The 144,179-nt window shown below is 42.7% G+C and overlaps 2 protein-coding genes across 3 annotated transcripts; one reads left to right on the top strand and one right to left on the bottom strand.

The window, feature by feature from the left end:
- Positions 1-2,492: 2,492 nt before the first annotated feature.
- Positions 2,493-69,592, bottom strand: USP31 (ubiquitin specific peptidase 31). Its single transcript, XM_012780207.2, has 16 exons — positions 68,969-69,592; positions 40,663-40,800; positions 39,287-39,372; positions 39,103-39,195; positions 38,369-38,504; positions 35,624-35,768; positions 29,405-29,585; positions 26,932-27,043; positions 26,316-26,410; positions 24,603-24,680; positions 23,883-24,012; positions 19,962-20,081; positions 17,359-17,584; positions 12,657-12,815; positions 10,700-10,852; positions 2,493-8,437 (listed from the first exon to the last, which is right to left on the bottom strand). Exons 1-16 carry the CDS (start codon positions 69,590-69,592, stop codon positions 6,867-6,869), a joined length of 4,047 nt encoding a protein of 1,348 aa, XP_012635661.2. The 3' UTR covers positions 2,493-6,866.
- Positions 69,593-91,074: 21,482 nt separating this feature from the next.
- SCNN1G (sodium channel epithelial 1 subunit gamma) lies at positions 91,075-117,880 on the top strand. Of its 2 annotated transcripts, XM_012780204.2 has the most exons (13): positions 91,075-91,163; positions 93,834-94,180; positions 95,900-96,209; positions 97,996-98,186; positions 99,176-99,279; positions 101,914-102,077; positions 111,545-111,643; positions 113,190-113,307; positions 114,232-114,310; positions 114,421-114,478; positions 114,668-114,729; positions 116,283-116,358; positions 116,635-117,880. In XM_012780204.2, exons 2-13 carry the CDS (start codon positions 93,864-93,866, stop codon positions 117,013-117,015), a joined length of 1,959 nt encoding a protein of 652 aa, XP_012635658.2. In that variant the 5' UTR covers positions 91,075-91,163; positions 93,834-93,863; the 3' UTR covers positions 117,016-117,880. The 2 variants fall into 2 exon arrangements, with proteins under 2 accessions (XP_012635658.2, XP_012635659.2); XM_012780205.3 differs by lacking the exon at positions 114,668-114,729 and having other exon boundaries at positions 116,635-116,797.
- Positions 117,881-144,179: the final 26,299 nt, after the last annotated feature.

Below are 144,179 nucleotides of genomic sequence, written 5' to 3' on the forward strand. Positions count from 1 at the left end.
GCCCATGACAAATTGCTATGATCTGTCATGGACAAAGTAGGAGTAATAATCCCTGATTTTGAAAATTATATAAGCATGGATGTGATTTTTTGTTTTGAACTTTTACATCGAGAGTATCTGTATGCATCTTTAGGTAACTTGCTTTTTAAATTTTAACATAGCAATTTTAAAGCATTTTGTATAGATTGATGCAGTACAAATATTATTAACCAAAAGCAAAAAGATATGGGCTACCAAGGGGGAGAAAGGAGGAATGTGGCTTGCAGAGGACATCATGTAATAAATTTATTATATTTTGTTACATTTTCCACTTTCTCTTAATTCCAACTGTATACTGTATATCCAACTGCTGTTTCAGAAATAAAATGTTTTAAACATAAAAATATAAATTCTGCTTCTTAAAAGTGCATACACTTTGAAAAACAAAACATACAAATAAATAACAGAAGTCAGTGACACATCTCATGCACTTGTTCTAAAATAATTTAAAATGTATGATACACTTTTCTTCCAGCCTCTAGGAAAGACATCTGCCTTCCATATTACTGTACAACTAAAAAGGAAAATTACACAGAAATCACCATCAATGGTGTATGAATAATACCAACGCTTTCTGTGTACAGTGATATGACATGCAGCTTTTAAGACAACTATAGGAATTCCCATGTAAAAACTGAAGAGTTCAATCAAGAACTATTTTTGAAATGGGGCCTAAATTCAATTTTAACCAGTGGTGAGAGGCACAGTTGGTGAGCAAACCCATATGGAACACAAATACGTATCTGAAAGGCCTACACAGAGAACTCCAACTTCAGAAATACTGTAACTGCCTTTCCATTTGGTATAATGACACTACACCATTTAGAATAGCACCTAGGAAATTTCATATTGCATTTTCACAATCGCAACAGTATCACCACTCTGGGTGGCCTTTCAAAAGAAGCATTTCCGACTCGGATTTTTACCTACATCTTTATTCCTTAAAATGTTGAAAACACCAGGTATGTTGTGTGTGTGTTTTTTGTTTGTTTGGTTTTTCCTGTAGGCAGGATGAAACCATCCGAACACAGATTATTTCGAAGATGTTGTAGTGCTTTCAGCTCACCACAGATTAAAACTCAATTTTATTTGCTTCCATAGGTAACATACAGTCCCAAGTTTTTGGACGTGTGGTTACTTGATTTTTAAAAACAACATGAAAAAATGCAACAAAGTCACCCCCCCCAAAAAAAAGACTCCACATAAAATGCTTCACATTCATTTTCAAACTAAAAAAGAAGTCCCGAAACAACATTCTGGATAAGAACTATAGAAGAGAATAAGCTAAGTAGGAAATGCAGTGGCAGCCTGGGGTTTGCTATTATAATTACCACAAAAAGGTCAAAAGCAGGGACAGGTTTTCCAAGGCTAGAAAGGTGGTTTTCTGTTTTCATCTTCAACATTTTCTAACTCAGAATGACTTCCCTATTCCCGCATGCTAGGGCAAAAGCTCTGGGGACAGGCACGACCCCCACGGGGCACTCTGCCTGCCCCTGTAACCAAGACCACCAAATCCCACCAGACTGGAAAGTGCTAGGCCACCCACCCATAAAATGCTCCAAGCTCCCAAATTGGGCCTTGAGTCAGAAAGGCCCCTTATTTCAAACAGGAGTTTGATATCAGTAGTTCTCAATTTTTTTTCTTTTTTGTCTCTCCAACACAAACGAGGAATCAGAGTCACTCCTAAGGACCTCACAAGGCAGTGATTCTCGCCATAATTCTCAGTAAAGGTATATCAGAGTGGTCCTCAATTCTGACTGTAAATTGAGACCCAAGAGCTTTAAAATACATGCTAGTTCCTGTGACCTGCCCCTACACTAAATTAGATCAAAAACTTGGGAGTGGGGCCCAGGCACTGTATTTCTAAAAATTCCTTGCATGATTCTAGTGAATGTTGGGCTTCACAATCTCAGACAAGTCAGAGAACATGTGTGAGATTCAAAAAAGCCTCTCAAGTCTGCTATGAACCCCCTTCCTCCCCAAAATTGGGAAACACTGGTTTGAAATGAATGTGAGATGGATCTAGAACCTAATCCACTGTACAACACTATAAATTCCATGGGCTTAGTCTTATTGTGACCAGTAGTTGGGAAGCTCTAAAGTTTTCCAAAACAGCTCTAAGTCTCTACAAAAACATTTCAAAATTGTTAGCATTACTTGAAGCCACATTCTTTCCTTGTGACCAGAATAGAATCCTAGGAGATATAAAAAATTAAAATCTATAGAAAAATGGCAGGTTATTTGTAGAACAAAATACTTTAGGAAAGTCTTCAGGCTAAATACAGTATATACACCAACAATGTATGTTCAACATATCCAATTCTATTCCTGCTTGCAAAATACTCTGTTTTGCACAATCTCCCCAATGATCAAAATAATCAGCAAAGAGAAACATATGCAGGGCAAAACAAGAAATCACATTCATGCTCCTCTACACTAATGATTAAGTCACATTTTAAAAATTACAAATTTAAAAATAGACCTCCGTAATCTAAAAGTTATTTTTTTAAAAACTTAACATTTAGTGTAGTCTCTCTGTTTTACTTAGTTGCCTGCATAGGTAGTAAGAGCATGCTTTCTGAGCTATGTGGAGGCCATGCAAAATTGTTTTCATTAGTTGGGGAAAAAAATGATTAGTCATGCTCAAAATGCAGCTGCAAAAATAAACACTTTGAAAGTTGATCAGAAGGCAGTGTGAGATGAGCGGTCACTTAAATAAAAGCAGTGCATTTCCCCTCAAACTACGTCATCAGGTTTAACAATGATGTACCCTTTATGAAATTAAAGACAAAGACAGCCTGCACAGTAACAGCTTTTTCTGTTTATGATAGGCACTGGTTTTTGTCAGTAAATTTTGCCCTTCTCAACTCCAAATAACACAAAGTTCCACGCGACTCCAGAATGTTTTATTAAAACTGTGCTTATGATTTTGCATACTGTCTCAAAAACCAACCCAGAAACACTAGTTATCTTTGTATCCAATAATTATAATAACCTACATAGGAAAAAATTAATTTCAGCTGTTCATTAATTTCTCAGAATGAAATTTAACATCAGATGCTCATCTTTTAAGAAACACATTTATTTGAAGTAAATGAGCTTTGTTCACAGCTCTTCTCGGCTCCATTTTCCCTGAAGGCTGCCGCTACTGTTCCCTTTACATACTGTTCCTATTTTTTTCATGATAGTTAATTTAGAAGGATGACAATTTTCCCCACACTACCCCCCCAAAATCCCCACCTCCATCTCACACAAACATAGATGACCAAATTCTAATGTGAAGTGACTATGGAATGATTTTCAACTACAAATAGTAGAGACAGCTCAGTTTGAAAACATGAATGTAAGAATAAAATGTCTCCAAGAGGAAGAAGGGCACTTTGGTTTCCAGACAGAACAGACTTGCTCAAGAGAACCACAAGCCTTAGCTGATTGGCCAGAACCCATCTGATCTTTTTGTTCACAACTGTCACTCTATTTGGGACATCACCACATCCCCTGCTCGATCAACTGTGCTCCCAGGGCTCCTTAGCTACAGCAGATTCCTGAAGCTTTCTGCTTGCCTTTGAGCACAAAGCAGGCCCTAAATGAATGTTTGCAGAATAAATGAATGATGAAACAATGATTGCAAAAGCGTGTAAGGCAGCCTCACAGATAATTACAATATCTTACCATACCACAATTACTCCCACATCCATTTCTATTGGTCCAGCACATTATTACTCTCAGTTAGGCTGCTTTTAAGATGAGAAAATATAGAAGAGATGAGAGATGCTCTAAGATGACCAGAGCTTAATGGTTTCTTTGTGCTTCTACATTATCTAAGAGATTACAAAGGCAAGGTGCCAAGCTGTGGTGCCATCTTAAGGAAAGACGGCCTCAGTGCACTGGATATTTACAGGAATCAAGAATAAAACTTATATGATAAAGTAAACAAACACCACAGATGCAACACAACTCTTGGTGATTATTTTGTACCTACCAGGAAATGATTGCTCTAATCAGGCCCACCTGGTTGTCAACCAGAAACCCAGGCCTACCATCCTTAGCAGGTGATCTTTAACACAAAGCACATACATCTTCACTGTGCCAAGTATCACTTGGAAAATTAACAAACACACACCAAGTCCCTAACCCTATCAAAGAACTGAATGGAACCAAGTAACAATTTTTTCCATAAGACACCTCAGACCTCAAAGAGCACCTCCAAACTTTTGGGCAAAATATCCTTTTTTTGTGGCTTAAAGTTATATACCTAGTTGTTAGGGATAATGAAATTTTCATTGTTTACCAACCAAGGAAATAGCTTAAAGATGCCTAGACAATACAGTAATACTTCCTGATTTTTTATATTACCTCTGAAATAAGGACTAAACTCAAAAGCCATACGGTTTATAGATACTGAAATTTTATTTCTAGATGCCATGGAAAATTAAAGGATTTGTAGAAGGCTTTTTTTTTTAAAGACACTAGACATCACGGAAAATTTATTCCTAGAAGACTCAAGAATAAAAATATTTACCACTGTGAAAATTAAACTAGTTTTTAGTAATGCTTAACTGACTATAGCCAGAAAAAAAAAAATGTTATTAAAGCCCTTTGTCTAATCAAACTATAATTCTAAGACTGTTTCAGAGCTTCAGATAGGAGACTTCAAATGAGATCTACCTACAAAACAAAGATGAGAGGTTCAAATTAGACAAATATTCAATTCCTGATATTGATGATCTCATATTTGGTACATCTTTTTCAAGAAATAAAAGTGATACAAAAAAAACTAGAGTAGTGGCTAAACACTGATCAGGCCTGTTGGAAGCAATGACAGTATCGAAGGCAGCCACTGCAGTCGTACTGCAGCAGGGGACAGTAACGCTGCTGTGGGAGACCACCGAAATCTGTACAATAAAATGAGGACACCTAGTGAAGCATTGAGGACAAGACTGAGTGCCACTGGCAACAGGCTCATGTTTAATGAATTACATAGAGCACTACGGTAACTTTCACAAGGCTAAAAAGATAAGTCTTACATGTTGTCAAGGGTCTAAAGTTCCAGCTACCCTCAACATAAATGACCTCCAGACTTGCAAGTTACCGGTCAATGCTCATATTAGCAGCAAAATAAAGTAACCTACCAAAAATATTTCCCAAGAGGTATTCTTGGAAAGAAATTAAGAGAAAAAAAAGGGCAGTGCAGAATTTCATAGCTATGCATGCATATGTGTTGTAGTTACTTCATACACAGCAATACTGAAAAGGGAGATTATAAATGATCTGTGCACCAACAGTTCAGGAAGAACTTCAAGAGTTTATGACAAAAAAAGTTAATATTTAAAAGCACATAAACTTAGCATGCTGTATTTTATGGCAAAGTGACAAATGCTATTCAAAGAGAATTAGGACCATGACTCTCTTGACATTAAAAAAAATAGAAAAAGAAAAAAAAAGGTAAAAATTCATCAGGAAACTATTGCCAGGAGACCTCCCAAAAGCTTGAAAAACTATGTATTTTGCTTATCTGTGAGACTATTGTGAGATTCTACTTTTCCTTGATAAGAAATGCAATTTGCACTGACACTGCTAGATGGAACATACTCCAAATCCTGCTTGTAAGTTCTGGGCATAAGAGCAAATCTTAAGCACAAATAAGAAAGAAATGAGTTACTAAAAAGCATTATAACTAAGACTAACAAGCAGGATCTGAAGTGCGTATCTAATACTTTGTTACACATCACTTCAATGTACCATCGTGGACTTTTGGCAGTAGGTAATTTCTTTCTTCTCCAAGTTAGGAGACGAGGAAACATGAGCATGCAAACACAGGACAGCATGGAGCTTTTAACACCTAACAGAAAAAAAGCACACCAGAGAAGGAAAATGGTACAGAGTTAAGAATCCATTTTTTTCCAGGAATCTGTCAAAGGTGTTAACTCCTCTACTTACCACAGTGCAAAATCCCAATGGCCTTACCTAGTAAATTTAGAAGGAAAAAAAATTAACTCCTAGTGACTAGCTTTCTGGCTATCCAATGTGCCACCTCTTAGGACATATTCCAAAAGTCAAGACAGGTGATGGTGCACACACCTCTGCAATATGAAGGTAGCGAAAGGCTTTGTTTCTACCTCCACAATGTCTATCTGTGGCAGTAGGAAAAATGACAGTCACCCACATGTCACCTCCCTCTTTAACCCACTGACTGATGTGCATCCAGCCTAGACTAGCTGAGTATATACCTGAGAAACATTAGTGTTAAAATATTGCCCTTTACAAAGACTGGTAGATGGGGCGAAAGTGCAGCAAGCAACATTTTTCCCTCCACTGGTTTCATTGTTCGCGTCACAGTTTTTAGAGCTCCTGGTGCCAACTGACAATCCACAGTAACGACAAATCCAGCTCAGAAGAAACCCAAGTCGAATAATTCACCCTTCTCTACACTAAGGATAGCTTAACTGATTCACAGGTTTCAAAACCCTCATGTCCAACGAAAGTCATTAGAGTTCTCTAGAAAGAAATATGTACAATTGCTGAAGGGACCATCCAGGGTATCATCTACAATTATTCCAGTTAGCTTGGTAACAATGCTTTGCCTATGGCTGTTATTTGGTTCAATGGCAGAATAAGGCGACGCTTTTAACAATTTGCAATTGAATTCTCCTCTCTCTCTCTCTCTCATACACACATACACACACACACACGCAAGAACGCACATACACACATCAGGCACGTGACCCAAAAAATACAAAACAAAAGCATAGAGGGCTCTGGTGGGTGGGGAGGGGATCTAAATAAATAAACATCTTTACAGATAAAACACTTGGATTGCAGAAATATCACTGAGGTTTTTGAGAAGGCCGTGCAGAGGTTTGCATGCTAGAAGATAACTTTTTTGAGGATTTCTCAGCAGACTGCCTGCCACCAGGAGATGGGGGAACTCCAGAATCTAGCTGGGAAGACTTGGATTTGCGAGTGGACAGCAGGGAATGTTTAGCAGAAGCAGGGTCCTTGGAGACAAGCTGCTCTTTTCCAACTGCATTTGCATTTGGCTGCTGGGAACCTGGAGGCTGGTGGCCTTTCTCTGCCTTGTCATCCACAGCGTTCTTACAGACTGACTTGACAGAGCTCCCGCTACCCTTTTTAGAGAGCAAGGTTGTCTTGCCAAGATCAGTTGACCGCCGGGTTTCCTTCTGTCTCAAGGCTGACTTGAAGAAAGACAGCCCCTTGTCCTCAGACTTGCTGTCCCTCTTCAGACCAGACCTCACGCTCGTGCTGGGAGAGCGCAGGCTGGCCATGGACGAGCTCCTGACGTGTTTCCCGTCCCCTCTGCCCTCGCCAGCTCTGGCCTGGCTCACGCGAGGGGAGTTGGGCTTGGAGGTGGAGCTGATGCTAGCTCTGTCGGAACCCAGGCTTTGTCTAGAGCCCTCTCTGCTTAAGCTCCGGTCTGAAGTCCTGCTTTTCCCAGGAGGGAAGGGGCTCCTCGTGGCAGGGCCCGAGGCTTTTTTGGCAGATGTGGAAGAAGCAGTGTAAGCGAGGGCAGGAGCCGACTTCTGCTTCTGCGGTGAAGGAGACGACACAGAGTCCTGGGATTTGGGTGATGACTCCTTTTTGGACTGGGCAAGGGCAGGGGATGAATGCCTTCCACTGGCCCTGGAAGAGGAATCTGCTTTGCTTCGAGAGCGGGAAGGCTTTAGAGAAACTTTTACAGGAAGAGGAGAAGAAGGAGATGTACTTGAAAGAGATGATTCTTGGCTTGCCAAGGCTGGTCTCCCCTTCCGCAAGCTTTTATCTGGCTCAGTACCACCTTTGGAACTGGGGGATCTCTTGGTTGTGCTCTCTGGTTTCTTTTTCAGTGAGCCTGGGCGGCTGGGGGGTTTTGCCTCTTTGACTGGAGAGCTGTCTACAGAATCGCTCTGATCTACATAAGCAATCTGGTTATTGTTATCAAATGGATCAGAGACAGGGGGCAAGTGATCCCCTTGTGCTGAGTGTTTGCTCTGAGTATCTGCAACACTGGAGTTCAATTTGCAGGTGTCCGACTCATCTCTGAACACACCTTCCATGACAGCCAGAGGGGCCCGGCCCACAGACTTGTGCTCACGACGACTGTGACTATCGCTTGGTTCCTGGTAACTGCTAGAAAGGTTCCTCAAGCTACCAAAGCAAGAGATGGAGACCTTGTCATCCACCGCCTCCCCGATCTTCTCCAAGGTGGAGGCAGAGCTGTGAATTGGAGAGTCCCCCGAGAATCGGGATGGAGAATTGGAGCGCATCTGCAGCTTAGCAGACAGGGACCAGGAAGGTCTCATGCAATTTTCATTGACGGCCAAGGGGCTGGTGACAGAAGATCTGGATGACAAGCTCTGACGCTGGACACTTCTTACAAACGGTCGAGTTGAAAAGCCTCCTGAACATGGCAAAGAGAATACTGTTAAGCTAAACCAACAAAACATTCTAGTAATATCCTGAGATACTGAAGCTGCAACAAAGGTAAGCGATGGAATGATAGGAACATGACCTTCAGTGCCAGCCCAGGTGGGGTCAAGGAGCACCCATGTGGCTTCAACTTCTCTGAGCCCAGTTCCCTTTATCTATAAAACAGGGACATTCTAACTCAAAGATCAGCAAACTATTCTCTTCACCTCCTTCCTCTACATCAGGATGCAACATACTTTTCCTGTAAAGGGCCAGGGTGTAAAGATGTTAGGCTCTGCGGGCCAACCACTCTACTCTGCCACTGTAGCATGAAAGCAACCACAGGTGACTCAGAAACAAATGGGCACAGCTGCAGTCCAAGAAAACCTTTTTTATGAAAAAGGCAGCGGGCTCTATTTGGCCTGTGGGCTGTACTTTGCTGACCCCTGGTATAACTCACAGGGCTACTGTGAGAACTAAATAAAATCTTAAAAGTCCTGTGCCCAATAGGGCACCTAGCACTCCACCAGTGCTCACTAAACGTGAGCTATTGATCCAGCTTCTTTACCTTACTGAAGGACACCTCAGGCTCACAAAAGTGAAGTCCTTGACCAAGATTATACAAATAATTAAATGCAGAGCTAACATCAGAACCCATAACCCCCTGACCTCCCCTCAATACCGCATGTGAGCTGGCCCATAATTGTTGACTATAAAAGTGGATCAGTGAGAAGAACCAAAGAGATCTGGATACAACATATTCCTATCCTGAGTGACTTAAAACTTTCAAAGAAAATATTCATAATTAAAACAATACACTCCTTTTTGGAGTGGCTTAAAACTTCCGAAGAAAATATTCTAAATTAAATTCCATACATACTTGATACTGTAGCTGTGGTATTTATAAACTGCTGTCTAAGATCCTTGGAGATAGGCTCTGTTCTGTGGGCACCACTCAGCACCATTATATGATGATGATGCTTGAGAGGATATTGATTTCACCAACTGCACTGTTTAAAAATAGCCGCAAACCATATCTAGGCTTCTTATTAAAATGACAGTGAATTCTAAGTTTAAAGTATGTGTTGAAAATAACCTCTACCTAAACAAGCAAAGGTTCACCTAGTCAGTTTTTCATAAAATGCAAGGAGCTAGGAGAGCAGCCATCATATTCCAACGGTCTTATTTTACACGTAAAGCAATAAGCCAGAAGAGGTCGCAGAGCTAGAGCTACAGCGCAGATCTCCTCATCTGGCATTCTCCTTCCAATCTCCTACAATTCTCACTCCGTTTCCTTTTCCCAGAATTATCCATCACCGCTAGAAGCAGATTACAGCAATCGAAATGCTGGCCCCAGAGTGAGACTTGTTGAAAGATGAGTCACTTAGCTCATTACGGAAGCTGAGCTCACTCTCTCCTCCTTCCAGCTCCCCGTACTTTGGCTGCCTGATCCTCCCACACCACCTGGGGTCCCTGTCAGAACTCAGGTCTGTCCTGCTATCCATCACTCAGGTGGTTAAGTGAAAGTTTAAAAAACAAAAAAAAGAGCCGGGCTCGGTGGCTCACGCCTGTAATCCTAGCTCTTGGGAGGCTGAGGCGGGCGGATTGCTCAAGGTCAGGAGTTCAAAACCAGCCTGAGCAAGAGCGAGACCCCGTCTCTACTATAAATACAAAGAAATTAATTGGCCATTTAAAAAAAAAAAAAAAAAAAAAAGGCAGAGTTCAATTTTTATCACATTTTCAAAGTTTTACATTATGACTCTCTTCAGAATTCTTAACAACTACCTTTATGCAAAGGCAACAGCTTTTGTTCTAGATGTTTCTAAAGAGAGCATGCCACAGCTGCCTCCACAGACAGCAGCATGGTGGAAAGATGGGAGCACAAGGTCTGGAACAGCGACCCCTCACCAGCCAGCCTAGGGCAAAGCACAACCTCTCTGAGCCCCTTGCAGCTATTCTGAGCTAAAGGCACTCTGAATAAATTAAAGCACAGCCTCCACACTGGGCCTTAAGAGAGGTAAACAATGAAGTGGGAGGAGCAAGTCCTGGGTCACAGAGGAAAAGCAAATGACCCTGTTTACATAAAATGTTACTTCTTAGTATTGTAACCTGAAGCTATGTAGCGCCACCCTCTGGAGCTCTTTGCATTCTCCTGCAATGTCCTTGGGACTTAGCTCCTAAACAGGAGGGACCCTTTGCTGTCTGTGTCTGTGAGTTACCATTTTGGAAATCTGCCACCAAAGACCACACCCACCGTCATCTTCACTCCTCTCCCCAGCCATCTCCACGGACTCTGAGAGCGAGGCCAGGGAGGTGCGTCTGGAGGAAGCTGCAGAGGTCACGCTGGCTGGCTTGCTCCCCGGGAGCCGGCTCACCCAGTGTTCACACAAGGAAGAACTCGTTGAGCCTGCCAAGGAAGAAGCGGGGACAAAGGTCAGGCCAGGGTCCCGTGACCAGCCTGTGCCGTATACCCTCGTGAAGGTGCTGCGAGCTCAGCTGGGGTGGCTGATGTCCTCACCCCAAGATCGGCATTAACTTCCAGCCCCCACGTAGTGTCAGGTCTACCTGAACATCCTCAGTTAAGATGAAAAAATGGAAGGCAGACTCCCGCACATGTGGTTCTTATAGTATTAAAATGCAAGTACAGGGATGAACACTCCATAATGCCAAGAACTGGCAAGAGAGAACGGGCACAGAGGCTCACTCCTATAATCCTTGCACTTTGGGAGGCGAATCCAGGAGGACGACTTGAGCCCAGGAGTTGGAGACCAGCCTGAGCAACACAGCAAGAACTCATCTTTATAAAAAATAGAAAAATTAGCCGGCGTGGTGTCTCACACCTGGAGTCCCAGCTGAGGCAAGAGGACTGCTTGAGCCCAGGAGTTTAAGGTTGCTGTGAGCTATGCTGACGCCACTGCACTCCATCTGGGTAATAGTGCTTGTCTCAAAAAAAGAATTAAAAGAATTGGCAAGAGAATGGAACAGACAATCATCCACACATTCATTCTACAAATATTTATCAAGCACCTACATGCCAGGCACTGTTCTAAACACTTGCAGTAATACTTCTAACATGCAGAGAAGAGAGCAAGTGACAGTGTACTTTTTTTTAGCCTGTTTTGTAGGAAATTTTAACCATTTCCATAATATTAATGATACACATATGTACACACAGCTTTATGTCAATCTGTCCTGTTTCTGGGATGGTCTTAAATATTTAATAGGGCAACAAAAACTGCTCTTGAAACTGAGTACACGAAGCAGCATGACTGTCTCAAGTAGACCTCAAGACGCTGCCACTTCTGAGAATATTTCAGACTCTGGCAAGCACTGAGGGAAGGCATGATACCATTAAAGTCCCCACTTTCTCTTGAGTGAGTGACTAGCTACACACTGGATGGGGTTTCCTGCTGAAGAGATGCTTCCATTCAGCTGCTTTGAACTCATCCCTTCCAAGCTTTGAGAGGAGCAAGGATTAATATTCATTAACCTGATCACACATTACCATGCCTCAGTCCTCTGTCATATTCTCTTAAAGTCAAACTCTACATTAAGAAGCATGCATCCCCTTGTTTGGATTAGGTGTGGCTGCATCCACAGCAAGTGTGGTCACTGGTTCCTGTGTTTATTAAACAGAACAGGACAGATTCCATCAGGCTGAACCCAAGCTAACGAACATTATTATAGTTGTCAATCCTTCCCCTAACAGAATAGGCCAATCTTCGGATTGGAAAAATGGACTATTTCTAGTAGTGGTACATTACCTCTTACAAGGTGCTTTCACATATATTTGCCTAACTGGATCCTACAATGACCACATGGGGTAGGTGTTATTATTACATCCATATTGCAGATGGTAACTTCATGGCTCAGATGGGCCTTAGTCTAGGATAACCCAAGGAAAAGGCATCAGGGTAGCATGCCATGTTGCTTTTCAGCTCATTCGTGCATTTTTTCTGCAAGGAAACCTCAAGAGCTTTCTCTGAGCCAGGTCCTACCCCCGGCCCCACGTGAACTCTGCTGGTCCACAGCTGCTCTCACACTCCACCATTTCCTTGATTGCAATCTTTCTGGTTTCCAGGTTAAATGGAAATGTGACAATTAATCTGATTAAACTGATAGGGTCATGAGACCCTCTAGAGAAGTCCTCCGGACCATTAATTATAATCTGTTCTGGAAAGAAACTGCCTAAGAATTATAGTCAGCCTCACCTGCCACTGAGCTGTTGGCCGACCATGACGGTATGGCTGTCCGCCTCTGGTAGAAGAGGATGTAGGCCGTCTGCGTGCAGACCTCATCTTCCGACAGCTGCTGCACATCGCTGTCATCGAAGCAATACCAGAGGCCGTCCACAGAGTTCTTACAGTATGCTGCCAAAGAGAGCCCACCATTAGAATCAGGGTAGGCTGAACCTGCCATTCCATCCCACCCTCAGACACCATCTCTTTGGCTTATATAACTAAATGAAGAACTTTTTAAGGCTGCATGTAGTCACCTGGGAAGAGATTTTTTTTTTAAATCTCAAATTCCATATCATAGTCAGGCAAAATGTTTCAAGAAATTCCAAACTATTCCAAGTAGATGCAGTTCTATTTCATCTTAGAAAACACAATATACTTAAACCAGTGGGTCTCAACCATGGACAATTTTGCCCTGCAGAGGACATGTGGCAATGAATGGAGAATGGAGACATTTTTTATTGTCACCAACTGGGGGGTGGGGAAGAGTGCTACTGTCTTCTAGTGGGTAGAGGCCAGGGATGCTGCTAAACATCCTACAATATACAGGACAGCAACCCACAACACAGAATTATCCAGCCAAAATGTCAACAGTGCCAAGGTTAAGAAACTCTGATTTAAGCATGTTGTAACATTTTACGATCTATTAGAGACAGAAAATAATATGAACAGAAGTAACAATATTAATGATAGCAGCAGCTAATATTTGTTTAATACCTATTATATCCCAAGCATCTCATTCAATCCTTAGATTTGTGCCATTATGACTCCCAATTTTCAGAGGATGAAAAAGATTAACTGGCTTGTCCAAGGTCATGTGGTGGGTGAATAGCAGAGTCTGGCTCATTTTGAGTTTATCTAGTCCTTGAGCTTGCATTTAAACCCCTACCCTAACCTGCTTCCCGCAGCGGGGAGCACAAACAATGTTCCATGGAAGTTCCCTGGCAAACTGAGAACAGAGTAGCTCACAAATGCATGAGGCCCTCTCTCCAGTTCAAAGTCTAAGCCTCAGCTAGAAATAAAGAGCATTCAAGTTCCAGCAAGAGCAGACAAAAGAATTCATGAAGCCAAGTCATCCTGTAAGGATCTATCAAGGGGTGTTACAAGCCTGATGGAGAAAGGTACATTCTCACATTTTCTAAAAATATCCATTTATTGGGGTGAGAATGAATGAGTGCTATTTAGCTGAATGCTGGAATAGACTCAGCATGACTCCAGAGACAGGGCATGTAAGGTCCTGGGAGCCACCAGGAGTGACTCCTTCAATAGGCCACAATTCCTTTTGCAGGTATGTTACCTCAAGCGATCAAAGGGACTCAGGCAAGGAAGGGCTGCACCAGACAGGTCCCCCCAAAGAGCAGAATTATAATCTATGAGTGCAGGGAGAGAGGTCATTTGTAGCCAAGAAGTCACCAGAACCGGAAAGGGAGATAAGTGAGGCTACAAGCAACAAATGGAGCTATAAAAAAAAACAAGAATTGTTTGGCCAATGGTGTCAGGCCAGGCTTGACGTACAAATGACCCAGCTAGTGATGAAGTGGAGAGTGGGAGCAGAGCTGTGGGGGGCGGGGGGAACACGCCCAAGACAGGGTGACAACCTTGCACTAGTTTTAGCCTGTTTCTCTTCAGGAGAGTCTGTTCCCAGTCACAGTGGGGAAACTAAGGCAGCACAGTAACTCATCAATGGGTAAACTACATGTATTTACAAAATAATTCTACTTGCTTTTCTTCCTAGCACCATCTTCTGAAGTATTTTCTAGGCCACTGCTACTCAAATTGTGACTTACAGACTGAAGCTAGCCCACAAAGAGAAGCACCAAATTGGAGATAAGCATTTAAAAACTTTTATAGCAATCTGATACTCCTACAGAATTTTTATTGTATTTTTACAAAAGTATTGGTTCATGAAGGACTGGAAATTTTAAGGTAGAAGAAAACAAGTTCTTTATCACAGATAGTATGAGAAGCACTGCTCTAGAATCAGCCGGACACATACTATGGATTTACAGCTAGCACTAAGTGCAAAATGAAGGACACATCAAGATAAACGTTCCAAATGAAAACTTAAAAAAACAGAGTACCTTCAATTCAACAATGCTGAGTATTTAAAATGTTCTCTAAACCAAGACTCTAAACATTTTACATACTAGAAAAGCAGTGGTATGGCCTAAGCATGAGAAGCGGGTCTTACAGAAACTACTGAATGAAGGAAGGAAGGAACTCCCTGAGAGTAGACATGTGTAATACACTGGGTGTGAAGGATGCAGAAATCCAAGTCCTGGCTACCCATACAGGTAACCAAATTAATAGTATTATCCTCATATCCACCACCATGTAAATAGACAAAGCCCTAAAATCCGCCTGGCCTCCAAAAGGCTCACACATGCCCTTAAACCCAATAATTCCTTTTCTTAGACTCAATCTCAAGGAAATTAACCAAATTAAAATTTAGAAAGTGAATATGCACAGAGATATTCAACAGTGTTACATTAAAAGTTAAAAACCAGAAACAATATAGATGTCCAGTAATGGGGAATGGTTATATAACATTAGAGATCTATCAACAGAATATTCTGTGGTCATTAAAAATAGTGTTTATAGGCCGGGCGCTGTGGCTCACGCCTGTAATCCTAGCTCTTGGGAGGCCGAGGCGGGCGGATTGCTCAAGGTCAGGAGTTCAAAACCAGCCTGAGCAAGAGCGAGACCCCGTCTCTACTATAAATAGAAAGAAATTAATTGGCCAACTGATATATATATAAAAAAAAAAAATTAGCCGGGCATGGTGGCGCATGCCTGTAGTCCCAGCTACTTGGGAGGCTGAGGCAGGAGGATTGCTTGAGCCCAGGAGTTTGAGGTTGCTGTGAGCTAGGCTGACGCCACGGCACTCACTCTAGCCTGGGCAACAAAGTGAGACTCTGTCTCAAAAAAAAAAAAAAAAAAAAAAAAAAAATAGTGTTTATAAAAATTAAAGGCCAACATCAAAACACTTTTGCTACAATACTAAGCGTGAAGCTCAGGGCACAGACGCATGTACATGCTCTGTGCACCTCACTGCACTCCTCTGATTCTGAACACTTCTCTTCTCGATTCTGTTTACCTGTCCACCCACTCGCTGGCCCATCAGGTGCTGGAGTGTGGACAGCAGGCTACTAATCCCAAATCTTCTCCTGCCCCTCCAGCACACTCTGACCCCTCTTCTCCTCTGGTCCCCACCTCTACACACTGGTCACACTTGCACCACAGAATCTATTATATGTCACTCCTCCTTTTAAATTGTGTTTGTACCTACATCTCTGCCTACTGATTATACTCCCAGAAGACAGAGATTGGGAACTATTCATCTCTGATGTCATAGAGCCCAGTACAAGCTAGAGATGAGGTGCTCAACAAATGTTCACGTAAACAAAACACACCAATATAATCATGATAGTGCAAAATAATGGCAAAAACTTATAGATATCAAAATATTACCTACATATTTAATACAATGGAACATCATTCAGCCTTAAAAAGGACATTTTGACACATGCCAACATGGATGAACCTTACAGACATTATGTTAAGTGAAATAAACCAGTCACAAAAGAACAAATACTGAATGATTCCATTTATGAGAGGTTCCTAGTGAGGTCAATTTCATAGAGACAGAAAGTAGAATGGTGGTAGCCAGGGGCTGAGGAGTGGGGGAAATAGAGAGTTAGTGTTTAATAGGTCTAGAGTTTCCATTTGAGAAGATGAAAAAAGTTCTGCAGACGGAGAGTGATGACGGTTGCACAACAATGTGAGCATACTTAATGCCACTGAACTGTAAATGTAAACATGGTTAAATTTTGTTATGGATATTTTATCACGATTTTTTAAAATGTTATCAAGGGTTATCTTTGCATGATAAGCTCACAGGTGATGGTATTCTTTCCACCTCTAGCCTCTAAATGTCATATGATGAAGACGGTTACTTTTATAAATGAAAATGTGGCCAGGCACGATGGCTCACACCTGTAATAATAGCATTTTAGGAGACGAAGGTGGGAGGATCGCTTGAGGTCAGGAGTTTGAGGCTACAGTGAGCCTTAAATGAAAAAGTATATTTAACCTTAAAACACAAAAAGAAAAACCCTTCCAAGTCACTGAAAAGACACTACTACAAAAGTGGTTCCAAAAGCCGGGTGCAATGGTGCGTGCCTGTCAACCAGCTACTTGGAATGCTGAGGCAGAAAGATCATTTGAGCCCAGGATTTTGAGAATGTAGTAAGCTATGATTAAACCTGTCAATAACCACTGCACCCCAGCCTAGGCAACATAGCTAGACCTCATTTCTTAAGAAAAAAGAAAAAGTGGTTCACAATCTTTCCAAATAAGGGAGAAGTCAGAACCTCAAAAAAGTAGAGAGTACAAGTTAGGTGAACAAAGAGTGAATCCTCATTGATCAGACAATGTTATCTGCACACACCATTCCCTAGTCAGATAACCACTAGATAATCCGACTCAGGAAGAAAAGGAAGCATTTTAGTTTATTTGCTCTTGGACAGAGATCTAGAGGCTGGAAACTGCCCTCAGAGGTGGCACACTGACTCTCCGAAGGGAAAGTGAGGCTCGAAAGCCAGGTCACTCTGTCACAAGCAAACCCGTCTGAAGGACTCGCCAGCACAGACACGCGGCCTCTCGCACTGCAGACCTGTGTAGTGCCCCCCTTGCATGGTGCCATGATGATTGCACACAGCATACAGGTCATAGATGTAGTCCTCAGGGTCCCTTCCAAGTCCATAGGGCCGTCTCCACGGGGACCAATGGGATGGCAAACTCCAGCTGCTCTGGCTTCTCTTAACCACATGAGGTGTCATGTCCAGGCCAGTCAAGGGGAACTTGACCATGTTCTGAAGTTTCATACGCCTGTCTCCTTCCTGTTGCAAGAAGAAAAACAAGTTCTGATGATATTTTAATGCAAACAGAGGGCAGATTCGTTTAGGGTGGAATGTGGATCCTATCAGATAAAGTGGTTTGAGTTACCTATCTGATGTTTCCCAAGACACATAACAAAACAGGGAAACAGACAAATAGTTTTTAACTATTTAGAGGTACGGGGTTCAGTACCACGAAAAGTGGAACCAGTGAGGAACTGCATAAAGCGGGTAAATGAGCCTGAGTCTTCATTTCCTTGTCTATTAAAGGGTTTTTAGACTTTCGACTTACAAAAAATACAATTCCAGGTGATTCATTCCGATACGTCTGTCACAGAGGCATGAAAATTAATGAAGTGCCAACTATGTGAAAGGCAAACCACAGCGCCTGGCACAGAAAAGCCATTCAACAAGCAGTGGCCCTTTAGTCCCAACTCCTCCAACAAGTACATTGAAAGTTAACACTGACTTAGCTTAATATATTCATCTATTTGATAATCTTGGCTAATCTGTATTTTCCATTAAATCCATAGGAAAATCCTTTGACATCCAACCTTCAGTTCAATAGATATTTACAGAACGTTTCCTGCGTCTATGGGAACTTTAAAAAATTAATCAGGCATGGATATGCTCACCCAGAGGAGCTATGTAGGGATCTATTAAAGGAAGAAAAATGTTGATAAAAGAAGGGGAGGATGGATTGTCAAAGGTCAGAAAGGCCAGGCTGAAGAATTTGGATATTACTCTTGTAACTAAGGGGGAAGCACTGAGGCTTTAATGGTAGAGGTGATGTCCCCAGAGTGGTGGGTGAAGAACCATATAAGCAGTGCCTAAAACATGTTACAAAGGGGAGAGCAATGGAGGCTAAGAAATCAATTAAAGGACACTGCAACTGGAACCAGCTGAAAAGCAACAAAAAGTCTGAACTGGCAGGGTGACAGCAAGAATGGGGAGAAGGAAGCAATGAAGAGGCACAACTAAGTTGAGGAAGTGACTGCCTAGATGAGAGGGACAGTCAAAGACCACACCGCAGGTTTGAGTCTAGGGTGCTGGAAAGACGATGCTGTGCCTTCCAAAGAAACAGAAAGCAGAGGACATCAGTCTGCAGTAGTGGAAGGAGACAGAGAAGGCAGGGACCCAAACCCCCAACCACCTTTCTACCTGCAGATCCCAAAGGAAGTATGCAGGGGAAGGCCAACACCCACTCTTCACTATGATCAGAGCTGAACCCCAAACCTCTGTGAAAAAGTCCTGGCCGTGGGATCGTGTGTGCCAACGCTGACATCTCTGCTTTCTCCATGAGTCCTAAACATCTCTTGAATCTATCCACGTCTCCCCATCTCCACTGCCACAGCCCTGTTCCAAACCATTAGCAGCCCACCCCTGGATGACTGCAATGGCCTCCTTCAGGTCTCCCTGTCTTCATTCTTGTAGCCTCTAATCTGGTCTTCACACAACAGCCAGATGGTCTTTTCAATATGCACATCTGGTAGTGCTGCTTTTCTGCTTAAAACCCTTCATTGGAATCCTGAACATTAAGGTAACAGAACTCTGTTACAAGGGTCTGCTAGGACAACCAGCCTCCGCCACCTCTTCCACCTCAATTCCCACCACCATCCCACCCTCTGGGGCACCAGCCGGGCTGGCCCACTTTCCGCCTTTTGTATGTGCTATGCTCCCGCAGGGCACCAGGCTTTGCACACACACTGCTCCCTATGCCATTCCATGCGTGCATCCCTGCTCCCACCTCGCCTGGGAAGAGCCTACTCATCTTTCAGTACAAACCTTTCTAACATCAGGCCTTGCAGACTCTGCCAATGTTTACTTCCCATTTACCTCTCTTACGACGGGGCTGTCTAGGACAATCCTAACCTCAGGGAATAGACAGCCTTTTTGGAAAAACCGACTCACAAAGTAATACAACTCAAAGCAGACTTTCTTTGTGTATATTTATGATTCATCTTCCCCAACTATACAACAGCCTCTTGGAGCAGGACAACACCCATTAATTACATTAGACAGAAATAGAATCTACCTCCCCCAGAAAAGACCTCTACTTACTTTTTTTTAAATCCCAAAGTACCATACCAAAATTTAGGCACAAACATTTACAAATCTAAAGCAAACCTTCAAGAACAAAGGCAATATGAACTAAAATATTTATGATTTAAAGGGTCACAGGATGGTCAAATTTTGCTTTGAGAAAGAACAAAATGCAACCCCAAATATAGGGGCAAATATGTGTCTATAACATACACAGACAGGAGTCAATCAAACAGAGACACCAAAGACTCCACCTAGCCCATCAGCAGAGGGCATAAAAAGCCTGGTCATGGCTGTTTTTTCCCTATGTTTTCCCTATTGCAGAGGATTTCCTTACCTGTCGAAATCTCTTTAGATGTATAATAAGCACATCAGGCAGAGTCCACAGGCTTAATGTAATGCTCCCTTGCTGCAGCTGCTTACAGTGTGGGCAACGCCAGGCATCATCTGGGGCAAGCTGAAAACAAAAAGCATGACTTCCATGAAGCGCCACTCAATGCAAGACCTTGTTAAGGGACACAGCCAGACTAATGTCTCAGCCAGGGCATGGTACAACGCAGAATCTCTCTGGAAACTGCATATGATGGCAGTCAATGGAATTGCACAATTGAAGAGGCCAGAGCTGGCACCAAATTCTAAATATATTTGGTTTGCTGAATAGATTATCCCTCAAAGAGGGGTGGCTAAATTGGTAAATATTGTATAACGGATGTTAGATGTCACAGAAGCAGAGTACTCAGCATATCCCCAAACCCCCAAACTTAACTTGTCACCTTGCCATCAACATGGTTCCTTTCTCCATGTCTTGTATGTCCTACCTCAGCAAATACCACCACCACCACCCACCAAAGGCAGAACACAGAGGGTTATCCCAAACCCCCAACCCTTCCCTCTTCCTCCTGCTCCATGTCCATCCGAAGTAAATCTCTCTGCTGCTTCTCCCAACTGTCTCCTCCTCTCCATGCCCACAAACGCCACCTTAATTCAGAACCCTCACGCCTTCTCTCCCTGGACTTCTTCGAGTCTCCTAACTGTTCTCTCCCTCAAGCATTAAACTGTTCTAAACAGTCCTTCCCCTCCTGCTATCAACAAGAACTTTCTCAATGTCAATCTGAGGTCCCAAGTCCACATACATGATCTCTGCAAGGAAGGATTTCAAGATGGGGACATGTCAGAGGTGTTAACAGGTGAAAGATTTAAACTACTCTGAAGTTCAGAGGATACATCGGATCTGGGATTGTCAACATGATGAGGTAAGAGAAGCCCTGGGAAAGGATGACAATGCCCACCGAGATGGGGGAGAAAGGAGCCACGGACAGGATCTTGGGGACTGCCCATTTTTAAGGGAAACACCAAAACTGGAAACCCAGCAGAGCCTGAGGATGCACAATCAGAACAACAGGCAAATCTGAAGCCTTCCCTTTTATGCATACCAAGAAAAGAGGGTGACAAGATGGGTAGTCATGAGGGCCACCATCCTCTAGACAGGTCAAACAAAGACTAAGCAGAGGCCACTGAACTGAGCAAACTGGGGACACCGAGAACATCAGAAAGCAACATCCAAAATGATACTTGCAAGTCAGACACACAAGTGGTTTTGGAGTGAGTGAGTGAAAAGAGTTGAAACCAATAATGGCAAAATTAGGCAGAAAAGAGGAGAAAGACTGGTATGGTAACTTCGAAGGGAAGCAAACTGAGGAGATGTTTTTCATGACAAGGAGACTCAATTATGTTTGTCAGAAAAATGGGGAGGGACAGAGTTTGGGTGAGTGGGAGTGAATCAAAAGGTCAGACTGGAACAAGTGTCATCTGGCAAGTCCACATCTCTGTGACATTTTAATATTCTACATATGTGGCCATGCTGCCCAGCGCTTGTAGTAAAGAAGCAGGTTTTCATTTCTTTAAATTCCAATGTATTACAAAAGAACATTTTTATAAAATACAATAAGAATGTCATGATAATGTCTAATAGCTATGATGATTTCTAAAACATTTCTCTGATTTCTATACTGATCTCACTGTGAACTGCTAACAAGAGCATGCAGACCTGCAGGCCACACTTAAACATCACCAGTAGAGCTGACTCTGCCTCACAAGTGCAAGGGGCTCTCTCAGCAGGCACCCATTCCACTCTTGGACAGTCTGCTACAGAGTTCATCCTCATATGAAGACAGAATCACTCTTCTTATAATTTCCAATCTTTAAATTCTACAAGTAAATAAAGGAAGCAAAGGTCCTGGGGTAGGAAGGACCTTATAGTAAATAAGCAGGTTTTTGTTTGTTTAAATTCCAGTGTATTACAAAAGAACACTTTTATAAAATACAGTAAGAATGTCATGACAATGTCTAGTAGCTATGATTGTTTCTAAAACACTTCTCTGACTTCAATACTGATCTCTCTCTAAACTGCTAAAAAGAGCAGTTGTGTGGTTGGTGCGGCTGAAACACAGAAATGAGCGCAGTGTGTCTGGAGCACAGGTTAGGGAGAGAGGTTAAGACAGTATAAGCAGATGCTCCATCTGTCTCGGTCACTGGATATTCCTAGTATCTAGAACAGTGCCTGGCACGTAGAAAGTGTTCAGTAAATATGTACATTCTGCAATGAGTGAGCGGACTTGTTAAGTTCAGTATTGTGCCCCAAGATAATAGTGCAAATACAGAAGAGGAGAGGGTGAGACTCAAGTGGCCATGTGACAGTAGCTTTGGGGTCTACAGCTTTAGTGTTGATCAGCATAGCCGTGTGGGTGTCAGCCACTGTCATGCTGCCTTGTGGGTAATTAGAATTAGACTGTAACAGCATGAGGGCAAAACATTGTCTGTTTTGGTCCTTGCTATAAACCACAGTGGTGCAGTACCTAGCACAGAGTAAGTACTCAACAAACATCTACTGAATGAATGAACCCCTATAAAATGTACTTTGCTAGCATTCTAGATCAGTGAGGTGTTTTGTAGAATACCAATGCTATCATCTAGATCTGCTCACCTCTAAGCTTTCCGTCATTCTCAAATATCTTCCAAGTCAATTTTCTTTTAAAAAGCTAAATAGGACAAGGTACCAAACAAACTGTGCAATCAACCAGTTCCAAAGTCGACTACTTTAAAATTGAGCCCAAAACTGAAAACAACAACAAAAAAAAAACCATGCATTATGAAAAACTATTGTTAAAGGAACTAGCTATGAACAACTTGGGGAAAAGAAGATTCAGTAAAGAATATGAAAACTATTTTCAAATATTTGAAGGATAAGCAAATAGAATATAATTAGGACTTCTAAGTCTTAATAAATTCAAGAGAAAGAACACCTGTTGGTCACAGTAACCAAAGGACATATTCCAGGTTAATTTCTGTCACCATCAGAGATATCCAGAGAGAAAATGGTGTGTCAAAAGTCTTGAGTAGGCAAACACCTCATAACAAAAGATGTTCAAACAGAGGCTGAACAATCACCTATTTGAAATTAGGTAGAAGAACCCAACCATTAGAACAAAGGAGTTTCACAGTCCCCTCCAATCCTGAAATTGCATGATTCCCTATAAACAGAGTGAAGAATAACAACTAGTAGTCAAAATTATGATACAAAACACTGATACAAGATTATATAAACTCCAGGTACTCTAGTCAAGGTTTTTCAAGGTATATAAAAAAAAACACAAGGCCGGGGCCCCAACCACAGAGGTTTATTTATCCATCTATCTGTCTAATCATTCATTTAAATATTTACTGAGTCCCTATTATCTGCTAAGTGGCTGGACCACTGTTGTCTACTTTCTGTCTATACCTGCACTGTTCAACACAGGAACCACTAGCACCATGTGTTTACTGAACACATAAAATGTGGCTAATGCAACTAAGGAACTGAATTTATTTTATTTTAATTGATTTAGATTTAAATAGGTCCTGCCATCTATGTTCTTAGTACCAAACAGTTGAGAATCACTGTTTTAGTTACTAAGGAAAATAATTTCAAATGTATTAGTTTAAAAAAAAAAAAAAACTGATCGATAACTATTAAAAAGAATTAACTACAAAGGTTTATTTCTAGAGCATTTCAATTAACCAAGGTTTTCTAGAAACTTGAACAACTTTCTGTTAAAGTCCTAAAAGCAATAGCACCAAGACACCCATTATGTGTGCAGAACCTACATAAATGTAAAATCGTGGGGAACAGTCTGGGGCATAACTTGTTTCTCCATTGTCATCTTGCCATGCCCACTTCCCTCCACCCTGATCACCCAAGAAACACTGCCCAACCTCTTACCCGTTCCTCTTTGGTGTAGAGTTGGAAACACTGAGATAAAGTGCAGGTTTGAGGCTGATGATGACGTTCTCTTTGCAGACGGACACTTTCTGCATCAGGGATATACTCATCTTCAGTATTTACAAACAAGCTGCAATCAGAAGGGAAAGGGCATTTATCAGAGAATGTCTTGTAAGACAGACACAAAAATAAAAGTGCAGCTCCACAAAACAGCTACAAATTCATAATCAAAAAGATCAATGTGTAAGAAAACAAAAGTAGTGATCCAACTTTTCCATGTTCCAAAATATTCTTGAAAAGTTCTCTGTATACAATGTTACTTCAAGAACTGACTTGGAGTTGATTTTTCTGAGACTGGCTGTGAACTTTATACTAATTAAATCATATATTCTTGTCTCTCATGTCTAAGGGCATGCATCTGACATTGCTTAGAATTAATGGGCCTGTAATAAAAATAAAGGAAATTAGACCTATACAGTAGTTAATGAATATATAGCTTCTCTTTCAGCAGTGAATAAATGTTCTAAGGTTTTGAGATTGGGAAGAAAGAGTGTATAGGAAAGGAATAATAAACTGCTTCAATAAAGGCTTAGCAACACACCTGGATACTTAAACAAAGGAGATACTTGTGTTTCAGCTAATTTGAAAGATCGAAGATATACTACCTAAAATGATAATTAAAACAATGACTCTATAAATTCTAAGTAAAACGATACTCACAAATCTTTTGTCTCCTTGTCCCATTCTACTACTAATTTCACATGAGCAGTACCACCTGGTCCACAGGATTTTAATGCCCTATAGAACGGGGGAAAGGAAGGGAAAAGCCACATATCATTTTTCTAAATAAATTGTTTTACTTAAATGTGTTATGTCCTACCTGAAATCATAATGTGATCATTAAAAATCTTCATCATAGCTCCCCATCAGAAAAAGTTTTTAGTGAAACCATTATAACCACAGATGTAATAGCTAGGTTCCAAATGGACTAAAAAATTCTTAAGTTAAAGTGCCCAATATAGAAATAAAGAGATTGGAAGAAATTTAGTATCACATTATAGGCTGCCCACAATCCCTCTCAGATATTCTTTATGACCTTTCCAACTTTTTGCCCAATTTCTCACCCATCCAAAGAGAGACTGGACAACACTCCTTGGGAACAAATCTGCTAAGACACCTGTCCACCTCCCCGCCATGTCTAAACTGCACCCTTCCTCTGTAAGGCCACCTCTCTCCCGACTTCACCAGCTCATTGCCATCTCCTGAGAAACTCTTCAGGCATTCAGTTAATATTACTCATCTAATCTTTTTTATGCTGTGCAACAGTTTAGATCATTAATCAATCTATTAACTCTCATCTCCAAAACCAAAAAGTGAGTTTTCAAATAGGAACACAGTGTATACTTTTTTTTTTAAATTCTGAAATGCAGACACTACAGTATTCGTTGAAAAAAATCATAATAAAAATAATATGAGTTTTTATATTTATGTGTCTATATATACATACAGTTGGCCCTTGAACCGCATGGGTTTGAACTGGTCTGGTACACTTATATGCACACTGTTTTCAACCAAACATGGATTGAAAATACAGAATTTGCAGGATGTGAAACTGTATATATGGAGGGCTGGTTTTCTGTATCTGTGAGTTCCACAGGGCCAACTGCTGTACTTCAGTATGTGCAGATTTTGGCATATGCGGGGAGTCCTGGAACCAATCCCCCATATATACCATAAGACAACTGTATATCTAGTATTAATTTTTTACTAATATAAGAGACTCTTATTAATATAACAGAAGTATATAGAAAGCACAGAGACAGCAGAATGGAGTGATTAATTCTATCAGCAAAGAAGCAGGAACAGTGCAAAGAAAGGCTTTAAGAAAAGGAACTGTGGACAGAGGAAACCACACACACAAAGGCACACATATAAAACAGCATCATCTGTTCAAACAATCATCAGTACTTCAATGCTGCTCAAAGTTTAGGATAGTGGAATGGGGAACAGCAAGGTCTGACAAAAGGGAAGTAATCAGAGTTCAAACTGTGAAGAACTTCATATACTATGGAAACTCAGGCTTTATCTTTTAGGCCACAAGTTACCGTTTAAGGGTTTCAAGGAAGAACGTGGCCTGATTAGAACGTGACTTTGGAAAACTTCAATCCCGATGAATACGAAAGAGTAATTTATCTGTAGTCCTGAGGCACACACTAATTTGCTTTCCTAACATGAGTCCTCCGTGGCTTTTCTGATTTTAAGAAAGATCATGAAACATATCATGCTCAAATATGAATCAAAAGTAAAATAAGTACTTAATTTCTAAATAAGCCTAAAGAACCTAACACATTTATGTTGAAATTATACCAGACATCACTTAAAATCAGACATGAGCATATGTGCAATTCTAGAAGGTGATTTTTGTTTGTTTACCTTTCTACTGTTGGGTGGCACAGGGGCTGCTCCTCCTGGGGCAGCAAGTATGTTATTCCCACAACACTGACCACACGCAAACTAAATGGGCACACCTGCATCAAATGTTAAATGAGAATTAGGCTGAATTTCTCTTCAAGAGCACCTGTTTCACAGTGGCATTTCCAAAACATTAAAAGTATAGTAAACTGTTTTGAAAATGCTTCTCTATATTGTTAGGTTGTTAAGCCACTGTAATACACTTTAAATATGATTTACTCACATGCAATTTACATATCAAATGTTATGCAAGACAAGTAACATTGTTTTTGCTCAACATTAACTTAATGGTCTTCCACGGATATCTTAACATAGTAATAATGTTTTAAATATACAGGTAGATGTTCTACTAAATACTCTCCAAGCTGATCATGTACTAAACTTATTAGATAAATATTATAGAAGAATATACAGCAATTCAAGAAACACCTTGCAGTGGCCAGCTCCTTTTGCAAAATGAGGGATAAATTTTCAACCTTGAAAGTCTGAACTCAAGAAATTCAAATTTCATTGTAATGACTGTTTCTTTACTGGGTATACACACATGCTATGCTGGAATATCAAAATGCTTACAAACCTGAATGCAAACTGTGGGCCTCAAGAAATATTTCATCTTCTCCAAAATTTCCTTCTGCAGAAGGTCCCATGCTATTGTCTTCTCTAAGTGCAGCACAAAAGGCAGTCCAAATCTAAAGCACACAAACATTGTAATCACCTTAAAAGTATGGCAATTCCTTTAATGCTATAATCCTTTATTCTTGACCTTTTTAAATGGATTCACAATATAACTGCTTTTAGGACAGTTCTCAAAATAAAAGAACAGAAAATATAAAGAGAAATATAAACAGAAAATATAAAGAGATGAACAGCTTAGATTTCTAAACGAAATTTATTAGCTCATACACCAAAATGTCTTCTAGGGAAGTATGATGCCATGATAATAGGTGGCAAGAGGGCAGGATTAGTGGACATGGTATGGAAAGGGGGCGGGGGTGGATGCAAGTGTAGAAAATGGAGTGGGTCACACCTAAAAGGGTTGGGTGCCAGAGGAATAGATAGCGCTGGAAAGCCTAGCAAACAGGTAGTCTATGACAACAAGGGAGGCACTGCCAAGCAAGTGACACTGAAAGTCAGCTCCTACCCTAGCCCAGATGGTAGTTGGCCTCTACCAGGTGCTAGAGAATCGGAGGCAGTACTGTGGATCTTGACCTTAACTCCACACTGACATCACCAAGGGAGCTTTAGAAAATAATGATGCCCAAATCCAGCCCCCAGAGATTTTGATGAAATCAGTCTGGAATGTGACCTGAGCACTGAGATTTTTTAGAAGCCCTCCAGGTGGTTCTCAATGCAACCTAAGTTGAGGACCACTAGCCTAGGCTCAACTCTCATCCATGCCCCAATCATCCAAACCTATTTACTTTCTCCTGAATGTGTGTTACTCTCACAAATCCATGTCTTTGTGCAGGGAATTCCCTCAGCTTGGAATATCCTCCTCACTCTTCTTCCAGGTTACCTCCTACTCATCCACATGAAGACCCAGTGGAGGTATTCTCCTCCAGGAAGCATCCTGTTGGTTTGGTCTCTGTGTGTACTGTGCTATAAACACTGCCTGTTCAAGCCTCCACTAACAGACTAAATTAGCTGGTGGCAAGAACTGTGATTTCTTTATCTTAGTAGCCCAAATAGCCGATGCCTAGAATATAGATAACCAATGAACAAACGAATGATCTAACTAACAGAGGAACGCTGACTTAGGCCTAGGCAGAAGCAGAAGTGCTAAGATCACCAAGAAACCAGCTCCTAATAACCATCGCATTGCTCACTCACAATATTCCCTAACAGAGAACAGAGAACTGTGATGTGAAATGAGCTACAAGCACCTGTAAACCATCCAACCATATTTTTCGCAAGACAATGTCTTACTCTTAAGAGACTAGCATCATGAAGAGGATTCCACAGGCTATTTCATCCCTTCTATGCCTTAGTCATGCCAAGCTCACCTAGTCCTGGTGTGTTTGCATGGGCTCTCCACGAGGTCCTTTCCCTGGATATTCACACAGCTCACCAGGGCTCAATGCCTTTTGCATGTAGTCTTGCCAGCGTCTCCACCATCACACTCTACCAGACTAGCCTGTTTTAATGTCTCAACATGGTTTTAAAGGCCTGTCTGAAGCTAAATGTGTTTACTTGTTTGTTCATAGTTGGTCTGTCCTAACTGGAATGTAAGTTCCATAAGGACACTGACCCTGTGTGTCTTGTTCACTGCTGTATCCCGGTGTTTATAGAACAGTGCCCACCACACTATAAACACCAAAATATTTGTTAATGGAATTCACAGACACATATCAGCATATCTTATGTTATTTACCATGCAAGGAACTTATTTCAAAGCAAAATTTTAAAAGGCTAATACAAAGGCTAGCCTGACAAATATCAGAAACAGAATCCTCTCTTCCTGAAACATATCTGTCTCTTGTTATTACTCAGGTTACATTACTATTGTGATATGGTTACTTTAAAAAATAGTCTAAAACACTCACAAATTCTTAGAGAGGGCAGCAGACAGATTTGACAGAGATTTCCAACTCCCAGATTTCTGACCTATGAAGCTGAATGAATAGTGGTGTCATTTGCCAAGACAGGAAATACTGGAAAGCCAGCTTTATAGGGAAAGATAATGAGTTCACTTTGGGACATAAGACTGAGGGGCATGTACCATACAAGTACATATGTTAAGAGTTTAAAAAAAAAAAAAAAGCTGCCAAGAAAGTAGCTGGATATATAGGTCTAGAGCCCCAGGAGGAAGACTAAACTGAAAATATACATATGAAATGAGCCTTTAAATTGAACCTTTCTAACCCATATTCTATCACCCTAATTTTATACTCTCACCCTCCCAACTCCCCAAATCAGGTTAAATTGTACATATATTTTTCTAAATATCAGAATCAAAAATTAACTACTAAGAAGTAAGGGTTTTTCAAAATGCTTGAAAATATTAGACTTTTAAAGTCTCAGTACCTATTGGGAAATAAGTTGGTTTTTACCTTTTCCCTTGCTGCCCAGTGCAGGCTCGGTTGCACACCAACAGAACAATCTTGTCGCTTCTTGCTTTTGTGGGGGGCAAATCCATTTTCCCTTGCTTTGCTGCAGTTTGTGTAGTGGAAGACAGTCTATGATGATCCAAACCAAATTTCAAGTGATTTAGATTGTTATTTAAGTGAATTCCTAAAAAAGAATAGAAACAACTCGTTTTATCCCCTCAAAACTCTTTTCATTCATTCATTCATTAGAAAGAAATTTACTCAACAGAGAAAATAAAAAATTATCATTATGTAATTTAAACTGCAATCAAAAAAAGGGAACACATACTCAGATTACTCACCTAGCCATTAACATACTTTCTTTAGCATCCATTATTTCCTTTAAACTAGCCCTACCTATCTTAAAAGCTGAAAATTAAAACTCTACACTTACGTGAATGTTAGATAAAATTTCAGAAGGGCAAGTATGCTGAAATGATCCACCAAAAAAAATTTAAAGTGAGACCATGTAACCAGCAAATACATTGTTAAAAAAATAAAGATAAGAACATGTGGAATGGTCTTCAATGTTCAACGGCAGTTTCTTCTCCCTGATTAATGAGCCAAACTTATAAGAAACAAAAGATAAACTATACTTACTAGACTCAGAGCCATTATAAGAAAAGGCCAACATGAATACAATCAACTAGACTGAATCAACCCACATTAAAGTGAACAAAAACATAAGTTTGACAGGCACTGTACTCATCTTCAGAAATGCCCCAAAACAGAGATCCCCATCAAAGCTACCTAGCAATTCAAGACCTAGCACAACACCCTGCACTTAGTAGGAAGTTAATAAAGCTTAACTAAAATATCTATTCATTTCTTTAATCCTTTGGCAGTACGGCCTAATGAAATGGTACCCTAAATGGAGAAGAGAAAAAGAAGCCCCTTCCACCACTACCATAAATAATAATAACACCAGAAAGAGAATAAAATAAAAAATTATTTACACAAACATATTCATAGCAGAATTCAGGCAATAACCTAAATTTCCAGCAATACAAGACTTGCTGAGCCTATTAAGATACCTCAGCATTATAACAATTTAAAACAATAATGAGTACATAGTTAATATCAACATAAATTCCAGACAGTTTTAAAACACACAAGCTAGAAATAAGGAAAAACTGAATCTTTTTTAAGCTGCCAGAGGGAAGAAAACTTTTTAAGCTTAACACTACAAAGAAATCACAAAAAGAACAGATTTCACTTCATAACCACTTTATTTTTTTTTATTTCAAAATATTAAGAGGATACAAATGTTTGTTATCTGGATACCTTGTATAATGCTTAAGCCAGGTTTTAATGTGCTCTTCACCATATCAGTGTTCCCTGTACCCAATAGGTAAGTTTTTACTCCCACTCCCCCTCCTAACCTCCTGCATTCTTGGTTTCCAATGATCTTTATATCTTTTTGTACAACAGGCAATGAGGTGCCAGTTGTTCAACATAGAGAGATCAGATTTAGGGTTCAGAAAGATCAGTATTGACAAGAAGGGAAATGAGGATTTGCTGGAAACAAGACAAACAACTGATGATGAAGATGAAGACAAAAGATGATGATCTGAAGAGACAGCAGTGATAACAGAAGTGGGGGACAAAGACAGACACAACAGAAGCAGGAAGTAGGTTAAGAAACCAAGCCTAGGAGGACTCCCAGAATTCTCATTTCTATTCTTTTCCTCCTACTTTTCTTTGTTGGCTTTTTTTCCCCTACAATCAGAAATTAAATGCTTAATTTTCTCTTTTATCCTTTAATGGTTTGATAAAGTATTTAAAGCTCTGCACATAGTCTCTAAGCACTATTTTGGCTGTCTTCCAGAGGTTTTTATATGTATTTTCTATTTTCCTTACTATCTAAAATAGCTCTTAATTACATTTATTTATTCTTAGATTTTTAAAATTTGTTTTCATTTTCCTTACACTTATGTATTTCTGTTTATATCCTGTGCTCCATTTATCCTCTAAATTGAAAAATTTTAAAGATTTATTCAGATTTTCTTTATTGCTTAGTTTACTCCTAGTTCACTAACACTAGTAATAGTGCATTTCTACCTAAGTATGTAAATATTATCCATATCTTCTATGTCTTTAATGTTAATCTAATTTTTAACAGGGAAACAATGGCAAGTTTATTTAAAAAAAACTCCCACTGAGAACTTCTTTTTTATAATTTCTCATTTTTTTTTTCAAATTATGTATTTTGCTGCTGCTGCTAGTCAGCTTAGGAAGTTCTTCATTATTAACAACCATTATCAATATGTAATGATCTAATTAATCTCAAATTATCTTTTTATAATTTAACATTAAGTATTAAATATAAATAAATACAAATATGCTTTTTAATAATTTCTACTGCTTTCATCTTACTTCCTTTTTCAAAATGCTTTTTCCCTAGTTACAAAAGTGATGTATGTTCATTATAAAAATTTAAAAATATACCAAAGTATTTTAAAAATAATCAAAATTGCCTGTAACTCCAAAACCCAGGTGTAGCTATTAGCATTTTGATGTATTTCTATATAGTATTTTTCCATATAGCTACATAAATATATTTTAAAAATTGACCACACTGTATTTTTTTCACATAATTGTATCACTCACATCTAGTCTCCTTGAAGATTTCTCCTAAAGCATGACAAAAGAAAAAATAGATAAACTGGACTTCATCAAAATTAAAAACTTTTATGTATCAAAGCACATTATCAGGAAAGTGAAAAGAACCTACAGAATGGAAGAAAATATCTGCCAGTCATATATCTAATAAGAGTCTAGTATCTGGCATATATAAAAATGTCTATACAACTCAACAAAAAGTAAATAATGCAATTGAAAAATGGGTTGAAGACCTGAATAAACATTTTTCCAAAGATAATATACAAATGGCCAATAAGCACATGAAAAGGTATTCAATGTCATTCACAAAATATAAATCAATACCATAACAAGGTATCACTGCACACTGAGTAGGATAACCAGAATCAAAAAGTCAGATAATAAAAAGTGTTGGCAAGGATGTAGAGAAATTAAAATCCTCAGACACTGCTAATGAGAATGTAAAATGGTACAGCCACTCCGGAAAACAGTCCGGAAGTTCCCCAAATGATTAAACATAGAGTTACCATATGACCCAGAAATTCCACTCCAGGTACATACTAAAGAGAAGTGAAAACATATGTCCACACAAAAACTTGCCAGGAATGTTCACAGCAGCGTTATTCATAATAGCCAAAAGGTAGAAATAATCCATAACTAACAAATGGATAAACAAAATGTGATATATCCAGACAATGAAATATTATTCAACCATAAAAAGAAATGGCATATGATATATGCCACAACATGAATGAAACATGAAAATATGCTAAGTAAAGCCAGTCACCAAAGACCACCTATTATTCGATTCTAATCACAGGAAAATCTAAACTAGGGAAATCTATGGAAACATAAAGCAGAATAATAGTTGCTTAGAGCTAGGTGGGATGGAGAGATTAGAAACCTGGGAGAGACAAAGTAATAGCCAATGAGACAGGAGGTGAAGAAGAAAGTCTCAGCAGAGCAAACACTAAGAAAAGTGGAAAAGCCCAAGGACTGTTTCTGAAATAGAGAGAAACCTGGAAAAGAGTACATGGGGAAGTAAATACAATGTAGTAGAGATGCCAGAAAGGCAGGCATGGACCAAATTACAAGGGGCCATGCATTCTTCCAAGGTGTCTACATCTAATCTTAGACAAAGGGGAACCACTGGTAAATCAATAAGCATGTAACATGATCAGAACTATGTAATAGAATAAGTCTGGTGGCACTGTGGAGAAATAACTGGACAGAAGAAAGCCCAAAGTATAGGGCCGGGCGCGGTGGCTCACGCCTGTAATCCTAGCTCTCTGGGAGGCCGAGGCGGGCGGATTGCTCGAGGTCAGGAGTTCGAAACCAGCCTGAGCAAGAGTGAGACCCCGTCTCTATTATAAATAGAAAGAAATTAATTGGCCAACTAATATATATATACAAAAAATTAGCCGGGCATGGTGGCGCATGCCTGTAGTCCCAGCTACTTGGGAGGCTGAGGCAGGAGGATCGCTTGAGCCCAGGAGTTTGAGGTTGCTGTGAGCTAGACTGACGCCACGGCACTCACTCTAGCCTGGGCAATAAAGTGAGACTCTGTCTCAAAAAAAAAAAAAAAAAGAAAGCCCAAAGTATAGACAAAAGAAATTACTGGAAAAGCTCTGTTTAGACTTGTGTGAACTGTGTCAGTAGCAGTACAAGGATGAGGAAAAATGCAGTGTGCCATTAGTGTGAATTTTGAGGAAGAAATCACAAAGCCTCGACACAGCTGGAGTGAAGGATGGTAGTACCATTATTCCACAGAATAAACTGGTCTAAGAAAGAAATGTGTAGTGTAAGAGGCCTGTAGGACTTCTAAGAAGAAATTCCAGTGGACAGGTGGAAGTCAGGCAACAGAATAAGAACCTGAAGAAAAGTGGGGGCTAGTGGTAGAATTTAGTTCTAAAAGTCATAGCAGTAGAAAATACTGCCAAGACTGGTGGAGCAGTAGTTCCCAAACTTTAGATTGCATCAGAATCACTTAGAAGGCTTGTTAGAAACAGATTGCTGGGTCCAGCTCCCAGAGTTTCTCATTTAATGGATCTGGGATAGAGTCCAAGAATTTGCATTCCTCACAAGTTCCCAGGTGACGCTGATGTTAAGGAACCCCAGGAAGAACCTTCAAGAATACTAAGGCCAGGAACGAAGTCTGAGTTGCCTGGCAACTCTCAAAATCAGAATAGCCCCATAACCCTACAAGCACAGTGGAGAGACAAGCTAGATTCCAAATCAGAGCCCAAACTGCAGTAAAAGAAACAATACTGTCCAGTTTTGTTTTTCTGTATTTTTGCTACTTACCAGTAAAGAGTTACATGCAAATTTCATAAAAGCAAGTATCAAGAAAACATTCTACAGCAAAGTTATAGAATTTAGAAATTAATGCTAGGCACAGTGGCTCACGCCTGTAACCCTGGCACTCTGGGAAACTGAGGCAGGAGGATTGCTTGAGCTCAGTAATTCAAGACCAGCCTGAACAAGGGCAAGACCCCATCTCTACCAAAAATAGAAAAATTAGCTGGGTGTGGTGGCACACACCTGCAGTCCTAGGTACTTGGGAGGCTGAGGTAGGAGAAGAGTTGTGAAGTTACAGTGAGCTATGATCACACCATTGCACTCTATCCAGGGTGAAAGAGCAAGACTGTCTCAAAAAAAAAAAAAAATTTAGAAATTAAGCATAAGAGCTGGTAGCAAAATACAAAAAAGAAAAAGGGAAAAAAAAAAAAAAGCAATGGCATAGTATATCTTCCCAAGTGCCATCATAATATGCCAAAAAGTACACTTAAGAGAGGATACACGGCCAGGCGCGGTGGCTCACGCCTGTAATCCTAGCTCTTGGGAGGCCGAGGCGGGCGGATTGCTCAAGGTCAGGAGTTCAAAACCAGCCTGAGCAAGAGCGAGACCCCGTCTCTACTATAAATAGAAAGAAATTAATTGGCCAACTGATATATATATAAAAAAATTAGCCGGGCATGGTGGCGCATGCCTGTAGTCCCAGCTACCCGGGAGGCTGAGGCAGAAGGATCACTCGAGCCCAGGAGTTTGAGGTTGCTGTGAGCTAGGCTGACGCCACGGCACTCACTCTAGCCTGGGCAACAAAGTGAGACTCTGTCTCAAAAAAAAAAAAAAAAAAAAAAGAAATTAATTGGCCAACTGATATATATATAAAAAATTAGCCGGGCATGGTGGCGCATGCCTGTAGTCCCAGCTACCCGGGAGGCTGAGGCAGAAGGATCACTCGAGCCCAGGAGTTTGAGGTTGCTGTGAGCGAGGCTGACGCCACGGCACTCACTCTAGCCTGGGCAACAAAGCGAGACTCTGTCTCAAAAAAAAAAAAAAAAAAAGACAGGATACAGTCCTGAGTCTCAGAAAAGGGCTATACCAACCATGGACATAATCTTTGCCTAACACAGTTAAAAGCCAGCTTCTTCTAGGGAAAAATGTTACCATAAAATTTACACCATCATAAAAAATGTGTATTATATTTACCCCAATTTTTTAAAAGTATATAACATCACATAACAGACATCTAAAAACTTGGAAACCCAGGTGGCATTATGGAAACAGGTGCTCATTTACCTCTTTGACTGAGAATTCCTTCAGGCCTAAATATTTCGGGAGTTTCAAAGGCAAAAATGCAGTCACTTTCATGGACTGTTTCCAGGTCGTCGGTATCACAAAAGGAACGATGGAACCCATCATAGTACATTTCCGTTAACACGATCTAAAAATAGGAAACATGTAAATAGTTGGATAACTAGAAATTTAATACTAATTGATTTCCCAATTCTTTGAATTTCTCCAGACCATCAGGATTTGCAGTGTATGAGAGAGCTCTGAAACGTCTCATAGAGCCCGCATTATCTGCCTTTAATGAGAGAAGCTTGGAAGCACAATACCCTCTGTAATTGTATAACAATATATAGGCAGCCCTCCATATCCATGGGTTTAACAGCCATGATTCAACCAATTACAAAGTGAAAATATTTAGAAGAAAAAAAAAGGATGTCTGCGTCTATACCGAACATATAAAGACTTTTTTCTTATGATCATTCAGAAAAAATACAGTGTAACTATTTACATAACATTTATATTGTATTAGGTATTACAAGTAATCCAAAGATGATTTAAAATATATGGGAGGATATGCATAGGTTATATGCAAATACTATGCCATTTTATATAAAGGACTTGAGCATCATGGATTTTGGTATCCTCAGGGGGAGCTAGAACCAATCCCCCAGAGAAATCTGTACTCTGACTTCAGAATTTCATGGCACTAAATCCAGAGTTCCTCTAAATGTTTGTGTAAAAGAGACCCAGGAGATTATCAAGTCTAACCCCTTTGATTCACTGAAGAAGAGAAGTCTACAGACTTGCCTAAGATTCTACACTTATCTAGTCTCATGTCAAGGATAGAGTCCACATCTGACTCTGAGACTTTCTCCACCATTATTTCCCTCTTTTCAGGTTAAATATGTCAAATACCCATAGATATCTGCATTGGAAAAAAAAATTAAATAACCCAAATGTCCAACAATAGTAACTAGTTAAATATATCATAGCCCTACTAAAATTATAAAGTTATTAAGAAGAATGAGCTACATATTATTTGCACTAACATGGAAAGATCTAACTAAATAAAAAGCAAGAACAATATTTGTAAATGATTCCACTTTTATAAAATAATGTAGTATATACATAGAAAAAAATGTGAATAAATACTATATAACAGTATTAAAGTTAGTAACCCTTAGTACTAAGAGATTTAATATGAAATACTTTCACTTTATGTATTTCTGAAATGGTTGAGAATTTTATAACAAAACAGAAAGACAAAAGATGTGGAGAAAAACAACGGGGACTTTTAAAGACTTCAGCACACGCTCAGTAGCACTGCCTAGTGAAAAAGCACTGGACTGGGCATGAGGAGGAGGTTCTAACCATGTTGCCACCAACCAGCCCTGTGGACTTCAACATGTCACCTGGTTTCTCTGAGCCTCATTCAAATGAGGAAGGATTGGACTGGACCCCCAAGGTCTCTTTTACCAGCACTAACATTCTGAAAATCTACAAGGTAAAAGGGGTTAGTGGCATATTCTACAAATAGGCCAGCAAAAATGTTCCTGGCACATTTTCCTTCTAATGAATTTAATAATCATGTTGTTTTTCTGCTGGTGAACACATGCAAGTAAAATTCACTCTCTTCAGCAAGCTGAGGTCGAAAGAAAACCTGTAATTATTTCACCAATTTAAACCACATGCAAAAAAAGCCAAACAGCGCTAGAAGCTTCAAAGATACGAGCAGATTTGCTCTGGACACTACCAAAGCCTCTCTCCCTGTTGTTCTGTCTCTCCCCTCATCCTGAAGGGGAAAAAAAGAATCAATGAGCTCTTCAGAGTAAAGAAGAATATGAACATTTCATCAACGTGACAGTACTTGGCCTGTGAAAATGTAAGATATTTGCTATATTAGGGCAACACTGCTGGTTGTTATTTGTTTTACTGTGGTAACTTCCCAAACAGGGCCACCTGAGGCTGAAGTATAAAACACCTTTATTATTTCAGTGATTACATAGCCATTTCCAGAAGCTATCTAGGGAAAAGCTATTTAGCCACTGAGTCATCTTTTCTTAATAAATCTTAAATAAAGAATGTTTTCCCAAATAAAACCATAATACTGAATTGAATAAAAACCGTATGCAAAAATATGTCAAGTCACAAATAGGCCAAAGCATTTTCGTCAATTTAAATGTAACCACTTAATCAAAGACATACCCCAAAAAGTGGCAGGGGTACAACTTTCCTTTCTGTTATATGAACGAGGTAAGAGACTCTGGCACAGCTTTAATAACAAAATGAAATGCACTGAGCATTTATTAAGCAGAGAACATTATACTAGCAAGAAGAAGTTTATTCTTATCACTATAACAGGGAAGGGGTTTCTAGTGTCACTGCTCGGATTTTCTAAGTCTCTTTAACTGTCAAATACCACAGGGACACTCTATTGCCCGTACATGCATCCCTAAGAATGATTTAAGAGGGGGTAAGTATTTATACTTTATAAACAAAGCTGTAAGAAGGTCTTGGTGTAAAGTCATAGCTTTGCCTTTTAAAAAATAACACATATAAAATTAAATGAAGCATGAAAAGTTTCTTTACATTTTACTCTTTTAAGTCTTGATTTTTTTTCCCCCTCAACACTAAATACAACTGGTTTTAAATTTCTATCTAACCATATTTGGCAGATAACTGCAAAAAATTCCAGAACAGAAAGCAATACTTTTGTGGCTCATGTGTGATAAGTCTTAGCAGGCTTATTACCTGATCGGTGGGGATCTTTGTTTCCATAGACACTGCTTCCCGAAGTCTGGCAACAGTCCCAGACAGAGGCACAGCCACACCAATCCTCATGCAGTGAGAACATTTCCCTTGATACACTACAGTGACATAGAGAGGCCTGTACAGATCAAAGTCAGATCTTCTCATTAGCCACTTATGTCAACTAAAATATAGAAGAAGCAAAACAAGCTTGATCTGAAATCACAAGACTAAAGCTAACCCACACCTTTATTTAAAAGCCAAATGAAAAATCTTCATTTGGATCTAAGTAGAACTATCAAACAATAATCAACACCTCTGGAAAAGGCAATCTTCATAAAACAAAATATATCCATATTTGGTTCTGTGCTTTGTGTTTTCTTTAACTCCTGGAAATTTTAAGAAACATTTTAAAGCAACTATGAAATAAGAATGCAATATAAAGTCTCTAGAGAATTTAAAAGTCACCCAACCACCCTCCCATCTCCCCCCATACCATCTGTGGAGGGCAGACTGAACCAGACCACAGCACCTGTTTGCTAGTCTCATGTGGCCACTCACCCTGCAAACTCAGACAGGCATTTATTTTTGTAAGGTTGTAACAATGTCTGTTTTCAACTTATCATTAACCCCATTACTTGTCCAAATAAGTAATAAGACCTAATAATTAGAGCCTGCAGAGGAAAAGGAACACTGTAGGAACAAACAGTCTGAATTTTTACTAAATCTGTTCTTACCTTGTATGGGGTAGAGGAATTGGCAAAGAAATGCAGAGGAAAGGGTCAAAAGTGTTGCTCTGTTTCTGACAATGAGGACATGTCAAAGAAGATCTTCAAAAATAAAAAGGTAAGACACAAACATTAAGATCACCTAACTACATCAATTAAACAAAATAAGAAGGAACATTTAATTTGCTCATACCTGTATTGGGCTTGAAAAAGTTCTTGTACAAAAGTGCTACAGATAGGAAAAGATGGTCCCTCGGGCATATCAGTCTCTGATGGTGGCTAAAAAAAAGAAAGCATAATTTCACAGCCCAGAAGTAACAATTCTTGATTGAAGATGAACCTAAAAAGTCACAAGGGTCTTTGACTTCCTTTACATGCTCTGCACCAAGTCCCGAAGCTTCAGTGACAAGCACCTGCTAAAGTCACCAGAACACGGCAGACAGGACGTGGATCACTTGGACTCATCTCCTCAAACAGACTTTGCATTTCACCATGTTTATCCATCTCTCTGCCCAACTTAGGCAGCAGAGCAGCTCTCCTTCCCCAGGATGCTCCACTCTCCCTCCAATGCTCAAAGCCCCCACCCAACCTCTTCCAGAAAGTAATCCCCAATCACTTTGAAAGCAATGATGTTTCCAATACGTAAATTCTCAAGCACGTAATAGCTGTGCTATTCATTTTGGTGCCTAATCGCACTCTATTTCATAACTTCATAATTTATATAACCTTTTTATGTCCCTCCGTCTAACAGTTACTGAGCATCTGCTATCACATGCAGAGAGCACTGTACAGGACATTAGGATGCAAAATAAGTAAGACACAGTGCCTGACCTTGAGGATGTCTCAGTTTGGTGGGACAGTCAGCCACACGCATATAGTCATATGACAGTATAGAGTGTTCAGGCACAAAAGGACCTTGAATCAGAATAATTTAACAACTTACCAAAACTAGAAATTTAAAATTGGAAGTACACAGCAGACTTATCAAAAAACTTTAAAAGCTGCTTGGAGGAAGCAATTCTTTAGTCTTAATTATTTTCCATTATATAAATCACTTTATCCATCACATTAAGGCTACAAGTATAAAAATTGAATGACTCAATCAATCATTACATTTCTCAGTAAGAACCCTGTGGGGATTCAGTTCCTATGCTCAAATACAATCCTAACAGCAGAGACATCCACACATTTCCTTTCTGATTATGTATTCATTCTAGTGATCTCTAAGGCATGTCTTATTAGAATAGAAAGTAAATGTATTCTGCTTTAAAAACAGTTTAGCAAGATGGAATTACTTATAATCTAAAGATAGTCATATATGCAAGTGTTTCCCCTCTCCTTAGACTGTAAGTCCCTTGGGGACAGTGTCTCTTGTATCTTACATTGCCAACACAGTAGTAAAAAAGGTAAAATAGTCTTTAAGTATCCAATGAATTTTATACTCACCCAGAGGTTAGTCAATTTCACTGTATTAACCAAATACACAGGAGAAGAATCTACACTCTCTCCTTACTCTGTTCTCTGATGCTCACTGCTCCCTGACTGCCTCAGAGGAGGCTGTGTCCCTACCTTCAGAGGAGGCTGGCCACTCTGCTTCACAGCATGATTGAGGTCTTCATGAACTCGGTCCAAAAGCCACAGCAGAAACTCCTGGGCGTCATGCTGGGAATTACCCCGATACTGCAGTGCATTCTTTGACACGATACTCTACACAGGTAAATAAATCGACATGCACAGCTGTGAGTTTCTGGCTTTAAAGATAAACTATTTATTAATATTTGTAATCCCAAAGAGGGATAAAGATCTCAAGGGTGTTAGAGAGAACTTCCCAGAAGGACAGCAATGTAAAAACAGATGCTTACTGTAAAACCTCACCCCCAGAAACATGTACCAAAACCTTAAAATACACTTATCCACCAATCCTACTTTTAGGAACACATCTAAAGGAAACCATTGGAACAGCATGTCAAGACTTCTAGAAACTGCACCTGTACCCCTTAAATCTATGCAAATAATTTTTTTTAACAAAATGACTTCAAAGAAGATATGCATCACTGTTTATAATAGGAAAAAAATGGTAATAACTTGAACATCTTAAAAACGGGAATTGATTGAATAAATTACGGTACAACGACATGACATAACCATTCTAAATAATACAGCTACATTAAGTAAAAGAAAAGTTATAAATAAGCAATGTGAAGTGTGCATGTATTCTCAAAAAATTCTATGTATGTGTGTAGACATATATATACAAAGAAAAGGTTCTAAAATGACATGTACCAAAATATTAAGTGTTATCTCTGGGTAGAAGAATTACAGGTGCTTTTATTTTCATTTTTCGTATTTTCCAAATTTTCTACAATGACTACATATTACTTATATAACAAAGTGGTTAAAAATTTTGTTTCAAGCTTTACAATAAGATTTATTTAAGTAGATTTTGCTAAAATGCTAAACTTTTATGTCAGATACATTACAGCCTCAAGATTCATCACTCATTCAACAAAGAGTGACATTATACAAGGTAAGGGTGACAAACCTCCAAAGAGATGAAAGCAACAATGTAACCTACTGCAGAAAAGTCAGGTAAGATAGGCACGAAGACAGTCCTGTGGAATGACAGATGAAGAGGTTGCTTGCCCACATAATCTCAGTGAAGGAGAATACTGATCAGAGACAACTAAAAGAGAAGAAAAGGTAAGGAACTGGCTAACTGCCAGAAGATCATTCTTTATATCGAAGAAGCTTAGTTGTAAAAGAAAGGGGGAAGGATGCTGTGACCATCTGGAGGGGGGACTTACAGAGCAGAGGGACCTCCATGCTGAGGGAAGAAGCTAACAGGAGGTACCTGAAGAAAGATAATTCTTCCGTAAGGGGAGAAGGAGGGACTAACTCAAAAAGAGGTAGAGAAATTAGCCTTAAACAGAAGGTGGAGGGACAGAAGAGAAGGATGCAAAGATAGGTATGGATTCAGATAAGCTACAGACAGGAAGGTAGGGAACCTGTCCTCTTTAGTTTGTTTTGTACTGTGTGTTTTGTGGAGGAAGCAGAGGACAACTGCCAAGAGAAGTCTCAGGTGTAGCAGGCTAGTGACAAATCTCACTGCATGTAGTTGGGTCATGCAAACTGCCAGAAGCAGAGGGCAAGCTTCTGTCAGAACTCACTCTCTTTCTTACTTACAATGAATGGGAAGTGAGGGGGGGGGGGAGTTCTCAACATATACATCCCGAAAAACAAATCAACTGAAATCAAACTCTATGTACCAAAAGCAGATATTTTATATACAGCGTCCATTCAAATTTTAGGGTGGAGACAATATTTAATTATCAAGATTGCATTAAATTTACTTATGCTTCTTACCATTATCGCTTCAATTCATCCAGCACTTATTCACCAATTGCTGTGTACTAAGGCATCATGCTAAGGCTGCTTAACAAGATTTTTCTTGGGCACGACTAAACAAGCAACAGGACTTGTACAACCCTCCGTAACTAGGGCAAAAACTGCTCTGGGTCAGCCCCACCCTCAATCACTACATCACAAACTTAAGGAAAGTTAGGGAAAAGAAAACCTCAATGCACATACACAAAAGCTCCTCTTTCTGCCTCTTTTTACTCCTTACAATGGTCACTTCTTCCACTGCAGATACCCAGGGGACAATTTAATTTATCTCTCCCCAAGACAAAACAAAACATAGAATAATCTAGTAGCCAATCCTTTAGTATGTGTTACAGAAAAAGAAAAACAGTGGGAGACAGGAAACCTGACTTCAAGCCCTGACTCTGCCACAAACCACTGGTTTTTTGAGGCAACTCACTGAACCTGTGACTCCTGGTTTATGAAATGAGATGAGACTTCTGCATCTCAAATCTTTACCCAAGCTCTTCCCCCACCCAGACTCCCAGCAATGATATGGTTTATGTTGTGGGTTATATCTGATGCTGCTTTGGTTGACCAAATTTTTCATAATTAGGACATCATAATTTAGGACATCATTTGATGTCCTAAAATTAATCCTTCTATATTTTTGTAGTTTAAAAAAAAACAGATTATCACTGTCATCTGTAAATAGAAGTATTGATACCATTTGAGAAATTATTTAAACTTGTCACTTCTATGAAAAACAGAATGTAAACCTCCCATATCTGTGTCTATTTTATAGAACCTGGATACAGTATTTGTTTGGAATGTTAAACTTAGTCTTATCAGCTTAACTCCTACATATCCTACTATTAATAAATCTGACCATTGCTCCAATTTTCCCCTCAACTGGGATAATCCTTAGCATATAGTTACTAAACAATAAGGTAAAAGTCAAAACATGGTGTTTCATAAAATTTCTCCTTACCCTTCAAATAGAAAGAAAGCATTCCCCCCACCCAACCTTCAGTAAAGAACAAAAACATGAATTGGAAACATGGGTAAGAAAAGAAAAAGGATGAAGTCTACATAACATAAGAGCTATAAAATTAGACATGAGGTTCTTTCTACCCATAGAGTCCTAGTAAAGAGGCCACAGCATCCCAGGCCCCAGGAAAAAGACACTGACTAGTCCAAGACAAAGTCCTTTACCTGACCTCAGGAAGAAGAAAACAAAGCAATGGTCATTAGTAATTTCCTCCCATGGGGAATGGATGTGATAATATTGGTCTGACATGACTGAACAAGAGTTGGGCTACTCTTGTGGGAATAATATAGCTTGTAACACTCAGTAAACCCAATCGTCACTTATTTTCTTTGATTCTATGCCAGAAGAAATGAAAAATTTATTTCTAGTGATTCTGGGTAAAAAAAAAAAAAAAACAAAAAAAAAAACAGAAGAACTCAGGAGGACAATATTATTTATACTTATAGAGAAAGAAATAGATGAAATGTGACTACCTGGCTTCATAGATGGTAACTGAAAGTGAAATTTGGAGGTTGGAAATAAAAGAATGATTAGCACTTGTCTTGAGATAAGTTTCACCTTTTGAATCTGACTGTCAGGATACCTGTTAATTTAATGAAGAATAATTAACTGAAATGTAAGGGATGAAATTCATGCAAATGGGTAAACGGTAAAAATAGGTATGACCCATGGAAAAAACAGTGATAGAGAAAGTGTCCATGCAATAGTATGCCACAGAAGGGTACAGAATGCAGCCATGACCAAATGAGCTCTCTGTGGCCTTCATTCAGTCCTCTTCCTCATCTTCACCTCCGGTGGGGAGGTCTTTTAACACAACAGCACAAATTCATCTGTAAGGCCCCCAGTATTAGCCAGCCAAGGCAACAACAGGCTCTTGAAAGAAACTCAAAAGCCTCCGGATTTTCACACCTATTTTCCTTATAACTGAAATGGCCTCCACCCCACCCCAAACCCACTCTCTCACTCTCCTTCCTCAAGAGGATGAAGCAGGAACCCTGGTAGGAAAGAGGAGACAGAGAGAAAAGAAAGGAGGCAAAGGGAAAGGGGCTCCCATCAAGGATGGAAGGACAACCCAATGAGAATAGTAGCAAATGCCACACACAGCCCCTGGACTCTGTTTTCCACAGGAAAGTTTGTTATTCCTGATACAGGCTGAGTATTCCTTATCTGAAATGCTTGGAACCAGAAGTGTTTCAGATTTTTTCAGATTTGGGGATATTTGCATTATACTTACCAGTTGAGCACCCCAAATTTGAAAATCCAAAATGCTCCAACAAGCATTTCCTGTGAGTGTCAAGTCGACTAACACTCAAAAAGGTTCCAAAGTTTGGAACATTTCGGACTTTGGGATATGGGATGCTCAACTTGTACATAGGTCATTCCTGATCCTTCCAGACAGAAGGGCCAAACATAGGATAACCCAAGTCCAGGTTCTTCCCTCACATCCAAGTTCTTAGGATCCAAACTCAGAAACCAAATAGATTTGGATAGCAAAGAATGTCTCATTAATTTCAGATTTTAAGCCGATCTGCATGTACTACAAAGACCTGGTGGCAGGAACTCATGGCTGAATAAAGACTAGGAAAGGGGTATATATTCCATGCCTAAACGAAAAAGCTGTAATAAAGGGGCTGAGTAACAGTTACTGTACTCAAAGAAATTATAACTGATATGTGAAACCACAAAAGAGCTGAAGTATGGTCAAGAGCTAGGATATTAAAAAGAATATCCTACACGTGCATGGGCCAAACAATGAGCAAAAGCTTTCCCAACAGAGCATAAAGCTATACAAGTAGAAAATACAGTAGCCAGAGAATACCTCCAAGTATTTAAACAGTGGTTGGAAGTGTCTGCTAGAAATTCAGTAGAAATGAAAGACTAGATTGTGGATACCTGGGTGCAAGTTCTCTTTCCACCGCTTTTTATCTAATGTGTGTTTTCTTGGAGCCTCGGCCACCTTTTCTGCAAAATGTGGATGATAATACCTTTCTAAAAAGATTACTGTAAAGTTTTAATGAGATCCTAAAAGCATTTTATAAACTCCAAAACTCTGCACAGATACTATTATATAAGTTTCAAAGAAAATCAAGAAAAAAAAGAAAGGAATCACCCTATGGTGCTATATAATCCTGAAAAATACCAAAGAGAAAGAAGAGGAGAAAATATGTAAAGCACTAGTTATCAACCCTGGCTGCACGTTAGAATTACCTAGGGAAACTGAAAAAATAAAAACCATGTCCTGGCAGCAGCCTGCTGCTAATTTTTTTTCCATGTGTGATTTTTTTTAAAATGACTCCATTTCTAATATGAAGATGGCACTAAGAATGAACATGGCCATGCTGGAAAAGCTCTGGAGTTTCACTTCCAAAAGCACTGAAACTATGGGAGGCTCCTCTGTCATAAGTGCATTATATTACTTATTACATTGTGTTTTATTCATATCTCCAAGATATATAATCTCATACGTATCACTAGACAGTGATCATGAATAATGTCTTATTCAATGTTATTTCCAATACCTAGCAAATATGCAACTTGGCATAAAAAGCAAAAATAACAGTTAATATTTAATGCCTGATACAGTGCATTAAATAGGTGTTATTTCCTATAAAATTCACCCTTAGGAAATTCTTTATGCTGTATTATTATTTATAGAAGAAAAACTTGAGCTCAGAGAAATGAAGTAATTTGTCCAAACTTACCACTGTTCTTCAACCTCACCTGACTTAAAAAGCCTTAAAACATTTTTGTCCATAATCCTTCTTTAATAAATAAGGTACCTTAAAATGTTTTGTCCCCATATATGACTCAGGATCATTCAGGACTTGAGGTTCTTCATTCTAACCATCAATTCTCAATCAGATATAAAACATATGTTGGAGGCTGAACTACAGCTGCACCAACCCTGAGGCTTCCGGCAGTTTATTTGCTTTTAAATAAATCCTTATTAATCAGTTTTTGTTTTGTTGTCATTTGCATTTTTTCCTATGACTGAAACATGGCCCAGAAACAAAAATGCAGTTTATCTAATTGAGATGTTATTATTTGAGGAATAAGGAGGAATTCAGACTATGTAGGAAGATCAAGTTGCAGCATGTGAAGAACTATGTCTTGCCCGCCTGAGTGTCCCAGGATACTAGAGAAGCAAAGATGTGGCTTTGGAGAACTACATCTGTCTCTCATCAGCTAATGTAAAGGGAATGCTCACCTTGTAATGCTCAAGCTGCTCTGCTGGTGGAGATTAATTCTGACCGTCCATCCTTCCCTGCATGCTCTAAGTGGCCAAGCCTAGTTGACTCCAAGTTTAAAGTCAGCTCAGGTCACCAAACTGTGTTTATGTATCCAATTAAGTAACTCAAAAGTATCTTCGTTTTGGCCTCCCTGTCATTTTCCAACATAATTTAAAATTCTCTTCAACTATAGTAAAACAAATTCTTTTTTTAAGGAGGAAGAGGGAAATCCTGGCTTACAATGAACACAATCAAAAAAAGCAAACACCCAGTCCTGATGCAACTAAAAGGTCATCATATGGGAAGCGTGCAAGTCAAAACAGAAAAACTGGAATATCTATCTAAATATCTAAGAAATAATTATACATTCTTACTAGGGAACATTACAAATAGTTGAGGTAAAAGCATCAAGTTGTACACCTTAAATATGAACAACTGTCATATGTCAACATTTCAAAAAAGCTGTTTAAAAAAAACCAGACAAAACTATGGAGCCTTAAACCAAAGTTTTCTGCCTATATTAACCCTAAATCCAAAGCCCAAGCCAAGCTTTAGATATTACCACTGGCAGAAAATGTGACAGCAGCCAGTATCAAAGAAAAATGTGACGTGGAGAAAGAAAAAAGAATGTAAGCCTACAGCTACTACCAAGGGGCTTTTTAGGTCACCCTTGGTGGGAAGCGAAAGCTTAGCCCTTGGAAGAGAAAAAGGGAGTAGTAGCATCAGCTTCCTGAGCTAGTGAAGGGAGGTGGAGGAGAACATAGAGTCTGACTTATGAACTCAGCACGATGGCCCTGCCCAACAGCATAGCAGCATCATCCATGACAGCCAAAAAGTGGAAACAACCCACATGTCTACCAAGGGATGAATGGGTACACAAAATGTGGACTACTCACTCATATAATGGAATATTTTTTACTATAAAAAGAAACAAAGTATGATATACGCTACAACATGATTAACCTTGAAAACATCATGGTAAATGAAAGAAGCCAGATGCAAACAGCCACATATTATATGATTCCATTTATATGAAATGTCCATAATAGGTAAATTTATAGAAGAGGAAAGTAGGTTAATAGTCATCTAGGGCTGGGACATTGGGGGCAAATAGAGAGTGACTGCTAAGGGGTATAGAGTTCCTTTAGGCAAATAGAGAGTGACTGCTAAGGGGTATAGAGTTCCTTCAGGGGATAATAAAAATGTTCTGAAATGTGGTAATAGTTGCACAACTCCATGAATGTACTAAAAACCACTGACTTCCACACTTTAAATGGGTGAATTATATGGGAGGTGAACTGCATTTCAATAATGCCGTTTTTAAAAGAAAACATACTTATTATTTCATTCATAATAAAGCTTAAGAACAGACAAAACTCATCAATGGTGTTAGAAGCCAATTAGGAGGAACTTCTGGAGTGTTAGCAATGTCCTATTTCTGGATGATAAATTAATCACTTTAGGATAATACATAAAGTTGTCCACTAATGACTTGTGCATTTTTCTGTATGTATGTAAGACTTGCACTTAAAGTCTGGGTTGGTTGGTGGGTGGGTTGGTTATTCTTGCTAAAATGTTTCCATTACTCAGGTTTAGGAGCCAATGGTTGTTAAATGCCCAAGACCTGTGAGACTGGTATTACATGGCAATGCAGAGGAAAATAAGGAAACAGGCTCAATGACCTGCCCAAGATCTCAGCTGCACCAGGACTGATTAAATTCAAAATGCAAAGGTTCATGGATTTTCAAAAGGAAAAGAGTAGCCTAGCCCCCTACCCTAGCCATCCTCTCCCTTCTCCCAGCAATACCCTCTGAAGCTTGAGAGAATCCAGGAAGGGGTGGGGGAGAGGAGCTGTCACAACAGCCTAACCAGCTGCCTGACATCACAAGACAGCATGAAGGGTAACTAACCTCCCACTGGATGTAAGATAAAAACTACCAATGCTTCTTTTACGCCTGCAGGGGAATGAAACTATCCTCCTCTTTCCTTTCTTCCCATCACTATTAAAATCCTGAAATCATGGTGTTTTCCACGAGCTGTTGCCTTTATAGGAGTTTGTCTTTTCTTTACCTTATTGTATTATAACTTCCATGACATAAAGACTCCAAAATGAGGGAGATTTGTCACTGCACTGTTAAAAAGGGACTCTTATTTTAGGACAAAATTAAAGAACATTCCAACTTAATGTATCTTTATAATTACTAGGAGCAATTCTGGTCAGGGAAGAGGTTCTTACTATTGTTTTTCTCTATAGCTATAGAGAGCTATGGTCTTCAAATAAAGAAAAGGATGAATTTCCTTCTCTGCAGTTTAAACACAGCCTTTCTCTGCCCCATCAATGCTCAAAGTAAAACAGATACAGAAGTTAGTTCCCTGCTCATTCATTCACCCATGAACATGCACACAAAGGACAGGACTAGTAACTATGGAAAATAAGGGACTCACAGAATTAAAGGACTATACAGAATTGTTTGTCTTTTCATCTGTAAAGCAAAAATTATACTATATCTATCTATTTCACAACATTATAAGGAGCAAATAAAATAACACACTGTACAAGGCATATGGTAAGCAATTGTGTTAGCTATATGGAAAAAACCAAGAGAAATTATGAACAGTGTGCTACCATTTATCTAAATAAGAGAGAATATGAATACATACACGCACACATCTGCTTATATTTAAACACTGAAATAATAAATCAAAAAAATTAGGGACAAAAGGAATAAGGTGTAAGGATCAGAGACAGCTAGACTTTTGAATAAATCTTGTTTTATAAATTTGATTTCAGGCTACATATTCTATTTTTTATATAATTATGCAACAAAATTAAATTTTAAAAAGCAATCCCTCAAAATCAAAAGTAAAAGAGAAACAGTTTTAACTATACATCCAGTTGGTGACAAAACCACATCAAAAACTAATTCCAAGTAACTTTAAAACAGTAATTTGCACTGTACAGTCCTCATAGGATATATGGCATGGATAAAAAACTACCAAATAAATCTTTCTTAAGCCATTTTCAAATACTTATACCACTGGTAGCAGTACTGGGATTACTATTTTGAGATTCATGACTGCATTGTGGGAGAAGGCAAATGAGAACTTACACTGGTATTACAAATTGGACTTTTAGCATGGGAGGAAGGATACAGAGATGTAAGACCAATAATAAAACCCACCCTGAAACTCTGAACTGGAATTCTCAACACAAATTCAGGATTTATCTTTAAAAGAAATTACCCATTTCTTAGAAAACATGCGCACCCTTAATGCCTAGGCGATGGTACCCCAGCACCATTTGTCACCAAAGGAATAGGATTGCAGTATCTGGAAATGACTGATTACAAATATGGTGCAAGAGATGTATAAGATGAGCCTGAGTACCTTAACTTCCTTGCATTCTGGTTTGACATCACAGACTACAAGCATCGTGTCCAAAGGGTTTGGGAGCCAACTTGTCCCACTGGCCGAAAATGGGACAATTTGAGCATCATTAAGGTTAATAACTATAATTGACTGAACATTTCAAATATGCTTAAGCCGATGAGTTCATTAGGTTATAAAAATTTACTAACCACATTTGGAAATCAAGTAATTATTTTGAAAATCAGAAAATGAAGGAGAAAAAAAATATATCAAGCATTTATCTAGCCTTTCTCTCACAAAATTTACCTTGGCATAACCAAATAATTGGGCAGGTGTCCCTGTAGAAATATTCCAGCTAATGAGTGAAAAAGGAATGTTAGAATTATAATGTCATCATTTTCCAACTCTGAATAAAGAGATCAGGGAATAACCATTAATGACTGCTGACATCACAACTAGACACTATAGGCTTCCTGATGGAAGTTTACAACGCTACCCACACAGAGTAGTTTTACCAAAAGAAAAAAAAAAAAAACAACCAAGGGAAAAAACCCTCAAACTTGAATCTCATAATACCCCTAGATTTAACTACCAGTTTGCAGGAAATACAGGGACAGAGGAACATTTTAATTGAAGCTACTGGAATACAATACAAAAATCAGACTACGGGAAGCTCCACAGCAGTGCTCTTCAAAGTACAACCCACAGACAGGCACCCATCTGTGGACTTTTTGTTACTAGTCCATGATAAGCACAGAAATTGGGAGTAACTTTATGTCTACTGAATCTAATAATTTTTTTAATGGGGCTAGTCTTACATATGCCATTTTTATTTCACTTTTCTAGTAATTCATCTGTATTATATGTTACAAACAGTCCACAACAGATTAGAAATTTTAAAAATTAGTCCTTAACCAAATAATTTGAAAAGCCCTACTCTACAGGACAAACACCCAGTTCATTCAACAAATTAACCACAAGAAGAAAAAAAAATAAAATAGAGACAAACAGATTATGAGAGACCTAGATAGGTCAATCCATTGAAATTTTAGGATTTTATTTAGATCCTTATATAAACCATAAAAAAAATATACATACATGCATCTGTGTGTATGTAAGTGAGAGAGAGAGAGAGAGAGAGAGAGAATGAATGAGAATGAATATGAATCACAGAAATATGAACACTGGTGGATATCCAATGATAGCAAGGAATTAATGCTAATGTTCCTTAGGCAGATAATGGCATTATGCTTTTTCAAGCATCCTTATCTTTTAGAGATATACTGAATTATTTATGGATAGAAACATTTTTTGGAATTTGCTTCAAAAATTGGGAAGAGGAAAGGCAAAGGCTATAGGTGGTGAAATAAGACTGCCCACAAATTGATAACTGTTGAAGCTGGGTGACAGGGACGTACAAGTTCATTATACTAGTCTCCTCTCCTAGGTGTATATTTGAAATTTTCAAAAAGAAAAGTTTTCTGAACAGTTGGCTATTATTGTTATTATTATTTAAGCTTAACTAAGAGGGAAGTGTACAAGTTACCACAAGAGAGCTCCATATAAAACGTTATCTGAAGCCGGGCGCGGCGGCTCACGCCTGTAATCCTAGCACTCTGGGAGGCTGAGGCGGGCGGATTGCTCAAGGTCAGGAGTTCGAAACCAGCCTGAGCGAGACCCCGTCTCTACCAAAAATAGAAATAAATTAATTGACCAACTAAAAATATATATATACAAAAAAATTAGCCGGGCATGGTGGCGCATGCCTGTAGTCCCAGCTACTTTGGAGGCTGAGGCAGGAGGATTGCTGAGCCCAGGGGTTTCACTCTAGCCTGGGCAACAAAGTGAGACTCTGTCTCAAAAAAAAAAAAAATGTTATCTGCTTTCAAATGAGGGAGCCATTACTTCCAACTCCAAGGCCTAAGAGAACTTTAATGTAAGAGTAGCTTTAAAAAAAAAAAATCAATACTGTATTATATTTGCATTTTCATAAAACTACATTTTGTATAGGCTTTTTTAGTTCCAAATATTTTATTAGCTCTGGCTGTTCCCTTATAATCATTTTCTAAATTTAGAAACATAAAAGTAGCTTTTAAAGTGGACTTTGAAGAATATGTGTGCTCTGGACCAAGGAAGAAGAAAAGAGAAAAGGTAAGACAGATGGGAAAGTATGGGGCGTACGTAAATAAGAGTCAGCAAGGTGGGCAGGTGACTGTTGCCAGGCAATGTGTTAGGCACTGAACATATATTCCTCACTCTTTATCAATCCTATAAAGACTGTACTATTACTCCAAATCATAAAAGAAAGAAACATGGCTAAGAGAAGGAAAGTCACTTGCCTTAAATCTCAGAATCTGAGCCAAAGTCACTGACTCTACAGCTCTTTTGCTGTCTCCCACCACCTCCTCAGGGCAGGGTGGAAGATGGGGCCACATCAAGGAAAGCTTAAATGCCAGGCTAAGAAACGTATACCATATTTTTTATATAAAAGGGAAAGCAATGGCAATTTTTGAGAAGAGAAATAATGTAATTATGGGTAAACATTATGAAGATTAATGTGGCAGCAATAAAAACCATCAACTAGAAGAGACAGAGTTTAGAAATTGAGAGAGGGGCTAGAAGGCTCCTGTAATTATGTACTGAGATATAATGAGGGTAAGAACAAAGAGTTGAATTTACATGCAAAGATGCTATCCGGAATGCTTTCTCTCCAAGTAACTTTCTCCCCTGCTGAAAGACCCTCAGGCTAGGAGTCCCCCACCACCAACTCCAGATACACTGCAGTTTGTCGGTCCCTGGTTTCCCAGAACGACAAACAAAATCCTAGGCGTGGTCTCACAGGAACCACACTATCACATCCCCAGATCACAACACTTCTTTGAAGGTAGAATAAAAATCTTAAACATTTTTGGCAGCTACATCAGCCTATCACACACCAGTGACACATCCAGGACCTTTTACATACGTGAAAGCTATGGGGTAGTTCATCTTGGGACCCAAATGCAAGATACAAGATTCTATTAAATTTCAGCTGCTAACTTTAAAGATATTCATGGACCTGCATTCTTTAAGTTGCAGTGTATACTGTGTTAAGACACTTACAAATTCAATTAATATGCCTGCTAGGTCCTCCCTCATCCAACTCACTGGCAAAAATGTCGTTGGGGACAGGACCAAACACAGAAACCTGTAGTGTCAACTATAGAACTGAAACAAGCAGGTCAATAAAATAAGCACAGCAGTCAAAGGCAGGGTATCTGATGCCAAAGAAACTACAAGGCACAAGGAATGTGTTATCATCATCATGCTTCTTTCTTTGGGCTTTGGTTATCTGGGGATAAAGGGGAAGGGTACTGGAATGGCCATAGGTCTAGACAAGCACCTACATTATTATCACTTGTGATTTCTTAAATATTGTGCGCTTGTTTCTTCACTAAACACTTACTTATATCTTCTCATTTAATGCTCACAAATACTATGCAAGGTTGCAGTCCTAGCTCTACTACTTACCAGCACTGAATTCCATTACCTTAATTTTAAAAACGAAATAACAATGCCTTTTTTTTTTGAGACAGAGTCTCATTCTGTTGCCCCAGCTAGAGTGCTGTGGGCTAGAGTGCTGTGGCGTTAACTTTGCGTATAGCAACCTCAAACTTGGAGGCTCAAGCAATCCTTCTGCCTCAGCCTCCCAAGTAGCTGGGACTACAGGCATGTGCCACCATACCTGGCTAATTTTTTCTGTATATTTTTAGATGGCCAATTAATTTCTTTCTATTTTTAGTAGAGACGGGGTCTTGCTCTTACTCAGGCTGGTTTCAAACTCCTGACCTTGAGCGATCCTCTCACCTTGACCTCCCAGAGTGCTAGGATTACAGGCGTGAGCCACCACACCCTGCCAACAATGCCTCTTTGACAAAGCTGTTAAGATTAAATTAAAAACTATATGCATTCACTTTGTATATGATCTGGTTCCACACAAATAAACAGTATTTTCATTATTATGATTACTACTATTCCTTAAATCTCCTAAGAATCTGATGGCTCTGCCTTGCTCTTAAAGATTTTAAGAATAGCAAGAATTAAAGTGAAAAATTTACTCAGCTGGTGATGAGCTGACAAAGAAAGGTTCCTTCCAGCAGGAGATACCAACAAAAGCATTTCCTGACCAGCCCTATGAAATCGTGTACAGTGTGAACTGTTTGTTTGTGGACGCATTGTTTGCTACCATACGAGCTCAACAATTGGAGGGAAGATGCAACAGATGTTGGGTGGCTGGCCAATTCCTCTAGGAACTGCCACAGTTCATGGCATAAAACAATGATTTCTAAATAGAGAATGATCCCAATCAAATGAAAGACAAGATATCCCGATGTGCTCCACTGCAAAAATGTTGTTTGTTAAACATAAAAGGTCATGAGGAACAGCCAGTGAACAATTAATAAGCAGAGCAAACAAGAATATTTTTGCAGGAAGAAGCAACGGGGACAGGAACTTTAAATTACTCATTTTGAATGATTTCTTTTCCACTACGGAATATAAAAGGTTTTTTTGTAGAAACCATGAGGTCATTGTTTTCCAGAGTCTTTACTATAGGAAACAGCTGTGGGGACTACACAAACAGAGAACACTGCCCTATTTAGTAGCCCCTCACTGTGACAAGTGCATAGATGGGGACAGGAAAAATCCATCAAACCCCACACTAATAACAAAACAAAAGTATCGGAGTCAAACTAAAAACTTCAAGCCACACAAAGGAACATGTACAACAACTAACTCAGAACAAGCATCTATATTACTATATCTGTATTTTGACTTAAGAGAAACTTCCACGTTTAGACCAGATCAGCTCCTTTCTGCATGGGTCACAAAAACTTAAATGATTCACTTTGCACAGTACCTGAAAATGGTAACATTCAACAAACATAGCTTATAAAAAAAAGTCTTCTTAAGATTCTCATGTTCAAATACTGTATGACCTGTCCAAAACTGAACTTATCCACCCACTCCAGAACTGTTTTCCAATTTTGTTTTTCCAATCTTGAAAAGCACCATCGCAAAACACCATGTTTCAAAACCTTAATATTATTTTCATCTCCTCTTCCTTATTCACTTTTCACATACCCATAAAGCTGCCAACATTGTCAACTCTGCTTCTAATACATTTTGTATATGTTCAAAGGTCAGAGGAAAGGAGCAAGAGATAAGGAAAAGAAAAGACAGAAATTGAATCCAACCCAATCCACTATGGGGCATGTGACTCCCCCTATAATAATACCCAAGACTGTCAAAGCATCCATTGACAGAGAATACTATTATGTGATGCAGCTCATTCTATTTCCAGACAACTTGCTCATAAACTTCTGTATACTGAAGCTCACGAACTCCCTTTTCAAATTCTTCCCCTTCTCTTTCAAAGCTTAAAACTCAAGAGTAATCAAAGTCCTCAAGTGAGGTCTGACCCAAGTCCACAACAGAACTGGCCCATCACCAGCAAACCTATGTTTATAACAGAGGCTGGTCTGCAAGCTGTCCTTGGTTGTGGCATGTTCAGCCCGGACTGATCAACACATTGTGCACCTTTCTACAAACCAGGTGCAGAGATTCAATGCTGCATAAGACATAATCGCTGCGAACAAGGGAGGATGAAGACAGACAACAACTGATTTAGGAAACACAATCCCCTTGCCTCTGAGAGTGAGTTTTTCTATGTTTTTAAACAGTTCATACAACATGGGGATTATCTGACCCCTGGAAGAATGTATGAGTAAATCCATCCACTCCTGTTATCCTTTGCGGGAACAGGCAGTTCTTTAATAACTTTCAATTTCGTCCTCAGTTATCAGTTGATTTAGGCTTTCTTACTATAACATTACTAAAGTTCATGTTTTGTTGAAAGTTAGTGATTTTATCAGTGACAGGCAGGCATTCAGTAAACATGGTTACCTGTCCCAAACTAATGTAGATAGTTAGCATTAAAATTCACCAAGATTACTTTGCTTTTTGAAACTTGACACAATGATTCTAAAATGTGGAGAACTTTCTGAAGAATAGCAAGAGAAAAAATAAGCAATGATAATTCTATGCAGTAACAAAACACGAACTGATGAAACAATATAAAATTCAGGAATAAACCATAAAATTCTAAACATAGAGAAACCTTTTATAAATAAACAAGATGATAATGAGGTTGGGGTAACAATGGTAACAACATCAGTCAACACTTGCTGAGTACTGGTGGTGTGCCAGGCCCTCTGCCAAGTTTTTGTCTCATTTGTTTTCAAAACAACCTCGTGAGGTAGACATACCCTTATCTCCATTTTACAGATGAGGAAATTAAGCCCAGAGAGTTAAGTGCCAAAGGTCCGACGGCTAGCAAGTGGTACAGCCAGGATCTGAACACAGCAGTCTGGCCTTCGAGCCAAGCTCTTAACCACACACCCTACTACACAAGATGGGAAATGTCAAACCTTAAAATAAATCCCCACTGTACACATTCTCCAAAGTAAACTCCATATTCCCAAACAGGTAAACATTTTAGAACATGATAAACAAAAAAAAAAAATAGAAAAATTATCCTATATACAAGAATAATTTTTTCAGCTATATAGTAATAAAAGCAATAAGGGAAAGAGACAGGTTCAAAAATGTAAATTAAACCCTTCTTTAATGTATAAAAGTACCAAACTAAATTTAAAGAGCAAGAGAAAGAGGAAAATGTCTATATCAAATGCATCAAAAGTTTAATGAAGTTGTTACCTTACACACATATACATACACTCCATAAAGAGCTATTATAAAGTTTCAAAACAAAACAAAAAAACTTCTAAATCTCAATAGACACCATAATCAAGTGAGATTTATTCCTGGAATGAAAAGAGATTCAACATATGAAAATCAATCATGCTAATATACCACACATTAACAAAATGAAAGGGGGGGGGAGACCAAAAATGATAGTCTCAATTGATGAAAAAAGCACTTGACAAAATTTAATGCTCTTTCATGATTAAAAAAAACACAAAGCAAGCTAGAAAGAGAAGGAAACTTCCTCAACATGATAAAGGCCATATATAAAAAGCTTACAGCTAATATAATACTCAATGGTGAAAGCCTGAAAGCATTTCCTCTAAGATCAAGAAACAAAAGAAGGATGCTTACACACTTCTATTCAACATAGCAGTGGAAGTTCTAGCCAGAGAAATTAGGCAAGAAAAAGAAATAAAAGGCATAAAAAATAGAATAGAAGAAGTAAAATTATCTCTGTTGAAAAGGGACATGATCTTATATGCAGAAAGTGCTAAGATTCCACAAAAAATCTATTAATGCTAACAAAAATGAATTCAGAAAAGTTGCAGGATACAAAATCAACATGCAAAAACCAGTTGCATTTTTATACACTAGCAGTGAACAATCCAAAAAGGAAATTAACAATTCAATTTACAATAGCATCAATAAGAATAAACTACTTAGGAATAAAAGTAACCAAGGAGGGGAAAAAAAAAAAAACCAGTACACTGAAAATTGCAAAACACAACTGAAAGAAATTAAAGACGACATTAATAAGTGGAAAGACATCCTATGCTCACGGACTAGAAGACTTAATATTGTTAAGATGACAAAACTATCCAAAGCAATCTACATATTCAATGCAATCTCTATCGAAATCCTAACAGCATTTTTTGCAGAAATAGAAAAATGCATCCTAAAATTAATATGGAATCTCACAAGACTCTGAAGCAAAAATAATCTTGAAAAAGACAAAACTGAAAGACTCACACTTCATGATTTCAAAACTTAACTAAACATACAACTACAGTAATCAAGACAGTGTTGCACTGGCATAAAAACAGACATACAAAACAATGGAATAGAGAGCCCAGGAGTAAACCCTCACATATGTGATCAACTGATTTTCAACAAGGGTACCAAAATCACTCAATGGGAAAAAGAATTTTTTCAACCATGTTACTGGAAAAACTAGACAGCACCTGCAAAAGAACGAAGTTGCACTCTTACCTTATGCTAACCACAAAAAGTAATTTAAAACAGATCAAAAATCTAAGCATAACAGCTGAAACTATAAAACTCTTAGAGAAAATATAGAGGGAAAACTCCAGGACATTGGATTTGGCAATGATTTCTTGGATATGATACCAAAAGCATAAGCAACAAAAGAAAAAATAAATTGGACCACATCAAATTTAAAAATTCTTGTGCATGGAAGGACACTATTAAGAGAGTGAAATAACAACTCACAGAATAGAAGAAAATATTTCCTAATCACATTTCTGATAAGGGATTAACATCCAGGATATATAAAGAATGCTTACAACTCAACAACAAAAACGCAATTCAAAATTGGGTAACTGAATAGACTTTTCTCCAAAGAAGATACACAAATGACCTGAAAAGATATTCAACATTAGTCATTAGAGAAATGTAAATGAAAACCACAATGAGATGCCCCTTCACATCCACTAGAATGGCTACTACCAAAAAACCCTAGAAATTAACAAGTATTGGTGAAGATGTGGAAAATTGGAACCCTCGTGCATTGCTGGCAGGAATGTAAAATGGTACAGTCAGTAGAAGACAGTTTGACAGTCCCTCAAAAAGTTAAACATAGAATTACCATATGATCCAAAAGAACTGAAAACAAGGAACTCAAACAGATACTTGTACACCAATGTTCAAAGCATCATTATTCACAATAGCCAAAAGGTGGAAACAACCAAAGTGTCCATAGACAGATGAATGGATAAACAAAATGTGTTATATAAATACAATACAGTTCTTCAGCCCTTAAAAAAGAATGAAATTCTGATACATGCCACAATATAGGATGAACCTTGAAAACATTATTCTAACTGAAATAAGCTCAGCACAAATGGATTTTACTTATCATACAATTCCATTTTTATGAGGTACCTAGAAAAGACAAATTCATAGAGACAAAGTAGAATAGAGGTTGAGGGGAGTTACTGTTTAATGCATATAGTGTTTCTGCTTGAAATGATCAAAAAGTTCTTCAAATGGATAGTGGTGATGGTTGTTCAACACTGTGAATGTACTTAATGCCACTGATTTATACACTTAAAATGGTTAAAATGGTAAATTTTTATGTTTCATGTATTTTATTACAATAAAAATATTTTTAAATGCTAAGAAATAAATGAACAAAGAACAGTTATAACAAATTTAAATTATAAAACCCCTCATTCTAATGGTTTTTGAGCATCCAATATGCACCATTTACTGGGCCAGGTGAAGTTCATGACAGAACTAGCAGCACTGTAATTTCTGTAATTCTTGTTTTGGAAAAGTAATATCACAACACATATAAGAAGTCAAAAAAAGCACTCTGGGAGGCCGAGGCGGGCTGATTGCTCGAGGTCAGGAGTTCGAAACCAGCCTGAGCAAGAGCAAGACCCCGTCTCTACTATAAATAGAAAGAAATTAATTGGCCAACTAATATATATAGAAAATTAGCCGGGCATGGTGGCGCATGCCTGTAGTCCCAGCTACTCGGGAGGCTGAGGCAGAAGGATTGCTTGAGCCCAGGAGTTTGAGGTTGCTGTGAGCTAGGCTGACGCCACAGCACTCACTCTAGCCTGCGAGACTCAACAAGCGAGACTCTGTCTCAAAAAAAAAAAAAGAAAAAAAAACTCAAAAAGATGTCCATAAGCTTTTTTGTTTTTTTTTGAAACAGAGTCTCACTCTGTTGCTGGAGCTAGAGTGCCATGACGTCAGCCTAGCTCATAGCAACGTCAAACTCCTGGGCTCAAGCAATCCTTCTGCCTCAGCCTCCCAAGTAGCTGGGACTACAAGCATGTGCCACCATGCCCAACTAATTTTGTCTATATGTTTTTAGTTGGCCAATTAATTTTTCTATTTTTTTAGAAGAGACGGGGTCTCGCTCTTGCTCAGGCTGGTCTCAAACTCCTGACCTCAAGCAATCCTACCTCCTCGGCTTCCCAGAGTGCTAGGATTACAGGCGTGAGCCACCACACCCAGCCCATAAGCTTTTGATGCTCTAAGGACATGTCTGGAAATTTATCAAAGTAAAAAGCTATACACAGGATTCATGTTCATTACAGTGAAAAAGAGTAGAGAGGAAAATGCCCAAAAAAAGAGGATTGGATGAGTAAATGATCAATACCATATAAAAAAAAATCCAAAATGGTCTGACCAGACTGATAGCCACTATGTAAAATATGTATATATGTAGATAAGAACAAAAAATGTACATCAATGGCACTTTAGGGCAGTGTATTCAGCGGAGTAAGTGCACAATTGTTTAAACTGAAGCTCTGCCCTTGCAACTGTGTAAAGAACCAAACTAGGTCAAATCAGAGTGACAGATTTAGTGCTAGCTTATGTCACTGGTTGGAAAGACATTTTTATTAAACCTCTGTGACAAATAAAAATCTCTAGCCAACTCTATCCTAAACTACCAAATATTTCCCCTCATGAGTTACCATGAGACCACAAATATAACACGTTTAAAATAAACTTTATCATGTTTGGAAAGTTCTAAGCTGCCTCAGTTTCCCCAAATGTGACCAGTGTCAAAGAGGCTAGGATCTATATTGTTCTCCCTGAATCTGGTTCTGGCCCCTTGTCCCTCTCTCATCCTCAATGTCCCTAGCCTCTGAGTGATCATTTTCTTAAAAATAAAATAAAAAAACATTCATACCACAAGTCTGTCTAAAATTCATTGGTGGCTTCCCTTGCAGGATGCAATTCTCTGCCACAGCACCCAAGGACGTCCAGATGAGCCCTGCCCAAACCATCACTCGGTGAGCCTCCTTCCTATCCTGCCCCAACCCCAACCCTACCCTTCTGCTACAACCACTCTAGACCTTAACATTTTCTGAATAAGCCACATTGTTTGAGATTCCAAGTCTTTGCACTTGATGGGCTTTCTGCCTTGGAAAGGACTTCCCCACCTCTCCCCTGTCCACGAGGATTCCCAATCCTTCGAGAACACAGTCTGAGTATCATTTCTTCAGTCCCCTCAAAGGGCCCCATTCCTCCCTCAGGTGATCTCACCCATGGCTCTGCACAGCACTTTTGTACATAACTCTGTCACAGCACTCATCCTACCCTACTACAATTATTTTTTTTTCTTTTAATTCATATGTTGAAACCTACTGCAATTATTTCTTTACCCATTTGTTTTTCCTTCTAAACCTGGAATTCCCTGAGGGCATGGGCACCTCACTCATCTTCACATCCCCAGTACTTGGTAACACAGGACCAGCGCAGGAAATGTGCTCGATACATCTGTGGACTTAATAAATCCATACTGTGTCTACTGAATACCAACTTGAATTTGATTCTTAATGGGTATAAACTGACATTTCTGCAGCTCTACATTGTACACCGGGTTAAGTAAGAGCAGGTAGTCAAACTGTAAAGTAAACCAGGTTTCACAACTCTGCCTTCCTGGGCTTCTTCCTCCCTCTCTGACTGTCCCCTCACCAGGTCCTCTCTCCTTCTAGCCTCTCATTTTTAGTTTCCCCCAACAGCCTAGCCTTGGATTTCTGACCTTCTCCATAGACTCAACACGCTCCTGGCTTCAATTATCATCTCTATGCAGCTGAATCCAAATCTATACAGCTAGTCCTAAACTGCACCTAATTTCCAAGTGTTTATTTATTAAGACTCCCCCTCTTATGTGAGGGGTCACAAGCCATGACCCTCATCCCCACATCTTCAAATTAAACGCATGCCCCAAACCACTTCTTTCCAGCTGCTCAATTTCTGTCAGATATCCCCATTACTTCATCACCCTGGCCTGAAACTTCCGCGTTCCCTTTACCACTCCGCCTCTTGCAGTCTCCATAATAACGTCGCAATGTCCTACAAAATGTCTCTTGGATTCACCCTTTCCTCCTCCTTTTCCTCACTTCATACTTGTGATTGTTCTCTCCCTGCATTTACTTTCTCCTCCAACTGATTCATTTTTGCTCACCATCAGACCCATTTTTCTAAAACATCATTTTCGTCTAATCAGTTTGCATAACTCAGGCCTGGACTGAATCACTACTGATTGCAGCCCTCAAGGCTAAACTGTTGTGACAGACTCAAAACCTTCCATAATTTGCCCCTTCTCCTCTCCCTGGCCATCTACATTTAACTCCCCTTCTCTCCAAATCAGTGGTTTTCAACCAGGGGCAATTTTGCAGCCCAGGAACTTTTGGCAATATCTGAAGACATTTTTGATTGTCATGTCTGGGGTTGGGGGAGGGAGGTACTGCCAAATCTACTGGGTAAAGGCCAGGGATTCTGCTAAACATCTTAAATTGCCAGGACAGTCTCCTACAACAAAGAATTATCCAACCCAAATGGCAGCAGTGCCAAGGCTATGAATCCCTGCTCCAAACCAAGACTCTGTCCCTAGACCATGCCATCTCTACGTCTTTGTTCAGAATATTTCCCCAGCAACCTGAAATATTATCTCTCTTCCCCTTAACTATCCATGCTTTATCTTCAAATTCCATTGTAAATCCATATCCCATGGCTTTAAATATCTTTTATAGGCTGATGATTCCCAAATGTTTATCTCCAGCCAGTATCAATGTGCTGAACCCCAGACTCCCTTATACAACTGCCTCCCAGACATCTCATGAGTGTCCTATTTAACACTTCTGAACCTGAATTCCTGATCCCAAAACTGCATCTCCTCAAATACGCATACAGTACCAGCAATCCCCCAGCTGCTCAGGACAAACAGCTGGGAGTCACTATTAAAGCTCCCTCTGCCTTAGTGTCTCCCCTCAAATCAGTCCTTGAGCAAGTCAAGAGTCCTCGTTGCAGAGCTGTCTGCATCTTAGGTACAGGCTCATCAGCTCCTGGGAGCCATGTAGCTTCCAAAAAGTCTACCTTCCAGATAGACCTCAAATTCTCAAATCCATCTACTCCTCCATCTCCATCCACTATCACTTTTACCTGGTCCATCTCGAAAGCCTCCTAACTGGTCTCCCTGCTTCCATTCCATTCACCATTCAGTACCTAGGATGACCATTTCACATTTTCATGAGATCATGCCAGAACTCTGTTTAAAACCTGCAGCAATCCCCATTGCTTTTAGAATAAAATCTAAACTCTTTACCTTGGCCTACCTACAAGGTCCTGCCCTTCTTTCCAGCCTCCTCTAGCTACAAACAAGGCCTGTCAGATTTCTGAATGTACCCCCAGCTCTTTCTGAATGTAGGGCCTTTTACATACATTTTATTCCTCTCTGCCTGGTCACACCCATTATTTTCTCTCCTCCACCTTATCTTTTCCTTTCTCTACTCTTACGCAGTAATTTTTAATTTCACATTTATCAGTGTTCATTGGTTAATACTGCCTCCTCCTCTGTGACAACAAAAGTTCCATGAAGGGAGGAACCGTGTGGCCTTTAATCATGTTCATACCATTTTGTTTACCACTATACCCAATGACTAGCACAGGGAGTGGCATGGAGTTAGGAACTCAAATTTGTGGATGCTTAGTTGCTGATGATGAATGAAAAGACGAATAAATGAATCCTGTTCTTACACTTCAGCTCACAAGGATCTTACCCTTCTCTGAACTCCCACTGAACTTTCCTAGTCATTACAGTTAAAAACCACTTCCCTGCAAGCAGGTAAGTTTTCTGAGGGAAAGAACTTTGTCCTATAATCTTCATACTGAATTCTCCAGTCCCAACTCCTCACCTAAACTAGCCCCTTTATGCACAATAACTGCACAGCAAATATGATTTAAGTCAGCAAACATGGAGTTTCTATAATTATCCTGTGTATTTTTATTCCCCAACCAGTTATCTTGGAAAATTTCTTATAATTCCCAATTCCCCTTTACCAAACTTGATAGGAAGCTGCATATATTATTAGCTCAAAACTTACCAGAGAGAGATCCACACGTTTATACGGGCATTTCAACAGTCTGAAAGGATTGTTTATTTCTGTTTGCTTTTTTCTTTAAGGAAGCCATCCAAAAGTACCTAAGCCTGAGGAGCAATGGCACAAATATGAAGCTAGCTGCAGGTGACCTTATTTTCACTACAATTCAGCATCAGAGTCTCAGAGGAAAAAAATGCTACACGTTTCAGCATGTCACTCTGCCTGTCTGTTTTACGTTGAGACCTGTCATTTCAGTGGCTGTACTGATAAGGCCACCCTAGGCCCAGGACGCAGTATGTGCACCGGCAATGCAGGGATGCCCAGAGAGTGGACGGTGAATGGAAATTCTGCTCCCTCAGCCACTAGCCAGTGGGTGACCCTTGGTTCCCCCATTCTGAAAGGCTGGGGCATATTCATATCACATCCAACTCCAAAACTTTGTGATTCTATCATCTCCTTTCTCCTTCAGAGATTTGGAGCTTTACAAAAATTCAAGTGACAGTGTTAGATGGGTTAGGGAACTGACCAGGAAGGAATGTACTTTCTACTTTATATTCTGTCATAAATCTAAATGTGACCTACACAGTTTCATTTTTACCCCATATTTCAAATGAGTTCAAGGGACACTCTGAAGTCCAAGTACTTCATGGGAAACAACGTGAAATATTAATATACTAAAGAACTTCATACAAACCAGAAAAATGTGTACCATGGGCTTGCAGCATAACATCAGAGCTGCACAGCATGAGTCCATGAAAAAGTTGGGTAGGAAACTAAGCGTGTGTAATCCCGATTGCTAGGTTGTTCACCACTATTCATTTATACATGTTTATTCCTTTTGTAACTTGAGAACTCTCACTAATAAATAGGCACCACCAGCCATCAAAGTTCAAGGCAAAACATGGCAGAGAAAATTCAATTCATCAATTACGTTTTGTTTTACTGCAAATTTGGAAGAAGTCCCCACAATTCTTTTATCAGTAGATCACGCTGTTCTAGTTGTTCTTTGCCAGCACAGTTTAAAAACTGCTGCCATAAAACTTATCTTTTTTGCTTGAAAGATGGCTATCCATCTTTTTATTTGTTGCAAAAGGGTACTGAGTACTAGAAATCAGAAAGCATCTGTAAGAACTTGGAGAGCAATCATGCTCCTATTAAGGCAGTAAGCTGATTTCCTCTAAAAATAGCGTATTGGGTATTCGGTCCAAACTGACTTATTTACTCATTGTTTTACTAAGAAAGTGATACTAGGATCCTGCCAGTGAAGTCCAAGTTTTACCCTAGTACTGCTGCACATACATACCCACAGGAAGAAGAAACAGATAGTCACAAGGTAACCATTTAAACTCCCCAGGTAAGGGAAACTTGTGCTAAGGCAGCTCAAAACATTCCTCCAACAGAGTTTCTCAACCTGGGCGCTACTGACATTTTGGGCTCGATAATCCTTTGTTGAGGGAGGCTGTCCTGCATGTTGTTCGACATTTAGCGCCATCCCTGGAATCTACCCACCTCACCCCAGTTGTAACAACCAAGTATTGTCTCCAGGTTTCAACAAATGTCCCAAGGGATGGGAGTGGGGGAGAGGCAGGGCAGAAGACTATCTGCATAAAAAGAGAAAACATATAAGTAGCAGCTAGAGAAGTTTTTTAAAGCATATCAAAGTTGGACCAGTCAATTCATTTCATTATGGGAAATGAAAACCCAACTTTAACAACTATCTAGTCTACCCAAAACCAAAAAAACTGTTTAACTGGCAAGCTACTGAAGCTCAAATTAATGTGGTTAGAAAGCAAGAAAGAATTCTAATTGAAAAATTTACAAAGAAAAGCATTAGTAACTCGAAGTTTTCGGCGATAAAAGCACATTCAAAGACACAGTAAGTGCTTTTCCAACCTCAAAGCAAACTATCTCAAGATGACAAATTTGTTTTATCTCCTCTGCCAACTCCAACCAACTGTAGCCCTGAACTGAGCAGGATCTGGGGCTGAATGAGAGCTACCTGAAAGTGAAAAATATTTGAAGCAAATACTGATGTCTGCCACAAACAGGCAAGGCATGGTGATAGGTATGCCTCATGTTCATCTTCTTGGTGTTCAACTTTCTTGATGTTCAAAATAATATTCATCAAATTTGGCTATAATAAAATGTTTGGGGGGGAGGAAGGAATCCTCCACAGTGCCACCAGGCTTTACCCAATTGGGCAAAGAAAAGAAAAAATACATCTGATTATATCACTCCCCTGCTTAAAAATCAGCTCTCAACTTTCAGAGGATAAAGTCCGAACCAGCATAGCTCACAAAGCCCTTCAGGATCCATTTATAACACACTTCTCCCAGGCTTTCTGCCCCCTCCCAAGTGCTACGTGGTATAACCAGCCACTAAATGTCTATTCCCCACAACCACATGCCCTTTCATGCCACCCCACCACCTGCCTGCCTGGCAAACTTCTATTCATCCTTCAGAACACTGCTCAGAAATCACCTTTTCTGTGATGCTTTACTTGTTCCTTGGTGCCTGCCATTCAAAGTATGGTCAGCATCAGCATTACCCGGGAGATTGCTAAAAACGCAGAATCTCAGGCATCACTCCGGCTCTACTGAATCCAAATTTGCTTTGTAACAAGATTCCCAGGTGAATTATGTGCATATTAAAGTGTGAGAAGCTGTCTCAGGGAACTTACCATATCCCAATAGACTCAGCTCTTCATAGGCAGGTACGGGGTCTTCCCCAAATGAAAGTGCCTAGCTCATGGTAGGTGAGGCACTTTGGTGGGCTAAGAGGTAAAACCCTTCCTTCATTCATCACTATTAAGGCAGGAAAATACAAAAACCCACCTTCCAGCCTCCATGGCAGCCAACTGACATAGTTACAGTCAATGAGATATCAGCAGAAGCCTGCTAAGGGGGCTTCTGGAAGAACTTTTATTTCCCTAATGACTTCCTGCTTTCCTGTTTAAAATGCTGGGTGCTGCAGCTGCCATCATCAGACAACCATGAGGTGACAAACAAAAAGCCAATAATAGCTAAGGACAACAGGGTGGAAACACAGAACTGCTCTGGGTCCTCATTGAGCCCATCAAGCCACCTTAGAACCACCAACCTCCAGGCTACGGCATTTTTATTGCTTAAGGCACTACCATTAGGGATTTCTGTTTCTCATGCCGAATGCATTCCTACTGATTGAATAAACCCTCAATAAATGGGAGGAGAATGAATGAATGCAGAATGAAACCTACTAAAGGTTCAGAGGATTATATTTTTAAAAAGGCAAGGCCTCTAAGAATCTGTTCAAGTCTGCCAAAGTACTCCTATAAATCAGGCACTGAACTTCTAGAATTATTGACCCATTTCTGTTCACAGCTTAATGGATTTTTTTAAAAAAGTGAACACAAACTCATTAAAAGCACTGGAAATACTCACATACAAAGATGCTGAAGAAACTCATTTTCACACCAAACAAACACTGGACTCTGACCTTGAAAACTATGCAAGTGCTGTGGCTACTTATAGGCAACTATAAGCAAAGAGGGAAGAAAACAACAACAGAAAAACGTATGGCAGCCAGTTCTCCCAGCCATCCTACTTCTACTTTCTTGAGATCTCTGACATAGATCTCATTTTTTTCCAGTCGCTATCTCAGTCAAATATTTCCATTCAAATCACCAAGATCAAACAGCAACCATTTTTTTTCTTTTCGAGAAAAACAAGGCTGAGCAACATAAAGTATAAAAAGGGGAGGGATGCACACTAGTGCTGTTGTTCAGCAAGAAAGTAACCAAGTGCAGACTCTTCAGCTAGATCACCGTTTTCTATTTTAACCAAATCACCCATTTTTATGTAAATAAATGCATTTTATAAAGAAAATGTATAGCACCAATGGGAAACCAAGTATTATTTGCCATAAATTGAAGACAAATTAAAAAACAAACCCAATAAAAACATAACCTTATTAAATTCAAGCTACAGTGGCCTGCCAAAGCCTCTAAACTTGAAGCTTGCTCTCTGTTTAAAAAACAAAAGGGATGGGGGATGAGCAAAGAGATGTTAAAAACAGGCTAACATGAAGAGGAGACCTTCTCCTGGGCCTGATCAAGATAGAAAGAGAACAGAAAAGGAGTTAACTTTCTCGCTGTTTGATGTCATTCTATTTAATAACATATTCATGTCTCACCTAAAAGTAACCCTTATACACACACTCTCAAATCATTTTCCCCTTCTGCTTAGAATAAGAGCCCAATTCCTTAGTGCAGCCCAAATGGCCCTATACCATCTGGCCCCAGCCCACCACCACTCAGCTCTCAAATCTCACCCTGTCACTACATTTGCAGAGGGCCCAAGGGCCACATATGTCCCCCAATTTAAAGTAGGCTGCCAGAACGCCAATCACATCACCTGGTTTTGCTCTCTTCAAACTTCTATTGGATACTATCTCGTTAAGTTACTAACTGTTAAATAACAAAAATAATAATAGCAAATACACATGGTACTAGGCACAGCTGAAGCATTACATATTAGATTGAACACCTACAAAAGTGCCTAAAGGTCAAAAATGGATAACTTCATAGTGTTCGACCTAATATATATTAACTTGTTTCTAGCTCACAACCACCTTATGAGGTAAGTGCCAGACGAAGAAACTGTTGCACAGAGAGGTTGAGTAGCCTGCTCACACTCACACCGCTGAGATTTGACCCCAGGCTCCACACTCACACCCCACTAAGACTGCAAGTTCCTTGAAGGCAGGCAGTCCTGCTCACTGCAATGTCGTCCGCCAATGCCTATCACAGGGTAGTGGTTAAGCACGTAGTAAGCTCTCAGGAAGCACACAATGAATGGATGTCCCTTACAATCGGTGTCATCTGTCCCAGACCTCCCTGAGCAACCCAAATAGGCGTCTGCCCAGCCGAGAGGAGCAAGGGGAAGACGGGCGGGAGGGTGCCCGGGACCCGGGAGCGGCGCGGCGCGCGGGCTCACCTTGAAGTCGCGGCTGTGCTGCGGCGTGTACTCCAGCGTCCAGAGGGCCCGCACCAGGTGCGCCAGCTGCTCGGTGACCTCGCCCTGGCCCTGCGCGCCGCGGCCCGCGGGCTGCTCGGGGTCAGGCGAGGGCTCCGGCCGCCCCGCCCGGTACTGGCCCAGCGCCAGGTACTCGGCGAAGAGCTCGGTGTTGCTGAGGCACTGCAGCGTGGCGTTCATGAAGCACGTGTTGCCGTGGTTGCGGAGCCCCGCCACGCCGGGCACCGGCTCGGCGGCGCAGGAGGGCGGCGCGGGCGGCGCGGGCGAGGCGGGCGGCGGCGGCGTGGGCGCGGCGGCCGGCCCGGGCGGGAAGCAGCTGCGGAGGCCGCCGCGGTCCGGGGCGGCGCCCTCGGAGCTAAGGTGCGAGAGCGTGGACAGCGTCTTGAGGACGCGGCTCATGAAGCTGCCCACCGAGCGCGCCGAGGAGGGCGAGGAGGGCGCGGCCGGCCCGGGACCCCCCGCGCCGCCGCCGCCCGCGCGGCCGCTCCGGAACAGCCGCTTGCTGAAGGAGCGCTTCTCCTTCCCGCCCGCCGCCGCCGCCGCCGCCGCGGGCGGCCCGGGCCCGGGCGCCGTTACCTTGGACATGGCGGCGGCCGCAGACGCTCATCACCGCGCCCGCCCGCCCGGCCCTCGGCTCCGCCACGGCCGCCGCCGCATGCTGCCGCGCCGCGCCTCACCGGGCCCGGGGCTCTACGCCCCACACTCCTAAGAGCGCCGCGGAGCCAGCGAGCCAGCGAGCGAGCAGCGGCCGGCGGGGCGGGCGGGCGCGCGCGCGGTCCGCCCAGCTGGGCCGCTCACGTGACCCGCCTCCGGCACCTCCCGCTTGGCGCTGAAGCCGCCGCGGCCGCCATGTTGACTGTGGGAACGTAGCCGCCTCTCCAGCCGGACGCGAGGACTCTCGCCTGTGGGCGCGGTGCTGCCGCGTGAAGCCCGAAGGAGGCCATGTCTAGTGTGGGCGCGGTCCAGGCGTGGAGGGGCTGGGCGGGGGACCCCAAGGGTGGGTCTTCGGTCTTTGCTGATCGGATGGCGGAGGCCTAGGGAACGTGCAGGAATCAGGATGCCATCCCTTACAAAGACTACAGAAGAGCTGGTGGGCAATGGCCCTGACCGGTCCTTGGCCAGCCAACCCCGCCTGGCCCCAAGGGACATTGCAGATCCCCACCGCCTGCTTGCCATCCAAACGCCGTCACTGAGCCTGGCACGACCAGGTGGGCTTTGCTGCACCTTGGGGTCCTGGCGACGCGCTGTTATAGGAACTACCTTACTTTTCATTCAAACCTTTAGAACCCCTCTGAGCTCTCACATCATTCGTTCATTCACTCTACAGATAATTACTGAGAACCTGCTATATGCCAGGCACTGTGCCAGACCATGGGAATACTACAAAGAATGAAATTAACACACTTTCTGCCTGCCCGCCTGCAGCTTACGTTCCTAGAGGATGCTTATATAGCTGCTATATTCCACACATCATGCCAAGCATGCAATATCTTCTTTAATCTCAATGCAACACCTTTGGGATTGGTACAGTTCTTATCCAATTCAAACCCAAGTTTGATTAAAGCCCTTATATCGGCCTCTAAACCGGAGGTCACGGACCCACAAATATCACAGGGACCAGATCTAGGTCACAGCAATGAGTGAAGAATCCTGGTGTTTCAATGATATTGACCTTCAAGTGACTTGGCACTCAGTGTTGGGGAGAATATAAGGAACGATAGGGACTATGGCAAACTGAAGATTAACATCCTTTTAATATGGAGGCTGCCACTCAGTTCCAGCCAGTTGTTCCCATGTGAGAATGAGGGTTCAGTGTTACCAGACCAACTGATCTTTTTAAGAGAAGGTGGAAATCCTATTTTTAAATGTTGGTTCCATTAAAAAAGAAAAATGCAGGAAAAAAAATACATCTTTGTTCTGCCTTTAGCCCCAAACCACTGGTATGTGACCTCTCTGTAGGTTCTCCTCTTTGCTAACAGGGCTAGCCTGAGTCCCGGTTACTGCAGAAGGGAGAAATCAGGGAAAGGAGAGCCCTTCACGTTTTTAAAGGATGAAGGCAACCTTACGTCACATTTGAAGTAAATGTTTTTTTTTTCCTCTGGCTTCCCACTGCATTGTGAGTAGTGCCCTATGATGACATTCCCAAGGTGCTCTTCATTGTGCCTAATCACCTCACTCCCACCTCCTGGTCAAAATATCCATCCTCACTGCACTTGAGTCCATCTGGACATCAGGAAGGAAGTCATTTGATCATTCATACTAAAGTGTGAATGCAATGGTCCTCAACTTTCGCAGACACGTTTGTGGCTCCAGGTGCTTCGATCCAGACATGAGGACATTTGCCCAAGCCATTCCCTCTGCCCTGAACACTTTTGCTTGAACCTCTTTGCTTAGCTAACTTCTCCTCATCCTCAAAGCTTCACATTAGGTATCGCCCCCTTCAGGAGGCATCCCTTCCACAGGCTCTCCCAGCACCTCTATCCTGACACTGACTTGACCATATTAGAATTCCCTTTTCAGGCCAGGTGCGGTGGCTCACGCCTGCAATCCTAGCACTCTGGGAGGCCGTAGCTGGCAGATTGCTCAAGGGCAGGAGTTAGAAACCAGCCTGAGCGAGACTCTACTAAAAATAGAAATAAATTAGTTGACCAACTAAAATATAAATAAATAAATACACACACAAATAATTAGCCGGGCATGGTGGCGCATGCCTGTAGTCCCAGCTACTTGGGAGGCTGAGGCAGAAGGATTGCTTGAGCCCAGGAGACTGAGGTTGCTGTGAGCTAGGCTGATGCCATGGCACTCACTCTAGCCTGGGCAAAAAAGCGAGACTCTGTCTCAAAAAAAAAAGAATTCCATTTACAGTCGGTCACCATCACTAAAGTATAGTCTTCAAACTCACTGAGACACACCTAACTCATCAAGTACCCAGTAGGGTAGCCACCATAGAGCAGATTGGTTATGTGGCAACAATATATCTAAACGAAGGCTGACCTCCTTGGTGGTACTGGTAAGAGCCCTCTTTCTAGTCTGGCCCCTCCCACCATTCTAGGCTTATTGGTCCCCAGCCTGGCCAGAACAGGCTTAGAAGAGTCCCTAGTTGGAACACTCAGATGGTCATTTGTGAAGACTCACCCTGAACAACATTCTATAGTAAATCTTCCACTGCCCCTCTCTGTACCTACTCCTTACCCTCAAGCTAGACAAAGACAAATTAAAAATAACAATGCAGGAAACATTGTCATGACCCATACTTTGTCCACCCCGGCAGCTATCTCCTTAGCTGAAAACTTACATCAAAGAGTATGTACATATTATATTTGACACCTGTTGTCAAACCGACCTCTAGAAAGGTTTTATCCTGCCAACAGTGAATGGGGAACCCATATTTCCTAATCCCAAGATAGTGTTGAGATTTTCAATCTTTGTCACATTGACAAATCTGATGAACAAAAGATGGCATATTAATGTGCTTTCGTTTGGATGAGTGAGGCTGAACACCATGCACTGGTCTTTCAGCTATCCAACATCTAAACTGACTTCTTATCTGGAGGAGATACCGATTTAGGCAGGACAACAAGCTCCCATTATGAAAACTGGGTAAGGGGTAGGGAGCAAGTATTCCCTTTCCCACTCCTAAAAGCCAAAGCCCAGGAAGATGACCTAAGAAAAACTGACTAGATGCTCCTACTTGGATCTTGGGTCCGGAAGTATTGATACAAGGTTAGTTGGAGATAGTGCAGCAAATTAATGAATCTAGTGGCTGTAGATTCAGCATTGTAGCAGTGCAGTGGTATACAGTTCCAGGCGTGGTAGCAGCAAGTGTCCAACTGGCTACTCTAGTGGCAAGTTCTTACAGGTGTCTGCCTCCCTGGTTTACTGCCCAAGCCTGTTTCTCCAGCTCTCTTTATTCTGCAAGCTAACCTGATAGGCTTCCTATAAATTCCTTTTATGCTGAAACTAACCGGTGTCAGTTTCTGTTGTTTGCAAACAAGAAAATGAGTAGTAATATTTTTTTTATTACCAATTTGTATTTTTACTGCTATGATTTACCTTCAACGTCATTTGCCAATTTTTCTTTTTGGTGTATTCTTTATTCCTTTTATAAATGTTGGCTCATAAAGTTTTGTATATGAATTATATTATTTATTGGTCTATACTATTCCATTTTGGTTATCTTTCAATCATGTTTACAATGTTTTTATATCATATAGAAAATTTTAATTATTTTAAGAGTCAAATGAGTCAGTCTTTTTCATAAAGGTTTCTGATCTTTTTTTTACATGCTTAGACAGTCTCCCACTACTTCCAGATCAAAAGAATATTCATTGATGTTTTCATTTAATGCTATTATGAACTTTTTTCCTTGCTCTTAATGTTGTCTCCATCTAGAATTTATTTTTGTGTGAGAAATAAGGTAGGGATCTTGCCTTTTTCCCACCCTACATGGCTAGCCAATTGCCTCGGCTTCATTTTCTAAGTAATTTAACCTTTTCCCACTGCTTTACAATGCCACTTTTATCACCTATTAAACTCCGCATACATTTAAGGTTTTTAAAAATAGTATTCTATCCCATTGTTATGTCTCTATATCCCAGGATGATATAGGTTTAGAATACACTGAAATGTTTTATAGGGCAATACTTCCTAAATTTTATTATCTATCTGTTTGCTTACTCTCTCAAATGAATTTAATACTTTGGGGGGATTAATGTTTGTAGATTAATTTATGGAAAATTCACATCATCACAATATTCATCTTATAAGAGATGAAAGTATGTCTTTTAAAAATTGTACAAGGGCTTTCTTTCTTTCTTTCTTTCTTTCAATTAGAGGCAGGGTCTCACTCTTGCTCAGACTGGTCTTGAACTCCTGACCCCAAGTGATCCTCCCACCTCCGCCTCCCAGAGTGCTAGGATTACAGGCATGAGCCACCATGCCTGGCCACAAGGGCTTTCTGTGTCCCTCAGAGTACCATTTTCTTTCATATTTGTTACTGTTATGAATGGCATTATACTTTATGCCATTATATTTTAAGTTGTTTGTCTATAGGACAAAATTATTTTTGTAACCAGCCACCTTGATATACTTTCATTCTTTCTCATAGCTGTCAGTTGATTCTCTTGGGTTTTTAAGGAATTTATATCAATGCCTGAGATAATAACTTTGCTTCTTCGTTTATACTCTTTTATTTTCCTCCTAATTGCCCTTCCAGGATTCTGTCAGTAGCAGTAATAAAAGTAGGAAAGCCTGTATTGTTTCTGACATTAATAGCAATTCTTCTAGTGCTTCCCCATTAAGCATGATGCTTGCTTTTGGTTTGAGATATATATTATTTATTGCATTAAAGTGGCATCCATTTATTCCTACCTCAGAAAGGGTTATTATCAGAAATGGATCTTGAATTTTATCAAATGCCTTCTGGGCATCATCAGAGAGGAACATCTGCTTTTTTCTCCTTTGGCCTCTATCTCCATCACAGGTTCTTGGTTGCAAACAACATAAACTGTTTTTACTAACTTAAGCAGGAAAGACGTTCATCAGAAGAAAATCGACAGCTCACAGAACTGTTGGGAAAGCTTCAGAATCAGACTTGGGAAACCAAGGAAGACAATACATAGCCAGAACCCTGCTCCAGAAAATGCTGCTCAAGATGCCATTGTTGGCACCATTGGTGTAGCTGGCGTCACCATCAGACAGTGGCAGCCACACAGCTTGGCTCTTGGTTCTACTGCAGCCACCATGGATAATCTTGATAGCTTCCCATTGTCTCTGAACTTTTACTGACACACCTTCAACACTGTAAGCTCAAAGTGGAAGCACCCATTGGTTGCCTAGGTCCTGGGAATGGTCAGTAGCAGCTGGGAAGTAGGGAAAGGACCATCACCTCCCTCCAGCTTCCATAGTGGGAGACAGAGCTTCCTTCCAGCTATCTTGAAATTCCCCCCAAAAGGAAGATAATTCAATGCTGGCCAGCCAAAACCGACAAATGTCCACTACTATCTACTCATGAGGGGTCCCATATTGATAGCATTAAAGGTATTGCTTTATCTATTTGCTAAAATTTCATATGGAATTTTTATCTACATTTATAAGAAAGTCAGCTTGGAGTGTGTGTGTGTGTGTGTGTGTGTGTGTGTGTGTGTGTGTGCTTGAGTCCTATCCACATCAGATTTCAGCTTTACCAGCTTTATAAAAAAAAAAAAAACAACTGCGGAGCATTCCTATTTTCTTTAGGCTCTGGAACAACTTAAATGATGTGTGACTGCACCTGTGACTCACTTTTCATGACTACCTTTAGTCTACCAGCATGGCCTCACAGGCACACACAAAGAGCTGAACGTGCCTGGTGGTTTGTCTCCTGAGATGGTTGTTGGCCAGTAGCTGTTGGGCACAGGAGTATGAAGCCACCTTCTTTGCCTCTAGTCATGGCAACCTCGGAGGTGTAACTTACATTCCAGAGCCCCTTGCAGAATCTAGCTGAAGGCACTGTTTCCCCAAGTTCTAAACTTGCCTGACTTTTTCCAATTCCTTGATCTGCCTTCCCTCAGTCCTTACAAGTTTCTTCTGAGAGTGCTTCCTTAATAAATCATTTGCTCATGAATTCTCATCTCAGAGTCTGGTTCTGGGAAACTGGTTTAAGACAACGATGATTTAAGTTAGTCTCTGCCCTTAAAGAATGGCATCCCATCTAATAAATTACGCTGTGACACCTGGACATTGTAATAGAGATACAAATGAAATCCTGTGAGAGTATAGAGGATGAGGGTAATAACTCAATTGCTGCGGTCTATGGTGCTATGGTCTGAATATTTGTGTTCCTCCAAAATTCATATGTTGAAATTCTAACCCCCAAGGTGATGGCATTAAGAGGTGGGACCTTGGGGAGGCAATTAGATCGTGGAGGCATAGCCCTCATGTATGGGATTAGTGTCCTTACAAAGAGCCCCCTTGCTCCTTTTACCATGTAAGGACAAGATTGCTTTATCTACTTGCTAACATTTCATATAGAATTTTTATCTATATTTATAAGAAAGTCAGCTTGGAGTGTGTGTGTGTGTGTGTGTGTGTGTGTGTGTGTGTGTGCACGCATGGGCTCACATGCCATCCAAGATGGCACAAGACGAACCAAGATGGTACAAGATGGCACACCCTCATAAACCAGAAAGCAGAGTCTCACCAGACACCAAATCTGCCAGTGCCCTGATCTTGGATTTCCCAGTCTCCAGAACTGTGAAAGATAAATTTCTGTTGTTTATATGCTACTTAGTTTATGGCATTTTTGTTATAGCAGCCCAAATGGGCTAAGACAAAGAGGAGAAAACTAACACTTCATTTAGGAAGTATTAGTCAATCTGGGTTTTGAAGGATAAATAGGAGTTTGCCAGATAGACAATGTAGTAGACAGGTAGGGTGTTACAAGCAGAGATCAAATGGACAAAAACTTACTATTACAAATAACATGTGGTTCTTATGTGTTAGGGATTCAAAACATAGTGAGTGAACTTGAAAAACCAAACAGGTCTCAGAGAAATTATAGTACAAGCAATAAATAAGAGCTAAAATAAACAAGATGCTGTTCTTGCCTTGGAGAATGGAGTTGGATCTAGAAGAGAGAAAATGAGCTTTCTAGGCAGATAAGGGAGTGAGGGAACCTCTCAAGAAGAGAGACATGTATAATGACACAGGGACATGAAAGGTCTTTTTGTGTCAAGGAAGTTTGAGGAGTTCAAGGTGGCTCTACAGACTCAGAATAACACAAGAAAAGCATGCTCTTTTCATTCATTTCCTCTCAAAAGGAAAACTCTCCGTGTGGTGCTGGCAGGTTTTGTAATCCTCTGTAACACTAACATCTTCTCTCCTTAAACAGAAATGGAGCAAGCCTCAAGTTCGGAGCCTTCAGCAGGCAACAGTATTGTGGCAGTTTGTATTTTGCATCCCACGGGCTCTTTGAGAATCTTGCCACTCCCTGATCAAGAGGTAGAATGTAAGGCCCCTCTCTTTTGAATCTTGGTGAGCTTTTGTGACTGCATCAACTAATAGAATTTGGCAGAAGTGAGACTATGTGACTTCTGGAGCCAGATCATAATTTGATACACTCTCTCTCTCTCAAGATGCTCACCCTCGGAACCCAGCTGCCATGCTGGGAGGGAACCCAGGCCACACTGAGAGGCGCTCATGGAAAGGAACCAAGTCCTTGGCCCTGGCTGAGCCACGTGAGTGAGCAGTCTTGCAAGTGGATCCTTCGGGCCACTGTCTGTTTACCCAACTGATGCCACATAGTGCAGAGACAAGCCCTCCCTGCCAAGCCCTGCACATTGCAGATTGGTGAGCAAAATGGAATATTGTATTGTTTTAACCCATTTTGTATCGGGGGTCATTTGTGACCTAGGATTTGGGTAGCCAGAAAAGTATCTAGATAGATTTGAATTACATTGTCTTGTTTTATTCTATTTTTATGCTTGCCTTCTATTCATAGCAATACTGATCTCCCACTTGCCCCAGTGATGTGAAGTTTTCTTTGAAAATACATTTATCCCTAGAGTGTGCGCTAGACTTTCTGACTCGCTTCCAAAGAACAAAGTATAGGAAGGGGGAAATAATAACTTTACAGTGGAAAAATCTGGCTGACATGATCTAAACCGAGAGATTGAGGTAAACATTAATAGCGATAAGTTATGTTGATATCAAGGATCTCCTGATGGGATGTGATGAAGGTGGCACCTCATATCTGTGATATGCTTGGCCCAAACCTGTAACCCCCGTCTAATGATAAGGGAAAACATCAGACAAACCTAAATTTAGAGATATTCTATAGAATTACCTGTTGAGGTCAGAAAAGAAAAGAACCTGAGAAAGTATCACAGATAGAAGAGACTAAAAATATATGAGGACTAAATGCAATAAAGTATCTAAGACTGGATCCTGAGACAGAAAAAGGATATTAGTGGAAAACCTCATGAAGCAGGTTTCATCATAAAATCTGGAGATTAGCTAATAGTGTTATACCAATGTTAATTTCTTAGTCTAATAAATTTACCATGGTATTGTGGTTACGTGAAATGCTAACATTAGCAGACATTGGGTGAAGGGTAGACATGAACTCTCTCTACTAATCTTTACAACTCTTCTGTAAATCTAAAATTATTCCAACTTAAAAGGTTTGTTAAAAATACATTTAACTCAGGAGGCTGAGGCCAGAGCATCACTTGAGCCCAGGAGTTCAAGACTATATGTTATAGATTGCATCTGTGAATAGCCACTGCACTCCAGCTTGGGCAATACAATGAGACCCCATCTAAAAAGATAAAAATATATTCAAGTTTAAAAAAATGGAGAGGTCAATTGAAAAAATAATATTGAGTCATCATGAGATGAATTTTGTAAGGATGACATGAGAATGACTGGGGAGATGCTGGTTCCTTTGAGGGAAGGTCACATCTGGGCACCCTGAGAGGCAAGTGATGTGCTTGTCTGGTACAAGGAGCACACAGTGGGGCTCTCGGTTCAGGTCTCTGAGATCAGAATGGAGGGGAAATCTGGTGACTCTTACTCAGAGAGCAGATTCCTCCTGGGAACCCTAAGACCATCTCAGGAGTCAGGAACAATGGAACAGAGACCCTGGTCCTATCTAAGAAGCCTTCCAGAGACCTCAGGGAGTCAGATGCTCAAGTGACTCCATAACTCCATGGAATATAAAAATAAAACCTTTAATTTTTTTAACCAAAAATAAGAAAATCATGAGATTCATCGCAGTGCAAATATTCAACAAATATCAGAGTGCTTACTATGTGCTAGGCACCTGTTCAAGATTCTGGGGATGGAATAGTGAAAACACAAAGTGTTTTCCATTCTAGTGGGATGTGACAGAAAATAAGCAAATACCGTATGCGATATAATTTCAGCTACTGATAATTGCTTTGCAGAAAAATAAAATCAAGTAAGAAGCGAGGGAGTAGTGGGAGAGAGACTGTTTTATGCAGAGTGCTGAAGACAGCCTCTTTGAGGAGGGTTCTTTGAACAGGGAACTGAATGTGGTGAGGGAACAAGCTGTCCTGGAAACCTAGGGATGACCACTCCAGACAGAAGCAAGAGGAAGTACAAGAGCCCTGAGTTGGGAATCAGTCTAGAATGTTCCAGAAAGAGTAAGATCAGAGTGGCTGCAATGAATTGGGCAAAGCAGTGAGGGAAAAGTGGAAGATCCCCATCACACAAAGGGAAACACTGTGCTGTGCTAGCTCTGAGTGCTCAGCACGATTGTTACAAAATCGTGTGATTGGCAAATGCCAAAAGACAGTTAGTTACCAGGCACAAGAGGTGTGCCTCAGCACTGTCTTGAGGCAGAGGCAACCAGTGTAAACCAGCCCTGACTGCTTTAGCTTGTCTATCATACCCTTTAGCTAATTGTAATACTAAATTCTCCGCCTAGTGGAGTATTATAGTGTCATTAGCATAACATGGGTTGTATGAAGGTGCATGATGATTTGTACTGGGCATGCTTGATTTGTTTCAGCGAAAACATGTATGTAAAAGTTCTGCATCACTCACTGGGAAGAGATTTAAGGCAACACCTCCGGCAGGCAGTGCAGATTTTATTAACACTCTCTGAAGAACTTCTCCCACCTGCCCAGGAGTGTTAGGAGAGTTCCTGTCTTGACCTGGAGTGAAGTGCTCTTGCAAGTAACCTCTAATAAACTCATCTAAGTCACCAAGCTGGACTTGTCTGAGTCATTCTTTGGTTTCTCTGCTCCATCTCAATCTGGGGGGCGTTTTTCCTATACTGTCCCAAGATTTTCCAGGAACAAGCAAGAAAATGGCTAAAGATGAAGTGGAGTAGATAGGGAAGGGGGTCAGATAACATAGGACCTAGTGACCTTGGTGAGGAGTACTGAAGATTAAAATCTGGGCAAAAATGTAGAAGATGCTATTGGTTATAATTTGGATATGATGCAACGAGTAATGTATAATTAAGTGAATGATTCAGAACTTTGGGAATGAAATTTGATGATAGAGGGATTTCTAGAAAAATAGTGTAAGTTAAACATATCAATTTGCCTCTTTTCCACACCAAAATTTTACTAAAATGAGAGTAAAAGAATTAAAAAGACATGGCTCCACAACAAACAGATAAGAAGAGGAAAAACCTCAATGAGAGGTTGTGTAAGTTAAGTTTTCATCAGGGAGATAGAAACAACCTTGTGTATCTCAAATAGGAAGGGTTTGAATATGGGGAAGTCCAAGCTCACCCCACCATTGGAAGGTTAGGGGAACAAAGGGCAGGCAATCCACTGCCACCAATCTCAGACTGTAGCTCTAAAGTGAGTGAATCACAAAAGCTCTGCTGGAAACTGTGCATCTTAAGGGCTGGGCTGGGACTCAGGTAAGGCAGTCTACAGTGGATACAAATTTTTAGGGGTCATCAAAGAATATTTTAATGCAATATATTTTTTAACTTATTTACTTTTAATTGGCAAATAATTGTGCATATTTATGGAGTGCAATGTGATGCTTTGACCTACGTACCCATTGTATTATAGAAAGATTCAATGTAGCTAATTAACATTTTAATGCAGTATTTTTCAAAAGCAAACTTAATGCAAAAAAATGCATGATGAACAAAATGTCAAAATCTTAAATGAAAACAAAATTCAACCCTGTACTTGCAGAACCCTGTCTCCCTCGCCTCTCCCTAATCCCTAGCTCAAGAGCTCCGGGAGGACTGACTGTCTTCTTAGCAGCTACCCACAGCAATAAAATGGGTCATTTGCAGCAGCCTGCCTGGAAGATAATAAGAACGTCAGTCTGCTAAATATGCATCTGTCTGCCCACAACTGCTGCCAAAGCACAACAGCTTCTTCTCATTTATCTTCCAAATCTTTGTGAATACCTCTCACTGGCAAACTCTAAGAAAGAGATTCTTGGAAATGTAATTCTAGGTTTCTTCCCTGCGATGCAGGAGAAACTAAAGAAGAGGGAAGTAATGCTGTCAAGTCACTAACAGACGATACAATGGAGAGATGTCAAGAAGTTTCTAAAGCTGGGAATCAGCTAAAGATATTAGCAGAACTGAAACATATCAAATACTTGCAGAGAGAAAGACATCAACAAGCAAATCTTTGGAGAATCTCTGTAAGGTCACTGTGTGAGCTGAATTTTGTTCCCCCAAAATTCATTGTATCCTAACCCCCCAGCACCTCAGAATGTGATTGTATTTGGATATAGGGTTTGTAAACAGGGAGTTGAGATTAAATGAGGTCATTGGGATGGGCCCTAATCCAATATGACCAGTGTCCTTATAGGAAGAGGAAATTAGGACACAGTCACACACAGAGAGGACCCCTGAAGATGCAGGGAGGAGAAGGTGGCCATTGGCAAGCCAAGGAAAAAGTCCTCATAAGAAACCAACCCTGCCAACACCTTCATCTCAGACTTACAGACTCCAGAATTGGGAAAAACATAAATTTCTGTTGTTTAAGCCCCCCAGTCTGTAGGAGTTTGTTAGCACAGCCATAGCAAACTAACACAGTCAGGAATTGGAGCCATCAGATGCAGCAAAAGGGGAGATATGGCTTAAAAGAGGGGACCCAGTTGGAAGTCTATATATTTAGACACTTAGAGAATCCTCACTTGTGACATACATCCAGGCAATGATGCTTCTAGTCCCCACCGTCAGCGTAAGGCATAATCAGCAAAGACATTAAACTAGAGAGGCTCCAAGCTCAGAGAAACAAGGCCTCATAAAGGGCAGGGAAGAAAGACTATTCAGAAAACTGGGGAAAAAAGTAAAAGATTGCAACCTAAAGATTCAGGCATGAGCCCTCACCCACTTTTGCCATGGGGTCCCAGATTGGTATAGGTAACAGTCAGCAGGAAATTGGCATTCTTTTCCAGAGATAGGGCTCTGAAAAGGTCTGCACAGAGTGACGTTTGGGGATCTGACCCAAATGGCTGCCTTCCTTCCAAACATCTTACAATGAGGCCCTCCGAGTTGAAAAGCCCCACCTCACACCCGCAGCGTTTTAGTACCTCACTCTTACAGATAAATAGTGAGCTCAGGATCATCTGATATTTAAGGAAAGCCCCCAATTTTGAAAGATAGGCAAAGTGAGCAATCAGAAAAAAAAAAAAGGAAGGAAGGAAAGAAACTCGGAGGAAACTCCGAAGAAAGCAGAGAGCACAAGGAAACTTTTAAAAAACTATACTTAACATGCTCAGAGATAAGAAAGGAAATTGCTTCTGTAAAACAATAACATGATTAAAAAATAAAAATATAAATGGCTTTTGGAAATTAGAGATTTGATAGAAGAAATTTAAAATTAAACAGAAGAGTTGGAAAGTAAAGTTGCAGAAATCTCCTAGAAAGTAGAATAAAAATGAAAACAAATGGGAAGAGAAAAGATAATAAAATTAAAGAATTAATTCATTGAAGTTGGCAGGAGTTGCGCAAAAAGAGCAGTAATTTCCATGAAGAAATGAAAGAAGAAAATGTTCAGAACTGAAGAACATGAATGCCAGATTAAAAGCACCCTGCATAAGGTATTTTAAAAAGATTTATGCTGAGGCATATAATTGGGAAATTTTAGAACACCAAAACCAAAATATATTTAAAATGTCCATTGTAAAAAAAAACAGACCACAGAGTTACATTAAAAAAGTGATAATTAGAAAAAAAATAGACAATCAAAATCTCATCAGACTTTCAAATGCCACACGAGAAGCTAAACACAATGAAGTAACGCCTTCAAAATAATGAGGAAATATTTTTTCCAATCTAGAATTCTATTCCCAGACAATCTCATGTGTGGATGGCATAAAGGCATTTTCATGCAATACCTCAAAAAACACACTTCCCATGACTTCTTTGTTAGAAGCTACTGAAAAATGTGGTCAACCAAAATATAGCCAAACAGGAGAGCTGGGGCACAGAAAACTCAACATAGAGAGAAGTCAAAGAAAATTCCAGAGTGTTTAGAAAACATCCAATTCGGACAGAATAAGATTACAGGAGGCTCTAGGAGAGATGTGTCCAGGAAGGCAAAAAGGGAAACTTGATGTATCTGACCACATTAAAAAAAAAATTTTTTTAGCAGAATTCTGCAATTCTTTTGGGGGAGTTTAGAAATAATTAGAGACAGTGACAGAGAAAACTAAGCAAACAAAAACAAGAAGCTGTTCCAAGGAAAACACAGAAGTTGACCAAAAGAGGAAATGTAATCATGGTACATGACACAAATCAGTATGCAATAATATTTACACAGTCATAATAGCATAGAACATTAAATACAAATAGTGCCTTAACCCAATTGAGGCTGGTAGGAGTAACCACTGCTACGAAAGTGCCAAGTCCTTTTCTATACGGTGGCTGTCATTGCTCGTTTCCCACCTAATATCTGTTCTCCCCTTATGATCTACCACTAGAACTCCGATTTTATTTGGAATATAAAAGGATCCAGCTTTAAAATACCATTTTCATCTCCCTTGACCTAGGAGTAGTCAGATGCAGTTCTAACAACTGAAATGGAACAGAAGTCTGAAGCAATTTCCGGGAAAGCTTTTCTTTCCTGATTTTGATGCTGTTCCTTCCACCTTGTCACTTGCTGCTTCTTCTTCTCAGGAAAGGAGATTCCAGGCCTGAGGATACAGCAACCACCTTGTGATGATGAGGATGAAACCCACATGCTAAGGATGGAGGAGCCCAAAGAAAACAGGAGACTGATTCTTGATGCCAACCTTGAGCGGCTGCACTAACTTCAACGTGCTCATAACGCACAAGTAGAATATGAAACTGGAAACACAATCATTTATAACAACACCAAAATCCATCAAATACCTAGGAATAAATCTAACGAGAAACATGGAAGACCCCCTACACTGAAAACTACAAAACATTGCAGAGAGAAATTAAGAAATACTAAATATGTGGAAGGAGAGACCATGTTCACGGTTAGAAGACTCAAGATTGTAAAGATGTCAGTTCTCACAAAATTGATCTATAGATTCAACACATTCTCTATCAAAATTGCAGCAAGCTTCTTTTTTTGTGGAATTTGACAAGCTAGTTCTAAACTTTATGAGGACGTGCAAAAAATCTAGAATAGCCAAGATAAACTTGAAGAATAAGGACTTACACTACCAGCGATCAAGACTTCATACAAAGAACTTATCTTTATTACTTTGTTGACGTCTGCTCTTTATTATTTCCTTCATTCTCCTTTACTTACGTTTAATTTACCATTCTTATTCTAGCTTGAAATGGAAGCTTAGATCATTGATTTCCAATTTTTTAATTTAACTTTTTATTTTGAAATAATTATATTCACAAGAAGTGACAAAATTAGAACATAGAATGCCTTGAATCCTCCACTCAGCTTCCAGTTATGGTGACATCTCATATAACTGAAGTAAAATGTCAAAATTAGAAAATTGACATTAGTACACATTGTTCACTGGACTACAGGTCTTTTTTTGTTTTCGCCAGTTTTAACATGCACTCACTTGTGTGTGTGTGTGTGTGTGTGTGTGTGTAGGGGGGGATGTCTATGCAATTGGAACCCATGTGTAGATTCACGTAACCACACTATGATTAAGATACAGTACTGGTCTATTACTACAAAGGAATTCCCTTCAGTTGCCCCTCTATATACCCACCCACTCACTTTTACCACCATTCCTGTCCCTTAACAACCACAAATCTGTTCTTCGTCTTTACTGTTTTGTCAGTTTGAGAATGTTATATAAATGGAATCATATGGTACATAACTTTTTGAAATTGGCTTTTTTCACTAAACATAATGCCCTTGAGATCAATTCAAGTCATTGCATGTATCAATATTTCATTCTTTTTTATACCAAGTAGTATTCCATATTATGAATGCACCAGAGTTTGTTTAATCATTTACCCACTGAAGGACATTTGGATTATTCCCAGTTTGGAGCTATTAAAATAATGCTGTTATGAGCATTGATGTACAGGTATTTGTATGACCATTTTCTTTAGGAATATGCCCAAGAATTCGATTGCTGGGCTTTGTGGTAAGTGCATGTTTAGTTTTATAAGAACTGCCAAACTATTTTCCAGAGTGGCTGTACCATATCACATTCCCACCAGCAATGTATAAGAAATATAGTTTCTATGCATCCTTGCCAGGAAATATTCTTTTTAAATACATACATTAGAGTTATAAATTTCCACCTGGGCATGACTTTAGTTGCATCCTCCAGACTTAGTTGTTTAAGTCACAATTAATCAGGGCACCCCTATTAATCAGAGTTGAATGTGATCTTAATTAATTGCACCTTGTGCAACCCCAGCGGGGCACCAATAACACCATGATCTAGTGTTTTAGAAAATAAAATTTGAAAGCTTTCATTATGTATTTTGAATTGAGTCAAGGGGGAAAAACTTGATTGGGATGGGATGGAAAGAACCTGAAAACTCTTCAAAATGTTCTTTGCACTTAAATTTTTTTTTAATTTTTCATACTTACATCATATTTTCATAAAAACTTTCGGGTTAATTGGGTTAAGGAAAAATATCTATAGTTCGACAGGCATTAGAAATACTGTGTGGCCATTAAAAAGAATAAGATACCCTTTTATAAATTTATAGGGAAAGACTGCCATAATTTGCAGTTCAGTGGGAAAAAAAGGTTGTAGAAAAACATAAGCCCATTTAGGTCATGTATGCAGTTTTCTATTGTTTTATATAGCAACGTTTAAGTCTGAAAGAATGCACAAAACTGTTAATAATGAGGTAGGATTTTGTGGCTGGGGTAAGTGGTTATTAAGCAAGATTTTCATTTTTTCTATATTGCTTAACGTTTTTACAATGATTAATATTATCAAACAAAATTTAAGTACATTTAATTTTTTTAAAAGAGATAGTAGAAAAATCATTAATAGCTGTTCAAATAGCAAAGCTTCCTCCTGATAATCTAAATTAATTGTTTGCCTAGAGGTGCTTTAAACCATTGTAAATATCAATCAATTGGTGAGTAAGCTATTGATCTAACCATGGTGCAACAGATAAGCAACTTCAGTAGATGAATAACAGACCTGGAAATCCACATACGTCATTGATATTACACATATTATGCACATTTTACACATTATGCATATTTATATTACACATATATTGCTAACTATTCTACTTATTTTCTAAACATTTCATTATGAAGCTTTTAAAACATACAGAAAAGCTGAAAGAATAGTATATTGAACATCCATTCTTAGTTTTTTATCCAATACAAACAGACTAAATCTCTGCTCTCGTAGAGCTTAAATTTAGCGAATGTTAGTTTACATGTTTTTTTTCCTCCAGAGCCTGAATTTTCTAACCAATATTCTCAATCTGACTACCGGCTTTTTCTCTGTTAGAAAAACTCCAAGTCCAGCTGGAGTCTATCAATGTTTGCTCTAGAAATTCCCCACCTTTATCAATGTTCTTAAATCCAAGGACTCTGAATATCTAGAATTAGCTACATAATTTGTAGGACCCAGAGAAAATGAAAATGCAGAGTCCCTTGTTCAAAAATTACTAAAAATTTCGAGACAGCAAAAGCATTAAACCAAACACAAGAACCTTCCAAGCATAAGCCCTTGGGCAACTGCACAAGTCACATTCCCATGAAGCTGGCCTTGTGTGTATCATGTATACTCAAGTTCTAGCCCTCGGGGAATAACAAACTACACTATAACTGTCTGACTGGCTTATTCATCCCTCCATCCTGCATTTTCATTGTCTGAGACAAACTCTTTCTCCTTGGGCAAAGCCTTCTAGAGATAGGGGAGCCAACCGTAACCCAAACTAGAACTGACTCTATTATTTTACTCACTCATTTACTTCTAATATATATATATTGAGCTCCTATTGTGTGCCAGGCACTGATCTTTACACTAGAGATAGAGCAGTGAACAGAATACAAAGGTACCTGCTTTCTAGGAGCTTGCATTCTAATAGGTAAAGACAGACTACAAATAAGTAATCTGTACAGTGTGTCAGATGAAAATTGGTGCTATGGAGAATATAAAGCAGAAAAAATGAACAGAAAATTTGTGTTGGGAGTGAAATTTTAGATAGAGTGGTCATGTTATGGAAGGTTTGCCAGAAAATGGCTTTCAGGCAGAGATCTGAGGGAGGTGGAATAAAGAGCTAGGCAAAAATTAGGAGGAAGAGCATTCCAGGCAGAGGGGAGCCAGGTGCAAAGGGCCTGAGATGCCTGGGTGTGTCTGAGAAACAGCAAGGAGGCCAGAGTGGCTGGAGGAGAGTAAATGAGGGGCGAATAGTAGTATATGAGGTTAGAGTGGTAACTGGTTTAGTGGTACTAAATCATGTAGGGCTCCAGGATAGGCTATATCACAGACCATGAAACAAGTCCAAAGAAACTTAAAAGGATTGAAATCATACAATATCTGTATCCTGACCACAACTGAGTGGAATTAGAAATCAGCAAACAGAAAGAAATTTGGGAAATTCACAGATGTGTGGAAATGAAACAAATAACCATTGTCTCAAAGAAGAAACCATAAAGGAAATTAGAAAATACTTTGAGATAAGTGAAAATGACACAACATATAAAAATTATTGGATGTAGCTTAAGCAGTTATTAGAGGGAAATTAATAGTTGTAAACACCTACATTTAAAGAGATGAAAAATCTCAAGTCAATAGCCTAATTGTCCTAATTGTCCATCCTCAGATACAAGAAAAGGAAGAATAAATGAAATCATGTAGGGCCTCATGGGCCATTGTAAGGACTTTTGGCTTCCATAACTTCTGGGTATCTGTGTTTACTGAGGGCTGGGGGAAAGTGTAAAAGATGAGGAATCAACCCACAGTGGTTTAAAGAAAAATAAAAAATAGAGTCAACTCTCATTATTTGGTGATTTCAAATTTGCAAACTCACAAATTTACCTACTCACTAAAATTTATCAGTAACCCTAAAATCAATACTTGCATTCTGTTACAGACATGTGCAGAGCAGCAGAAAATTTGAGTTTCTCAATGTGTTTGTTCCCAGCTGAGGTCAAATAAGGCAACACTCTGCCTTCTTTTTTCAGCTTGTATGCTGGAAACAAATGTTCTTTTTGGCAGTCTCATTAGTGCCACAGTTTTCACATTTTTTGTGCTTTTGTTGGTAAGTTGGCTGTTTACAATGGCTCCCCAAGCACAGTGCTGAAGTGCTAGTATTCCTAAGCACAAGAAAACTGTGTTATGCCTTACTGACAAAATGTGTGCTAGATTAGCTTTATTCATGAGTTATGATGTTGTTGGCTATGACTTCAATGTTATCGAATCAACCCTACATTAAATAAAGCGACTTTAAGTAGAAACACACATACAACGAAGTTATGTATTGATTGGGTGATGGAAATGTTGTGACCAGAGGCTCTTGGGAACCTAACTATGTACTTTTCTCAGGAGCAATGGCTTAGTATTCACTAATTCATTGTTCATGGCAACTGTATAGAACATAACCACCCCTAATAGCAAGAATTCAATGTACATTTCTAGTTTTAAAGGGAGCTTAACTGTGATATTTCTCATCCATATAGACTGAATAAGCTGGCTGGAGGATGTCACTTGTATACCTTCATTCTTCTCACTATATTCATCCTAAAATTTTGAATGGCATTTTATGGGAGTTTAATGCCCCATTAGAGACCTCCTGCATGAAAGAAGAAGCCATGATTGTAGCTATGGCTGCTGTCCACGGTGCTGATCATCTAAAGTCAGCTTCCTTCAATAGAAGCAGCATCAGAAAGATCATGAAATTCACAAAAGAGAATCTAAAGATCCTTGTCCCTGCTCCCCAGTGATCAAGGACAGTATGTTGCCCCAAAACACTAGATGAATAAGCATGCATGAAGACAGAACCTTGATCCCATCTTGGTGGAGCAAGATAACATGCACAAGAACTGAGAGACATCCTTCTAGAGCTGCAGAAATCTTGGAAAGATCCAAACTTGGGAGCAAGCTTACTTATTCCCATTGGGTTCCTGCACTTAGCCAATTCTGTGCCACTAGGGCCTAAGGCTTAGTATCATTTTAAACAAGCCTTCTAATCCACTTGAAGATCCACTTTAGATCTCCTCTGACTCTCTAGAAGATTTAAGGTCTCCTGCCATTTCTTGTGACTAGCATCTGAAGACCCTAAACCACAGCACTGATCTTTTAAAACCTAGAAAATCTACAGAGAAAGTTCTAAAAGTTTCAAGGAGTATAAATAAATTTTAGAGAAAGCAATGCATCAGCAAAGCCAAAAGAAGAATTTTTTTTTATTGAGACAATTATTATTTGCAGGTGCCAAAGAAGGCAAAAGTAGGGAAATGGTATAAGACTAAATGGTTTGCAACCCAGAATTTACAATGATTTTGCTTTGGGAGAACCACCCTTTCCCCATTCTCAGTCTATATGTTTTGGGTGAAGCTGATTCTACCCAGTACGTAATCCAAACCTAAGCCAATCAATTCATTCCATTTTTCTAATCATGGTGTTCAATTAGAAGTTGAAACATGCCTTAAGCAAGGCAAATAAAGCCCAATTAGGACGTTCAGAATGAATCTTACAGTCTATGCTTGAGCCACCAGACTTATGTACATGGACTCAGACTTATGTACATGTAGGAGCTGGACCAGTGCATCCATCTTGTGACTAACTGGACAGAGAATGATGTGAAGACTGAGAAAGTACAGCCAAGACTCAAAAGCAAAGAACCAGGTCCTGGTGATATCTTTTGAATTCAAATTTAACATGGCCTGAAGCCAAACGCCCCCGTATATAAGCTAATTTGTTCCATTAAACTTAAGCTAGTTCAGGGTTTTTTGGTTTTGATAGTTGCAATATACACAATCCTCAAGAACTAGAAGCAGAGTGTTTCAGATGAGGTATGATAAAATGTGGAATTGGCAAGGGCCAAAGAGGTTGGGTATAGGGCATGAAAACCCTCCAGCATGGCTAGGAAGTTATAGTTTCAGTGAACCCCCAATACCATGGGTAATCTGTGCATGTCTCACAAACCTTAAGGAATCTGCTTGAAAAAATAATATTTCTTACACTAGGAAAATAGTGTTAACCTTTGTTGGAAGCATATGTACACACTTTGGTGGAAAGAAAAGGTCACAGAAAATCAGTGAAACCAGATTTACATTTCTCTAACATCTCAACAATTGATGCTATTGGCCCAAGCTAAGACTATACACAGAAATATTATCCAGAGAACTAGGGCTTAAATCAGGATGGTCTTCTAGCATGCCACCACCCCTCATCATGGTGTTTCTTTGGATTCTATTAAAGACCCTGGTTTGCATCCACTGAATAATTTTTCGGTTTTGCTTAAGCTAATTTGAGTCTGTTTCTGTTGCTTGAAACCAAGTGACTTTTCCAAGGCTAATTCCCATCACAGTCATCATATTCAAGGACCAACACAGAGGCCAGTGAGGATGAAGCAGAATGAGCCAGAGTGAGAGTAGGAGGAGATGAAGGCAGAGTGGTAGTGGCAGGGATTGGATGATGTAGGGCCTGATAGATGATTATAAAGACTTTGGCTTTTACTCTGAATAAAGTAAGAAGCCATTGAATAGGTTTAAGCAGAGAAGCGAAATGATCTCACTTTAATGGAATAGTTCAATTTAAACTCATTTCTTGTGCTTACCTGCGTGGGTCCTTATGAAAAGGCAGCTGAAAAGAGCAAAGGATAACTGGTCCAGCTGAACAGTCCCTGCCCTCACGCTGCAGGCGCGGAGACAGTCCAGATGGCGAGAGGCTGCGGGGGAGCTTCCCGGTGCTGGGGGAGGAGGGCGCCTGTCACCTGGTGCAGAGTGGAAGGCGCGGGGCGGTAACAGGGCGGCAGGAGGCGCTGCGAGGTGCCGCAGAGACTCCGCGGGAAAGCAGGGTGCAGGGTGGCCTCAGGACGGCAGGTGGCGCTGCGGAGTCGCGGTCCCCTCCGCGCTGCTTCAGGTGCTCCGCGGCCCGGGGACTACACCTGGGCAGGTGGGGGCGGGGCCTGAGGAGGCGGGGCTCTAGGGGGCGGGGCCCAGGCCCGCCCACAAGAGCCAGTGGCTGCGGCGGCCGGGGGATGCTAACGCCGTGAGCCGAGCATAAGAGCAGAGGACCGGGATCACGCACACACCAGCCACGAACCCTTCGGAACTCAGAGGTGAGCTCGGCCGGGTCGTGTGGGACCAGTTCGGGGAGGTTCGGGCACCGGGGAGGCCGCGGGGCGCCGTGTCTTCCCGGACGCCGTGCGCGCGGTCCCTGGCCGTGCAGGCACCAGCCGGTGGCTGCTCCGCGGCGGCCGGGATGCTGGGACACCTTCCCGGGCGCTCTGGGTCCCGCTCTCCGGCGCCTACCCTTGCCGCGGCCCGGCGCACAGAGCTGGGAGAGCCGTGCGGGGTCCGGGGGTCGCGGCCGCAGGTCGCCTCTTCTCCCCGCCCAGCACCTGCTCAGCGCCCTCCCCGGCCCGGTGCGGCGCGTGCACTTGACCGCTACCGCTGCTTTCACCCTCCGGAATGCCTCCTCTGGGGGTGGCTGTCGTGGCAGAAAGAAGCAAACACTTGAAGCGGGCTGGCTGGACTCCGTCCGGCGGCTTCAGCCCGGGCTCCCCTGAGGCAGACGTGGCTTTGGCCGCAGGACTGCGTCTGCTCGCTCTGCGCGCGGCGGGGCAGGGGCTGCACGGTCGCCCAGGGGCGCTCGGGTCCGGTGCCCCGAGCCGGGGGCTCAAGCGACTTCCGCACAGCGCTGTGGACAGGGGTCGCCATCAGGACGGCACGGGTCCACGCGAGCCGGCCCTAGACTTGGGGCAAGTCCCTCATCCCTCCCCAGGCTCCGGGTTCCTTCACTGTGGCGTAGGGAATGCGCAAGGTCAAGGCTGGGCGAGGGGAGCGCAGTGGAGTCGCTGCCAGGAGCCAGGGCCCTGGAACTCGAAAGAATCCTTTGGATGCTTCCTACCTGTGTAGCCTCGGGCAAATTTACCTAATCTCTTTGCACCTCAGTTTCCCCCTCTGCGAAATGGGTATACCTCACATAATTGTGGTAAGGATTAAATGAAGTAATGTGTGCAAAAGACTGAGTAGGATGCCTGAGAGTAGAGTGAGGGATCCACAAATGATAGCTGCTATTATTGCTGCTGCCGCTACTACTGCTGTTGTCATTATTATTACTGAGGAGTAGCATGGCTCGTTGTTAAAAGTGTGGACCCCTGAGTTCAAATCCCAGCTCAGCCACGCTTTCTAGTGTGACCTTGGGCAAGCTACTTAACTTCCTAGTGCCTCAGTTTCATTCCTTTAGTGGGGGTAATTGTGATGCCCCACTCAGAAGATTGTTGTGAAGATTAAATGGGGTGATACCTGTGAAGTACTTAGAAGAGCAAATGCTGTGTTTCAGCTACTAATTCTTCTACAAAGGAATCACATTGCATCCTGAGGACCACCTTGTATTCCCTACTCCAAAGTAGAGTATGTCCTAATTTGCCTCGGTCACCGTGGAAGCCACAGGGGACAGGGTTTGCATATATCCCCTACCTCCAATACTTGTGCTCACAAGTCTTGGTAAGAAGTTGCATTGACTACTCAGAGTTTGGAAATTAAATATCTCAGGCTCCTTTCTCTTTCCTCCTATTTTTAGTTCCAGGTACTGATAACTGCTTGCTTTGTTAGGTGGGTGGCAGCACCAATACCAGGCCCCTCAAAGGCATATTCCATAATGCTTAAGGCTGCAAGGTTCCAATCCAGCTCCTCCACTAGCTAGCTGTGTGATCTTGCACAAGTTACTCAACCTCTCTGAACTCATTTTCCTCTTCTGTAACATGAAGATAGTAATGGTATGTCTACCTCATGGAATTGTTAAAACAGGAAATGGAATATATATAGGCTCTATGTATATTTATAGAGAGAGACTATAAATATTTATGAGACTAATGAGATTATGTATTACTATATAAACATTAGACGAGTCTATAGTAGGTTGGTTCATTTCTGGAATCATTTCACATTGGAAAGTTTGTATAATTGAGGTGCATCATCTACATTGATGAATGTGGTAATTTGCTTTCCAATACTGTACTTTCCCCCAAAGCTGTTATTAAATCAAAGGCATTCTCCAAATTAATGGCATCTTAGAAGCAAGGAAATGTGGCACCGTGCCTGGCAAATTATAAGCGGCCAATAGTTGTAGGCTATTGTTGTATCAGGTGCTCTAGAAACACTAAGAGCTTGGCTGTGAAGAGAAGAAACAAAATTATTCCACTTGTAATAAAGCAGCAGGGAAAAGCCTGGGAAAAATATGGCCAGGAACATGATCTAAGGTGGCTGCCAGGAAATTCTCTTGGTAGATTTCATCGTGGGTAACAATCTGCAGAGCACTTGCCGCGTGCCAGACACCGTGCTAGGCACCAGGGGGCATAATGAGACAGGAATGCTGCCCTCCAGGAGGGCAGGCCAGTGAAGGCGATAAGGCACGGGTACCCTGTCTGATAAGAGAGCTGCTGGTCAGGTTGCTCGGGGGGCTCCTGCCCCAAGAAGTGGGAGAAAGGTCCTTCGGCCTGTCCAGCCAGTGACTCAGAGGTTAAACCTCACCCAGCCCCACACAGGGCTAAGCCTAGGGGCTGTAAGAGGAGTAGGCAGCTTCTTTGGCAGCTGTGGTGGCCAAAAACAAATATCCTGGAGAAGGGGCCAAGGCCTCAGAGTGTGGACTGTCCAACCCTCAGAGGCACAGGGGAGGGAGCCCTCTAGGGGCACGTGGGCTGGTGTGTCCCAGCCCTGGCCTCCAGGGATGTGGCAGCCGGCCAGGTGTGTGCCAGCTCACCTGCTTTTCTTCTCTGCCCTTCCAGCACACCTGCCCTCAAAGTCCCCTCCTCACCATGGCTCCCGGAGAGAAGATCAAAGCTAAAATCAAGAAGAATCTGCCGGTGACAGGCCCACAGGCGCCCACCATTAAAGAGCTGATGCGGTGGTACTGCCTCAACACCAACACCCACGGCTGCCGCCGCATCGTGGTGTCCCGCGGCCGCCTCCGGCGCCTGCTGTGGATTGTGTTCACGCTGACGGCCGTGGCCCTTATTTTCTGGCAGTGTGCCCTCCTCGTGTTCTCTTTCTACACCATCTCTGTCTCCATCAAAGTCCACTTCCAGAAGCTGGATTTCCCTGCCGTCACCATCTGCAACATCAACCCCTACAAGTAAGAGGCAGGAGCAGGGTGATGGGGGGAGTGGGAGTCGAGTCCCCTCCAGAGGCCAAAGTCCCTCCTGAAGATGACAAGCTGGCACAGCCCGGGAGCCAGCGCAAGGATTTCTAGAAATCCGAATTTGTTGCCAACGTCGATGAACTGCCCTCTCCTGGCTTGCAAATCCGTAGCGAGTTTTCAGTCCATCAGTGTGACTTCTGAGGATGGGCTAGCTCAGGAAAGCAGGAAGGGGAGGCTACAGGCATCATCCACACCCCTCTGCCCTCCCCCACGAATCCCAGTTTAGCCATTCCCTGCCCCCATCCCGCCCCCGGCTCTCCAAGCTCACACCCTCCACTCTCCCCAGAACGTGAGCTTGAGAGGCTGACTCAGCAGTGACACCCAGGTCACTTCCGGAAACATCTCAGCTGCCCCAAACCCTCATCTGGGTGAACCCAGCCCCATTAATTGAGCTCACGGGGCCCTGGGCAGCATCAGCCCTTGCAACTGCCCTGCTGCCTGCTGTGGGACCTGTTCTAGTGGGTCATCACAGTCCTCCTCAGGATGATAGAAAACTAATCCTGGGGGCAGGTCAGAATCGGGCAGAGTTTGTCAGGGCAGGCATAGGGGTGGGGAGAAAGGAGATTATCAAGATTTATCAAAGGAAGCTACAATAAGTGTTCCCAAGTCATCAATGAGATGGTGGCAGCAAAGCCCCAAATCCAAATCAGATCTAAGACTCACTCTCTGCCTCCCAAGCCTTTCTCTTCTGTCTTCTTCCCTCCTTCCCCCCTTCTTCCTTCTTTCCTTCTGTCCTGTATTTATTCCATAATCATTTGCTCAGCATCTATAAACTGTAGCACACTGTGCTAGGTTCTGGGGCATAGAACTGAACAACCCAGACACAGTCTTTGCCCTAGTGGAGCTTATTATCTAGTAGTGGAGGACCAAAATCTTAACAAATATAATTACACTGCTATAATTAACAATAGAGACCACTTACTTCTACATGTGTATCTGTGTCTGTGTGTGTTTATTATATATAATAAGCTCATGGGACTTTCCCAACGACCACATTTTCCAAAGGAGGGAAATTAGACACAAAATGGCTGGCTTGTCCAAGGTCACATAGCCAGTACCAGGGTGGGGAACTTGAGCCAGCTAGTTTGACTATGGAGTTTCTACTCTCCATCACGGTGCTCCGTCGCCTATGCCTAGAGCAAGGCGGGCAACTCCTGGATCGTTCTGCTGTGTTCTTGGGGGTCATCAAGGTAACAGCTGCACCTTCGTCCCGCCCCGCGCTCATTCGAGGATAATCTGTGAGGAGGAGCGGAAGGTGCTGGGTGGAGACCGAGCCTGCCCCCTAGGGAGACTCTCGGTCTGCTGTTATTTACTTGTCCCCGCTGTGGTTGGTTTATGGGAGGCACCTGACAGTCACCACTCCAGAAATGCTGGTTGGGACACACTCATCAACACACCCCGAGAGCAAGCAGACAGTGGAGGCAGACGTGAAGCTGCAGAAAGTCACACAAGGGTCACCCATGCATGAGCTTTCCCCTGTTTGCGGAGCCAGTGGTCACTTCGGATGGAGCCACTAGTGAAAGGCCCAGTAGTGAAAGGGGCGGGAAAGGTGGGCTTGAAGCTGACAGGGTGACGGAAGGCAGCACAGGGTGGTCCCAGTGCTTTGCCAGGGGAGCCTGCCCTGTCCCTGACTCTTCCTTGCCCCCTTGGCAGGTACAGTGCCGTGCGCCACCTTCTAGCTGACTTGGAGCAGGAGACCAGAGAGGCCCTGAAGTCCCTGTACGGCTTTTCAGAGATTAAGGCTCGCAGGCGGCGAGAGGCAGAGTCCTGGAGTTCGGCCTGGGACGGCATACGGCCCAAATTCCTCCGCCTGGTCCCACTGCTGGTTTTCGATCACGAAGAGAAGGACAAGGCCAGGGACTTTGTCACAGGGCGGAAGCGGAAAGTCAGCGGCAGCATCATTCACAAGGCTTCGAAAGTCATGCAAGTCCAGGAGTCCAAGCAGGTGGTGGGATTTCAACTGGTAAGATTCGCTTCTTCACCATTTTGGGTATGGGGTGAGCATGGGGTCCAGGGACTCTTCCCCCTTGGCCATTAGCCCCTATGGTCCTGCTGCAAGAAATACACCAAGATAGAACGATTCAGAGGCAAGCAACTGAAACCGACTCAGTCAGTCTTTCTTTTTCTTTTTAAAATAGAGACAGGGTCTCACTCTGTCACCCAGACTGGAGTGCAGTGGTGCCATCATAGCTCACAGCAACCTCAAACTCCTGGGCTCAAGTAAGCCTCCTGCCTCAGCCTCTTGAGTAGCTGGGACTACAGGCGTGGGCCACCATGCCCAGCTAATTTTTCTTATTTTTTGTACAGACAGGGTCTCACCATGTTGCCCAGACTAGCCTTGAACTCCTGGGCTCAAGCGATCCTCCCCTCCCAGCCTCCCAAAGTGCTGGGATTACAGGAGTGTGCCACCACACCCAGCCTGACTCAGGCAATCTTAAACGGGGAAAAAAAATGTCTTAGAAGGGAATCAGTAGCTCACAGAAGCCACTCAAAAGGGCAGAAATTAGGGAATCTGGGGGTTTCTAGGTGGCAAGAAACAATGGAAGGTATTTTCAGATATTGCTGCTGGATTAAACAAAGCTTCAAGTATTTTCAGTTCTTTTTGTTAATGCTTAAGAGTCACATCACATCTTGAGACTATCTGGTTAGCCAGGCTTGGGTCACTGGCTCATCTCTTGGCTAATGCAGGGTGGGGCATCTTAATAGAAAGTCTCATCAGACTGTATCCAAAGGCAGGAAAAAAAATTCTCTCAAAGCAAAATTGGGGTACAGACACCAGAAGGAAAAAAAAATAGTTAATAAATAGCAGAAACACCAATGTTCTCTGCAGTACTTGCCTTCAGGAGGTGCTATGGCCCGACTTCTCTTCTCTCCCTCTGGTCCCATTTGAGGGGCTGTTGAGAAGGAGCCATTCACTGAAAATGCATTCTATTGCCTTCCCCGGGCAAACCTGCTCGCCACCCTGTCTCTCCACGCCCCAGCCACCTCGAGAGGACGGGAGCTACTTCTACACCTTATGGCCTCCGTGCTGATTGCGAGAGCTCATGGCTCTAGTCCCAAATCTTGAAAAATAGCCTCTTCTCTAAATCACTGAGACTTCAAAGTCTTTTGGGGTCCTTTCGTAGGATACCCACAAGGTTCTTCTTGATACAGAAATCAATTCTTTGATGTCTGTCCTTTCAGAAGCGTTTCCAAGCCTGGTGCGATGAGAATATCTGGAATGCACACCACAATTTCCCTGTTAAGCTCTCATTATTATCTATTTCAAATGTGGGTCCTCTCAACTACCGTATGAAGTTGGGAAGGGTCAACATTTTGTGCATGCAATAATGGATCCATTATGCCTTGCCCAAGAGCCTACAGAGGAGCAGTGTTAGAGTTTGGGCTAGAATCCAAATGTATTGGCTGTTGATATGATAGAAAGTGAGGAGGGTTGTGTAGGAATCACACAGCAGCATCGATCAGCTGAACCCTGGGTGTCTGAGAACCCTAAAGAAACTAGATTTGCTTCTTACCTGGTGGGCAGATGTAGTAGAGATTCATGAAAGTGGGACTCTGTGTCCTTCCTTGCTCAGCCCCTTTTTGGTCCTTGAGGCTTGACAATATTCTCTCCCAGCCCCCGGAAGTGAAAAGAAACTCATCCTTTCTTGAGTTTCTGGCCTGGGGTCTCAGTCACTCATCCTTCCCGGCCTTCTAAGGGGTGGTGGTAGGACCGATGGCTTCAGCCTGGTGTCTTCTCTTATTCACAGTGCGCCAATGACACCTCCAGCTGTGCCACGTACACCTTCAGCTCGGGGGTCAATGCCATTCAGGAGTGGTACAAGCTGCACTACATGAACATCATGGCACAGGTCCCTCTGGAGAAGAAAATCAACATGAGCTATTCTGCCGAGGAGCTGCTGGTCACCTGCTTCTTTGACGGGGTGTCCTGTGACGCCAGGTCAGGAGAGGAAGGCTGCTCTCTCCGCCTCTGGGGACTGGCTTCTCCAAGCGCCAGGCCCTTCGCATGCACCTGCTGCTCAACTATGGGTCTTGGGAGCAAAAGGTGGCCTTTTTGCTGACCCTGCTCTTTGGAAACTGCTTATACAGGAGCTGGACTCTAGGGGCAGTGAGTGAGGTGTACATGGCGTAGTGTGAAAATATCTTTAACCTCTTTATAGTACTCATAAAAACAGAGTAGTTGATAGTGTACCTATCACCTTGTATGTTACCATCATGCATACCAATGAATAAGAACCTCCGATCTAGTACAAAGGAAGAAAGGAAGAGAAGGAGGGAGGGAGGAAGGAAAGAAGAAAGGCCCACGTTCAAATACATGAGCCTTCAGACCTTCCCTCCTTTAAGATAACACTCAGATCCCTGGTGATTACTGGGCAGTGGATGGAACATTCTAAAATATTCCTGCCTGTCTGAAGGGCTTACTTCATTCTTTTTAAATACCAAGTCTTTCTCACGTCTCTTTATGTTAGGAAACAGACTGGTCCTTGCAAAAACTGAGTGATTGGAATCCTGTCTCCCTGAGAGTTGGTTCTCAAGTCCCATAAGGGCACATATGATGTGATTCCTTCTCTGGGGATCATTTCCTAGGACTGAGAATTTGAATGGAAAAGTGTCAAGTGTTGGCTGAGAAATTCAAAAGTAGAGACATTTGGGGAACAAGGAATGCCAAGTCAGGACAGAAGACACGGTGAGAGGAGCAAGATGGAGAACAGAAAATAGAGAGTCTAATTCTATGCCAACGTGGGTCAACCTGGATGAGGGGCCTTTTTGTCATTTTATCAGGGGGAAGATGGGGAAATGAGTCGTGTCTATCATCCATTCTCCCAAAAGAGAACTGGCCCCATGAGTACTGCCCTTCCAGGTGTCAGCTAAGATGCGTGAGGGCAGTTCCCAGCACAGCCCTTTCTGACCTGTTTTCTTCTTCTGTAGGAACTTCACGCTTTTCCACCATCCAATGCATGGGAATTGCTACACGTTCAACAGCGGAGACAATGCCACCATCCTCAGCACCTCCATGGGGGGCAGTGAATATGGTAAGGAAACCTGCACCGAGGAAATCTGAGGTCCTTAACAGTGAGCCTGGTGGCAGCAGGACATTGGGGAAGCTTGAGGCTTCCAGAAAGGCAGGATCTCTCCACCTGGCCAGAAACTGGGGACACTACTTTTCATTGTCAGTGTTCCCATCGGCATTCACAGCTCCTTCCTTCCATATGAGTGTCTGTTTTCCCTTTTGACTTCTCTACCTTCGAGAGCAACGGGGACATTCTTGAGGTTTCTTCTGCTGGGGAGCCACTCTGGTTTAAACTGGGATGAGTAATGTTGGGCAGGTGGCTTCCAAATGCAGTTATACCCAGACATGCTGAATGGGAGACTGGGGGGTAGACACACATTTATCTTAGTTAAGATGACAGATTCTGGAGACAAAACCCAACCCTGCCACCCACTGCGTGACTTTGGGCACGTGACCGTACCTCATCTATAAAGTGGGAATAATAACAGTATCTCCCATGCAAGGTTACTGAGAGGACTGAAAATATGTAGAGCACTTAGAATAAGACTTGGCACATACTCTGTCTGCTCAGGCTGCCATAATAGATAACCTAGGCTGGGGGGCTTAAACAATAGACATTTATTTCTCACAGTTTTGGAGGCTGGGAAGTCCAAGATCAAGGTGCTGGCAAATTCGGTTCTGGTGAGGCTTCTGTCCTTGGGTTGCAGATGTCTGTCTTCTCTCTGCGTCCTCATGTTGCCTTTCCTCTGTGGTGTGTGGGGAGACAGAGCGCTGTGATGCCTCTTTTTCCTCTTGTCAGAGCACCAATCCTATCAGATTAGAGCCCTCTCTCTCCTGACAACTTCATTTAACCTTACTTAAGGCCCTGCATCCAAGTGCCATCAAATTGGGGGTTAGGATTTCAACATGTAAATTGGGGGGGAACACAATCAGCCATAACAGACACTAAACATACAATAAATGCTAGTTGTTGTCATTCCTACTATGATTACCATTACTAGCATTGCTACTAGTCAGTACCATCGTGTTCCTGCTGCTGGTACTACCACCACCAGTAATATCATTGCTACTTCCAGTATTACTATTACTACCACCCTACCTCTACTCCTTTTGTATGGAAGGTAGGAAGGTAGGAACTCAACAGACTGGCCACAAAAGAAATTCCTGGAAGATCCTATGCAAACTGAACTTGATTTGATATGTAGATCTGCTCCCACCAAGAAAGGCAAGGAAGGCCCTGTCGTGGAGGAAATCCACCCTTGGAATTTTGGCCTTTGTCACTGTGCTCTTGCTGTGCTCTTGTCTGTGCTCTTGCTCAGTCTGTAAGAAACCATAATTCCGAGTGCAAACTTCATTGGGAAGAAGTCATGTGCGAACTGAGAGTGAAGAGTGGCAGAGTCCTGGCTCTGCTCTGTGCGGTGGGCAAATCACTCTCCCCCTCTGGGCTTCGGTTCCCTTGTTTGCAAGTTGAAGGTCAGAGTAACTCTCAAAGTTCTCTTCTCTCAAGCCGTGTAGATCCTGCTCATTCACTCCTCCACTTACCACTTATTGAGCATCTGCTGTATACCGGGCCCTCTTCTAGGTGACAGGCACATAGCAGTGAATAAGACAGATGCCACCTCTGCTCTTATAGAACTTACATTCTAGTGGAGAGAGACAGTTAAAAAAAATAGCATACAAGCACACAGATGTTACCTAGTTTAAAATCCTGATGAGTGACTTGAGCAGAAGAAAGTGGCAGGATGGGAAGGTGGCATGGCTGGGTTGGGGATAGGGGTTTTAGTTTAGACAAGAGGGTCCAGAAAGGCCTCTGTGGGGAGGGTTGTTCAGGGATGAGAAGATCCATGTTGAGATCCACATAAGGACACTCTGGGGACTAGCAAGTACAAAGGCCCTGAGAAGAAAATTAATTTGATGTGTTCTAGAAACAAAAAAACGATCAGTGTGCTTGGAGCATATCGAGGGAGGGAGGGAGGGAGGAAGGGAAGGGGGGAGGGAGGGAGTGGGAGGAGCGGAGGAGGGGGAGCTAGGCAGGGGCTGCAGCATCATCACCTTGACAGCTGCAATCTGGTTTATTCTATGTCATCCCCACGTAGCCCAGGAGGTGCCACTGAAGGGTGTCAGGCCAGGGAGTGATCCAGTCTGAGTTCCAATTTTCAGTCCCTCCGGCTGCCGGGTGCTGAACAGACTGCAGGGAGCAAGAGCAGGATAGAGGGAAGCTGGGCCAGTGACCGGATGCACCGCCAATGATTCGTCTCCTCCCAGTTGCTCTCCCCGAGGGCATACGCAGCCCCAGCACTGTACATCCCTTTCGATGCTCAGCCGAACTCCCCATCTCGAAGAGCCACATGGAGACGCATGCCTCAGGCAGAGTGGCAGTTTCCTTATGCTTAGCAAAAATGTATTCTTAGCAAGAGCTGTGACCAGGATGCTATGTTTGAACCCCTGTGTTGGGCTAAGCACTGGGGGCACAGGAGTGAGCAGGTCAGGTTCAACTCCCAACCTCATGGAGCTTCCAGTCTAGCATCGTCCATGTCTCACTTGTTGGAAATGCCTGAGTCTTGGATTTGAGGCCCCCAAACAGCCGGAGAGGTAGACCACCCCCAGGGAATGTTTTGCTAGCCTTTGACCACAGCTGGCTGCCTTATCTTCCCAGGGCTGCAGGTCATCTTGTACATAAACGAAGAGGAATACAACCCCTTCCTGGTGTCCTCCACGGGGGCTAAGGTGATTATCCACCAGCAAGATGAATACCCTTTTATCGAAGACGTGGGAACAGAGATCGAGACAGCAATGGCCACCTCCATGGGAATGCACCTGGTAAGACGATACTGTGATTTCTGCAGGCTTGGAAAGAAGGACAGATCTTTTCAAGGACAATTAATGAGATGAAGCTTATGGAAAAGGGTGTTTGTTTCCAAAGGGAGCATGGTCCTAGACTTTCCAGTGGTCGTTCCAATAATTACACTAAATGTTGTATTGGCATCTTCTGTATGAATACGGACAGGATGACACTTTGGGAAAATAATTTTAAGGAACCCTCCTTGTTTCCAAAAAAGACACCAGCATTTACGGAACCCATACTGAAAACAAGGCATTCGACACTAATTATATATTTGTCAGTAATATAAATAGTAATATAATATATAAATAGAGCAGGTTAACATCTATCTTTCTGGGCTGCCCAGAGGCTCATGCATGTTGCAAACAACTGTCTTAAAGCCTAATGGAAAATCACTGGGCTGTCCAATGTCTATTTAGCTCATCACATTTCCATCAATTTCACCTCACTCACCAAGAGTCCGTTCTCCCTCCAAGTCTTTGCCCTTCTGTGACCTCATTGGGTCCTGAGAACACTCATACCTGTCAACAAAGGCATGCCTGGGCTGCAAACTCCAGTCCCTGAGTCAGCCATGCCCAATGGGAATAGAAGGGCAGTTGAGGGGTGTGCTGTCATGTCCCTGTCACTCCACTGCTTGTTTGCAGGCCTGGAGTCTTTTTATACCAGTGTCTGTCTGTCGTTCTACCTGTCTGTCTTTCTCTTGCTTTCATAGAATGACTATTAAGAACTTGTTTAAAGGAGCCAAGTGCACACCTGTAGTTGTAGCTACACAGAAGGCTGAGGCAGGAGGATTGCTGTAGAGTTCTAGGTTGCAGTGAGCTATGATGAGGCCACTGCACTCTACCCAGGGTGACAGAGCAAGGCTCTGTCTCCAACAAAAGAAAGAAAAAAAAAAAAGGAAAAAAATGTTGAGGGAGAAATGCAAGCTGCATGAGAGCATATTATGGGATGCCTGACCTATGACTCAGTTTTGATGAGGGGAGGTAAGGTTCAAGGACCGCTTTCCTGAGGAAGTAATATTTAAGCTGAGACAGGGGAGGTGAGGAAATGAAATGGTGCTACTGCAGAGGAAACTGTGATTTGATGCCTCATGGTGCCGCATCAAAGGGACAACCCTGGACAAGAGAAACCATCAGCATGGTTGTTCTGGGAACTCAGATGCTCTCAGGGGATATGCCATTTAGGGGCTTTGTTCTAACACAGGGGAAAAGGAAGGTGTACGAGCTTGGGCTGTGTGAATGCTGATGGCCCAAGAAAAGAGAAAACATCTTGAGCCTCCAACCTGTTTAAACTGTGGCTTGAAAAGACTTTGAGATGCCACTTAAGTACCTAGGCCATCGATTCCCTTGTTCACTAGTAGATGGCAAAAATCCCAGATCACAACAGTGAGCATTTTAATCCAGCATTTCCCTGGCAGTTTTCTGTGTACCCTGAAGAAGGACCTGGGATTTGCAGCACGTCCTCCCCTTATTCTTTCACTCTGTTCCTCTCCTCTGCCTCTCACAGTGCCTGCAAATTGGGATGAACTGAGACAGCTTGCAAAAGTACAAGAGCTAAGGAATTCTGCTGTCTGTTTATTTTGGAAATACACAATGCATTGTTAAGCAAATGTTCTCTTTAATAATGGTGGGTAAACAAAATCGTGGGTGAGTTTTCTGCTACACCTATTATAATTTGAGATGAAAAAAATCAAAGCCACAGAGCAGGGTCCGTCAGCTGCAGGTCAGATTTATGAGCTGTTTAGAACAACAACAAAAAATCAGAGATTACTAAGAAGTCAGCAGGGGGTCACTAAGAAAAAGTCCAAACAAACTAGACTTCCTTCCTTTCTTATTTATTTTCTATTTATTTTTTGATGGGTGTGTTAAGCTGGGAGACTCAGGCAGCTGGTTAACAAAACTTCCTTTATTCATTGAGGGACTGTGTGTCCAAAGCACTAAATATTCAAAGATGAACACAGCGGAGCTCCTACCTTCAAATATTTTACCTTTAGGAGGGGATGACAAATGTCAACCCACCTTTGTAATACAGTTTCCATCTCTGTGGAAACAGGGGCCTTGTCTGTCTGGTCCCTGGGCTCAGTTCCTAGAACATAGTATATCTTCAGTAAATATTGATGGATTATGGATGGATGGATGATGGATGGATGGATGGATGGATGGATGGATGGATGGATGGATGATGGATGGATGATAGATGATGGATGGATGGATGAGGATACATGGATGATGGATGGATGATGGGTGGATGGATGATGGATAGATGCACGGATACCTAGACAGAAGCTATTGGAGAAGACTTTCTAAATGATGAATCTTTAAAGGACCAAGTATGGGCAAATAGTGTCAGGTAGAGGCGGTCCAGATAAAGGGCATAGCAATGACAAAGGAGTCACACAAAAGATTTTAAGCTGTGTAGTGAAAGTTTTTGAAAAATCTATATACTGGAGGCAGCGCATTTATAGAAATTCTAGACAGAAATAATGAGAGCCTTAGCTGAGGCAATGTCTGAGGGAATAAATGTTAGGGACATTACAGCGTAGGAGAAACAGGGCTTGACAACCAATGTGAGTGAGAAGGGCCCAGGAAAGTTCGATTGGTATTCAGGTCCTGGTGTGGGCAGTGGAGGGGAAGAATGCCAGACTCAGAATTTGGGACTACAAGAGGAGGGCTATATTTGGGGGAGAAGAGGACCACTTCAGTTTGGGACATACCCAATTTATTGTGCCTTTAGTAAATCACAGTGAAATAAAAATGTCCAGTGAGTAAGATGCTACAAACCTGGAGCTCAGGAGAAAATCTGGGAGGTAATTCTGCACATGGAAATGAATGCCATTACCTAAGACCCGAGACAGAACCCTAAAAATGCAAATCTTTAGGGGCTGAGCAGAAAGAAAAGGGAGAAACAGGGGCAGAGAAGTGGGAGGAGAAGCCGGAAAGAGTTGGTTTCAGATAAATCAAGGAAGGGAGTTTCAAGGAAGGCATGACCAAGCATGCCAAATGCAGTTGAGAGGTAGAGCGAGGTAAGGGTGAACTTGGGGTTTGGCAACCAAGAGGTCACCAGTGTTCTTTGCCAGAGCGGTTTTCAGCAGGAAGAGTGGAACAGAAACCAAAGTACAATGGGCTAAGTAGTGAATGGGAGACAAGGAAGTGGACGAGGGTGGACCACTCGCCCAGGCAGGTGTGGGGCTGGGCCCTGGGCAGTGGGGAGACTCCTCTGTCCTTGCAAACCCTACTGTTTCTCTTTATCCTAAAGCACATACACAACTTCTTTCCACAAGTACGGTGTGTGTACCCCAGGGATTATGGGAGCTCAGATGGCTGAAATTCAAACCCCGGCTTTGCACTTAGTGGTGTAATCTCTGTGCCTCGGTTACCTCATCTGTAAAATGGGAATGATAATCATAACGTGCTATACTTCATGGCTGGTGAGAATTCAATGAGTGCATCTGAAGTGCTTAGGAAAGTGCCTGGTGTGTATTAAGTGCTCAAAAAAGACTGTTACTATACATTTTTTAAGAAAAGGGATGCAGAAGGGAAGGAAAAATAAGTTTGAAGCAAAAAAGGGGGTTAGGAAAGGTTTTTCCTTGCCTTTTTTGACACCTCTCACCTTTATGAGTGAGATATGCATACAAATAAAATATATGACATATATTATTACATAATAATATATTGGCATATCATATATAAAGGATACTAATTATTTGCCATATGCGTCACAACTATCTTTCCCAGCTTGTGCTTTCCTTTCCATTTTCTTTGTGATACTTTCTCACATGCAAAACATCAAATGTTTACATAGTCTAGGTCTTTGTTTTCTTCTTTGGTCCTTATGTGTATTGAGGGTTTTTATCCTTTGAGATCAGATACCGAATTGAGTTTGCTTCCAGTTATTTTATGATTTCACTTAGAATTGTTTTCAGCAGGATGTGAAGTGGAGATCAAATTTACTTCTTCCTTCAAATACTTAACAAAATGGCCTCACTTTAAATATTGAGTAATTCTTTCACCATTGATTAGAAGTGCAAACTTTATCATGCACAAATAACATTTATAATGTATTACAAAGAAAAAAACAAAACAAAAGAGAGTTAAACTACCCATAATCCCATTGAGGTCACAGTCTTTCCACTCTCTTTTCTAATTTTTTTGTTTGTTTGTTTTGTTTCGTTTCTATGAAAATGGAACCCTACTGAGCATATTCTTTTGTAATCTGCTTTTATTCCCCTACTCAAAAATACATCATCATCTTTCCATGGCATTAAATGGTCTTCCATAGTCCCAGTTTTAATGGCAATATACTATTTTCTTATATGAATGTAGAGTTTACCATTATATACTAAATTCTTGTAGTATATGCTTTTTTTTTTTTTTTTGAGATAGTATCTCACTCTGTCACCTGGGCTACAGTACAGTGGCATCATGATAGCTCACTGCAATCCCAAATTCCTGGGCTCAAGTGATCCTCCTGCCTCAGCGTCCAGAGTAGCTGGGACTACAGGCATGCACCACCACACCCAGTTAATTTTTCTATTTTTTGTAGGGATAGAGTTTCACTCTTGCACAGGCTGGTCTCAAACTCCTGAGCTCAAGCAATCCTGCCACCTCAGCCTCTCAGAGTGCTAGGATTACAGGTGTGAGCCATTGTGCCCAGCCTTTTAGACTTTTAATTACACGTTCAGTGTCTGCTTTCCCCTGCTTTTCCTTAAAATGCCTGGAGCATTTTAAGCCCACTGTTGAAGTGACACCATCTTGTTGAATTGAAATGAATTGAGTGGGAGGTGGAAAATGCAAAGTAGACTGAGGCCCCGCTAAGGAACTCATTGAAGGCTAGACTATTGCCTTTGGACTTGAATCGCCAGGTAGTAGAGAGCAGTGATAGGACCAGATCTGGGATTCAGGTGGTCACATGGTAGGGGTGCAGGAGATACTCAGGGTGGGGGGAAAGTGTGGAGACCTGCAGACCTGTGGGGACACTTTCTGTAGTCCAGGAGGACAAGAGCCCGTCTCAGACAGTGAGCAGGAATGATGAGGACCTCACTGATTCAAGAGATACTTCTAAGCATCCCTTGATGGCTACATGGGATGTAGAAGAGGAGAAGTTTCTAGAATGATATGCCCAGGTTTCTAGCTTGGGCAACTGGATAGATGGAGTGCCATTAGCTGATATGAAAAGTACAGAAGAATGAGCAGGTTTTAGGTGGGGAGAGATACTGAGTGCAGTTTTAGAAATCATGCCCGTTAGCTTTAGTTGCATACAAACCATCCCAAAACTTAGTGGCTTTAAACAAGAACCGATGTCTATCAGCTCCCGAGCTGTGGGTTGGCAATTTAGGTTGGGCGCATCTGGGCAGCTCTTCTGATCTAGACCAGGCTCAGCTGATCTCAGCCTGTGCTTGGTCATGGGTTTGAGAGCAACTGCCGAGTGTGCCGGCACACTTTGGTTCTCCCCTGTGCGGCCTCTCCGCCACCAGCTGGCTGGCTCGGACCTGTTCACACGGCAGTTCCAGACTCCAAGCTCAGTAAGAGAAGGCAAGTTCCAATGACCAAGCCCTTTTCAAGCCTCTCCCTGCACCATATGTGTTAATATCCCACTGGCCAAAGTTTAAGTCTCACAACTAACCCAGATTTAAAGCCTGGAAAATAGACTCTATCTCTTTATGGGATGGTAGGATTTAGGCCACTTTTGCAATCTTCCACAGACACGGTGTGTTTACAGTATGCATGGGTCAGCTGGGTCTCAGGTGAAAGATTTTGGCTGGAGGTCAGATTTGGGGGCATCTGCCATTCATGTTGCCCTATCAGCAGGGGACAAGGTCATGCATGGAGGGCATACATATTTTAATAATGAAAACTACCCTTCATGGGGAAGTTTCTATGTGCTGGACACTGTGCTAAGCACTTGGCTCACTTCATCCCCACAACAGTGCTTGGAGGTCCCTGGTTGAGAAAGTGAACTCTGGGTTTGAATCCGGGCTCTATCTGCTACCTGCCATATGGCCTTAGGCAAGTTATCTTATCTCTGGGTCTTATTTCCCTCAGAGTGAGCCTGTTGTCAAGGTTAAGTGAGTTGATACATGTAAGCTGCTTATCAGAGTGTCTGGCACCTTGTAAGCTCTCCATCAAGGTAAACAGTTCTTTAATCAAAATCAAATAGCTGATAGGCCTGCACTTCCAGCACCTCTGGTTGTCTAGGGGCGATTGATCATTGATCGTAACACGGTGCCTCTAGAGGAAGCCCTTTAGGAGGGCTCTGAAGCGCACCCACCTATGCCCACGGTAGAGGGGGCAGTCAGGATAGGGCCTGAGGCAGTCTAGACCCCCAAAGCAACCAAAGCCTCCTCAATAATGAGCTCTCCCAGCTCCGTACAGGTTCAAGAAAGAAACCATCCCCCTGTTCCATCCCCAACCCAGCTCTCACTGCTTGTCCCCTCCCCAGAAGCAGCGGCAGCCCACTTTGAGAAATAAGGGCCATGCTTGGCCACTGAAGGAAGGAAGGGGCCCCCAGTTACCTGCAGAGCCAGACCTGGGTGCCTGGTGGTGGGGCCTGTTTTCCGGGGCTGGTGGATGTGTCGGCTGTGTCCTCAATGGCTGGGGGCAGGGGGCCCTCGGTGCTACGGGGAGAGTCTCTCATTCTTAGGAAATCTTACCCAGAAATGTCTACGGTGGAAACAGAGAACTGCAGGACCGCTCCGGGTGAGCCCCGGAGACCAGCCTGCTTACGCCTACCGCTCCGTGAGGGGCCCTAGAACAGGGTGCAGGCGGAACACAGTCTGAGAACCTCTGAGCTGTGGCGAAGCGGTCTCCCTGAAGAGGCGGCTTCGGGGATTGCTGGCTTTACCACCGAACTGTGAAAATAGTCGTCCAATAGCCCCCGAGTCTGGGAACAGCCTGGCTGGGCTGACACCTCACAGATGAGGAGTGACTGTGCCTGTTGGACGCTCTCAGGGTTGCAAGAAGGCAGGAGCCGCCTCTCCAACCCTAGAAACCGCGGGGGCTTGATAAAGACATCCCCGCCCTCCCCTCCCCTCCTCCCTGCCCCCCACACTCTGCTGCCACCTGGGCTTCCCTGGGCACAGTTCATACCTTTAAAGAGGTGAGCTAAGGACTCCTATGCAGCTGCCTCCCTCCGGCAGGGTTCTCAGAAGGAAGCTGAAAGTACCTGGTTTGATAAAAATGCGTCATATATGCATATATGCACAGGTACGCTCGTGCCCGCCCACAAACACGCTCTTACACGCACACTTGTATGCACAGATATACATACATGCATTCACATATATGCACACATAATTTGCATATTCACACACACATATACGCACTTTTGCTTCTGTGCCCCTAGGGGTCAGGATAAAATCCAAAGTGTCTCCCCATTCATTGCCCCCACAAACCAGCAGTTCTGGAAAACTCAAAGTTTGGGTGGGGGCAGAGCGCTCTGTCAAAGTTCATCCAGTTTAGGCTTCGAGAAGCTCCAGATCTCTGTCCCACTCAGAAAAGACCATCTGCCCTGTTTGCCCTGCCCTGGGTCGCTCCAGAAAGCAACCTGCCCCGAGTTCGATAAGCATCACTGCAGAGTAAAGGGCCACTGAGCACTCAGAAAGCATAGAAATCAAACCGATTTCTCACAGTCGCTTTCCTGGAAGTGGCCCGTAGGCTGGTGCTCAAGGGAGCAGGAGCCCAGCCGCCCGAGTGTGCAGCCCTCTCGTCCGGATGCCAGGACATCCTACTTTCCTGCCGGGGTGGGCAGAGCCTGTAGCTGGCACTCTGTGGTCTGGGAGCAGTTCAGCAGGACCTGGGACCCCAGGGAACATCTGCCCAGGCGGCCTGCTGCTTGGAGAAGCTCAGAGGATGGTAGAGAATCGAGGTGCACTTGAGGAAAGCCACTGCTTGGCACCTTTGCGTCTCGGTGCCCAGCCCAGCCCTGGCGGGCACTCGAGGCTCTACGCGTGTTTGCTCCCCAGCTATGAAGTTTGTCTGTTCTGTACTGACGCGGGAAGGTGCTGCCCTTGTTAGTGGGAAGGGCAGACTGCAGGGCGCAGTGAGTGTGTGAGTCCCTGTCCTGTCTGGGATGCAAGATCTGACCTGTTAGCACCCCTGGGGACGCCGGGGTGGCCACACAGCTACTTTCCCTTTGTTTGCTTCTGTTGTTTAAACATTTGCAAATGAGCGCTGTCAATAGCCCCTGAGGTTTTTGCAGTAATTGAGGAAGATTGAAGGGCCAGCAGATGAGCTGTGATACAAGCAGGAAGGGATTGTAGCCACTGGAGATGGCTTCCACCTGCAGCAAACCTCTCCATTCCTTTTCCCCCTACTTATCATTCTTTCTTCATAGAGAAAAGAATGTTCTACCCTCCCACAAATCTGCCATCCTTTTTCTTTTTACCCTATCTCCTCCCCCACCCCCCTGAAATGCTCGTGCATGGGCACGTGACCACACACAGATCCTGGACCAGCTATAAGCTGGTCATGATGTATGTTCAATTATTGAATTATTGCTCCCCTTTTGAAGATGTTATCCACCAATCCTTTTTTTTTTTTTTTTTTTGCACTTGTTTGGCTTGTCTGAGTTGTTTACTTGTAATGACAAATATTCAGCTAGAGACAGTGAACTACAACAGGACATAATTGAACAAGGTTTTTGAACTTTGGGTGACGATGCTTTTACCTCCTCTGATGATCAGGGTGTCATTCTACTCTGCTGGGCTTCCCTTGGCCCTTTCTAAGAAAGTCAACTTTTTCCAAGTCATCGTCTGGGGCTGGAAGACGAGGAAATGGGTCCTTCGCAGGGACAGGGATCCCAGGCAGCTGGCAGTCCCCGCTCATCTTCCTCATCCCCACTCCTGCCTCCTGGTGTGGACTTACCAACTGCTTATTACTGTTCAGGAAACTAAATCCAGATTTCTCAGCTGGGCATGATCTGGCCTCAGCCTCCCTCTCTGACTTCATTTCCAGTGATTTCTCTCTTTCACCATGCTCCTGCCTCGAGCCTCTGCGGCCTCCTCTTGCCCAATCCTACTCTGTCCGTTTCTGGACAAGGCCATTCCTTTCTGGCTGTTCCGTGCTGAACCGACAGGGGTCTCTTTCCCAGAGATACCTTTCCTGATCACTGAAAGGGGAAAACTGCCCCCTCCTCGCACCCCCCACCCGTCTCCCTACTTTGTTCCGTGGATCACCATCCAGAATTATCCAAAACCATCTTATTTATTGATTTGCTTGTTGACCGTCCGTTTGCCCCACCAGAATGTAAGCTCATGGGAGCAGGGAGCTTGTCTATCTTGGTTGCTGATGATCCTACAATGTCTGCAACAGCACCTGGCACCTAGTAGGTGCTCATAACTTCCTGTTCAGTGAATGACTAAACGGCTGCTCAGCCCCCAAGGGTGCTCGAGAAGCCCCCTGTCTGGGCCCCGGGGAGGCAGGCTGAATGTGGGCTGCTGTGATTGCAGACGGAGTCCTTCAAGCTGAGCGAACCCTACAGCCAATGCACCGAGGACGGCAGTGACGTGCCGGTCAGGAACATCTACAAGGCTGCCTACTCCCTCCAGGTACGGGCTGGCGGGGGCGCCCTGGGGGATGGCTTGGACCCAGGAGGAGAAGTTCTTTTTAGGCTGGGGTGTGGCTGGGACCAGGAACTCCGCTGAGGATCCCTGGGGTTCCTCCAAAGATCTCAAGAACAGACGATGCCGGCTGGTTCCAGTCCTCTGAATCCGTCTGTAACCAGAGCTTAATTGATTCACTGAGGTTTGCGTGGAACACAATGTACAGCCGGGACAGGCCCACTTCCCAAATGGGGCTTGGCAGGTCAGGGACAGGAGAGAAGCGGTCGGGGACAGAAACGACTGAGAGGTGAAGAGCTCAGCTTCCAGGCCCACGTGCTGCACACTGGCTCCTGGCCTTGGGCGAGTTGTGTCTCAACAATCACAGGGCAGTGGGGATTGCATCAGCGGCTGCAAACGGCAGCTCCCAGCTCCCTTCCAGACAGCGCACTTTTTTTTTTTTTTAGCCTGGATGGTGTGTAAAAGTCAGGGAATTTCACAAGCAAATGCAGATTTTTAACTTCTCTTGAAAAAACGAGACAAAATGGCAACATAACATGGAGCCCGTATTCCTGCAGGACAGAAAGTGGGCGGAGCCACCCTGTAAACCAGGCTCATATTCTGTGGCCCCTGCAGTCTCACCACCCCCAATGTGGCACTTAAGTCACTGCCTCCTGTGGGCATTTGGGTTATCAACCCTCACATTCCGGGAGTCTGCAGTTCACCGCCCACCCAGGTACCCACAGAATCCGTGAATGTCGTCCCAGCCGAGCAGAGGGACCAGGCGCCCTCAGCACGGAGTCCTCCAGCTTGCGTGAGAGCAGAGCAGAAGGGTGGCGGTGACACTGAGTAAAAAGCGACTAGTAGTCAGAGATTGTCTGCTTATAACAATCAGAAACACTTGGCACCCATTAAAGTACAGAAAAAAAAAAAGAGACAAACTCAATCGATGGACTTTAAGACAAAATAAAATAAAAGGTGAGCTCACAGGCACATAAAAAAATTCATTTCATGCTCACAACAATGTCATGAAGTAGGTGTTATTATACTTATTTCAAAGACAAAGACAGCAAAGCATCTGAGAGGTTAAGTAACTTGCCTGAGGTCACACAGCAGGCAGGTGGCAAAGCTGGGATTTGCAGAGTAGCCAGATTCAGAGGCCCCCCCCCCCTCAGCTTCCTGCCCCGCAGGCAAAGCAAACTAAGGCGAAAGCCATTATCTTTTTTGTTATAAGCTTGGTGGATAGTGGAGATCCAGGGTGGAGGGCTTGGACCTGAGAATTGGACTGTGTTTCTTCCTCTCCGTTTCTTGGCAACTGCTCCAATGCCCCCACTTATCTCTGCGTCGGCACCCACATGATGGAACATGAGCACCCAGCCCCAGCTCAACCCAGTCTCTGCGTCTCAGTTAATCCAGATTCTCAGCTCGGGTCCTCTGGAGTTGGGGGACCACACCCGCCGAGTCTGCGCACGGGGCACATCCGTGACGTCTGCCAGGGCTCTGGGATGCGGGGCGTGCAGGGAGCCTAAGGGGATCTATGGGTTTCCTCTTTCAGATCTGCCTTCACTCGTGCTTCCAGGAGAAGATGGTGGAGAAATGCGGGTGTGCGCAGTACAGCCAGCCCCTCCCTCCCGCAGCCAACTACTGCAACTACCAGCAGCACCCCAACTGGAGTGAGTGCTGCCCACCCAGCCTGGCACGCCCCAGGATCGAGGCCCCCTGGCTCCAGCCTGTGTTAGGACACTCCTGGGCCCCTACCCGTATTGTCCTTTGCCCAAGGGAGATACTGATAGAGAGCTGTTTACTCCTGTTTTGTGTCTGTGGTCCAGCGGGGCTTGGATTATACTTCCCAGTTAAGGACCACATGCTACACCCGGTCTGTGCTAGAGCTTGAGCGCCTCCGTCAGCTCCAGGGGGTGGGAACGACTGGTGGATAGTTACCTTTCACAGAACAGGTAAACAAGGCTCCGAAAGGTTAGGCAACTTGCCCAAGGTCACACAGCCAGAGAATAACAGAACTGGACCCAAACCAAGGGCTGCCTAACCCTGAACTCATTTCCCTAACTGCCACCACCACTATATTTTGTTTCCCAATGTCACAAAGTAGCATGTGTCTGGCCGGGCGCGGTGGCTCACACCTGTAATCCTAGCACTCTGGGAGGCCGATGCGGGCCGATTGATCGAGGTCAGGAGTTCGAAACCAGCCTGAGCAAGAGCGAGACCCCGTCTCTACTATAAATAGAAAGAAATTAATTGGCCAACTAATATATATAGAAAAAAATGAGCCAGGCATGGCGGTGCATGCCTGTAGTCCCAGCTACTTGGGAGGCTGAGGCAGGAGGATGGCTTGATCCCAGGAGTTTGAGGTTGCTGTGAGCTAGGCTGATGCCACGGCACTCACTCTAGCCTGGGCAACAAAGGAAGACTCTGTCTCTAAAAAAAACAAAAAACAAAGTAGCATGTGTTTCTAGGGGACCCCAGTGTTTGTAGAAAGTGGGAGGAGAAATAATTAAAATGAGACTGTAGGGGCACCATTGGTGACCCGGGAAGGGCCCTGTGACCCCCACACTTATGCCACCCTCTCCCTTGTCCCTCAGTGTATTGCTACTACCAACTGTACCAGGCTTTTGTCCAGGAAGAGCTGGGCTGCCAGTCAGTGTGCCGGGAGGCCTGCAGGTGAGGGGACCCCGAGAGGTGGGGCAGGTGAGGGGACCAGGCGGGATGGGACCAGGAGGGCTGGCCTGAGCCTGGCAACCCACACTCACTCTGTCCCCTCCTCCCCTTAGCTTTAAGGAGTGGACACTGACCACCAGCCTGGCGCAGTGGCCGTCTGTGGTTTCGGAGGTAGGTTCTTCTGCCCGCTCTCCCCCTTGAGCCCCCAGCCTGGAGCCTCACTGACATCTGTGCTGTGTCCTCTGCCTGGGGCATGGGGACAGGGGACAGGGGACAGGGGTGGGAAGTGGGAGGAGGCGGTGGAGGTGCCCTGGCCTCTCCAGATGTCTTCAACCCCCCACCTTGCTTTATCTGAAACAGAAGTGGTTGCTGCCTGTTCTCACTTGGGACCAAAGCCGGCAAATAAACAAGAAGCTCAACAAGTACGTTTGTTTCCTCCGCCTCTGCCCACTGCAGGCCCAGCCTCCCGCTTGCTTCCTGGTGGCCAAACCCTCTCCTTGCCATTGCCTCACTCATTCATGTCTTCAGAGCCGGGAGAGGTTGAGCCCACGGCTGTGACTAATGCCGTGTGAACTCACATTCTTCTGGGCCATCCCCGTCTCCACAGTGCCTGCGGCTGGGCCTGCCCCCGGTGGGAGCCGCTTTGGCCTCCAACATTCGTACAGCATCCACGCCAGGCACTCTGTGGGGTGCTGGGGGGACCAAGAAAACCAAGCAGATGTGACCTCTGCCTCCATGCTGCCTATCACAGTCTAGCGATAAAGACAGACTGTGACCAAGCAATTACAAACCATTAAACCAGCTATTACAAACCAGTGACCTCTAGGCCAAATCTAGCCCCACAAAAGTGACCCATTATTTCCAGATTTTTCTGGAAGATGGAAAGTTCTGGCAATAGCAGACCCTGCATTCTTGCACAGCACCAAACAGCTGAGCAAGAGCCGCAGTCTGGCTCACCACAGTCCAATCAAGAGGCGGTTTAGGCCAGGCGTGGTGGTTCACGCCTGTAATCCTAGCACTCTGGGAGGCCGAGGCAGGAGGATCGCTCAAGGTCAGGAGTTTGAGTCCAGACTGAGCACAAGCGAGGCTCCGTCTCTACTAAAAATAGAAAGAAATTAATTGGCCAAATAAAAAGATATAAAAAAAAAAGTTAGCCGGGCATGGTGGCACATGCCTGTAGTCCCAGCTACTCGGGAGGCTGAGGCAGGAGGATCGCTTGAGCCCAGGAGTTTGAGGTTGCTGTGAGCTAGGCTGATGCCACAGCACTCACTCTAGCCCAGGCAAACAGAGTGAGACTCTGTCTAAAAAAAAAAAAAAAAGAAAAAAAAAGAGAGAGAGTTTAGTGCAATGGTCAAGACATACACTTTGAAGCCAGGTCTGTCTGGGTTTGGGGACTGGCTTGAGCAACTATGAACTGTGTCGTCTTGAGCTAGTTACTCAACCAGTGTGTGTCTCAGTTTCCACATCTGTAAAATGATGATTAAAATGCACCTATCCACCTTGTAGGATTGTTGTGAAAACTAAACGAGTTAATTCACAGGAAATTCTTACAACAGCGCCTGGCAACGCAGGAAGTAGCCAATAAATGCTAGCTGCCGTTCTGGCTGTTACCGTATTACCTTGCACCCAGCCTGCCTGGCTCCTGTACATGACCTGCCTGGCTCCCGCATGTACTGGAGATTGCGATCAAACAATTACAGATGCCAGCGTTTGATGAAGAGCAGGGTGCAGAGGGAGTATGGCTGGGAAGACTGGCTTTGTTTGGAGGTTAGGAAACAGTTTTTGAGTGAATGAATGGCCTGAGAACCAGGCCCCGGCTGGAGGGCTGCTCTGGGGTAGAGACGGAGCCCCATGGGAGAGGTTCTCACACCCCCAGGGAGCTCAGAGGGCTGGGGCAGGAGGGGACAGCCATGCCAAGGAGCTGGTCATCGGTAGAACGCCGAGGTCCCCAACTCACCTGTTGGAATTTCTGCAGGACAGACTTGGCCAAACTGTTGATATTCTACAAAGACCTGAACCAGAGATCCATCATGGAGAACCCAGCCAACAGTGTAAGTGGCTTCCTTCTGGGACCTGGCCTGGGTCTACGAACGTGCCCTTCTGCCTGGCCTCGGGAGCAGCTGCTCCAGGCCAGCTGGGCCTTGGGAGCACAGCTGTGTCTTGGGACACAGAGTAAGAGAGGACAGGACAGGAAGCCCTCCTGCTTCCTCCTCTGAGCCTGTGCAGGGCCGGGGCTAGCCGGTGGCTCCCTTGGGGATGAGGGTCCCTGCATGAGGCCAGCTGGGGTGAGGGGGCTTCTTCACAGTGTGGCTTGGCCTCCCTTGCAGATCGAGATGCTTCTGTCCAACTTCGGTGGCCAGCTGGGCCTGTGGATGAGCTGCTCCGTGGTCTGCGTCATTGAGATCATTGAGGTCTTCTTCATCGACTTCTTCTCTATCATCACCCGTCGCCAGTGGCAGAAAGCCAAGGAGTGGTGGGCCCTGAGGAAGGCGCCCCCCTGCCCCGAGGCTCCCCCCAGCCCACGGGGCCAGGACAATCCGGCCCTCAATATGGACGATGACCTGCCCACCTTCACCTCTGCTCTGCGCCTGCCACCAGCCCTGGGGGCCCAGGTGCCCGGCACTCCGCCCCCCAGATACAATACTTTGCGCTTGGAGAGGGCCTTCTCCACCCAGCTCTCAGATACCCAGCTGCCGGGTGAGCCCTGAGGCGAGCTTGGGGAGAAAGATCTAGTCAGGACCACCCGCCGTGGTCTGAGAACTTAGACCCGGCGACCCGACACAGAGGGGACCTTCTGCCCCCACTCTGGGCTTTTCAGAAACACTGCCTAAAAGCCTGCTTCGAACAACAAGATGGGGCCTGGGCATGTGCAGGGGACCCGCTGGGCCCTGCCCAGCGACACTTGGCAACTGCCAGGCCCAAACTCTCAGCGCATCGCTAGAGAGATACCGGGTCCCAAGGAATCGGCGCCGGCCCGGAAAGAGGCCAGAGGGAGGCCTGACGGAGCTCTTCGCCAGGCCGTGAGAGAGAAGGACTCCTCCAAAGCCCCAAGCCAAGGCTTTCACCCAGTCCTCTAGCCTGGGCTGGGGCCCAAGGATGTGACCTTGAGTGTCAAGGCTGGACAGCTACTGCCTGATGCCAAAGACAGGAGGAAACGCCAGCCCTGGAGCTGGAGCTATTTGTCAATAAACTGTTCTTAGTCACTGACATTGGGGCACGGTCTCCTCTGTGCTCGCAGGCAGGGACCTGGCCCAGGGCCGTTGGAGCGTGTGAGGCGTGCACCAGCGGGAGGTCTGGGGCTGTGTCAGGGTGTCCTCAGTCTGGGGCAAGGGCGGGGCCATGCTCCGGGCACCTGGGTTAGGTGTTTAAAGCCAGCACAAGACCAGTGCGTTGGGTACCGCTCTGAGCACTTACACAGATGAGCAAAGGGGACCACAAACTATGGCCCTCAGCCCAAATCCTGTTTTTGCCCTTGGCCTAGGAATTTTTATTTTCACTTTTAAATCTCAAAAGAAGAATATTTTTTTGATTCATGACATTTCAGCGTCTATAAATAAAGTTTTATTGAACACAGCCATGCCCATTCATTCATTCACATACTGTTTATGGCTGCCCGTGCGCCACAACAGCAGCGTTGAGTCACTATATATAGCACAGACTCGCAGAGCCAGCACAGCCCAAAATATTTCCTCTCTGGCCCTTTGCAGAAAGAACTTGCTGACCCCTGGGTTAGCACGTTAAATAGGTATGATTACCCCATTTTGTAGATGAGGAAACCGAAGCATGGAAAGGTGAAGTTACCTGCCCAGCATGACACAGCGAGGAAGTCGCAGAGCTGGGATTTGAACCCAGGTCGTCTGACTCCAGAGCCTGCACATTTTATCACTCTCGCATTTTGCGTCCAGTTTGTGTGTACCTTTTAAGAGTGAGGCTGTCATTTCAGGACTAAGCCCTGCACAGGGATAGCTGCCAGTAGAGACGAGAGTCTTGGTGAACGAGAGGGGCTATGGGGACCCTGCCTGGACCCCTGGGGACACCAGCTCCAAACCCACCCCGGGCCTGTGGCTGGAATAGCCGTCTCTGCCCCATGGGCTGTCTCCACTAGTCCTCCCGGGGCAGGGCACTGCCAAGAGGCACCCGGGCCAGTAAGGAAGAGGTCATGCTGACCCAGGCTGGACAGAGCTCCCTTGGGGAGTGGCTCAGAAGCGGGGGCTGATGCAGCCAAGCATTGGGTGACAGGGGACACGGGCCTGGCTTCTGTCTGTGCTGGGCTCAGGTGGCTGCAGCCGGTGCCGACAGGGAACTTGCCCTGGATGTCTACCCGGGCACTGCCCAGAGAGGAGCTTCCTCCTCCTCCCCCAGGGCGGGGCGGGGTTGGGGGAGCTGTGTCCTCAGATTCATGGAACTGAGCAGCCCTGGCATGACGTCACAGGCAGGGACACTTCTAGTGAGGCTTGTCAAAGGCGAGGCCGCAGCACCTGGAGCGGACAGCTGCTCAATCCTCCCCCAGAGCACGGGCGTGCACACCCCGCGGTCCAGCCATCGCCACGCCTGCCTGGCTCCTGCAATGCTCAGCAGGCGCGAATGTCACCACCTCCCTGAAACCTTCCTTGACTTCCCTTGCCCCAAGAAGCTGGAGCTTCCACTGTTATGGAATTTTCTCCCCTTGATATAAGTTTGTAATCTCACTCATTAAACTGTGAGCTCTGCGAAGGCAGGAAGTGCATTTCATCATCTCTTTGACCCCATATTGGGACAGGACTGGCAAACACAAAGTGCTCAATAAACATTCGCCATTGTCGTTTTTGTTTTTTATTAGCTCCCCGAACTTTTCTTATATGCCAACATTGTACTCAGTCCTGACAAGCAGTCGGGCGGTGCACACTGCAAGGACAACGACGCCATTTGTAGGTCATAGGAAAGTTTGTTCTTAATGTGCCCCTGGTCTTCTCAAACTGAGCTACCGCCCTCTCTGGTCCTCGGACTGTCCCTCTTGGGCCACTGAGTCTCAGCCTCTAGAGTCCTGCCACCCAGAGACCATCTCCTTGACGAGTCAGGGGGACCTCACAGGCAGCACAGCCCTGGCCCCCAAGGGGAGATAGTGGATAAAGCCTCCAACCTCTCCTGGGGCTGAAATCTCAGGAGACGGTTCTGGGCTGGAGGAAGACATGTGGGAGTCAAGCCGAGGTCACCATGGAGGAAAAGCAGGTCAAGAGGGGAGGGGAGGGCCAAGGATGGAAACCCCAAGACCTTGAAGTTCAGGAAGGAACCTCGACAAAGAATGAAGCGTGAAGCGACAGGAGGCTCCCCGAGTCCTCATGAACCTCCGGCTCCCAGCTCTCCGTCCTCCCATCCTACTCCAGGCTATGCCTGGGGGATGTCTCCCTGCTTAGACCCTCTGGCAGCTCCCTATCACCTCAGCCATGTTTCTCAGGTTGCAGGACTCACCCTACGGCGATAATTTCAGGCGGCATGCAGACTTAACTGCAGGGCCAAACACCGCCCTCGCTCTTTCTGCGCTCACCCTTCATTCATGCCACTCATGCGTGCATCCTTCAAGACCAGGCACAAATGTTGCCGTTTCTTTATAGTTTTCCCTTCCCCCAGCAGGTTGGAGCATTAAGTATCATTGACCAACAGAATAAGAAGACTATTTTTCAGTATGCAAAAACAAAGTCGCCAGTTTGGTGCTCATGGGTCTTTAATACTCTTTAACACTCTTTTTTTTTTTTTTTTTTTTTGAGACAGAGTCTCATTCTGTTGCCCCAGCTAGAGTGTCGTGGCATCATGGGCTCAAGTGATCCTTCCTGCCTCAGACTCCCGAGTAGCCAGCACAGTAGCATCTTGCTTTAGTTCTCACACTGACTTTTTTGGATGTTGCCAAATCTCCCTCCTTTTTGTAAGGATATTTATTTTATAAATGTGATTACATTTAGGGTGCATCCAGATAATCCAGGACGTTTGCACCATCTGAAGATCTTTTAATTTAATTCCATCTGTGAAGTCTCTTTTTGTGCCATCAAAGGTACCATTCCCAGGTTCCAGGGAAGAGGGTGTAGATATTTGGTGGGGGGAGAGAGGGGACTATTCCACCTCTCACAAGTGCTTACTATGTGCCAAGCACTGTTGTAGGATTTGGGCATGCATCTGTGATCCAGGCAGAAAAATCCCCTTGCCCTGTGGAACTCACATGGCAACTGGGGGTAAAGAACACCACAAAAACAAGCATAAGACATAAGTGGATTGCACAAAAGCGGCAATAAAATGCTATGGAAAAACGAAAATGCAGGTTAGCCAGGGGCACTGAGAAGACAGGAGCAGGCAGAGGGAGCTGGTCACAGTACTATTGGATCAGGGGGGGGACATTGAGGAGGTATTATTTGAGCAACTGGAGGGAATCATCCATGCAGATATATCTGGGAGAAGAATGTTCTGGGCAGAAGAGACAGCCAGTGGTGACAAACAAGTTTCTTTTTAAAATAAGATTATTTCCAATGAATATTATTCACCCATTAAAAGGAATGAACTACTGACCTCTGGATGAACCTCAAAAACATTATTGCTAAGGGAAAGAAACCAGCAGACAGAAAAGATCACATATTATACCATTCCATTTTATGAAATACTCAGAATAGATACATTCATAGGGACAGAAAGCAGACTGAGGGGAGGGGGAGTGGAGAGTGATTTTTTTAATGGGTACCGGGTCTCCTTTGTGGATAATGAAAATATTTTGGAACTAGATAGAGGTGGTGGTTTCACAGTACCAATCTGTGAACGTACTAAATGTCATTGAACTGTACATATACTTTAAAATGTACATATACTTTAAAATGGTAAAATGTGAATTCTACCCCAATAAAAATGTCAAAAAAATTTTAAAAAAGCATGAGTTGACTTAGAGGAAAATAATAAATGGAACTTTAAAGAAAAGCAAGATGCATTGATTGTAGAAGTCAGGAGAATAGAAACTTCTGGGCTGGGAGTGGGGTGGGGAGAGCAGAGGTGCTCAGAGGCACCCGGGGCATTTGCAAAACTGGCTAGCCAGGAGCCATTTCCCATCTTAAGTGGCAGTACAAACACGTGTGTTTGCGTTCCCATTTTTTTAAACCACATGTATGTCTTTTATGCATTCTTCTATAGTGCATGATTTTCACAATTTAAAAACATTTCAGAAAAGAAAGAAAATGATGAGTGGGTGGTAACATAGGATGTTCACAGCAACCTGGCATTCAAGGAAATGCCCCCAGGGTGCAAATATCTCTCTAGCTCTGTCCCCTCCCTCCTCTACTGAGGCAGCCCAAGAACCAGGCATCCCCTAGGGTGGGTGCCCTGGGAATGTCCCCTGCAGGCCCAGCTATCTCTCACTGCAGCCAGCACCACCTCGCAGCACACTGAGGAACTGTTCCAGTTTCTTCTTTCCTGAGGCACGACCAGCCCAGGGTAGAGAAGGGGCCTGGATCAATAGGATTCCTGGAACATGTGCTCTGATTGAAGGCTGCAGACTGAAGGAGCCTGATTGTGCCCAGCTGGAAGGAGAAAGAGGAGGAGTTGAAACAGAACTGATTGTTAAAATGCTCCTGCGCCCTCCTCCAGGAACATTCCTGGGGCCGTCTTCCCAGCCTCATCTGCTGACATATCTCTGGCCAGACTGGCAGGTGTTTGTTTGACAAACCCTGTTGTCCGATAGCTCTGTCTGTTAAATGATTGCATGTACTCAGGAATGTGACAGTTGTCCTTTGTTCTTTTTAAATAACATTATTAAAAATACATTTTTATTTGTATTTATGCAAAGGTGATAAATATTTTGTTAGGAATCTTGTCCGCAACTGATAAAAACCTAAAGTCACATTGGATTCAGAAAAAAATAAATCCATTTAAGCTCACATAAACTGAAAAGTCCATCGGTCTCTAGCTTCAGGTATGGCTGGATCCAGGGACTCAAAAGATAAAATCAGAACTCTCAGTTCTGTCTCTCTTCTGTGTTTTCCTTTGTGTTAGCTCCATGCTCAGACACCCCTGCCCTACAGTGTCAGGATGGATTCTACAAGCCCTAGGCATGTGTTCTATCCCTCGATACTCCCAATGGAAGAGAACTTCTCTCTTACAGCTACTTTAAAACACAAAATTATCAAATGGGCTTGCACGGGATATACTTGGGCCACGGGCCCTTTCTTTTTTATTTTTATTTTTTTAATTTTTTGGCTCCCCATGGGGGAACTGAACCCTGGTCTCCCACGTGGCAGGCAGGGATTCTCACCACTATACAAACAAGAAGATGGGCCCTTTCTTGAACCAATCATTGTGACCAATGGAATGAAACCCAGGCCTGGATTGTGTGTTTGTCGGAATTAGGGGAGCAGACTTCCTCTCAAAAGGTACATTGAGAGAGTGGGATAAGGAATGACTGCACAAGAGTCACCAGGGTTTAGCACAAACAATAGCTATCCGCTCCACATTGTAGAACATTGGAAACTTCCAGAGAAACACAAAGAAAAAATAAAGACAGCATGACAGGCTCCCATAGTACATGTGAGGGAACTAAATCCAGCTCAGAGGATTTCCCAACCCAGCCACATGAAAGTGATTCAAGTACAAACATGAGCGAGAGAAGAAAAGCAAAAGGAGCTTTGGTGAGACCGTGAGGCTGAGTCTGCAGGGTTGCCTGCCAATGCCCTGCAGCCAGTCAGTGCCCAGATCCTTGCCAACCTCAGAACACATCCCTACCTCCAGCCACTCGTTCATCTCTCATCAACTTGTTCATCCACGCACCCACCCATCCATCCACCCACCCATCCATCCATCCATCCTACCACCCGCCTAACCTGATGATTATTTTAAGCTCTGAAGTCACACTACCTGGTTCAAATCCAAGTCCCAACAGTTCTTAGCTGTGCGACTCTGGGCAAGTTACTTAATCAATCTGTGCCTCAGTTTCCTCATCTGTAAAGAGGAAAGTAATAATAGTTTCTACTGCATAAGATTATTTTGAGGATAAAATGAGATAAGGTAGATACTAAGTGGTTGGCTGAGGGGCCTGACTGATGAAAGATCCTCGGTTTAGAGTTTCCTGGTGTTGTTTCTTTAAGTTGTTGTTTTTATAACACTAGGTATTGACCTAGTGTTATAAACCTAGTGTTATAACCTCAGACATTAGTAAAGCTGCCAACAGGCAGCTACATGGGCTATGATTAGGTATGCACAACCAACTACAAGTTTTTTCTTTTGCTGCCCTAGGGGCAGATTCTGGATACAAAGAACTGTTAGGACCACAGGGAAATGTCCTCTGGGACTTCCTGATTAAAAAAAAAAACCCTGCTATATCTTGAATTTTATTTATTTATTTATTTTAGAGACAGGGTCTCACTCTGTCACCCATGCTGGAGTGCAGCGGTACAGTCATTGTTCACTGCAACCTGGAACTCCTGTGCTCAAGTGATCCTCCTGCCTCAGCGTCCCAAGTAGCTGAGACTACAGGCTTGTGCTACTACGCCTAGCTATTTTATTTTTTGTAGACAGAGTCTCTCTGTGTTAACCAGGCTGGGCACAAATATATCTTGAATTAAAATAATAATAATAAAAGGCAGCTCACGTTTTGTAAGCCCTGAAGGTCCTCAAGGGAGTTGTCGAGGATCTACTATTACTGACTTAAACTTCCTGGCTTAAGGCAGGGCACCTGAGAAATTGCCAAACTGGCCGGCTAGGGATGCCCCCTGCTCATGCAGATGTGGGGAGTGGGGCAGGCAACGCCAGCCCACCCCTGATGGACAGTTTATGGAGACCAATGGGCTTACAGACATCTTGGGAGCCAACAGGGTGTCTTCATCACGTCCTCCCGTGGGGCAGAGATGTTGGGGAAGAGAGGAGGATGTGGGAGGTCACTAGCTGATTCTCCAGGTGGAAAACTGGATTTGGCTTTCTGGGCCGTAGCTTGAGATCTTAGAATAACGTTCCTGGCCTGCATGAGTGATGGATGCTGCTCATGAAATAAGGAGAAACTATGGTGGCTCTGAGCCAGTCAGCTTGTTCCAGTGGCTTTACAGTGAGTGTGAAAGGAGGGAGAGTAAAAGGACAGGATCGGAGCTTGGCATATGCCCTTAGTTGAGGGTCAGCCCGGTCGAGACCAGGGTCCGATGCAATTAGCACCAGGCCCAGACAGTGGCCAGGTGTCCTGATGGTCCTGCCTTGATATCAGGCTTTGGGTGAGAGGCAGCAGGCTGCTCCCCTGCCCACATCAGCTACTGTCATCCAGGGCCCCGTTCACACCCCCTGCTACCCCGTTCTGTCCTTGTGGTGGTGTTTCTCACTCGTGGCAGGCACTCCAGCTTCACCGGCGTGGGTAAAGAGGGGGAGAGGGGAGCCTGTGACTCATTTAAATGAAACATGTGGACGGACCCAGTGTTCAGTCAGTCATCGGGGCCCCACCCCCCCTCCCCATTCCCTGGTCATCTTTATTCTCAAACCACTTCCTTCCTTGAGGTGGGAAGATGGCCTCTGACGCTTGCCCATCCCTCTCTACGCTATGTTGCTTTTCCAGCTCATTCATGCAAAGAAAATAAGATCCTCCTTCCCGCCCCGTGTAGATATCACTCCTTCTCATTGGTCTGGTTCTGGTCACATGCCCAGCTCTGAGCCAATCACAGTGTTCAGAGGCTGGAGCTCTAATTGGCCATGTCTGAGTCACGTGCCCATCCTTGATAAGAGTAAGTTCCACCCGAGTCACGTGGATCCCCGAAGACTAGTGGCTGTGCAAACAAGTGCTGGCCCTCATCTTAAGAAAATTGTACTTGAACCCCGAATGACCCACTCAATAGGAGACCTCACCATTCTTTGAGTTCCTCCACTCCAATAACTTTCTTCTTCATTCCTCGGTAGCCACCCACTCCCAAGGCTGCACCTTTGTCATGAAATACCTGCTATCCCTCCACCTATCCTACTCCCGTCCTCTCTCCACCCTCGTTGTTGGACCCAATTAGATTCTCCAGAGCTCCTCAGCCTTCCCTGAATTCGCAACTCATCAGCCCTCTTCCTTATTTTCATTCCATCCTAGACCCCATGTTCCAAAGTCTCATTACCTTCTCACCTGGGTCAGTCCAAATGGGAGTTTCTTCCTCCCTGCTAGACAGCTCAGCAGCCACGCTGGGGGCATCGATGTGGTTAAACCAACTGACCAGTTATGCATTTATGGTAACAGCAGTTACTTAGCATAATGCTTCTCAAACTTTGATGGGCATAACGGATCACCTCTAGGGATCAAATTTAAAACGCAGATTCTGATTTGTTAGGTCTGGAATGAGGTGTGCAGGTCTAACCAGCTCCCAGGGGAGGCCGGAGCTACAGGTCTTCAGAGCACACTTCGAGCAGCGCGGGTTCAGCATTGCTTCACCTCAGTGTTCCTCACACATTCCTCAAGGTGAAAACCACCTGGCCCCGTGTTAAATATAAAGATTATCAGGTCTCGCCTGTGGAATTTCTGATTCAGTAGATTCGGGTTTGAGGCCAAGAGGCTCCTTCGTTTGCACAAATTCCAAGTGACTCATGTCCTGGAAAAATTGGGAAATACTGCTTGGTTGTGTCATTGGGTTTGGATATCTCATTTTGGATCCCAAGCCTTCTCTGTAGTCCACAGCCCCACCCTTTTCTCACCCCACCCCTAACCCTCAGTAGGTGAGCTGGCCCCTGCCTTCCAGAGAAAACTCAGGTGAGTTGCGCGAATGAACTCTTCTGACCGTAAACTTGACTTTGTTCCTTTCCCTCCAACCTTGGAGAAAGAGGCACCTCATCCACCCCAGCCCAGCCCATACCCCCTCCTCACCCCGCCTTTTCTCCCCAAACTTCCCTTTATGCTATGTCTTCAGCCTCTCCCATCTCCTGCACCTTCTCTGCCTGTGAACTCTTCTTGTTCTAAGATCCTTTTCTACCCAGACCCTATCGTCCTCTTCTCTTCACTACTAACCAACTTTTGTTTTGTCACATCTCTTATACCCTACCATTCTATAATTTTAAAAAGTGATACTTCATGTCAGTACTTTTTTTTTTTTTTTTGAGACAGGTTCTCTTTTTATCTGTCAAAACTAAGAAATTAATGTTGGTACAATACTATGAACTGAACTACAGACGGTATTCAATTTCACCAGTTTTTCCACTAATGTCCAAAAAGTGTATGTTTTTAATTACACAATGTCTTCATCATTCTTTTAAAAACTATCAAGTACAAACATAAAAGGAGAAAAATGTCGCCAAAAACCACCATCCAGACACAACTACAGGCGACATTGTGTCTTTCTCTTGCAATGGTTCGCCCATGTACATACATATTTCTTACAAAAATATGCTCACCCTGTCCTCCAATCTGCTTTTCCCACTAAATACCATAAATGGCCTTCCATGTTTAGCAACTATAGATCATAATTTTTATCTTAAAAGTTTTATTTTAACTTTTTGAGAAGTAATAGATTCCCGTAATTCAACACGCAAAAGGTAGCAAAGGGCATTTAGCAAAAATCTCCCTTTCATTCTCATTCCCACTCACCCAATCCTTTCCTCTCTCACACTATTCTGTAGATCAAAACAAGTTAAAGGCAAAAGCAAATTCTGGACTGAATAAACTATTATTTTACACAGCCAATCCTCTAGTACTTGTTATATAGATTGTTTCCACTGGTTTGCATTATAAATAACACTTTGATTTACCTCCCATTTGCCCAATTGTTCAATTATTTCCCTAGGTAAATTCCTAGTGGCAGGCCAGGTGTGTTGGCGCTGTAGCATGCTCCAGGAGTCCCAGCTACTTGGGGGACTTGGGGGACAGGAGAATCACTTGGGGCCAGGAGTTTGAGTCCAGCCTGGGCAACACAGCGAGACTCCCATCTCTTAAAAACTTAAAAAAATAAAAAATAAAAAAATTCCTAATGGAGGGGCCAGGTCAAGGAGTTTATGCTTTGGGAGGAGGGGGCTTATTTATTTCAAATTTCTTTCTACGGAGATTATCTGCCACTTTCCTGCACCCGGCCACACCCAAGCTATCCAACTGTACCAAGCAGATAAGCCACAGTATTTTCCTCTTAGCCTGCATTTCCTTTTGTCACCAGAGCAGTGGGGTCATGTTTATTCTGTACCTATGAACAGACAGATTTCTTAGAAGGTGATCTCAGGTGGCTGCCTTCACTTTTTCACTCCACGTGGCCTCTTAGCTCTTCACAGTCTGGGATCCACTCCGCCCCTCCCCCACCAAGACGCTCCTGCAAAAGATGCCACTTAAGCATCCAACCAAATGGGCCCTTCCCAGCCTCATCCTGTTTAATTTCCCTGTCACTGAACATTATAGACCAGCCCATACTTTTAAAAAAATGTATGATTGTTTTACTGAGACTCGTTTTCTTTTTTTTAAAAGCCAGCTTTGTTTATAGAATTCACAATTTTATGTATCTAGTTTGAGTTTTGACAAACATATACAGTCACAGAACCACCACCACTATCATAATATAGAATATTCCCATCCCCCCCCCAAAGTTCCCTTGTGTCTATTTGCTCCCAGTCCCTCTCTGTCCCTTGTCCCTGGCAACCACCAATCTGCTCTTTATAATTTTTCTTTTTCTAACATTTTCTATAAATGGAATCATATGATATTTATTTTTTTGTTTTTGGATTCTTTCACCTAACATAATGTTTTGAGGATTTATCAGTGTTGCTGTCAGTCTAAATAGTTCATTTCTTTTTATTCCGTTGTGTGGATATGCAAGTTTGTTTATCCCTTACCAGGTTGAACTTTGCGGTTGTTTCTAGTTCTTCGCCATTTTGAATAAAGCTATTAAGAGCGTTCAAGTACAATTCTTGAGTAGAAGTTTTTATTTCTCTTGAGTAAATTACTAAGATTCGGATTGCTGGGTGTATATTTAACTTTATGAAACATTGCCATATTGTTTTCCGAAGTGGCTGTAGCATTTTGCATTCCTACCGGCAGCCTATGAAAGTCCCAGCTCTTGGTATTGTCTTCACCAGCACTTGGTACTGTCAGTATTTATCATTTTAGCCAGACTAATAGTTATGAGATGGTATGTCATTGTGGTTTTAGTATGCAGTTCCCCAATGATGATGATGTTGAGCATTTTTCCATGAGTTTATTTGCTACTCACATGTCTTCTTTGGTTAAAACTTTTAATTAGAAAAAATTAGGGTAACATAGTCTCATGGTTTTAAAAAATCAAAAAGTATAAAAGAGAAAAGCAAATCTCCTTCTTAGTCCTAATAACCCCAGGATGACAGCTGAGAAAACTGAGGTACAAACAACTTTTCCCGGGTCACATAGCTAGGAAATGGTAAAGCTGGTACTTAAACCAAGGCAGGCAGGCTCCAAGCCACACCTCTGTCTACTTTTATTAATACATAAACAATAGTACACCATGTTCTGTCCTGCTACTGACTTTTTTTTTGCCTCAAATATCTAATTGGTCAAGTTCAGTACATATTGATCTACCTTATTTGTTTTGACAACCCTATATATTCCACTGAAATGATCTGCCATAATGTTATTTGGCAAGTCTGCTATTCATGGACATTTAAGTTGTTTCCATCCTTTTGTTACAAAAATTAATGCTACAGTCAATATCCTCTCTGTATCCATGTATAAGAATGCCTGTCCAATAGATTCCTAAAAGAGGAATTAGTGGGCCAAAAGGTGTATGTCTTGACTATTTTGGGGTGCCTATTTCTCCATATCCTCTCCAACACGGTGTTAAAATTTTCCATTCTTGCCAATTTGGTAGGTTTAAAATAATGGCCCAAAGGAGTTGAAAACCTATGTCCACACAAAAACTTGCCCACGCATATTTATAGCAGCTTTATTCATAGTTGCTAACACTTGAAAGCAACCTAGATGTCCTTCAGTAGGTAAATGGATAAACCGTGGCACATCAAGACCGTGAAATATCATTCAGCACTAAAAAGAAATGAGCTATCAAGCCATGAAAAGACATAAAGGAAACTTAAATGCATATTACTGTGTGAAAGAAGCCAGTCTGAAGAGGCTACATACTGTATGATTCTGACTTTATAACATTTTGGAAAAGGTAAAACTATGGAGGTAGTAAAAAAGATCAGTAGCTGCCAGGGGATGGGGGGAGGGAAGAATGAACACGTGGAGCACAGAGGATTTTTACGACAGTGAAAATGTTCTGTATAATATCGCAATGGTGGATACATGTCATTGTACATTTGTCAAAACCCATAGAATGTACTAGAATGTACCACACCAAGAATGAACCCTAATGTAAACTATGGGCTTTGTGTGATGCTGATGTGTCAGCGTAGGTCCATCCCTTGTGATGCTGGTGCCACTCTGGCGGGGGATGTTGACAATGGGAGAGTCTATGCGTGTGTGGGGGCCGAGGTACGTGGGAACGCTGTGTACTTTCTGCTCAATTTCGTTGTGAATCTAAAACCACTCAAAAAAAATTTTTTTTCCAAAAACTGGTACCTCTTCATTATTTTATTGTGCATTTCTTCCATTAGAGTGAAGCCAAGTATGTTTTCATGTGTTTAAGATTCAATTGCATTTCTTTTCCAGTTAAAATTCTCCTTAAGATGTCTGGTGGTGGTACATTTAGGCCCTGGCTTTACCCTTCTTTCTTTGACTTTTGTCCTTTCCATTTTCTCTGCTGACTTCCTTCCTTCTCTTTTCCCTCCCCAAGTGGCAATTCTCCATGTCTTTCACCTTAGTCCTCCTCTCACCGTCCTTTACGCTCTGGGCTCTCTTGTCCTTGCCCACGGCTGACGTTATCTCCTCCTTATACACAGTTCTAATTCTGCATCTTTATAGAGCTCTGTGGGAGCTCTAGATCCATATTTTCAATTTCCTTCTAGACATTTATACTTCAACACCCTTCAAACACCTTAAAAGTCCCTGTGTTCAACACTGGACTTGGTTTCTTTCTCCTCCAAATCAATGCATCCTCTAAAATGTCAGCTGGTGTCATTAGGCAGACCAAAAAAACCTTGGAAATTGGCCCTCACACTCCAATCCAATCAATTATCCAGCCCTAAACATTGGACAGACTTCAAAAGAGAGTTGGTCCAACAGATTGGGCGATGGGCATTATTTAGACATTTAAATTTGGGGACAAAAGTCTCAAAGAGCCCATCGATGGCTCTTTCAAACCTCCTTTGGTCTCTGTTCTTCTCTACTTGGTCCCCAAGATAGCTCCTCTAGTATAGCTAAATCTGTCTTTTCAGTGACATCTTGGTAACTCATTTTATCTTAGGATGTTTCACTGTGATCAGGTATGACAAGCTACTACTGAGATTCTTTTTTTTTTTTTAATGTTTTACAATTTCAGAATATTATGAGAGTAAAAACATTTAGGTTACATTTGCACCACCCAAGTCAGAGCTACAAGCATGCCCATCCCCCATACAGTGGGCACCACACCCATTAGGTGTGAATATATCCACCCCCTCCTCCCACCTCCCACCTTCCTGACAACTGATGAATGTTACTTCTATATGTGCATGTAAGTGTTGATCAATTAATACCAATCTGATGGTGAGTATATGGAGTGCTTGTTTTACCATTGTTGTGATACTTCACTTAAGAGAATGGGCTCCAGCTTCATCCAGGATAATACAAGGGATGTTAGTTCACCATTGTTTTCTGTGGCTGAGTAACACTCCATTGTACATATATACCACATTTTATTTTTTTTTTTATTTTTTATTTTTTTTGAGACAGAGTCTCGCTTTGTTGTCCAGGCTAGAGTGAGTGCCGTGGCGTCAGGCTAGCTCACAGCAACCTCAAACTCCTGGGCTTGAGTGATCCTTCTGCCTCAGCCTCCCGAGTAGCTGGGACTACAGGCATGCGCCACCATGCCCGGCTAATTTTTTATATATATATCAGTTGGCCAATTAATTTCTTTCTATTTATAGTAGAGACGGGGTCTCGCTCTTGCTCAGGCTGGTTTTGAACTCCTGACCTTGAGCAATCCGCCCGCCTCGGCCTCCCAAGAGCTAGGATTACAGGCGTGAGCCACAGCGCCCGGCCTACCGCATTTTATTAATCCACTTGTGTAATGTGGGTACTTGGGTTGTTTCCATGTCTTTGCAATTGTGAATTGTGCTGCTATAAATATTCGAGTACACATGTCTTTATTATAGAGTGTCTTTTTTCCTCTTTGCATAGATGCCCAGTAGGGATTGCTGGATGAAATGGTAGTTCTACTTTTAGTTCTTTGAGGTATCTCCATACTACTTTCTGCAGAGGTTGTACTAGTTTGTAGTCCCACCAGCAGTGTATGAGTGTTCCTATCTCTCTGCATCCATGCCAACAATTGTTGTCTTGGGACTTTTTTTTTTTTTTGAGACAGAGTCTTGCTTTGTTGCCTAGGCTAGAGTGAGTGCCGTGGCGTCAGCCTAGCTCACAGCAACCTCAAACTCCTGGGCTCAAGCGATCCTTCTGTCTCAGCCTCCCAAGTAGCTGGGACTACAGGCATGCGCCACCATGCCCGGCTAATTTTTTCTATATATATTAGTTGGCCAATTAGTTTCTTTCTATTTATAGTAGAGACGGGGTCTCGCTCTTGCTCAGGCTGGTTTCGAACTCCCGACCTCGGGCGATCCGCCCGCCTCAGCCTCCCAGAGAGCTAGGATTACAGGCGTGAGCCACCGCGCCCGGCCTGTCTTGGGACTTTTTATAAAAGCCATTATCACAGGAGTTAAGGGATATCTCACTGTGGTTTTGATTTGTATTTCCCTGATGATTAGAGATTTTTTCATACATTTTTTTGGCCATTAGTCTATCTTCTTTTGAAAAGTTTCTGTTCATGTCCTTTGCCCACTTTTTAATGGGGTGGTTGGATTTTTTTAGTTTTTATCAGGTGTATAGCATGTAAATATTTTCTCCCATTCTGTAGGTTGTCTGTTTGCTCTAGTGATAGTTTCTTTGGATGTGCAGAAGCTTTTTAATTTGATCAGGTCCCATTTATTTATTTTTGTTGACGATGTGATTGCTTTTGGGGTCTTCTTCATAAATTCTTTGTCTAGCCTGATGTCTATAAGAGTTTTTCCAATGTTTTCTTCTAGAATTCTTAAGGATTCATGCCTTAGGTTTAAGTCTATTATTCATTGTGAGTTGATTTTGGTGAGAGGTGAGAGGTGTGGATCCTGTTTCAGTCTTCTACATGTGGCTATCCAATTTTCCCAGCACCATTTGTTGAATAAGGATTCTTTTCCCCAGTGTATGTTTTTGTCTGCTTTGTCAAAGATCAGATGGCTATAGGAGGATGGTTTTATATCTGCGTTCTCAGTCCTGGTCCATTGGTCTATGTCTCTGTTTTTGTGCAAGTACCATGCTGTTTTGGTTATGACAGCCTTGTAGTATAGCTTGAAGTCTGGTAAATTGATGCCTCCCAATTTGTTCTTTTTGCTTAAGGTTGCCTTAGCTATACGGGATCTTATTTTGTTCCATATACAGTGTAGAATTATTTTTTTCTGGCTCTGCAAAAAATGATGTTGATATTTTAATAGGGATTGCATTGAATCTGAAGATCACTTTGGGTAGTATAGATATTTTAACAATGTTGATTCTGCCAATCCATAAGCATAGTATATGGTTTTCCATCTGTTTACGTCCCCTCTATTTCCTTCCTCAGTGTTTCATAGTTCTCCCCGTACAGGTCTTTCACCTCCTTAGTTAAATATATTCCTAGGCATTTTATTTTCTTTGTTGCTGTTGTGAAAGGTATTGAGTCTTTGATTTGTTCTCAGTTTGACTATTGTTGGCGTATACGAATGCTACTGATTTGCATATATTGATTTTGAAACCTGAGAATTTGCTGAACTTATTATAAATTCCAATAGTCTTTTGGCAGAATCTTTGGGGTTTTCTAGATATAAGATCATATTGTCTGCAAAGAGCAATAGTTTGACCTCTTCTGCCCTCATTTTGATGCCCTTGACGTCCTTCTCTTGTCCGATTTCTCTGACTAGGACTTCCAGCACTATGTTGAATCGAAGTGGTGATAGAAGGGAACCTTGTCTAGTTCCAATTCTAAGCGGGAATGCTTTCAGTTTTTCCCCATCCAGTATGATGTTGGCTGTGGGTTTGTCATATATGGCTCTTATCATTTTGAGGTAAGTCCCATCTATGCCTATTTTGTTAAGCATTCTTATCATATAAGGGTACTGAATTTTGTCAAATGTTTTTTCTGGGTCTATTGAGAGGATCATATGGTCTTTATTTTTACTTCTGTTTATGTGGTGAATTACATTTATAGATTTCCATATGATGAACCATCTGGGCATCTCTGGGATGAAGCCCACTTGTTGATGAGCAGCTGAATTCAATTTGCTAGGATTTTATTGAGAATTTTTGTGTCTATATTCATAAGGGATATTGGCCTGTAATTTTCTTTTTTGTTGAGTCCTTTCCTGGTTTTGGTATCAGGGTGATGTTGGCTTCATAAAAAATGTTAGGGATAATTCCTTCTCAACTACTGAGATTCTTGACATTCTCACTTGAGTGATGGCAGCTTTAGGCCTCATCTACCGATGTAGCAGGTTTGGAAAAACCTAGGTGTTCTGTGTTACAACCTAGTCACAGAGCCTGGGAAATCACTGGTCCAGGAAGGTGCCTTTCCCATGCTGTTGTTTGGCACATTACCAGAAGCACTAAGAGACAGCTAAAGATATAAAGATATACCAGCAAAAGTTTTGCTCCAGTCATCTCTAGATGTACTAATAATATTAATATCAACAAGACTAAAGAATAGTGATCACTAACATTTATTAAACTTTTACTATATGCCAAACATTAGGCTGATGTGCTACACACATAACATTGTTTAATCTTCATGATGGTCCTATGAGGTAGGTACTAGTCCTTTCCCCATTTTACAGAAAAGGAAACTGAAGCTCTCAGAACTTTTAAGTAACTTTCTTGAGCCACCCAGTCTGACTGCAAAGTCCACAAGCTTAAAACACTTCAGTACATTCCACTGCAGTGGTTCACAGATGCAAAATTCTAGCCAAGGAGCTATCAGCCACGGACACACTGTTTTCCTTTGGCCAGCTGAGATTTCTCAGCACAACACCAGAGGATCTGCAGCTCCCACTCTGGCTCTCTCCCTCTCTCCTTGACCAATGGCCCCTGTCAGGCAGTTCCCACTGCAGGCCAACCTCAAGGACCTGCCCAGGTTAGGAGAGCTCAGTTATCTCCACCCTATGACTTATCTTGCTCCCTGAGCCTGGGGTGAAGCCCCTCCCACTTGTGTTCCAACATTCTTTTCTGTTCACCTGGCCACCCTCTCCAGCTTGGTTTCCTGAAGCTGGCCATAAACTCTCCCAATGACTGGGCAGGAGCCTAGCACTGTGCTTTACAATGTCTTTTGAGGGGGGAGGGGGAGACAGAGTATCACTCTGTTGCCCTGGCTGAAGTGCAGTGGCACCATCATAGCTCACTGCAACCTTGAATTCCTGGGCTCAAGTGATCCTCCTGCCTCAGCCTCCCAAGTAGATGGGACTACAGGCATGTGCTGCCATGCCTGGCTAATTTTTTCTATTTTTGGTAGAGATGAGGTCTCCTCTTGCTCAGGCTAGTCTTGAATTCCTAAGCTCAAGCAGTCTTTCCATCTTGGCCTCCCAAAGTGCTAGGATTTCAGGGATGAGCCACTGCACCTGGCCCCATAAATATTTTTTTGTATGAAAGAATGGGCACTGCCCATGTTTTGTATACTGCAGTGTGCAGGGAAAGACAGAGTTAGAATCCCAGGTGATAAGCTCTATGACAAGCAGAAGACAAGAATTTTTAAGAGCACAGCATAGGATGTCTACTTGGGGAAACTTCCTGGAACATTTTCTGGAGGAAGTAACTCAGGGTAACTCAGAGGAAGTAACTCATACTCAGGGTTTAACCTGAGCACGACTTGTTTAGTCAAATGAAGGAGGATGGGTCTAAGGAAGAACAAGTCTATCAAAAGAGGAAAAACTCTGCCCCACATATAGAAAATAAGGAAGTATGAGGTTTACAGCAGTCCAGAAATATCTGGGAATTTCTGAGCTTAAGCCAAATTGAGGGTAGGGACTGCCAAGCCATGATCTATTCCAGGCAAGAGAAAAGCCCATTCAAGGAGGGGACAGAAAGAACCAAAATATGTTTATCATCCTTGCCAGTTCCCAGGGGAAAACAGTAGACCATGGGTGCAGTTCATGAGGAAGCGAAGCTTAAGCCTGTTAAACTATCCACCAAAGCCTCTTCAAACCAGGAGGTGGGCTAGGCTAAACAGGGTCACTCCCAAGCATGGCCACCAATAAGGCCAGCTGGGCTTTTTAAAGAACGCGTCATTGCCTCAATTAAATCTGACTGCTCTAACAAAGGTGGAGATAAAAAGAAGAGATTTGACACAAAGGAAAAACACCCTACCACATCTGCCCTGTGGCCAAGCTCTCTCCCTATCTCCAGGGAATGTTTACTCTCAAATAGGGCAAAGTAGAAGTACAGTAAATAGAAACTTTTCCCTCCTCTCTTTGAGCCAAAAGTATTTAAACAGACTGTTTAGCCCATCTTAACACCCAGTGTCGAACAAACAAAGATCTCCTTCTGTAAAAATGAACAAATAAAGAGTAATGATTGGATATGTACAAAGATCTAGCAGGTGAAAAGGATACCAACATAAGGAATTAGAGTAAATGTCCATGGATGAATCACCCTTACTGCCAGAGGACAAAAATTTAAGGGAAAAAAATTGCTAATTTATAGTCTTCTCAAGATTAGATACTATTGAATCTCCAAAACAATTCTTAATAAGAAAATAATCCTAGAACATAAAATATAAAATAATCTGGAAATGAAAAATATATCTATTGAGTCTAAAAAGGCAATAGAGATAGCTAAAAGAAGGTTGGATGTTACGTAAAATCAAGTCAGTGAAGCTGAAGAAGTGATTTAAAAGTTCTTCTAAAACTCTGAAAGGATGAGGAAAAAAGATAAGAAGCAGATTGGAGAAAAGATTTAGGGGATAAGTGTGCTTTTAAGTGGTACCTCCACCCCCCAAAAAAAAAAAAAACAGAACAGGAGCAATAGAGACTTATTATAAGGAACTGGCTCACATGATTATGGAGGCCGAGAAGTCCCATGATCTGCTGTTTGCAAACTGGAAGCCCAGGAAAGCTAGTGGCGTAGTTCCTGCTTGAGTCGCAGGAGAACCGATGGTGTTAAGTTCCAGCCCACGTCTGAAGGCCCGTGAGCCAGGAGAACCGATCATGTAAGTCCCACACGGAGGGCAGGAGAAGGCCAATGTTCCAGCTCCAACAGTTAGGCTGAGAGATCAAATTTTCCCTTCCTTAATCTTTTTATTCTATTCAGGCCCTCAAGGGATTAGATGGTGCCCACCTACAATGATGGGGGTGGGAGGAAGATCTACTTTCCTGAGTCCACCACTTCAAATGCTAATCTCGTTGGGAAACATCCCCACAAACACATCCAAAAATAATGTTTAGCAAAACATATCTGGGCACCCAATAGTCCAGCCAAGGTCATACATAAAATTAACCATTACACGCACTCCATCGTTTCCACAGTATCCTACTGTTTACACAGATTGGCTGTATTCACTATGGGAGATGACCACATAAATACCAGGAGGCAAGGATCATCGAGGACCATCTTGAAGGCTAATCAGCACAAACCCAGACTGAGCCTTAACCCTAATCCCAATGCTAGGTCTAACTCCCAAAACTTCAGTCGAAGTGGAAAATGAAATGCGTGTGTGTGTTTGTGTGTGTGTGCGTGCACGTGCGTGTGTGGTCAGGTGCATTGAGACATGCTGCTGGAAAAGGAGCTTGAAGCAAAAATAATGGGCAACTTTGAATGTCACCTTGATTCCCCAGCTTGGTGTCCTTGACGGTTTTCAAGCACGGGAACAATATAATAATGTGACTGTCAAATCCATAACCTGTAAGCGCGTGGCACGTAGCATGTGAGGGAAGGTAGTGGCAGCAGAGGATCAGTTAGGACGCCACTGCAATAATCCAAGCAAGAGTCTACGGGGGCCCGAACTAGATCAGTGGCAACGGGAGAGGAGAGTCAGTGACACATTCGAGAGACCTTTCCAAGTGAGAGTCAAACAAAACTAAAGCCAAAACGGAGTGCTAATTCTCATTGCGAACCTCTCCCACACCCCAAACCCAAGCTCAACCTTAACCTTGCCCTAAACTCCAACACCAACGCCATAACTATTGTATTCATCAAAAGTGCTGTGGTGACAACAGACAGAAAAGAAACCCCACTGAAGCCATCATAAGCTAAAAGGTTGTTTTATGTAACTGAAAATTTCAGAGAAAGACGAATCAGGCTTCAGGCATGTCTTAATCCAGGGGCTCAAATGATCTCACTAGGACCGTATGTCTGTTCTCAGTTTTTCAGAAAGTCTATCTTAATTCTGGTGGACAAGATGACCCAAAGCAGCCCAAGGCTCGTACCCTAAAAGCTTGACAGCCCCAGAGCAAAGGGAGAATCTCCAGCATCCAAGTACTGAATCCATTCCCGCTAAAGCTATCATCCTAGCCAGGTTGGTAGAATGTTCTGATTGGCCAGGCAGGTGTGTATCCTTTTTATCTACATAAATGGTACCCAATCACACGTATTCTGGTTTTAAAATATGTCTAGAAGTTCCTTGAGACTCCTTCGTTTGATAGGCGGAGCTTAAATTTCTCTTCCCTTAAATGTGGACCAAACTTAGTGACTTATTCCTAACGAATAGAATGTGGCGGAAGTGATGGTGTGTGAGTTCCAAGGCTGGGTCATCAAAAACATTGCTACTTCTGCCTTGCACTCTATTAGATTGCTCACTCTGGGAGTGGTCAGCTGCCAAGTCATGAGGCTATTCAAGTAGCCCCGTGGAGGAGGTGCACGTGGGGAGAAACTCGGGCCGTCCATAAATAATCAGCACCGGCCTGACAGTGCCATGAGTCAGCATCCTGAGTAATGGATCCTCCGGCCCCAGTCAAGTCCTCGGATGACTGCAGCCCCAGTTGACGTCTCTCTGCATCTTCATGAGAAACCCCAAACCAGCACCTCCCAACTAAGCTATGCCTGAATTCATGACTCACAAAAGCTGTGGCGATAATAAATGTTTCTTATTGCTTAAAGCCACTAAGTTTGGGGGGGGGAGGTACTTTGTTATGTGACACTAGATGACTAAAACACATATCGTTCCACATCATGCATTTTTCACTCGATACCGTGTTTCTTGGTTCTATCGTATTGACACATGTAGATCATGTTATTTATCTTGACAGCTACAAACATAGTTTGCTCAACTATTCCCTTATTGCTAGACATCTAGGGGGTCTCCAGTTTTTTTTTTTTTTGCTATTACAAACCATGCTGCAATGGACAGACTTGTACGTGCTTCCTCGTGTACACGCATTAGAGCTTTTTTGGCAACACGCTAAGATTTTTCTGGATAGGGCTAATTTGTTCTCCAAAGTAAATATCCCAAGAGAGTCCCCCACTCACTGTGTTTGAAAGTAGCATGCCCCACAGCCCTGACAGCACTGATGCCGTACACCTTTCCCGCCTGTTGCCATGCCGAAGAGGAAGAAGCATCTCCTTGCTCTAGTTGGCGTTTCCTTGATAACCAGTGAGTGTCCCTACAGCATCTGGTCATGCAGAGCCCTTAGCAATCCTGGACACAAAGGTCATCAGATCACTTCTTCATCTCCCAAGGGGTCTCCCATGGTCCTTCACTCCCTGGGCAAATTCGGGTCTTTGTCACTGGCCCAACGGAATACCTAGCAACCCCTCAGCTGGCCGGCTATTTTCAGAAAGAATGCTGGCTGCAGACTGCAGCCCAGACTCGCCCAGTCCCAGGACTGAGTTCTGGCTCCACTCTGTCTCTTGCCCTCAGGAAGTGTGACGGCCTACGGCAAGGGGCAGGGCTTAGATAGGGTACAGAGACTTCCATTAAAAGTGCCCAAGAATCCTGCCCTCTGCAGCTGACCCAATGGGGCAGAGGGGAGAGGAGGGAGCAGACATCAGCAAGTTTCCTGGCTCCAGCTTCAGGCTCCGGGCTAGGCCCATATAGCCCTGCTTATGCCCTGGGGACATGGCCAGTGGGAACACAGGAAAAGGGCCTGGCCTTGGGTTTTCCTCACACCTGGGCTGCTCTCACAGGGCCCTAGGACCAGCCCAGGCCTCAAGCAGGTCTCCTCTGCTTTCAGCCCGAATCACACCATCCTAGCTGCCAAGTTGGCCATCCCACCATCCTGGGCCGCCTCCCCCAGCTTCAGGGACCCTGCCTGGCATCTGCAGTGTGGTACACGGTTCATCAGAGTTCCATAATTTACAAGGCACCTTAACAAGTTTTTGTTATATCCACATGCCATTGCACAATTACTTGTACAGAATCATTAAAAACATCTACCGACTTTTTTTTTTACAGTTAAATACATTAATGGTAAAAGGAAACTTTATATCTCTACCCAGCATCAATTGTCAAAAAAGAAGAAGGCGATTATAAAATAAGATAAAAATTAAACAATGTTAGTAAGTTCTACTAAACACTATCATCTGTTCTCCTTGTTTAAAAAAAAAAAGCTAGCAAAAGAAGAGACAGTGTTAAAGACTTTCTTGTAGCACCAAATTGACATTTTCTCTGTGATTCAGTAGTGTTCAATGTCTGTAAGCTACTTTGTGAAAGAGACCAGTAGCTTTTCACCAAAATTCACTCTCACCTCCCATAGTAATAGAGTAGTGGCTGTTCAGAGATTAGAGCCTCATTTTCCAGCCCTCCCCTTGTGGTTTAGTAGGGACTGGGTTGTTCTGAATAGAGTGTGAATGGTTGCTACTTTCAAGCTAAGGGCTTCAAGACAGCAGGTGCCTCCTCCATGCCCTTTCTCCTTCCAGCTGACTGAGCTAGTGACATCTTGGAAGCCACATGTCGAAGATGACAGAGTCATCTACCTACTTGAGGTCTTTATGGAAGAGAGCTGCCCCCACCCTGAACAGCCATCAGGGACTATTAAATGAACAAGAAATGCATTTTCATTTCATTTGTGCTACTACTTATCTGGGTCTACTTGTTACAGCAGCTTAGACGACTATAATACTCACCCAAACCTACAAGCAATTATATTCGTTCCACGCTTTAGGAAGAATGTTTTGCAATGATTAAGAGTATGAAGCTGGGCATGTGGCAGACCTGCATTTAAGTCCTGGCTCTGCCACTTGCTAGACATGTAAATTTTTACAGTTAGTTAGCCTCACTGAGCTTCACACTATAAAATGGGCTTAACAACCATAGCTACCACATAATGTTTTTGTTAAGAATTAAATGAGGCCGGGCATGGTGGCTCATGCCTGTAGTCCCAGCTATGGGGGAGGCTGAGGCAGGAGGATCACTTGATCCCAGGAGTTTGAGGCTGCAGTGAGCTCTGATCATGCCACTGCACTCTAGCTGGGGCAATACAGCAAGACCCTGTCTCAAAAAAGAATTAAATGAGAAAGTGTCCCATATTTACTGCATTTCTAAGGCACACATTTATTTTGGTTTTTGTTTTATATGTTTGTTTTAGTGTTTCTGAAATCTAGGTGCGTCTTTCATGTTATATTAATATGTAATATTCATATATTATGTTTTATGATAGATATTTTGTATTATATTATAATAGATGAATACATTTGACATGGTCGTTTCTTTTCTTTCCCTTTTATTTTTTTCTTCTTTTCCTGGAAAGCTGTTGTTATATAAATGGCATGGATGGCATTTTAGAACTGAGGAAATACATTAGGTAAAAGTCCCAGCGAGTGCCCAACAAAAGTAGCTATTGTTTTTATTGTGACGGCTCCATCCGACAGTGCTTCTGGAATGATTCATTCAACCATTAAACCAGACGTTGAGAATAAGAAGCCTGGTGGCCAAATCTGGCCCGAGGGCATGTTTTCATTGGCCCGGTTCATTGGCACGAATTGCCAAAATTTGAAAACTGAAAGGCTTCATAGAGCCATTTGGATTTCTGGCTTCTTCTTAAAAATTTTGGAAAATGTGACTTCGCTGGTCTGCATTAACTAGCCAGAGCTACACACAAGTGCCCTCTTCAGAAGCCAGTTTACTACAATCCCACGAGGTCTTACTGGGATACGGGACAGTCTCACTTGTTTCTGTGACCCGCCTGGCCCCTGCAGGCATTTAACTGTGGGATCTCCGAGATAAATAGGAATTATTGAGGAACCACCGTGTGTGTCTGCCCTTTCGGTTCAACTAGGAAGCAGTCTGGTGAGCGGAGCAGGGGCAGGTGGTCCCACTGTGTTCCTGCATCAGAAAAGAAAGCATTGAGGCATGGTGGGCAGAGCTTTCTGCGGTTAGGGGAAAAGCTGATGAAGAAGACCTTGGCGTGGCAGTCACTCTTTTAAAAAAATCTCATTTTTCCTTATTCAAGTGTTACATACGTATAGAAAGGCGCATTTTATAAATGTACAGCGTAATGAATTATGGCAGTCTGAACACAACTGTACAGCCAACACCTAGATGGAGAAAGAGAATGTCACCAGCAACCCCCCTAGAAGTCTGCGTCATGTCCCTCCTTCGATCACTAACACTCCCCTCCCCACCCATCCCCCAACAAGAGCCACCACTATCCTGACTTTTGACAGCATAGGTTGGTTTCTCCTGTTTCTATATTTTATACAAATGCAAGCATACAGTATGTATTATTCAGCTTCTTTGGCTCAACATTGGGTTTAAGATTCATGTGTGTACTTAAAGGGTGTTCACTCTCACTGGTACATAGTATTCCCGTGTATGAATATATTCCAATTTATTTATCCGTTCTCCCATTGATAGGCATTTGGCAGCTTCCAGTTTGGGTAATTAAAAATAGGGCTTCTAGGAATATTCTAGCACATGTCTTTTGTTGAATAAATAAATAAATACATACGTATATTTACGTGTGTATTTTTTTCCTTTGCTGGCTATTTCTGCTGGAAGTGGACTTGCTAAGTCACAGAGCATGCATGAGTCCAGCTTTAGTAGATATTACTAAAATAACTGCACCAATATTTACTCCAAACAGCAGAGTATAAGAGTTCCAGTTGTTCTATATCCTCATCAATACTTGGTAATTTCCGTCTTTCATTTTAGCCATGCTGGCGGATATACGATGCTAACTCACGTGGTTTCAGTGGATATTTCCCTGAGGACTAGGGATGGGGAGTACATTTTCAGATGTTGAGAGCAATGTGGATACTTATTTTGTGAAGTGACTCTAGTGTGTGTGTGTGTGTGTCTGTGTAAAATTTGCCTGTTTTCTTCACCCGGGTTGTTTTGTCTTTTGCTTACCAATTTGTGGGTCTTTGTATATTCTGATTACAACTCCTTTGTCAGCGTCTTTTTCCCAATGCTGTTTGCCTTTTCACTCTCTTTCTGGTGTTATCTGGTAAACAGACAGAAGCTCTTGATTCTACTACCGTCCAATTGATCGTGTTTTGTTGATGTTTTTTGTTGTTCTGTTTTGGTGGTGGTCGTACTGCTGCCTTTTGTGTTCTTTCTGGCAGAGACTTTAAGTTGTCTGTAAATATCCATGCTTCATCCTTCCTTGGAGATGTGCCCAGCTAAGTAACTTGCAGAGAGGAAGGCCATATGGCACAGCTCTGGCCAAGAAGACATGGACAGAAGCCTGCCGTGTGTGGGGTCGGGTGGGGAGAGGCTCTGGGAAAACTTTACTTTCCTAATAGAATGAGTGAGCTGTGGCTGTTCTCCTCCCCTCCAGGTTGTGCTTGGAAGGCAAAAAGGGCGTGTGGCAGCCGTCCTGCAGCCTGAGGGAAAGGTCAAGAGCACAGCAATGACATCAGCCCCAGCACCAATGAGCAGCTAAAACAACACTAGTACCTGCTATGTCTGGACTTCTTGTTCTATACGATAGAAGTGAATCCCTATGTATGGCTTTCTGTGACTTGTAACCAAATTCATCCCTAACTGAGAACATAACAAGGTCCCTTATCTCCCCCTTTAATTGTTTCCATTAACTTTGCAGGGCTGATCCTCCTAAAACCTGTCTGGATCCTGCCCTCCCTTTGATCAGAGGCCTTTAGCTGCCTCTCTGCTGACTTTCAAAGTCCTCCAAAACCTGACCACAGCCTCAGTCTCCAACTCTGTCTGCCATTCATTTCTGACCCACACAATTCACTCCTATTCCTCATTCTCCCACTGTTTCATTCTCCACCTGCAGTGTCAATAGGTTGCTGAATTCCATATCCATTTGGAATACTGCTCATGCGTAAAGAGAACTGACAGACATTCTTAAATAGGGAAGAACTCGGGTGTTAGAGCACCATCACTCATTCTGGATAAATTTTCTCGAGGGCACAATGCAGCCAACCAGAAGATAAACAAAATGAAGAGCAAATGCATGAAGAATATTTACTGTCACAGGACTAGTAGTGAATACTATTATACCAATAAACACAGAATGACGTCTAAAAGGGACTTAATACTATAGCTGAAAAAAATAAAGTTCAGCAATTGTTATAAAAACGGACAGAAACACCTTCATGATAATTATTAATTACTTTCCACTGGGAATACCACTTGCAGGATATGTCAAGCAAAATAGATAATATTGTTTCTATATTTATAAGAACTATTATACATCAATGAAAAAAAGTATTAAGACAAATGAGAACCCAAACTGTCAAAGTCATAAACCAGGCAATTCCAGGAGTAAACATGACTAAAAAATACACCAAAATATACTCAACTTTACTAATGATGAAGATTATGCAAGCTGGAACAAACAGTAATTTTTTTGTTGTTAAATTTCGCCTATTGCATTGGCAAAGCAGAAAACTTGGTAGTGCTCAGTGTTTGAGAGGATGCAGAGGAACAGG

Source organism: Microcebus murinus, chromosome 19, assembly GCF_040939455.1.
Source record: "Microcebus murinus isolate Inina chromosome 19, M.murinus_Inina_mat1.0, whole genome shotgun sequence".
Lineage (NCBI taxonomy): Eukaryota > Metazoa > Chordata > Mammalia > Primates > Cheirogaleidae > Microcebus > Microcebus murinus.

Excerpts from the sequence above, each read along its gene's own strand:
- USP31 (XM_012780207.2), bottom strand. The coding sequence starts at position 69,592 with ATGTCCAAGGTAACGGCGCCCGGGCCCGGGCCGCCCGCGGCGGCGGCG. Across the intron at positions 20,082-23,882 it reads TCTACACCAAAGAGGAACGG|CTTGCCCCAGATGATGCCTG; the intron begins GTAAGAGGTTGG and ends TTTTGTTTTCAG. Across the intron at positions 12,816-17,358 it reads GCAAGGGGGGCACTACACAG|CATACTGTAAGAACTCTGTG; the intron begins GTCTGCAGTGCG and ends TCTCTTTGGCAG.
- SCNN1G (XM_012780204.2), top strand. The coding sequence starts at position 93,864 with ATGGCTCCCGGAGAGAAGATCAAAGCTAAAATCAAGAAGAATCTGCCG. Across the intron at positions 114,311-114,420 it reads GTGTGCCGGGAGGCCTGCAG|CTTTAAGGAGTGGACACTGA; the intron begins GTGAGGGGACCC and ends TCCTCCCCTTAG. Across the intron at positions 114,730-116,282 it reads ATAAACAAGAAGCTCAACAA|GACAGACTTGGCCAAACTGT; the intron begins GTACGTTTGTTT and ends GAATTTCTGCAG.